A 144,179-nucleotide genomic window follows, 5' to 3' on the forward strand; every position below is an offset into this window, starting at 1 on the left:
TTTTGTGGTTTAATAAGTTCAGAAAAATCTGTTGAACAGCACTAAATAGGTTTCTACAGGACTTCTGATTACCCTTTATATTAATATTTGTATTAAAAGTTCATGAGGAACATGGGGTGCATGTATAATATTTCCCAAATTTAATACATTCAAAAAGCTTTTTGTGAATCATTTCTTTGTTAATACTCCAATGAACACACTTTGGGAAATACTGTTTTGTGGCCTGTTATTTTATATATTGGTAAAATGACAATTCTCTTAAGATTTTTCTGTCTGTCCTTACTGGCACATCTAAAATTTGACTTGTTTTCTTGACTGGGTCCTGAGAGTTCCAGTTTCTAAACCTATTATTCATGTTCTTAAAAGTTATTCAGGTTTATTCTAGCTTTGGAAAATCAGGAGATATAATAATATGAGAGCATAAAGAGTTTAAGGTTTTGTCTAAGGCTGAAACTCAATAGAAGGAATCCATATTTTGTTTTGTTTTGTTTTGTTTTTTGACCAAATCCTCTAGGTTCTGCTCTTTTGAGTATCTATTTATTCCATCCCTAATTTCATGTCTTCTCCTGGCTTCCACAAGGGCAGATGTGAAAGAAAAGTGATGATGTACACAGCAGCTCTTTCCTGTCAACATAGGGGTTCTGTTAACTATTTGTGATCTCAGTAGTAGGATGAGTTTGACCTCTGAGCATGAAGAGAATTATTGTATGGATTTTTAAAATTTGTTTCCCAGACCACAGAAAATTTAATAATCAGGATAATGTCAGAATGAATAGTAAGTGTCAGTTAGATGCCATTACCTACCAACTAGGGATGGAAGGCAGGAGAATAAACATGGGGTTAAGGATATTGAGTAAAGAGGGGGACCAGGTGATTCTGGACTTAAGTGAACTGAGTTCATTCATGGCTTGTCCCATCTACATTGGATTGTATAGCCAGCCCAGAGTCTGGATATCCTGGTTGTGATTTGGATTGCTCATAAGGCTCTGAGGTTCACTGCTGATCTAGCATTGCCAACTTACATCTAGTATGTTCTCATTAGGAGTTGAGGGTTCCCCTTCATTTTTGAGTTCCTTATGCCTTGCCATTTTCTCAAAATGAGAGGTTCTTGCTAATTTTTTTGACTGAAAATTACTTCTACAGCACACTGCCATTCACACTTCCTCAGATTATCCTTGACACGCACATACACTCACTCACTCATTCACTCACTCTTGTCCTCTTTGAGCCAGTCCTTTCAAGGTTATGCTATCCTTTAGTGCCAAGTACATTTCTTGACCTCTCTCTCCACTCAGAAAGAGGAACCAGATTTTCCCTATGTTACTTACCATCAATATAAACAGCAGTTTTGTTTCTGTTATTTCCCCTTTCCAACCTAGTGATAAAGATTGCCACTGCTGCTCCCCCACCCTGCACAGGAAGAAGTACTTCCTTCCTCAATTTCTTGACTTTGCCCAGGCGTATGAATACCTTCCCTTTCTCTCAGACTCTGGATGCTCACCTTTTCTAACTTTTTTTTTTAACTCCAAAGACTTATTCTTCCTTTATCCTTCCTCTCCTAACTTTCTGGTTTTCTCCATCTGATAAACTTCCCTTCTACCTAGTTAATAGCAGATGCCCATGAAGTTGTTGCTTCATGAGTGCTTCAGTGTTGTGACTAGGTGTTGGTCTTCTCTTACACTCTTTTTCTCTTTGGCCCTCTTGACTGACACCTCTCCTCCTTCTTTGTCACTTTCAGTTGTCCTCCCTCTTCAGTACCCCTCTTTCTTTTTACATTCCAGACTACTTCTGTGACCATCTCAAAAATCCATCTCCAATTGTAAGTTGAGAGCTTGATCTTTTAATATTTTTTAATATTCTTTTTAATTAGGTGGACAGTGTTTCTCTAAGCACTGTCAAAACCCTCCACTGTGGGCATAGACATATTCTAGCATCAACACTGAGAGATGGGGGAGATGCTGTTCTCAAAGCTTTTAATGGCCCTTGCTTTGTACCAAGTATTACCACCAAGACACTTGATTTCCTTAGGACTAGTTGAAGAACTGGTCTGACATCTACTCAGTGGTGACCACTTCTGGAAACAAATACTTTATGTGTAGACTAGAACCTTATGCTGCTGTCTTTATTTTACCCTCTAGAAGCTTAAACATATCCAGTCCCCCTTTTTTCCTTCAGTTAACACATCAGAGCAATCTTTCTTTATAAATCTCAATTGACTTTCCCATTTTCTCTTTGTTAAATAAATATAATCCCCATTTTTATCTACTTCTTCTTTGCTGAATAAATGTCTTGTGGTTGTTGTAGTAGCCTCTAGGTCATCAGGTAGCATCAAAAAAGATGATATATACATGTGGGCCCCCCCATCATTTCAAATCGTTTTTGTTAGCCCCTCCAAATCTCCACATCTATGTTTTCTTCTTTATTTTTTCTTGCATTTATTGGGGTTACATTGATTAATAAAATTATATAGGTTTCAGGAGTACAATTCTATGATGCATCATCTGTAAATTATATTGTGTGTTTACTGCCCCAAGTCACACCTATCTTTTAGCATTCTTACCTTCTCTTCCTTTGTGGTGTGAAACGTATACGCAAACTACAAAATTAAAAAACCAGTGTACTGCCATAGATCTCATAATAATTGAATCCCAATGCTAGCTTCTGGCAGACATCTATGATTTTCAGAAGAGGCTTCACTTGATTACAATATAGTTCATTTTATAACCATCACAAGCAAAAAAAAATTACAGCATATGGATGTTCCTTTTGTTCTTATATCTATTTTCTTATCCGCCCCATGCAATCACCTGTTCAATTTCTCAATTTCTTTGTCATTTCACCACAGTAGATCTTCTTTACTTGTTGTATATAATTGAAGGCAGTTAAGATAGCCTTTCTGAGTCTCAAGGACTCTTCTGTGCAACAAGGCTATACTTTTGCTGAGGGGATTATATAGAAACATTTACTCTTAAGACAGTGCTTTCACTAGCTCATGCTTTGTTAGGAAAATATGCTCCTTTATAAATAGCTTGATTTTATAAACACCCACAAATCTTACAGAAAGGTGCCATAAAACTAAGATAGGAATCAAGTAATGTTTAAAGGATAAAGAAATATATAAATTTTCCTGAAGTGGAGATACTCTTGCTGGTTTTTGTTGTTGTTGTTGTTGTTGTTTTCTGAAGTTTTTTTTTTTTTTTTAATCAGTCCAGGTGCCAGACACTTCACTCAGATTTCTTTATTTGACAAATATTTACTAAGACATTAGTATGATCCAGTGTATTGTGCTAGTACCCGGGGAATCTCAAAAGACTAAGACTCAATCCTTACCCTCAGTGAGCTCACATTCAGGGAGACACATTTCTAAACAGGTAATTAAGAGGTAGTTTGGCTTGTTTTCCAGCTGAGATACACAGACTGAGTGATCAAGGAGTTGGCCCTGAGTAGCATGCAGCTAACTTTCTGAAGTACTCCAGGAAGTTCCCTTATAATTCTAGAAGATTCTCTGAGCTAGGCTTAACAGAGGGAGAGGGCTGTGCAAACAGTGTGCATAAGCCAAGTGTTTATTTGCTCCTCTTTCAGTCCATCTGAGCTGAGTGAAACTTGATGGAAAGAGTCAAGGAAGAACAAATAAAGAATTTGTACCATGAGAACGTTGAATGATGATGGTTCTGTACAGTGGCAGAAGTGGAGTCTTGGTGGAGATTTGATTATAAATGAAACCTGCAATATTATGTGACATTGATGCCTTTAGAAAATAGCACAAAGCTTAGAAATTAGACCAATCTTAGAAAGACTCCAATAATAATAAAGAATAGTAATGAGTTAATTGAAATTTAAGTCAAGAATTATTGGGGAAACTGACTGGTTCTTCTATTACTTACAGGTTCAGAAAACAGTCACCTTATTTTGATATTTTATTTATTTATTTATTTATTTATTATTTTTGCTTATCATTGCACACTGCAGACATTATTTGAAGAGCCTGCCTAAGGGTTTCTTTCAGAAAGAGGGAAAGTGACAGAGAAATATTTGCAAGTAAATTTAGTGCAATTAATTTCTGGAATTTGTCCATCCATAAAAAGGCTGTTACTTAGGTGAAAACTATCCCTTTACTCTGAGTGTGTTTAATGAGTAAAATGATTCATGTTTTCATCCAGAGCCTATTTTTTTAAAAAGTTGGTTTTCATTGAGAAGGATTAAAGGCATGCATGTAATTTGCTAAATATTAATTTTCAAAAACTAGTCGGAGTCTGTCTTTATGGGCTGTAAGTGGTTTCACCTTTAGAAGCTTGTTTTAGGATCTTGTGCCAACTCCTTCCCTTCCCAGGCCTGTTCAGACTAGAATTATTTGGCAAAGAACGTCTTTTTTAAAATGTCTTTAGCAGGAATATCTCAGAAATGTTCACCTCGGTCTTCAGGTTGGCTTGCAGAGGAATTTACTAAATAGTGATGTGAGAATCAAGTGACCATCAGGTGGTGTAAATGTTTTTGGTCAGTGTAGTCACAGGATCTCAGGTATGCAAGAGTTGGATGGGTTGCAACCATGTGTTGATTATGTAGAGACCCTGGCTCAAATACTCTGACATACACAAAAGGAATTAAAGCTCACAAAAACATACTTTAATTAGACACCTGTATCTAAAAGAATGGTTTTTCTTCTGGCATAATTTCACCCCATGGCACCTTGTGTGCATATGTGGGCACTAATTCCTGGGCTATAGAGTTAATTAAATAATTTTACTGAGGTGAAATTGATATACAAAAAACTGTACATATTGAATGTGTACAATATGATGAATTTGGAAATATGCAATAGACATATCTAACATGTCTCAGAGTGGCCTTGTGTTTGTGTGTGTGTGTTCAAGAACACATAACATGAGACTAACCCTTCAGAGTCCGTTTTTATTCATTTCTTTTTAAAAAAATAATTTTATTTATTTATTAATAATTTATTTGTTTTTTTATTTTTAGAGAGAAGGGAAAGGAGAAAAAGGGAGAGAAACATCACTGTGTGGTTGCCTCTCACTCGCGCCCCCAGCTGGGGACCTGACGTGCAACCTAGTTATGTGCCCTGACTGGGAATCGAACCAGTGACACTTGGCTCACAGGCCGACGCTCAATCCACTGAGCCACAGCAGCCAGGGCTAGTTTTTATTCATTTCTAAAGTAAACATTGACTTTGTTGGATTAGCAAAGTGGTATGTATTCTGTCAAATCCATAAATATGTTTTAGAAGCTGACTATATTTGTATTTAGTTATGTAAGGATCTGGGTACATACAATAAAATGAAATATCATGGGTAAGGGTTGGAGATGACATCTGGAGTCAAACTTTACAATTTTGACTTGGTAAAGTTAATATTCTGGCAGAGCTATCAAATTGTTCATTTCTTTTCATTTACTTCCACACACAGTGCTTGTATGTGGAACTTCTTTTCAAAAACTATAATTTCTAGCTCTGGCTGCTGTGGCTCAGTACATTGAGTGCCAGCCTAGGAGCCAAAAGCTCACCGGTTCAATTCCCAGTCAGGGCACATGCCTATGCTGTGGGCCAGGTCCCCAGTTGGGGATGTTCAAGAGGCAACCAATCTTTGTACTTCGCACACATTGCTATTTCTTTCCCTCTCTTTCTCCCTCCCTTCCCCTCTCTCTAAAAAAAAAATCAAAAATAACCTTATAATTTCTAAAGTTCAGTATACTTTTAGGGGGCAAAATAGAATTGTCCAGATAATCTGTTAAAAGACAACTTCCTTTAGTTGAATGCCCCACAAAGCAGCATTTCTTTTATTTTTAGCAAAAGTTTGAGAACAACGTTTATATCTGTCACCTTGGTTTTAAACATCAATGAGTTTCTTTTCTTCTTGTTCGGTTTGTAGGTCATCTCTGTTCTAATTCTGGATGGTAATCTATTCAAATTCTTGGTTAACATTTCAATAAATGGTCTTTATCCAAGTTCGAAGTAGGTTTTTCAACAACAGGTAGCAGGTTTAACTTTTATTCAGTGTTTTGCTCCCCTTAAACTCTTTCCCATTATGCGTACCTCAAATAAATGGTTTTAAGTCAGAATAGACAATTCTTTGTTTATAATTTTTCTTTTGTTTGTTGCACTGTGAGTAGGATTTGAGTAGTGAGTACCTGGTTATAGTTTTATCACCTATCCCTGTGGCTTAGTTGTCTTCTTAATTGTTAGGTAATAGAATTATATAATGTGACATTTTTACATAGGCCCTATTTCTTTGTCTTTTATTCATAATTTTGAAAATGTATCTGGTTAATATTCTATGCTATAGTATATGCCTTATTCTGTTGTCTGTATTTTAATAAACATTAATATATGTATTATTGGCTAGTGATTGACACTATTCTGTAAAGTAACCTTTAATAAAATCTTACTATCCTTTTTCCTTTCTCTGTATTACTTAGATAAATTTAAAAGTGAAGGGAAAAGCCATCTTAACTTTATAGTTCTTCAGATTTAGGAAGATTTACAGATAGATATGGCAAGTTTTGAGCATTAACATACCATCCTCCTAATCTAAATATAGACCAAATTTTATAAAAAATAATCCTTTGGATGTTGGCATTAAAACTAACCAAACCTACACCCTTGCTTCATTTTAGTTGTTAGTCTAATTTGTAACATGCTTTAGTGGGTTTTGAAATGTAAATTTGTGTTCTGTAAATGCTTAATTTCTGAAGGTAAGATTCAGGCAAACTTGTATAGATTTTTTTTTTAACCAATTTGGTGTATATGCCCTGGGTTTTAGGCAATGACACTTTATACTTCATAGATGGAGTTGGTCTCAATTTATTTAAAAAGAAAAAAAAATAGCAATCCAAGAAAAGCCTACTTCAACTTGTAAATTTCACCATGCCTAAGTGAAACAGTATTATTACAACTTGGCAAGTGGGTTCCTTCTTAAAATTAGACATCTGTGATTAAAAAATTTAAAGCATTCCCTCGACATGTATATATTTAGAGCTTTCAGAAAGCTGGACATCTTTTCACATTGCTAACACATTTTCTTTTCAAAAAGCCACTTTTGGGGGCAATAAATATCACTCATTCTGTGGTCCAGCTACATACATGTCCAATCAAATTGTACTAATTTAAAGTCCTCTTCCAATTGAGGATAATTTTCCTAAATCTTTTCTAAGTGATAGCCAAAGCATTTTAAATTCATAAGAAAGTAGAATTTTAAAACGTGTACTTGGAGCAAAATTGCACAGTCATTTACTATGTAAAATAATCCAAAAAGTCAAACAATAATGGGCCACAGTGATCATATGCTTATATAAGAATGCCTTCTTCATGACACCAGGCTTTTTCCTGCTTCAAGGCTTTTTTCTGACTCTTGCCTTGTCTTAACCATGCTCTTTCTCGCCCCAGGTTTATGCATAGTTCTTTAAAAAAAAATTTAAGTGTGCAATTCATTGGGTTTCAGTATGTTTACTGAGTTCCACATTCAAGTTTAGGACATTTTCATCACTCCCAAAAGAAACCCATACCCATTAGCAGTCAGTCCCTATTCTCTCACTCCCACCCTCCCAGCCCCAGGCAACCACTAATCTACTTTTTTGTCTCTAAGAATTTGTCTGTTCTGAACAATTTATATAAATAGCATCATATGCATAGTTCTTCACCTTCAAGGGATCTGCTCAAATGTCAAACCCGCAATGAGGCTTTCCCTCTATGACTACCTTATGGAAAAATAGCATTCCTCTTCACTGATGCACTACTTGGTGAAATGGCCATACATATCTATTGACTTTTTTTCTGTCTTTCTCTACCCACACCTTAAATCTTAGACTCTTAATTCCGTGAGTGGAGGGACTTCATTTAGTGTCACATACTGACTGGCATAAAGTGTGGAGAAGGCACTTAGGAGGCACTTGGGGGGGGGTATGGCTGAGTGAATGAATAAATCGAGAAGTGGACAACTATCTTTAAACTTTTTATACCAACACTGTATTATTAGAGGAAAACTTAGAGCTGACATACTTACTGGTGATTTGCTGATTTGAATACTCTGTAAACATCTTTTTCAGGGTCTTTTTTGTTGTTATTTTAGACATGTGGTAGAAAGAACTGTATACTCCTCAATTTATAACAGAAAACTTTTTTACTGAATTTATTTTACATATGTGCATCATTGCTACATTACCCAAGTTAAACTGGCATAAAGGAAAAGATTCTCTGAGGCAACAATAGAATGGTGAACTGGGTTTTTTTGTTTACTCTTTTTGTTTTTCACATATAAGATACTTTACTGCAAAGCATGCCAAGGAATTAGTTGCATATTTTCTCACTAATAATAATGAATGCTATAAGAGCAAGAATAGTAATCTTTTTTATTTGCTGCTGGAGGTCTAACACCTCAGAGATCAATATTCATTTAATCAATGTATGTTGAGTAAGTAAATAAATCTAGAGGTTGTTTTTAAAGAGTATACATGAGATTATTAGAATGTTCGTAAGTAAAATATGTGATTGACTCTCTTGATAACATTTTCACATAAGTTTCTAGGATTGATGTCTTCTCTTTTCCTTCCACAGAGCTCCTGTCCAAAAGGATGCTCATCATTCAGCTGCTGGAATGTTTAGGTACCCTCAATGGCTCAGTAGCCAGTGTAGATCCTGTATTTTGTAATCAGTAGCTACATCTGGCTACTGGGTCTCTGATGGCATCTTCTAGCTTCTGTTACATTGTTCTGAGCCAACGTTATTGGGAAAATTTTCTTTGATTTACACATGAGTTAAGTTATGGGGTACTAAGTCTTCCATTATTAGCCAGAAGGTGAGGACCATCAAGGTTTTATGAATGATTTCAACATCACAAGGGGGGAAGATCTGGGTACTTTTTTAAAATAATTTACTTATTTATTTGCTTATTTATTTTTAGAGAGGGGGGAAAAGAGAAAGAGAGGAAGAGAAACATCACTGTGTGGTTACCTCTCACTTGCACCCCCAACTGGGGACCTGACATGCAACCTAGTCATGTGCCCTGACTGGGAATCAAACCAGCAACACTTGCCTCACAGGCCGATGTTCAATCCAAGGATCTGGATATTTTATCCATGGATTGATTTTCCCTTTTTTCCCCCTCTCTTCTCCCTGTGGAAGGTATTATTTGGTCACAAAACCATTTCATTCTTTCTCTTTACATCAGTCATTTGGTCACAAAAGTATCTGCCTACCTACTTACCTGTCTATCTCATCCATCCATCCATCCATCCAACCATCTCTCCCTCCATTTTATCATCTCTGGACCTTTAAATGGCATTCTCATAAAATGTGGTGATTAAATAATGACAGTTGGATGGTATGACAGTATAAGGAAATTTCACTTCCAGTAGATAAGTCCTAGCAGTGCATTCTGACTTGTGGTTGTCTTTTCCTTGTGGTAGAGAGGATAAATACCAGAAACAACAGGCAAACTGTGTTGAAATCTTATATGGGGAAGCCTTGCAGGCCCAAAATCCAGGTCTGGGGCATGAACCTGGCATACAATGTAGATTTCTGTGTTTGTTGAGCAACAGCTACATTGTCTGCTGGGTTTCAGGCTACCTGGAAACATGTTCTCCACACCTGTCTTATCAGTGCTTCTTTACCTGTACTCTTTTGGAATAACTTTTCTGGAAGGCATAAACCATTGGGCTTCATCACTTGGACAGTATGCACAGGAAGGACACCAGGAAAGCTGATCACCTTAGTAAAGAATGACATTGTTGGTTTACCCAAGAGGGTCTCCCACACCGGCCTAGGAAGTGGAATGAGCCAGAAAGAAAGTGTAATGCCATCCTTTCTTCCCTCTGCCTCAATTCTGAAAGATTGATCACATACATATTATTATTAATCATTATTTGGTTTCTATTCATAATAGTTATCAGAAGGCATAACACATAATCACACTGCCCTGCTACCTCACCATTCCTCTTCATTTTGACTTGTCCACCTGTAGGAACCTAACCTGGTTTATTTTTGTTATCCCTTTACCACACCCCATGACATTTGTGAATGACTGTTTCACCAGAATCTGTATCTCTCACTCTGCCCCAACCTCCCACCCCATTGTTTATTCCCTGAAGTGAACTCTAGAATTTAGATAAACTGATTTTTTTAAAGTACTGTACAACATCTCTTATGAAACTGGAAGAAGTGCAGCCTTCTTATGGAAGGACAGATAACTTGTAAAAATAAAACACCACTTTGCAGGAGAAAGGAAGAAGAATGGAAATGGCTTCAGGAAAACCATTTTTACATTATATTTTATTTTTCTGTTCCTGGTAAATATATTAAGTTTCTTAAATGTTAAAAAACTAAGAATTTGAACTATTAAATTCCCAATAATAAAAGAATATAACTTTTTAGGAAGAAGTCATAAACCCTTGGTTATATGAACTAGAGATTTTTAGTAAGAAATCATGTATTTTAATTACTATGAAATAACAGATTTAAAGCAGAAAATGAATATAAGAAATACAAAGATAAATGTCTGTATGTACAAGAAAGACAAACAAACAAACAAAAACTCATAGACACAGACGACAGTTCAGTGATTACCAGAGGGAAAAGAGGGTGGGGATAGTGAAGGGTAAAGAGGGTTGAGTATATGGTGACAGAAGATTTGACTTTGGGTGGTGAGCACACAATGCAGTGTACAGATCGTGTGTCATAGAATTGTATACTTGAAACCTGTATGATCTTATTAACCAATGCCACCTGAATACATCAGAGAAGGAAAACTCTGACTCCAAAAAACCTCCGCTGCCTTACGGCATACCTCTTCAGGGGAAAGGCTAAGGGAGTAAACCCCGACAGAAAATCCGGAGCCGGAGTCCCTAAGGCGGTTTGACGTTGTAGTCAACACCGGCAACTCCTGCGGCGCACCTGAAGCCAAGCTGTATTGACTCCGTCTTTCCCTTGGACCCTTCAGCTGCGAAGAGAGGGGGGGTCTGCTGCATGGGCAACAGCAGACCCTCCATATCACCCTGCCCAGGCTCTGTAGCTTCAGCTTCACTGGAGAGGACACTCCAGCGTCATCGCAAAATGTCGATTCAACACGGGAGGAGACAGATACCGTGTCACTCCGAGTCGGACTGCACAGCCATTCTCGGCGGTGCAGATAGACTCTTAAGAAGCTACACCATCGTCTCTCGAGACGGACGGCTGCCGACGACATTTAATAAAAATTAAAATGTCTGGATGTAGTAGTCAATTATAGTGATACAATGCATTTTTGTCACCCCATGCTGAGTTCAGTAAAAATAAAGCTAATTAATGTCTTGGAGCTTTTAGAAGATTGTGTTTCTTTGTGTGTGTGTGTGTGTGTGTGTGTGTGTGTGTGTGTGTGTGTGTTGGTTTTCTATTCATCAATCAGTTCCATCATCTATTCTGTACCTAAACCACTGGCCTTTGTGCCCTAGGAAGAGAAAGCCATTTCACTTGGAGACTGATAAAGGTCTTTGTACAACATAGTTATGTTTAATAAATCATAGTTATTAAAGAGAGACTTTCTCCCATCTTGACTCCCATATTTGTGATGTTCTTTGAGTCCCTTTGTCATTAAAAAAGATGGTGTTGAGAATAGGAAATGATGTGAAGAACTCCCTAGTTACACACACATTTAGGTTTTTGTTCGTAGTCACATGGTAAGGTTTTAATTTCCCTTTAAAGTCTGATGCACCAGTAAAGTTTCCATTCTGAAACAATTTCAGGCTTTGAAACAGTTACCATAATAATATTAAGACACTGCTGCTGGAAGTTTAAAATGTTACAGCTGTTTTGGAAACATTTGGCAGTTCCTCAAAAAATTAAAGTACTCCTATGACCAAGCACTTAAACATATATGGGCTCTTGTTCACAGCAGCAGTGTTCCTATTCATAGTAGCCCACAGTGGAAACAACCCAAATGCCCATCAACTGATGAATGAACGCACAAAAGGAGTATATCCACACAATGAAATATTATTCTTCTATGAAAAGTAATGAAGTACTGATACAAGCTACAACTTGGCTGAACCTTGAAAATATTACACTAAGTGAAAGGCCAGACACTAACAGGCCACATATTGTATAATTCCATTTGTATGAAATCTCAAGAACAGGTAAGTCTAAGAGACACGGTAGATGAATGGTTTCTAGGTGCCACAAGAAGGGGGAGTGGAGAGTGACTGCTGATGGGTATAAGTTCTCTTTGGGGTGATGAAAATGTTCTGGATTCAATATTCTGCTAATGAGTTCACATATCTGGATATACTAAAGACCACTGAGTTGTATACTTTAAAAGTGAATTTTATAGTATGTGAATTACATCTCAAAAATAATATGGAGTACTGACACGTCAATTCCCCAGGTGTTATGAAACACAGTTATGAAAATTGGGAAGTTAGCATTGATATGATGCTATAATCAAGACACCTTACTCAGATCCCACTACTTGTTGCACCATTGTCCTATTTCTGGTTCAAGTTCCAACCTAAAATCCAATGTCTAGTTTTCTTTAACCCAGCACAGTTCTTAAGCCTCCCTTGGTCTTTCTTGAATTTGACACTTTAATATAAGCCAGTTATTTTGTAGAATGTACCTTGATTTGGATTTCTCTAATGGTTCTGCTTAAATATGGGTTACACATGGGTTGGTAAAGAACAGCACACAACTGATGCAAACTTCTTAATTCATATCAGGAGGCACTTTATATTTGTTCCCACTACTGGTGATGCTGACTTTGACCATTTTGGTTAAGTTGGTGTCTCGACTTGGCTATATATTTTTATCTATTAAAACGTTTTTCTTTTATCATCACCCTTAACTCTCCTTTTCCCTCATTACCCACCCAAAATTACATGTTTATATATATTATTTAACTTTTATATGTTCTTGAAAATATATTGTTTTGATATTCAAGTATTTTTAATTTATATAATTGGTATTGTGTTGTAACTCAATTCTATTTCATTTTTTAAATTATGCAATATGCTCTGCGAGCCAGGGGCTGGGTGGATCAGAGGAGAGCAATGGGGAGAAAATTGGGATAACTCTAAAGAACAATTTAAAAAAGGAAAAGGGAAAAATAAGCAATATGTTTTTAGGTCAATCCACATTGAGGTCTAATTTTCTGCTTCTAATTATGATAGTACTCCATGGAGTTCAACCACATTTCATCTATGCCACTTCCAGTGATGAACCCCAAAAGGGACTGAGTTCCTTACCAGAATAAATACTATTCTAAAACATTCTAATACACGTCTCCTAGATCTGTGTAGTAAATTACTTGGAATGAGTGGGGTTGTTGGGTTGTAGGACACACACACACAACATACCTGTTAGAATGACCTGATCAGACTATGCTCTCAACATCAGTGAATGAGAACTGCACATCCTTGCCAATCGATACAATGAAACTTTTTGCCAGCCTAAAAAGGATAAAGTGATGTCTCACTGTTTTAATGCATTTCTCTGGTTACTAGTGATTATGAACATCTTTTTACATGCACTTGAGCTTTTATGGTTTTCTGTAATTTTCATATTTTCTTCCATTTTTAACTTAAAATTTTTTGAGTATATCATGCATATAGGAAATTAATTAATGAGCAACTCAGACATTAGATTCATGTAACCACCCAAGTCAAGAAAGGGATGTTGGATATCAATCCCTTATTGGATCTATCATTTGCGAATATATTCTCCCATTCACTAGGCAGCATTTTTGTTAAAGGTTTCCTTTGCTATGCAAAAACTTTTAGTTTGACTTAGTGCCATTTGTTTCTTTTTTCTTTAAGGGACTGGTCCAAAAAGATATTACTCAGACTGATTTGTACTGTTCATTTCCTAAATTTTCTTCTAGGAGCTTTATGGTTTCAAGCATTATATTTAAGTCTTTAACCCATTTTCGGTTTATTTTTGTATACAGTGTAAGAGAGTAATTCAATTTACTTTTTCCATTTATCAGACCAGTTTCCCCAACATCACTTATTGAAGATACTCTCATTACTATGGTGTATATTTTTACCTCCTTTGTCATACATTACTTGACCATATACATGAGCGCTTATTTCTGGACTATTCTGTTCCCTTAATCTCTGTGGTTTGTTTTTGTTTTTGGTGACAGTACCATGCTGTTATGATTATTATAGCTTTGTAATATAGTTTGAGATCAGGGAGCACGATACCTTCAATTTTGTTCTTTCTCAAGATTGCTTTGGCTGTTCAGGGTCTTTTGTGGCTCCATGATAATTTTAAGATTATTTGTTCTAGTTCTGAGAATGACATTGGTATTTGATAAGAATTGCATTGAATCTATAAATTACTTTGAGTAGTATTGTTGTTTTAACAATATTAATCCTTCCTATCCATGACATGGTACGCCCTTTCATTTATTTGTGTCCTCTTCAGTGTTTACAATGCCTTATAGTTTTCAGAGTAGAGGTCTTTCGCTTCCTTGGTTGTTTATTCCTAGGTGTTTTATTGTTTTTGATGCAATTGTGAATAGTTATTTTCTTCATTTCTCTTTCAGAGTAAAAGATTATGTTGTTAAAATTCTCTAGTGATGTTATCTGAGCCCAGAGTTTTCTCATGGGAAGATTTTAAATTAAGAATTCAACATTTTATAGATACTAGTCTGGAGATTTTCTATTTCTTTGCATCGGTTTTCGTTTGTTTTTCCGGGCATTTGTGTCTTTTCACTTTATTCTTAATCAGTGATTTTAACACTTAGTAATTAATCAAACAAGAATACAGAAAGTCAATGAGGTTATAGAAAACTTAGATAACACTAACAAACAACTCAACCTAATTAACATTTCTAGAACATTCTACTCAGCAACAATATAATATACATTCTTCCCAAGTGCACATAGACCTTCCATCAAGATTAACCCCATTTTGGGCCATGAAACATTTCTATATATTTTAGAGGATTGAAAGCATATAGGATATATTTTCTGATATAATAAAACTAAATTGGAAATAAACTGGCAAAGCCCTCAAATATTCGGAAATTAAACAACACCCAAGTAATCTAGGAATAAAAAGGAGAAATAGAAAATATTTTAAATTGAATGAAAATGAAAATCAGCATATCAAAAGTTTGGAATACAGTTAAAACCAATGCTTAGAAAGAAATGTATAGCTTTAAATATAGTAGTAAAGATAGTCTAAAGGTAATTATCTAGGAGAGCGGATCTCTGCCCGCTGGCAGAGACAGGACTCGACCAAGTGGCATTGGCGCTGAAGGACAGGAGACAGCGTGCTGCCGGGCAAGTGAGAACATAATTCTCCTTTATATTTTTCTCTAGTGGATGGTGGAGAGGGGAGGAAAGTTTGGGGGTGGTAGGCCGTTCTGGAGGAGCCCAGGCGCAGAGGCGCGCTCATCCACTCCCCAACCCTACCCTTGGGTCGTGGGAGCGCACATAGGGAAGTGCTCTCACTCACTGGCCCAGGTACGCGGGGCCGTGAGTCCAGGCATCCCTCGGACACTCCCCAACGGACATAAGATCAGTGCCCCTACGGGCACAGGGAGGGCCCACTGAACAGGCAGAGAACCATGCAGAGACACCCCTAGACAGCTCCAGTGGGCGCAGGGCCCCAGGCCGGAAAGCAGACCACTAGCGCAGGCTCTGTTTGTGCCCGCCCAGACGGGTGAGGGAAGGCGGGCGGCTGGAGCACGGGAACAGCGGGAGGCAGCGACTCACGGACGCTCGCTTCCACTGAGCACAAGTGTCCCTGGCCCTGCCCTAAGAGGCGAGAGACCAGCTCCCGGAGCTCGGCTCAGCGGGACTAAGGGCACGGAGCGGCGCGCGAGCGCGAAAACGCCTCAGCCCGGGGACAATAGGCGCCAATCCCAGGGAAAGCTCTCAGGCCACCCACAAGTGCAGGGACGGGCGCAGGGACACCTCGACGCGAACGCAGAACCACCGCGGCCCAGCGACAGCAGGCGCCAATCCCGGGGAAAGCTCTCGGGCCTCCCAAGAGTGCAGGGACGGGCGCAGGGACACCTCGATGCGAAAGCGAAACCACCGCGGCCCGGCAACAATAGGTTCCAACCGCGGGGCAAACTCTCGGGCCACCCGAGCGCGCAGGGGCTTGCACGCAAGGGCACCTCAACTGGCTCCAGCGGGCAGCAAGGGAGAGCGCCATGACTGCAACCGCGGGCGCGCACCACAGCGGCAATCGGGGGCGCACACCAGTCCTGCAAAAAACAAGAACCTCTGACCTGCCACACTAGACCAGCTGCGGACCCAGAAAAAGAAGGCAACACACCAAGGCTAAAACGGAGTAAAAACATCTCTTTTTTTTTTTCCAATTTTTTTTCCAATTTTTTTCTCCCTTGTTCTTTCTTTCTTCTTAATTATTTCTTTTCTTTCCTTCTTTCTTTATTCTTTTCTTGGGGTTTTTTGGGGGGGTTTTGGGGGTATTTTTTTTTCAATTTTTTTTCTCTTTTTTCGTTCTTTCTTCTTTATTCTTTCTTTTCTATCTTTCTTTGTTCCTTTCTTTCTTCCCTTTTGGGGTTTTTTTGGGGGGGTTTTGTGGTAACTTTTTTATTTTCTTCTCTTTCTCTCTTTCTTCTTTTCTTTCTTCTATTCTCTTGGGGTTTTTTTGGGGGGGTGTTTTTCCTTCTCCTCTTCCAAAAATAACAAACTTTATCTCTAACGTGTTGCATATAACCTCTCCTTCTCATCCTTTCTCTTTAATCATTGTTTATTCATTTGTGTGTCTAGTTTAGCCCCCCTATCACTCTAAATAATATAATATAATTACTATATAAACCCAAATACAATACAATCCCACTTTCTTACTATATTATGTATTTTTCCATCCTTTTCATCTATTTTTATTAACATACAAAGTAAATATTACTTACTGGCTTGCACAGTCTCAACTATTATTAATCTATCACCCCCTCTATCAAAAATTATATTTTTCCTCCCCCAAAACAACTCTTATCTATTCTTCTTATACTATAAAAGCTCTAATCTCTTTACATTTATATTAATACGGGCTAGTTGGCTAACGATAGCAGGATAGAGTGGGGGATACTTTTTGAGGGTGTGGGTCTCCTGCCTGGGTTGTGTGTTTATGTCTTTAACAGCATATCCACAAAAGAACTCAAGACAAAGCGGATAGAGTGACTCTCAACCAACTAGCTAGAAGAAAGATCCTATCAAAGAACATCTGAAATATAACCGAACAGCATAAACAAACGACATAAAGGGTAACTCAAGAACATCAGGCTCAGGATATCAAAGAGACTGCACCACTGAAATTCCCAGACCTTCGATAAAGAATATTACACCACAAAGGAGGGAAGTCAAAGCAGACTACCCCCCCCCCAAAAAAAAAACAAACAAATAAATAAATAAATGAAAACAAAAAGAATCCAACATGGTAAGACGCAAAAATAACCCCTCAATGAAAAGAAAAGAGGAATCCTCAGAAAGAGGAATCATCTATCCTCAGAGAGATAGATGAAATAGACATAGCCCAAATGTCAGATATGGACTTCAAAACAATGGTGGTAAAGAAGCTCAATATACTCGACATTCTTAAAATCAACTATGACAACCTTCAAGGAACCTACCAGCAGCTCCAAGAAAATTACAGGGAGCTTGCAGAGAACTACACCAGCATAAAAAAAGACATAGAAACTGTTAACAAGAACCAGGAAGAACTTAAGAATGCAATCTCTGAACTGAAAAACACAGTAGAATCAGTCAAAAGCAGACTAAATGAAGCAGAGGATCAGATTAGTGAGTTAGAAGATAATGTAGAGAAAAACTCCCAGACAATACAGCAAAATGAAAAACGATTGAAAAAATATGAACAAGATGTAAGGGAATTACAGGATAGCATTAGGAAAAATAATTTAAGGATCATCGGAATACGAGAGGGAGAAGAAAAGGAGCATGGAATTGAAAATCTGATAGGAGAAATAGTGACAGAAAATTTTCCGAACCTGATGAGAGAAAAAGCTATGCAAGTCCAAGAAGCACTGAGAGTTCCAATCAAGAGGAACCCCCAAAAACCCACTTCAAGGCACATCATAGTTAAAATGGCAACATTCCAAGACAAAGAGAGAATCCTAAAAGCAGCAAGAGAAAAACAGCAAATAACATACAAGGGAGCTCCGATAAGGTTATCAACTGATTTCTCAACAGAAACATTACAAGCCAGAAGGGAATGGTCAAAAATATTTCAAGCAATGATAAACAAAGGCCTACAACCAAGAATACTCTACCCAGCAAGGCTCTCATTCAAAATAGAAGGTGAAATAAGGAGTTTCTCAGACAAAGGAAGACTGAAAGAATACATCGCCACCAAACCAGCATTGCAAGAGATGCTAAAGGGAGTGTTCTAAGAAAAAAGAAGAAAAAAACAAGAAAGGAGAGGAACAGAGGTACAAAGAGAAATGAATAAATACACGTCAATAATAACCTTAAATGTAAATGGATTAAATGCTCCAATTAAAAGACATAGGATAACGGAATGGATAAGAAAACAGGACCCACATATTTTCTGCCTACAAGAAACACACCTGAAAACAAAAGATTTACACAGACTGAAAGTAAAGGGATATAAAGAAATATTCCAAGCAAACGGACCGGAAATAAAAGCCGGGGTAGCAGTTCTCATATCAGACAAAACGGATTTCAAAGCAAGGACAATAAAAAGAGACAAAGAAGGACATTTCATAATACTTAAAGGAACAATCCATCAAGAAGATATGACTTTGATAAACATATATGCACCCAACATAGGAGCACCCAAATACATAAAGCAAATACTAGAAGACCACAAAAAGGATATCAACAACAACACACTCATAGTAGGGGACTTCAACACTCCATTATTAACAATAGACAGATCATTAAAGCAAAGAAACACCAAGGATATACAGGCATTGAACAACACACTAAACCACATGGATCTAACTGATATATATAGAACTTTTCACCCCAAAGAAGCAAAATATACATTCTTTTCAAGTGCACATGGGACATTTTCAAAGATAGACCACATGATAGGTCACAAAACAAGCCTCAACAAATTCAAGAAAATTGAAATCATATCAAGCATCTTTTCAGATCACAATGCCTTGAAACTAGAAATCAACCTCAGAGAAAAAAATCAAAGACACCCAAACTCATGGAGATTGAATAACATGCTATTAAATAATGAATGGGTTAACAATGACATCAAAGAAGAAATCAAGAAATTTCTAGAAACTAATGATAATGAGCACACAACAACCCAAAACCTGTGGGACACAGTAAAAGCAGTCCTGAGAGGGAAGTTTATAGCAATACAGGCATATCTGTAAAGGCTAGAAGAATCTCAAATAAAAAACCTAACCATAATGCTACAAGCACTAGAACAATAACAACAACAAACAAAGCCTAGGGCAAGAAGAAGGAATGAAATCATCAAGATCAGAGCAGAACTAAATGACATAGAGACTAAACAAACAATCCAAAAGATCAACAAAACTAGGAGCTGGTTCTTCGAAAAAATAAACAAAATCGACAAGCCTCTAGCCAGTCTAATCAAGAAAAAAAGAGAGAAGACACAAATAAACAAAATCAGAAATGAAAGAGTAGAAATCACGACTGATACCTCAGAAATACAAATGATAGTTAGAAATTACTTCAGACAACTGTATGACAAGAAATTTGACAATCTAGAACAAATGGACAAATTTCTAGAAACATACAAAGTTCCAAAACTGAATCAAGAAGAAGTGGAAAGTCTCTACAAACCAATAACAAAAAAGGAAAATGAAACAGTAATGCAAAATCTCCCGGCACACAAAAGCCCTGGACCGGATGGCTTCACAGGCGAATTCTACAAAACATTCAGGGAAGAACTAACTCCTATCCTCCTCTAACTGTTCCAAAAAATCCAAGAAGAGGGGAAAATCCCAAACTCTTTCTATGAAGCCAGTATTATCCTAATCCCCAAACCAGGTCAAGACACAACAAAGAAAGAAAACTACAGGCCAATATCACTGATGAACATGGATGCTAAAATCCTCAATAAAATATTGGCAAACAGGATCCAGCAATACATCAAAAAGATCATACATCATGATCAAGTGGGCTTCATTCCAGGGATGCAAGGATGGTTTAATATTCGCAAATCAATAAATATAATACATCACCTAAACAGAATGAAAGACAAAAATCACATGATCATATCAATAGATGCAGAAAAAGCATTTGATAAAGTACAACACCCATTTATGATGAAAACACTCAGCAAAATGGGAATAAAGGGAGCATATCTTAACATAATTAAGGCTATATATGAGAAGCCTGAGGCCAACATCATACTCAATGGACAAAAACTGAAAGCATTCCCCCTGAACTCAGGAACTAGACAAGGTTGTCCACTCTCTCCACTCCTTTTCAACATAGTGTTGGAAGTCCTAGCCACAGCAATCAGACAAGAAAAAGAAATAAAAGGCATCCAAATTGGGAAAGAGGAAGTAAAACTTTCATTATATGCAGATGACATGATAGTATACCTAGAAAATCCTATAAACTCCACTAAAAGACTACTCGATATAATAAGTGAATTTGGCAAAATCGCAGGGTACAAAATAAATATACAGAAATCTAAGGCATTTCTGTACACCAACAATAAAATAGCAGAGACAGAGACAAAAAAGAGAATACCATTTACTATAGCAACAAGAAAAATAAAGTACCTAAGAGTAAACTTAACAAAAGAGATAAAAGACCTGTACTCTGAAAATTACATAACATTGAAGAAAGAAATTAAGGAAGAAACAAATAAATGGAAGCAAATACCATGTTCTTGGATGGGAAGAATCAACATCATCAAAATGGCCATACTACCCAAAGCAATTTACAGATTCAATGCAATCCCTATTAAAATACCAATGACATATTTCACAGACTTAGAACAAATACTCCATAAATTCATATGGAACCAAAAAAGACCCCGAATAGCAAAAGCAATCTTGAGACAGAAGAACACAGCAGGAGGAATCACAACACCAGATTTCAAACAATACTACAAAGCCACTGTAATCAAAACAGTATGGTACTGGCATAAGAACAGACATATAGATCAATGGAACAGAATAGAGAGTCCAGAAATAAACCCAGGCCTCTATGGTCAACTAATATTTGATAAAGGAGGAAGGAACATAAAATGGAGTGAGAAGAGCCTCTTTAACAAATGGTGCTGGGAGAACTGGATAGGGACCTGCAAAAAAATGAAACTAGACCACCAACTTACACCACACACAAGAATAAACTCAAGATGGATCAAAGACTTAAATGTAAGCCTTGACACCATAAAAGTCCTAGAGGAAAACATGGGAAAGAAAATATCAGATATCTCACGTAAAAGCAAGAGAAATAAAGGAAAAAATAAATAAATGGGATTACATTAAACTGAAGAGTTTCTGCTCAGCAAAAGAAAACATCAGCAACATGAAAAGGAAACCAACCATATGGGAAAACATATTTGCCAATGACATCACAGACAGGGGACTTATTTCCAAAATATATAAAGAGCTGATACGACTCAACATCAAGAAAACAACCCAATAAAAAAATGGGCAAAGGACCTGAACAAACACTTCTCCGAAGAGGACATACAGAAGGTCCATAGACACATGAAAAAATGCTCAACATCATTAGCCATCAGGGAGATGCAAATAAAAACCACAATGAGATACCATTTTACACCAGTCAGAATGGCCATCATCAACAAATCAACAAGCAACAAGTGCTGGCGAGGATGTGGAGAAACGGGAACCCTACTGCACTGTTGGTGGGAATGCAGACTGGTGCAGCCACTATGGAGAACAGCATGGAATTACCTCAAAAGATTAAAAATGGAACTGCCTTTTGAACCAGCGACTCCACTACTAGGATTATACCCGAAGAATCTTGAAACACCAATTCAAAAGAACTTATGCACTCCTATGTTCATTGCAGCACTGTTTACAATAGCTAAGTGCTGGAAACAACCTAAGTGCCCATCTGTAGATGAGTGGATCAAAAAACTGTGGTACATTTACACAATGGAATACTATGTAGCAGAAAGAAAGAAGGAACTCCTGCCATTTGCAACAACATGGATGGAACTAGAGAGAATTATGCTTAGTGAAATAAGCCAGGCAAAGAAAGAAAAATACCATATGATATCACCTAATACAGGAAACTAAAGAACAACACAATCAAAGGAACTAAATAGAACAAAGAGCAGAATAGCAGTCAATAGGGGGGAGGGGAGAGGGAGAGAAGGGGGATAAGTAAGGGAAGGGTTTAATTAAAGAGCCTGTATAAAATACTCATGGACATGGACAATGGGGAGGGATATGATTGCGGGAGAGGGGGTGGGTTGGGTGGGGGAGAGAAATTAGGGGAAAAGGGGACAACTGTAATTGAAAAACCAAAATTAAAAAATAAATAAATAAATAAATAAATAAATAAATAAAGGTAATTATCTAAACTTCTACTTAAGCTAGAAAAAGAACAAAGTAAACCCATAGTAAGTAGGAAGAAAAAACTTCTAATTTAATCTTTATTGCATTTTTTCATTACCATTTAATCCCTTTACACCCCCTCCCCCCAGCAATCACCACACTGTTGTCCATGAGTCCTTTTTCCTTTTTGTTCGATCCCTCCACCCCCTAACCTCCCTACCCTACCAGCTGTCATTTGCTCTCCAGAATTTTCGAAAGACTAGATATCAATACAATAGAAAATGGACCAACAATAGAAAGTATCAATTGAGCCTATACCTAGCTTTTGAAAAGATGATAACATTGAAAAACCGCCACCTAGATTGATGAAGCAAAAAAGAGAAGCCACAAATTATATGAGAAATTAAAGGAGACATCACTGTAGATACTTACAGATTTTAAGATAAGCCTAAACTTTTTTTGAGGTTGACTTAGCTTCTTATGACCTTTATTTTCTGTATAAATGTTAGAATAAATATACAGTTGTCCCTTAGTCTTGGTTCCAGAACCCCTGTGAATACCAAAAACTGCGAATGTTCAAGTCACTTGTATAAAATAGCATAATACAATATTTGCATATAGCTTATGCACAGCTTTTTGTATACTTGAAATGATCTCTAGATTACTTATACTCAATACAATGTAAATCCTATGTAAATAGTTGTTACATTATATGTTATGGAAATAAGGACAAGAAAAAAGTCTATACATGTTCTGTATAGATAAAACTATCATAGGCCTAACTACATAGTCCATGTCAGTATCAATGTAACATTTTGGAGGGATCATTTTCAATCTGCAGTTCATTGAATCCATGGATGCAGTACCTGTGGATATGGAGTACCATCTCAATTGTTTCTTTAAAAATATCCATCTTAGATTTTGACTGAGGTTGCACTGAATTTATGAATGAAATTTCTCTCCTTTTATACAGATAATTTTTAATAACTCATTGTATTTTTCCATTACCATTTATCCCCCATACCCTCTTCCTCTTCCACCCACACACATCTCCCCACAATCACTGCACTGTTGCCCATGTCCATGAGTTCTTTTATCTTTTTTTGCTCGACCCTCAACACCTTAACCCCCAAGAGCTGTCACCCTGATCTCTATGAGTCTATTAGTTCAATTTGTTCATTAAACCCACATAACCAAATATCTGTGGGACACAGGGAAAGGATTCATAAGAGTGAAATTAATAACATTAGAGGCCTATATCAAAAAAATAAGAAAAAGCTCAAATAAACGATCTAACTTTACACTTAAAGTAACTTGAAAAACAACAAAACCAACGTGAGTAAAGGGGAAAAAATCAGAAATAGACAAAATAGAGTATAAAAAATAGAATACGAAGGGTCAGTGAATCTAAAAGCTGGTCCTTTGAAAAGACTGACAAGATTTCAAACACTTATCGACACTCATCAAGAAAAAAAGAGAACCCAAATAAATAAAATCAGAAATGAAAGAAGAACTAATAACTGACACCAAAGAAATACAAAGGATTGTAAGAAAATATTACAAACAACTATATGCCTAGAAACGTACAATCTCCCAAAACTAAATCAGGAAGAATCAGAAAATCTGAATAGAGAGATTTCACTAATGAAGTTGGGCTGCAGCAATCAAGACTCCCAAAGAGCAAAAGCCCTGGACCAGATGGCTTCACAGGTGAATTTTCCCAAACATTACAAGAAGAATTAACACTTCTCATTCTCAAACTATTCCAAAAACTTAAAGAGGAAGAAAGACTCCTAAGCTCATTTAATGAAAACAACATTATCCTAATACCAAAACCAGATAAAGACAATACAAAGAAAAAATTATAGGCCAATATCCCTGATGAATATAGATGCTAAGGGTGGATATTGACTGTGGGAGCAGGGGTTGTGGGGCAGGGGTGGGCAAGGTAAGGAAGAGCAAAGGGAAAAATTAGGACAACTGTAATTGAACAACAATAAAAAAAATAAAATAAAAAATACTAGCAAATAAATCCAGCAATACGTTAAAAAGATGATACACCATGATCCAGTGGGGTTAATCTAGGGATGCAAGGTTGGTTACTACCATGAAATCCATAAATATGATACACCACCTAAAAAAATGAAGGATAAAAACCACATGATCCTATCAATAGATGCAGAAAAAACATTTGAAAAAAATCCAGCACCCATTTATGATAAAAACTATCAGCAAAGTGGGAATAGAGGGAACATACCTAAATATAATAAAGGCCATATAAGACAAACCCACTGCCAACATCATATTCAATGGCCAAAAACTACAAGGATGTCTGCTTTCACCACTCTTATTCAACATTCTACTGGAAGTTCCAGGCACAGCAATTAGACAAGAAGAAGAAATAAAAGGCAACCAAATTGGAAAGAAAATAGCAAAACTGACAGTATTTACAGATGACACGATACTTTATATAAAGAACCCTAAAGATTTCACCAAGAAACTACTAGAACTATAAGTGAATTAGTACAATAGCAGGATACAATTTTTTTTATTGTTCTATTTCAGTTGCACCAATTTTTCCCCCATTGCTCTCCCCTACCCTGTCTACTCCCCCCTCCACTTCCAAAGTCAATCCTCACCCTGTGGTCCATGTCCGTGGGTCATTTAAACATGTTCCTTCTAGACTCTTCCCTTTCTTTCCCCCATTGTCCCCTTGTCCCTTCCCCTCTGGTCACTGTCAGTCTGTTTCTTGGTTCCATGCCCCTGGTTCTATTTTGCTTGTTTGTTTGTTTTATTCTTTAGGTTCCTGTTATAGGTGAGAACATATGACATTTGCCTTTCACTGCTTGGCTTATTTCACTAAAGATAATACTCTCCAGTTTCATCTATGTTATCATGAAACATAGGAGTTTTCTTTCTTTCTGCTGCGTAGTATTCCATTCTGTAAATGTACCAGTTCTTTGATCCATTCACTTACTCGTGGGGACTTAGGCTGTTTCTAGCACTTAGCTACTGTGAATAATGCTGCTTTGACAGGGATGAATAGGTTTTCTTGAGTAGGTGTTTCAGGATTCTTCGGGTATAATCCTAGCAGTGGAATCGCTGGATGAAAAGGCACTTCCATTTTTAGTTTTTTGAGGAAATTCCATGCTCTTTTCTACAGTGGCTGCACCAGTCTGAATTCCCACCAACAGTGCAAAAGAGTTCCCTTTTCTCCACATCCTCTCCAGCACTTGTTTGTTGATTTGTTAATGATGACCATTCTGACCAGTGTGAGTGGTATCTCATTGTGGTTTTAATTTGCATCTCTCTGATGGCTGGTGATGTTGATCATTCTTTCATATGCCTATGGGCCCTCTGTATGTCCTCCTTGGAGATATGTCTATTCAGATCCCTTAGCCATTTTTTAAAGTACATTTTATTGATTATGTTGTTACAGTAGTCCCAATTTTTTTTCCCTTTGGTCCTCTCCGCCCAGTACCCCTCTTCCCTCAAACAATCCCACCCCCCTTAGTTCATTTCCATAGGTTGTGCATATAAGTTTTTTGGCTTCACCTTTTCCTATATTATTTTTAACTTCCCCCTGTCTATTTTGTACCAACCGATGATGCATCTTAATCTCTGCACTATTTCCCCATTTCTCCCTCTTCCCACTCCCAGCTGATAAACGTCCAGATGATCCCCATACCAATGATTCTGTTCCTATTCTGGTTTGCTTGGTTGGATTTTGTTTTTATTTTTTAGATTCAGTTGTTGATAGTTCTGAGTTAATTTTAATTTTAATTTTCATAGTTTTAATCTTCTTTTTCTTAAATAAGTCTTTTTAACATTTCATATAATAATGGCTAGGTGATGATGAACTCCTTTAGCATTACTTTGTCTGGGAAGCACTTTATCTGTCCTTCCATTCTAAATGATAGCTTTGCAGGATAGAGTAATCTTGGTTGTAGGTCCTTGCTTTTCATCACCTTGAATACTGCTTGCCAGTCTCTTCTTGCCTGCAAAGTTTCTTTTGAGAAATCAGCTGATAGTCTTATAGGCACTCCTTTGTAGGTAACTCTTCGGTCTTCTCTTGCTGTTTTTAGGATTATCTCTTTATCTTTGACCTTTGGCATTTTAATTATGATGTGTGTTGGTGTGGTCCTCTTTGGGTCTAGCTTGTTTGGGACTCTCTGTGCTTCCTGGACTTGTATGTCTATTTCCTTTGCCAAATTTGGGAAGTTTTCCTCCATTACTTTTTCACATGTCTTCAATTTCTTGCTCTTCTTCTTCTCCTTCTGGCACCCCTATGGTTTGGATGTTGGCTTGTTTAAAGTTTTCCCAGAGGTTCCTAAGCCTCTCCTCATTTTTTTCAATTCTTCTTCCCTCATTCTGTACTGGTTAACTGTTTTTTTTCTTCCTTATGTTCCAAATCACTGATCTGAACCCCAGTTTTCTTCCTTCACCATTGGTTTTGTGTGGGTTTTCCTTCATTTCACTTATCATAGCCTTCACTTCTTCCCTTATGCATTTGCTGTACTCAAGCATATCTGTCAAGACTATGAGCATCTTTATCACCAGTGTTTTGAACTCTATATCTGTTAGGTTGGCTATCTTCTCATTTGTTAGGTTGGCTATCTCCTCATCACTTAGTTCTCCCATTGCAACCTCGAACCATTCCCCATTTTGGGCCATACTTCTCTGTCCCATTATCTTGACAAGCTCCTGTGTTTGTTTGCCTCTGTGTCTTAGCTAGAGCTGTTGCTCCTGTTATGTTTAAGGGGCGGAGCCTTAGGGATTCATCAGTACATGGCAACCTGTTTCACCACATTGTGGTGCTGTGTGTGGGGTAGGGGTCTGAGAGGGAACAATGTCGCTTGCCCAGCACCTGCCTGTTTTCCAGGCACCTCTCCCACTTCCATATGGGACTGGTGTCCCTCTAGCTGTTACTGTGGTCTTCGTTCCCTAAGTGGGTGGGTCTGTGGATGTTCTAGGATTGTGGGGGCCTTTTCAACAAGCGTAATCTGCTGAGAGACTCACAGTTTCTTTCTCAACCCCAACCCCAACAGGTTTGCACAGTCAGAAGCAATGAGGCTTGATTTTCCCTGGTGCTGGGACGATGAGCTGTGCAGTCTGGTCTGGGGCTGGAAGCGCTTCCCAGGTGTCCTTCCTCATCTTTTAAAACATGTGACTGCACTTTCTGCCAGCTTGCTACTGCCGCCACTGTTACCACCGCTACTGCCGCCACCACACTGCATCCTCTCTGCCCTGGCTCCGCCCCTCCTACCTGTCTAGATGAGTACTTCTTTATATCTTTGTTTATTGGACTTCTATGAAGCTCAATTTTCTGTAACTTCTGGTTGCCTCTAGTTTTGAGGTAATTGTATTCCTTCTTATTTGTGGATGGAGACACAGCATGTCTATCTAGGCCTCTATCTTGGCCAGAAGTCCCTGCTACTGACTTCTGAAAGTAAGGCCTGGATCTTCCTTCCTTGTATATCTCCAACAAGGCCAAGCACAGCTTTCCACACACCCGGCTTCAATACATTTTGATTCAAATTTTGATCAACCTATTTCATGTGATCTGCCCTGATAGAGAATTATTTCTGATTATCATTCAAGAAAAGAAAGCAAATGCTGAGGTCTCCTAGAGAATTCCTAAAAACTATTCTATTTTTTTCTAGCAACACTGTTTCTCACAGACAAATACCATCCTTCATCTAGTATCTATGCCTCTGGCTGGTCTTCTAAATGCAGCCCAAAGGAGGCCAAATACTTAGTGGGGTCCTGGAGACAGCAACAAGAAGAATTGGAATCAAAACTTTCTGCAACTAGTTTTTCAAAAAACACAAAGGAATGGAGCCTTAATATTGTGAAGGGCTGTGAGCCCTGTGTAGAAAAACACCATACAAAAACAGTGAAAGAAAAAAATAGCTCACATATGATGCTCAACCACGGCACACTTAGCCACACACATGCCTCTGTCCCCTTATCCCAGCCTGAAGTGACTGTATATTATTGGTGAAACCATTAGGAAAATTGTAGTGATTTCAATAGTGTTCTACTTGATTATAGTGCTGCCTCATGACAGCATCAGCCAAAAAAAAAAAAAAAATGTGTCTCAATATACTCAGTGCTAATTGTAATTCAGTCATTGTCCTTTAGATGTGTTTGTAGATCCCCTTCTATTCTGGTGAGCACCTGCTCATTCCAAGACAAGGCCTTTTAAGATGAACTAAAGTACTTGACCCATCAAATTAAATTGGATATTCATGCAGTATCAATTTCTCCCTTTTCCAACATTTTGGGGAATTAGCAAGGCTTCTCAGTCTGCTTGTCTATAAAATAGGGATATCCATTTACATAAAAAAGAAAATCTGTTAAAAACACTGAGTTTTTTTCAAAGATGACCCAACTTGTATCAGATTTTAGGCCTTGCCCATTCCCATGAGCTGAGAGATGCTGATTGAGGGGTAGCTCTCTCCACCTAAGGCTCTCTCTGGGACAGAACCTTCCTTGTCTCACTGCTTATGCTTTACTTTACAATGCAATTTTTGGGGTTTTTCTTTTGATTTTTTTGGGGGTTAGCAGTTGGATGTTTATTTTAAATTTACTGCATTAGTTGTATTTGAGTTAAAACATTTTTTCCTTTTTATTGAATTTATTGGGAGTGATACTGGTTTACAGATTTATATAGATTTCAGATGCACAATTCTACAACACATAATCTGTACACTGTATTGTTTGATTACCACCCCAAGTCAAGTCTCTGTCCATCACCATTTATCCCCCTATACTCTCCTCCACCTCCCTCTAACCACTCTAATTGGTTAATGAATGGCCATCTGTTTGTTTATCACAAATCATTAACTCAAAGCAAAACAAAATAATTATCTATAGAAACTACAGACTTATACCATATATTTCTGTATTTTAATAGCTTTTTAAAAAAGATTTTATTTATTTTTATAAAGAGAGGAAGGGAAGGAGAAAGAGAGGGAGAGAAACATCAATCAGTTGCCTCTCATACACTTCCAACCAGGGACCTGGCCCACAACCCAGGCATGAGCCCTGAACAGGAATCGAAGTGGTGATCCTTTGGTTCACAGGTCAGAACTCAGTCTACTGAGCTACACGAGCCAGGGCTTAATAGCTTTATTGAAGTATAATTCACATAAAATATGCTATACATACTTAAAGTATACAATTTGATGTTTTCACATATATGTATACCTATGAAACCATCTTCACAATTAAGGTAATGAACATATAGATTACTTCCAGAAGTTTCCTCATCACCTTTTATATAATCTCTCCCTCTTACTCCTTATAACCCTGCACCTGACCCCACTCCCAGACTGGTAGGAACAGACGCTATATATTATTACTGTCACTAAACCTTTTGGATGGTCCTTTCCCCACCTTCACATAGTTTCCTCAAATGCTCATTGCTATCAGTACTTTCCTGAATACAGTAGTCCTCCCTTATCCATGAGGAATATGTTCAATTCCTACAGTAGATGCTTGAAACTATGGATCGTACCGAACCCTATATATACTATAGCTTTCCTATAAATTGATATTTATAATGAAGTTTAACTTATAAATTAGGCACAATGAAAGATTAACAACAATAAAATAGAACAATTATAACAATATACTGTATAAATTATGTGAATGTGGTCTCTCTCTCAAAATATCTTATTGTACTGAGAGTACTTATTGCACATGCTCTCTCTTTTTCTGTCTCTCTCTAAATATCTTACTGTACTATATTCACGTTTTCACTTGAAAGAAGTAATTTATGGCTTCTCTTTGGCATATCTAAATTGGCGGCATTACTATTCTTGCACTTTGGTGCCATTATGAAGTAAAATAAAGGTTACTTGAACACAAGTACTTCAATACTGCGACAGTCAATCTGAAAACTCAGACAACTACTAAGTGACTAATGGGTGGGAAGCATGAGTGTGCTGGACGAAGGTATAATTCATGTCCCAGGAGGGACAGAGCAAGACAGCTCCAGATTTCATCATGCTACGCAGAACAGCATGCAATTTTAAATTTATGGATTGGTTATTTCTGGAATTTTTCAATTTAATATTTTTGGGCCATAGTTGACTGCAGGTAACTGAAACTGCAGAATATAAAACCATGTATAACAGGGGCTACTGTACTCAAGGAGGACCCTCTGCAGTTCTCCTGAATTTTTTCTCTGTACATCTCACTTCTCTCTACACTGTGGACTCTAATTGCCTTGATCATCCTTGACTCTCAGCTCCATTTCTGCAACTCAAGGAGTTTTTTTGCCCTGTCACTGAATTTCTCCTCCCTGCAGTGTGACCTGGACTTCACCTTCAATCAGTAAGCAAGAGTAATCATGGGACTCACCTCCTTTGTTTCCTGTCTTTCAAGGAACACTGTCTTTATTTGACTGCTGTCCAATGTTTTGAAAAACCATTGCTTTATATGTTTTGTCAAATTCTTTAATTGTTTAAGATAAGAGGATAAATCCCTGTTGTTCCATCTCGGTTATAAGAGAAGGTTGCTCATAGCACTTTCGTTTGCTATAAAATTTTTGAGGGGAAATAAAATTTTCCCTAATAAGCTGTAAGAAAATGTTTTTCATAAGTTTAGTAAGTAAATATGGAAGATTGATTTAATTCTCCAACTTCTTAAATACAAGGACATGGGACTATTAAGATCAATGTCCATTGTAATTGCATTTGAAGCAAATTGGATGAATTGAATAACAAATTAGAATTGAATAAATGAGATATAATTTCAGAATTTTTTCACCATTTTCTTACTGTAGTTTCTCTCCAATTTCTGGCTACTCTCCTAAATTTAAACTTTACCAATTAATCCATTCATCTATCCACTAATCAATTACCAAATGCTACTAAGTTCCAGGGATAAAATGAATTATAAGACAGGAAACCTGTAAAGTGTTCACATACAATGGGTGAGAGTTCTATTTTTATAGAGGTATGAATAAAATGCTGAGGAAATGTGGAGGGTGGAGTCACTACCTTGAGGTGGGGCTAGGGAACAGGTCATTGAAGGCCTCTCCTGGGAGAATACATTTGAAATGGCTATTGAAAAATGAGCAACATTTGGCTCAGCACAGATGGGAGAGAGGAAGCATTTGAAAGAGATGGAAAGAACTAGGCTAAAGTGAGTGTGGAAAAAAAGTCAGTCCTATTTCTAGAATGGTGAAAAGCTAACCATGGCTGAAGTTAAGGGGAATAGGAGGAGGGGGGCTGTGACTTGTCAGGAAATTAGGCTTCAGAGGTGATTGGGGCAGGCTAAAAAGTACTGTGAGCGCCAAGCCAAGAAATTTAGATTTTAATCTTCCAACAGCCTCAATTTCACAGCAGAGAAGTGACATGTCAGGTGTGGGTCCTTGACTCTCTAGGAGAATAAGGTAGCAAGACGGCTCTGCAGGAGGCTGTTGAAACCATCCAAAAAAAGGATATGAGTTCCTGAACACAGACAGGAAGGATGTGTACCAATTGCACACTTAAGAATGAATCAGAGGGAGACTTGAGGATAAATACCTCTTGGTTTTCCAATTTGAGAAAACTAAGAAGGAGATGGCAGGCAGAATAAGTTTGAATTATTTCTTAGTCCCACTAGGTTTGGGGTTTTCATGAACCATTCAGGTGGAGAGTTATAACAGCTAACTGGACCTCAAGGAGAGAAGTTTGAGAGTCAAGGGTGTATTGTTGTAGTTAGAATGATAAAATTGGCTTGATCATAGTACATGAAATGAGAAGAAAATAATATGGCATTCTTCTTATCTAAAGAAATTTTATGAACAATTTTGTACTTCGGATATCTCTCAAGCAAACACATCCATGCAGGACAATTTCTAAGCATCCCAGAGATAAAATTCTGACATATATTCTTTAAGTGAGATTGAGGATTTAAGATATTCTCATCAGTCCTCATGTATTCTAGAATTTTATGTGGTGTAATAATGTTCGTCAGTGAAAATGAAAATATCAGACTTGAGGCATATATTGCTGTAGACTTTCTATACAATGACCATAGGAACAGAAAAGTAAGAGGGTTAGCTACAGAAGATTCTCGGCAGTCAGTCAGGGCTGAGCCAGTTTTCAGAGTTGCTATTTTAAGGTCAGCTCTGATTTAAATATTCCTGGTACTAAATAAACAGGGAAACTTGGGTAAGCCTGAGTCAGCCTCACACCCTCCACTGATTTCATCAATATAGGCATATTCAAACTTTGCCATTGAAAGTTAGATCTATTTGAGGAAGAAGTGATTTGGTTTGACCTTCAAGCAGTGGAAAAGAAAACACTTGCAATTTCAGGAGGACTTCCTTAGAGGAAGCTCTACCTCAGACAGTAGAAACCCACAGGCATTTCCCAGGCTCCTGAAATGTCAGACTTATGGGCTACAACATTTGTATTCATGAGGACTACACATTTGAGCATTATTGGTGGACAACTTCATTAGCACCAGTTACCCCAAAGCTCTTACTAAGTTCTTTCCTCCCTGAACTCTAATGGTCCAAGGTGAGTAGTCAGTATCATATATTATAAGGAGGCTCTTAGAAACTCCCTTCTGCAAGGCTACAAGATGTGGGTAGAGAGAATGAAGAACACATGTTTCCTGAATCCTAATCCAGTCCCCGGACATGGGATGCTCCTATTCCTGTTCCAGAATCAGACAGTTTTCAAACTGAGACAAGATTTGGTGGTTTTTGTGTATTTCAGAGAAGTAGACAACATCAACAAACTTCTTGCTCTAGTGCCACCTAATATGAATGATTCTTAAACACACCATAGATTACAAAATGGCCAGGGTTTACAATCACGCACTTTAAATTTCTTCTTCTTTATATTAGTGGAAGTTATGTCAGCAGAAATAAAATATGTAATAGTAAACTCTCTTCAGGAACCTCTAGACTGGAAAACACAGTTCTCAGAGGGGATAGTGTTGTCACCCATTTCATAATAACTAGAGTTTATTTGGTACAGTAAAAGTTGATATTCAAATTGCTTAGAAATTCTTGGTAAGAGGATTTATCCTGGAGTCCAGCGATTTCTGGCTTCTGGGAAAAGACTGCTTAAAAATGAAGGCGGATAGTCTGCTGTAGGCCACACCTATATGTGTTCAGTGCAAGTCTTCCAAAATGAAGTCTTGGACTGAATTGCACAGATACTCAGTGGAATAAAAGCCATGAGTCATTTGTATTCAAAATAACCTTTGGGTAATGATGTGTTGCCTTAAGAATGTGATTATAAAAGTTAGGGACAAGTATTTCACTCTCAAAAGACCACAACCCTTGTCCCAAACTGCTACTGATCCCTGAAGTTCTACCACTGGTTACTCCCCACATTCTCTCCTTTTGGTATTTAAGGAAGAAAAATGGATGCTACCACCAGGGTGTGAATTAACTGGTTCCCTCATTAATACCTGAGCCACTGGTTGGGAAAGGAGACATGAGGAGCCCCAAATAAAATTCTGTCTCTCCATAGTATTTCTTATTTAGATGGCTATCTTTGATAATAACTGATGAGGTATTACCTTAGATGTGTGAATACCTTATAACACACTACTTATTGTGACCATTTTATTGGGTTTTTACTATATATCAGGTTTTATGCTAAGGATTTTATGATGATGATTTTTAAGATTCTTTATCTTTAATTTTTGACATTTTGATTATAATGTGTCTGTGTCGTTCTCCCTCGGTCCAGTTTATTTGGATCTCTGTGCTTCCTGGACCTGTAAGTCTTTTTCCTTCCCCAAGTTAAGGAATTTCTGCTTCATTGTATTTTTCACATAATTTTTCAATTTCTAGTTCTTCTTCACCTTCTGGCAACCCTATAATTCAGATGTTTGCTCTCTTATAGTTGTCCCAGAGGTTTCTGAACTTCTCATTTTCCTTACTTTTTGTTTCCTCTTTCTGCACTGGTTGACTGTTTGTTCCTTCCCTATGTTCCGATTTGTTGATTTGATCCCTGGTTTTCCTTCCCTCACCACATTTTTCGTATGTGTTTTCATTGATTTCAGCAGGACTAATCTTCATTCCTTTCCCATCTTGATTAAGTCCCGCTGTTATTTCTGTAAGCTGTCTTATAACTATAGCTCAGAACTGAGCCTCAGAAAGGTTATCTATCTGTTTGTCCATTAATTCATGTATTTGCTTTCTGGTCAGCTGCATGATTGGAATCTCTATCATTATCCCTGCCATCCTAGCAGCTTTTGCTTCCTGGGCGGGGCTGTCACACCTCCTACACTATACGGGGTGGAGCCCCATGCACTCGTCACTACCGGGCAGCCCTTTTTACCATACTGTGGTGTTTTGTGTGGGGGCAGGGGTCCAAGATGGATTCTTTCTATTCACTCTCTGCTGAGAGACTGGGAGCCTCCTCTTCTGTCCCCACACTCTCTGGGCCTCACAGTCCAAGGCAATGTGGGTCTGCCTTCCCTGGCATTGGAATTGCGAGTTGACAGGTTTTGTCTGCAGCTAGGGGTGCTCCCCAGGTACTTCTCTCCTCCCCTTAAATATGGGTGTCTGTGCTTACCACAGTCCCACCGCTCGTCGCTGCTGTTGCCAACCGCCAGCACAACTTGACCTCTCCACCCCGCCTACGCCACTCCTACTCATCCAGACAAGCACCACTTGTTTATAGCTTCATACAGTGGACTTCCATGTAGCTTTATTTTTTGGAACTTCTGGTTATTTCTGGTTTTGCAGTAGTTGTAGTCCTTCTTAGTAGTGGAGGGAGATGGAGCGTGTCAGTCTAGGCCTCCATCTTGGCCGGAAGTCTGAAGATTATTATTTTTTTCAAATGTATTTTATTGATTATATTGTTACAATAGTTCCAATTTTCTCCCCTTAACTCCCCTCCACCCAGCATGTCCCTCCCCCAGCAACCCCCCCCCCAAGTCTGTACCCATGGTTCGTACATACAAGCTTTCCCGCTTCACACTTTCATATGTTCTTCTTCTTCTCTTTTATTTTTAGTAAATATGTGATTAATTAATTATTTTAACAATAAAAAAATAAGAATCCCTCCCTCTCAGATATTAAGACCCTTTGTAATCTTATAAAGGACAATGGGCGAAGGTCTCAAGCTCCTCTAGATGCTTCAAGCTGGGCATGGTGATCGTCTTACCTACCCTTGGGTCCAGAAATCCCTAATAGGAGTGGGGATGTGGAGGAGATGGTGGCCTTCCCACATGCGGAAGGATTATGCAGACTCCAGGTCAGCTGGCTGTCTCCGGACAACAGCGTGCTTGGTTTAAGTGGCTGGCATCCTTGTTGTGTTGTGGGGGCAACAGGTTTGGCAAAAAAGGGTTAAAAGGCATCATTCAATCCATAACTACTAGATGACAAAAGACAGGGATTAATTTTTCAATGTTCCACATTAGGGAAAAGAAAAAAGAAAAAGAAAAAAAGGGCTTCTTTGGAAGAAGGTATGCTAGGCACATCTCACCTGTCCAAAACCCTTTTGCCCATTATACTTAGTTTGGGCTGAGGGAAATAGTTTAGGTTTCCCCCCTCTCAGACCTCTGGGTCCTTTCTGCCCAAGCCATTTGGATAGAAAAGACAAACCAGTTTTAAAGTGAAGCCCACAGACCACCCCATTCTTCACCAACCCAGCCATTTAGTTTAGCCAAACTGTTGATTCTGAGGAGGCAGCGCTGCAGAGAGGATTAAGTGCGGCTTATATATACAGACCATCTCACAGGTAATGCGGTCATAGGCTTATGCCCTCTGGTTCAATTTTGCTCATTTCTTTGTGTTGTTCATTAGTTTCCTGTAATAGGTGACAGCACAAGGTATTTTTCTTTCGTTGCCTGGCTTATTTCGCTAAGCATAATTCTCTCTAGTTCCAGCCATGTTGTTGCAAATGGTAAAAGTTGCTTCTTTCTTTCTGCTACATAGTACTCCATTGTGTAAATGTACCACTGTTTTTTGATCCACTCATCTACAGATGGGCACTTAGGTTGTTTCTAACACTTGGCTATTGTAAATAGTGCTGCTATGAACATTGGAGTGCATAGGTTCTTTTGAATTGGTGTTCGAGGATTTTTCGGGTATAATCTTAGCAATGGAATTGCTGGTTCAAAAGGCAGTTCCATTTTTAGATTTTTTGAGGAAATTCCATACTCTTTTCCATAGTGGCTGCACCAGTCTGCATTCCCACCAGCAATATACCATGGTTCCCATTTCTCTGCATCCTCTCCAGCACAAGATGTTTGTTGATTTGTTGATGATGGCCATTCTGACTGGTGTGAGGAGGTGTCTCATTGTGGTTTTTATTTGCATCTCTCTGATGGCTAGTGATGTTGAGCATTCTTTCATATGCCTATGGACCCTCTGTATGTCCTCTTTGGAGAAGTGTTTGTTCAGGTCCTTTGCCCATTTTTTAATTGGGTTGTCTGTCTTCTTGGTGTTGAATCGTATGACTTCTTTATATACTTTGGAAATCAGTCCTCTGTCTGTGATGTCATTGGCAAATATGTTTTCCCATATGGTTGGTTTCCTTTTCATCTTGCTGATGTTTTCTTTAGCTGAACAGAAACTTTTTAGTTTGATGTAGTCCCATTTGTTTATTCTCTCCTCTATTTCCCTTGCCTTAGGAGATATATCCATGAAAATGTTGCTACGTGAGATATCTGAAATTTTCCTGCCTATTTTTTCCTCTAGGACTTTTATGGTATCACGGCTTACATTTAAGTCTTTGATCCATCTTGAGTTTATTCTGGTGTATGGTGTAAGTTGGTGCTCCAGTTTCATTTTTTTGCATGTCCCTGTCCAGTTCTCCCAACACCATTTGTTGAAGAGGCTCTTTTCACTCCATTTGAAGTTCCTTCCCCCTTTGTCAAATATTAGTTGACCATAAGAACCTGGGTTTATTCCTGAGCTCTCTATTCTGTTCCATTGATCTGTAGGTCTGTTCTTATGCCAGTAGATTGTTTTGATTACTGTGGCCTTGTAGTATAGTTTGATATCAGGTATTGTGATTCCTCCTACTGTGTTCTTCTTCCTCAAAATTGCTGTGGCTATTCGGGCTCTTTTTTGGTTCCGTATATATTTTTTAAGTATTTGTTCTAGGTCTGTGAAAAATGTCATTGGTATTTTAATAAGGATTGCATTGAATCTATAAATTGCTTTGAGTAGTATAAACATTTTAATGATGTTGATTCTTCCCATCCATGAGCATGGTATATGATTCCATTTATTTGTATCTTCTTTAATTTCTTTCTTCAGTGTTATGTAGTTTTCTGAGGACAGGTATTTTACCTCCTTGGTCAAGTTTATTCCTAAGTACTTTATTTTTCTTGTTGCTATGGTAAATGGAATTTTTCTTTCAGTTTCTATCTCTGAGCTTTTATTGTTGGTGTACAAAAATGCCTTCGATTTCTTAATATTGACTTTGTATCCTGTTATTTTGCCAAATTCACTTATTAGGTTGAGTAGTTTTTTTGTAGAGTCTATAGGGTTTTCTATGTACACTATCATGTCATCTGCAAATAATGACAGTTTTACTTCCTCTTTTCCAATCTGGACGTCTTTTATTTCTCTTTCGTGTCTGATTGCTATGGCGAGAACTTCCAACACTCTGTTGGATAGGAGTGGAGAGAGTGGACATCTTTGACTTGTTCCTGAACTCAGGGAGAATGCTCTCAGTTTTTGCCCATTGAATATGATGTTGGCCTCAGGTTTCTCGTGCATGGCCTTTATTATGTCGAGGTATGCTCCCTCTATTCCCATTTTGCTGAGAGTTTTCATCATAAATCGGTGTTGTCCTTTATCAAATGCTTTTTCTGCATCTATTGATATGATCATGTGGTTTTTGTCTTTCATTTTGTTTATGTGGTATATTACATTTATTGATTTGCGAATATTAAACCATCCTTGCATGTCTGGGATGAATCCCACTTGATCGTGGTGTATAATCTTTCTAATGTGTTGCTGGATCCAGTTTGCCAATATTTTGTTGAGGATTTTAGCATCTATGTTCATCAGTGATATTGGCCTGTAGTTTTCTTTCTTTGTTGTGTCTTGACCTGGTTTGGGGATTAGGGTTATACTGGCTTCATAGAACGAGTTTGGGAGTCTTCCCTCTTCTTGTATCTTTTGGAATAGTCTGAGGAGGATAGGAGTTAGTTCTTTCCTAAATGTTTTGTAGAATCACTTGTGAAGCCATCCGGTCCAGGGCTTTTGTGTGCTGGGAGTTTTCTGATTACTGCTTCAATTTCACTAGCTGTTATTGGTCTATTCAGACTTTCTGCTTCTTCTTGATTCACTTTGGGAAGACTATAGGTTTCCAGGAATTTGTCCATTTCCTCTAGGTTGTCAAATTTCTTGCCATACAGTTTTTCGTAATAATTTCTTACAATCCTTTGTATTTCTGTGGTATCGGTTGTGATTTCTCCTCTTTTGTTCCTATCTTTATTTATTTGGGTCCTCTGTCTTTTTTTCTTGATGAGCCTGGTTAAAGGCTTGTCAATTTTGTTTATCTTTTCAAAGAACCAGCTCCTACTTTTGTTGATCCTTTGAATTGTAAGTTTAGTCTCTAGGTCATTGAATTGTGCTCTGATCTTGATGATTTTCTTCCTTCTACTTGATCTGGGCTTTGCTTGTTGTTCTTCCTCTAGTTCTTGTAGCCGTAAGGTTAAATTTTTTATGAGAGATTCCTCTAGCTTTTTTAGGTAAGCCTGTATTACTATGAACTTTCCTCTCAGGACTGCTTTCGCTGTATCCCATAGGCTTTGGGTTGTTGTGTGTTCATTATCATTAGTTTCCAGAAACTTTTTGATTTTTTTCTTGATGTCTTTGTTAACTGATTCATTATTTAATAGCATGTTATTCATTCTCCATGAGTTTGAATGTCTTTGAATTTTTTCCTTGAGGTTGATTTCCAATTTTAAGCCATTGTGATCTGAGAAGATGCTTGATATGATTTCAATTTTCTTGAATTTGTTGAGGCTTGTTTTGTGTCCTACCATGTGGTCTATCTTTGAAAATGTTCCATGTGCACTTGAGAAGAATGTATATTTTGCTTCTTTGGGGTGAAAACTTCTATATATATCGACTAAGTCCATTTGATCTAAAGTGTTGTTCAGTGCCTCAATATCTTTGGTGTTTCTTTGCTTCGAAGATCTGTCCATTGTTGACAATGGGGTGTTAAAGTACCCTACTATGAATGTGTTGCTGTCTATATCTTTCTTGGAGTCTTTCAAAATTTTCCTTATATATTTGGGTGCTCCTAAGTTGGGTGCATATATATTTATAAGGGTTATATCTTCTTGATGAATATTTCCCTTAAGTATTATGAAATGCCCTTCGTTGTCTCTTTTTATGGACTTTGCTGTGAAATCTGTTTCGTCTGATATAACTATTGCTACCCCAGCTTTTTCTTCATGTCCATTTGCTTGAAATCCTTTTTTCCATCCCTTCACTTTCAGTCTGTGTAGATCTTTTGTTCTAAGGTGGGTCTCTTGTAGACAGCATATATGTGGGTCATGCTTTCCAATCCATTCAGCTACCGTATGTCTTTTAATTGGAGCATTTAATCCATTTATATTTAAGGTTATTACTGATAAGTACTTATTCATTGTCATTTTTCCCCTTTGTACTTGTGTTCTTCTCTGTCTCTCTCTGTTTCTTTATCTTCTTAAAGCAGACCCTTTAGCATCTCTTGCATTGCTGGTTTGGTGGAGATGTATTCCTTTAGCCTTCTTTTGTTTTGGAAGCTCCATATTTCACCCTCCATTTTGAATGAGAGCTTTGCTGGGTAGAGTATTCTTGGTTGTAGGCCTTTGTTTTTCATTGCTTGGAATATCTTTTGCCATTCCCTTCTGGCTTGTAGTGTTTCTGCTGAGAAATCTGAGGATAGCCTTATTGGAGCTCCCTTGTATGTTATTAGTTGTTTCTCTCTTGCTGCTTTTAGGATTCTCTCTTTGTCTTTGAATGTTGTCATTTTAATTATGAGGTGTCTTGAAGTGGGCCTGTTGGGGTTCACCTTCATTGGGATCCTCTGTTCTTCCTGGACTTGCGTGACTCTTTCTCTCCTCATGTTAGGGAAGTTTTCTGTCAGTTTTTCAAAGAATTTTTCTATCCCTTGCTCTTCTTCTCCTTCTGGAATTCCTATGATTTGGATATTATTACGTTTTATGTTGTCCTGTAGCTGTCTTAGAACCTCTTCAGTCTTGTTCAGTCTTTTTTCATTTTGTTGCATTGTCTGAGAGTTTTTGTCTACGTTGTCCTCCAGCTCGCTGATCCAATCTTCTGCTTCATCTAGCCTGCTTGTAATTCCTTCTACTGTGTTCTTCCATTCAGTGATCATATTCTTCATTTCCTCCTGGCTCTTATTGATAGCTTCTATTTCCGTTTTCATGCTGGTGTAATTCTCTGTAAGTTCCTTGTAGTTTTCCTGGAGTTCCTTGTAGTTTCCCTGGAGTTCTTTGTAGTTTCCACTGAGCTCATTCAGCTTCTCCATAACCCATGTTTTGAATTCCATATCTGATAGTTTCCTCCCCTCTATTTCATTTAACAGTCTTTCTGGGGATTCTACCTTTCCTTTTGATGGGGAGTTGTTTCTCTTTCTCCCCATTTTTGTCACTCCTATTGTTTGTTGGTGCTTCTTAGAATGATCTGCTCTTCCTGGGTCTGCCTCTGGTAGCGTCAGATCATGTACCAGTCTGGCCCTAGATGGCCTGTTGGAGACTTCCAGGGATCTACTGCCTTTGTCTGTCTTCTTTAATTGTTAATCTACTCAATCTATGATTAGTCATCAAGCTTAAGGACCGTGGGTGTGACCCTATTTACCCATATATGCTCCACTTAAAATACCCTCCCCTGCGACTCTGTCTCCCAATGTCTTCCAGAATCATCTCTTTTCTGAACTCTTTTCTCCAACCTTGTATCCTCCCCTGACAACCCCCCCAAGGCATTCTCTTTCCTCAGACTTCCTTTAGCATGTTCTGTATGTCATGGTAACCTGAAAATTAAACAGGGCTTGTGTGGATCCTTTCTTGTTTAATGTTTTCTATTACTATTATTTTAGCCCTGTGTTCTTATTTCACATTTCACCAGCCTGAATCTTATCTCCTTGCATGGTTTTCAGTTGTAAGTGTAGGAACTGTGTCCTTTCCATCTCTGTGTCCCGTATAGGCCTTGCACATAACTGAAATTCAATAGGATAAAAGAAGAAATTGCTATTTAAAATGAAACCTTTTAAAGAGTGAAAGATGTCCATTGAAATGGAGTATCTCTGACAAATTTATACAGTCAATACATTTTTCAAATTCTTTTAGTTTTTGATTCGCAAATACTTAATGGTAATGACAACCAGGAAAAGCAAAATGTTGGAAATGTAACAAATCCAAGACTAATTCTAGCCAACTAATTTTTTCACCAAACTTTCTGCAAGAGCAACTATCAAGAGGCTCAGATACAATTGACGCCTCTCAATCTTGCAATTCTCCATTGAGGGAGTCAAACTCACTCTTTCTGAGGTTTAAACATTAGTGGAATGTACAAAATATGGTGACCTGAGGGTACAGAAAGAAGGGAGGAAGATGGAGAAGAAAAGAGAAAAAAACATGTAGTTAATTATTAATATAGGGCTTGGATTTAGAAACTTAGAAGAGATCAGCTAAGGTCATTTTCAATTAAATACTTAAGTAATTTTTTTTCACCTTGAACTTTGTTTTAATGGGTCTCAAAATTCTGTGACAGATTTTTGGTCAAGTTGTTTTTCCATTAAAAAGTACTGGTTTGAAAAACTAACAACTTAAAAATAGTGACACAAAAATAACCCCAAATGATCCACAAAATCGTTCTCCTTTCCTTCTGAAGGTTTTATGATGCCTATTAAGACAAATAGTTCTGAGACAATTCTTCCACCACTGATTAATACTGGGGTGGTGGTATTGGGGATAATATTTGTTTATCCTTCTGAGCTTTCTGGGCAGGATTGGTGGCTTCCAACTCCAGCTGCCTTCTTGTCCACTGCTTTGTTGACACCTACAGCAAGTGTTTGTCTCATGTCACGAACACGAAGTGGCCCAGAGGAGGATAAGCAAGTAAGCTCTCAACATGAATGGGCTTGCCAGGAACCATATTGACGATGGCAGTATCACCAGATTTAAAACTTTGGGCCTTCTTCTGTATTTTTCCAAGAATGACAATCAGTCTTCTCCTTTAGCTCAGCAAATTTGCAAGCAATATGAACTGTGTGACAATCCAGAACAGGTGCATATTCAGCACTGGTTTGGCCTGCATGGTTCAGGATAATTACCTGAGCTGTGAAGCCAGCTGCTTCCATTGGTAGGTCATTTTCGCTGTCATCAGCTCTAATGCCATGATAAATATCTTTGACAGACATGTTCTTGACATTGAATCCCACATTGTTCCCAAGAAGAGCTTCACTCAAAGCTTTATGGTGCACTTCAACAGGCTTTACTTCTGTTGTAACATTGACTGGAGCAAAGATGACCACCATGCTACGTTTGAGAACACCAGGTCTCCACTTAGTCCACAAGGACAGTATCAATACCACCAATTTTGTAGACATCCAGGATGGAGAGATGCAGGGCTTCTCAGTCAAATGAGTTGGTGGCAGAATGCAATCCAGAGCTTCAAGCAGTGTGGTTCCACTGGCATTGCATCCTTACGGGTGAGTTTCTATTCCTTGAACTAAGACATGTTAGCACATGGCTCCAGCATGTCATCACCATTCCAATCAGAAATTGGCACAAATGCTACTGTGTCGGGGTCTTAGCCAATTTTCTTAATGTAAGTGATGACTTCTTTAACAATTTCCTTATATCTCTTCTGTCTGTAGGGTGGCTCAATGGAATCCATTTTGTTAACACCAACAATTAGCTGTTTCACACACAATATATAAGCCAGAAGGGTGTACTTATGGGTCTTCCCATACTTAGAGATACCTGCTTCAAATTCACCAACACCAGCTGCAACAATCAGGATAGCACAGTCAGCCTGAGAAGTGCCAGTAATTATGTTTTTTATAAAATCTCTGTGTCCTGGGGCATCAATGATGATCATATAATACTTACTGGTCTTGAATTTCCACAGGGAGATATCAATGGTGATACTACATTCAAATTCAAATTCAGCTTTCAGTTTGTTGAAGACCCAGGCATACTTGAAAGAACCCTTCCCCATCTCAGCAGCCTCCTCACATTTTCCAATGGTTCTTTTGTCAATCCCACCACATTTGGAGATCAGATGGCCAGTACCGGTAGACTTGCTGAAAACTGTGTATCCAATGACAACAATATTCATATAAGTCTTTTCCTTTTCAATTTTAGCTTAGATTTAGTGGTGATTTTCATGACATCTGTGTTCTGGTGGCAAACCACTGTGAAAAATCAATACTTAAGTGATTTTATTTTTATAAAGAATAGTTGAATTTTCCATGGAAGGAAAGAATGAGAGAAAGAGAGAGGGCGAGAGAAGAAAGAAAAGGAGAAAAGGAAGGAAGAAAGGAAGGAAGGAAGAGAAAGAAGTAGGGAATAAGGGGAAGAGAGAAAGAACATGAGAGCAAGCAAAAATAGAAGGGTCAAGGGGGGATCTCTAAAGAGACCACTCTGCCCTTTTGCTATTTTATTGATGTTCACTGTGCTTTAATTGACATGAGTCTGGAATACTCTGAACCTCTGAGTAAGGGGATGGCCTGGCTGAGCAATTTAAACTTCCTTTCTGATTCATAACCTCAACCACAAGTTTAAACTGACACCTTGTTTTTTTTAATGTCATAAATAAAAATGCACTGAAAATCATTACTCCAGCCAGAATGACTGATATTTCCTCCAGATCTACTTTCTGCCAAATAGTACATCCTAAACCAGGTAGCTTACTAAGTCCTTAGTCACAGCAACAGAAGTTTTTTTTTCATCTGAAGTCAGTCTGTTCCCCTCCAAGTTGGCCAGGCTGCCCCATCAACTCTGGGACACTGGAGCTCCATGTGTAAATTAGAAACCTAAATTCAGGGGAGTGAGGTACTCAGAGAAAAACCCCAGCATCCTGTATACTCTGATTGTGGCACCACACTAAGTCATTTAGAAAAGAAAATGCAAATGGTTTGAAAAAAATCTAAGAATTAGTAGCCTATGTGGTCTGATAGTAGGGAGTCTGGTAAGACCCTAATGTCATCTCCCACCACAGGTCTTTTGAAGTAAGGCTCCAATCCTTCCTCAAAGGTCAAGTGATTAAGGCTCCTACAATGTTGTTAGTCACATCTTCATGTAAATGCATAACCTGAAAGAAGGTTTGGAAAGAAGGAGAAAGAGAGAGGAAGAGGAACAATGTAGGCTGGGGTGTACATGTCAAACCCAAATCAGATCCTTGGAGTACTGGGTGCCTTTAGGAAATTTACTTTACTTCAGTGAGCACCATTTGCACATGACAGTTGATCTAACTCAGTGATCTTACCTCCCTCTTCACTTCCTTCCTCTTCTTTTTTTATTCTCTTTCTTTACCTTCTTTTCTACAAATATTTATTCAGCCCCTACTATGGCTTTGTTCTAGGCATTGAAAATATAACTGTAGGTGGGAGAAGATGGCAGAGAACTGAGGGGAAGCTGTGCTTTCTGGCTCCCAAGACCTGTCTGTAGTTTGGACTAATTGCAGACAGAACATCTCAGTGAGCAGCTGGACACTGGCAGGAGTTGAGCCTTGGCACTGCGGGATTAGAGAAAACCATCTGGGAATGGCCTGTTTAGTGAGGATAGCAGAGGAAAAAGGGACGAGACGGGATTTCTGACTGGGTTGACTCCCCGAGCTGCAGCTGGAAGTACACAAAGACTTTTTAGCGACCACAGGCTTCCCCAGAGAGAAATCAAGAGGAGAGTGTATCTCTGCCCGCTGGCAGAGCCAGGAGTGGGCCAGGTGGCATCTGCCACTGAAAGACCAGAAACAGTGTACTGCTCTGCATGTGAGAACATGATTTTCCTTTATATTTTTCTCTTGTGTACTCCGGAGAGGGGAGGAAAGGTTGGGGGTGATAGGACATTCTTGAGGAGTGCAGGCAACAGAAGTGCGCTCGCCCACTCCACAACCTTCCCCTTGGGTTGCGCAGGAACACACAGGGAAGTGCCCTCATCACTGACCCAGGCGCGCAGCCAGGTTGCTGGCCACGCGTCCGGGTGCCCTTTGGACACACCCCAACAAACATAAGATCAGTGCCCCAATGAACACGGGGTTGGCCCACTGGGCACGCAGAAGACTGTGCACAGATGCCCCTGGCCTGACCCAGTGGGTGCCAGTCAGGAGTGCAGACCACTTGCGTGGGCTCTGCTCATGCCCACCCAGATGGGTGCGGGAACAGGGGGCAGCTGCGGTGCGGGTATAGCGAGTGGCAGCGACTCACAGACACTCACTTCCACTGTGCAGAAGTGTCCGGAGACCCGCGCCAAGGGGTGAGAGACCGACTCAGAGCACAGCTCAGCAAGCCTGAGGCTAGCGCACAGGCCCCCATGTGAGCGCACATGCACACGCGCACAAATACCCCGGCTGGCTCCAACTGGCGCAAAATGAACACACAGGTCACAGCGGGCATGCGGAGTAACCTGGGCGTGTGACCGACACCGCACTCAGGCGAACACTGCTGGTGCAAGGATCAGGAACCTCTGGCCCACCTCATTAGACCAGCTGTGGATCCAGAAAAAGAAGACAACACACAAAGGCTAAGCTGAGTAAAAACTTTCATTTTGTATTTTCTAAAATTTTTATTTCTATTTTAGTCTTTTTATTTGTATTTTATTTTAATGTTTTAAAATTTCTTAATTTTAATTTTAATTTTTAGTTTTATTTAAAAAATTTTTTAAATCTATCTTTTTAATTTGTTTTATACCATCTCTCCATCTCATCCTTCCTCTTTAATTTTTGTTTATTTGTTTGTCTGTTTTGTTTAGCCTGCCTTTCACACTAAATAAATAGAATATAACTACTATATAAATCTAATAGTATACAATTCCACTTTCTTACTATATTCTGCATTCTTTCCTCTTTTTACTTTATTATTATTAACATACAATGTAAATGTTACCTACTGTCTTGCATAGTCTCGACACTGCTTGCTACTATTATTAATCTATCATCCCCTCTCTCAAAAATCATATTTTTCCTCTTTGAAAACAACTCTTACCTATTCTTCTATAGTATTAAAGCCCTAACCTCTCTACTTTTATACTAATACTGGCTCATTTACTGACAATAGCGGGATAGAGGGTGGGGGATATTTTAGAGGATGTAGGTTTCCTGCCTGGGCTGTGTCTTTATGTTTTTAACAGCATCTCCACAAAAGAACTCAAGACAAGTGGACAGAGTGCCTCTGAATCAACTAGCCAGAGGGAAGGTCCCACCAAAGAGCATGTGAAATATAACCAGACAGCATAAACAAACGACAAACAGGGCATCCCAAGAATATCAGGCTCAGGAAATTAAAGAGACTGCACCACTGAAACCCCCAGATCTCCTATAAAGAATCTCATACCACAAAGTTGAGAAGCTAAAGCAGAAAAATCCAAAAAAAAAAAAAAAAAACAAGAAGAATCCAACATGGTAAGATGCAGAAACAACCTCTCAATGAAAAGAAAAGAGGAATCCCCAGAAAGAGAGGTAAATGGAATAGGCATAGCCCAAATATCAGACACGGAATTCGAAACAATGGTGGTAAAGAAGCTCAATATACTAGAAACCTCAAAAACAACTATGACAACCTCCAGGGAAGTTACCAAGAGCTCCAAGAAAATTACAGGGAACTTATGGAGAACGACACCAGCATAAAAAAGGACATAGAAACTATTAACAAGAACCGGGAAGAAATAAAGAATACAATCTCTGAACTGAAAAACACAGTAGAATCAATCAAAAGCAGGCTAAACGAAGCAGAGGATCAAATCAGTGAGTTAGAGGACAATGTAGAAAAAAATTTCCAGACAATAAAACAAAATGAAAAAAGATTGTAAAAATATGAAGAAGATGTAAGGGAATTACAGGATAGCATGAGGAAAAATAATGTCAGGATCATTGGAATAAACGAGGGAGCAGAAGAGGAACAAGGAATAGAAAAGCTGATAGAGGAAGTAATGACAGAAAATTTTCCTAACCCGATGAGAGAAAAAGTGATGCAAGTTCAAGAAGCACAGAGAGTCCCAATAAAGAGGAACCAAAAAAATCTCACTCCAAGGCACATTATAATTTAATTGGCAACACTCAGAGACAAAGAGAGAATCCTAAAAGCAGCAAGAGAAAAACAGCAAATAACATACAATAGAGCTCCGATAATTCTATCGACTGATTTCTCAACAAAAACATTACAAGCCAGAAGGGAATGGTCAAAAGTATTTCAAGCAATGAAAAACAAAGGCTACAACCAAGAATACTCTACCCAGAAAGGCTCTTATTTAAAATGGAAGGTGAAATAAGAAGTTTCCCAGACAAAGGAAGACTAAAAGATACATCTAGATCAAACCAGCATTGCAAGAGGTGCTAACTGGAATGTTTCAAGAAAAAGAAGATAAAAAGAAGAGAGGAACACAGGTACAAAGGTAAATGAATAAATACATGTCATTAATAACCTTAAATATAAATGGTTTAAATGCTCCAATTAAAAGACATAGGGTAATGGAATGGACAGAAAACAGGACCAACATATTCGCTTTCTACAAGAAACACACCTCAAAACAAAAGATTTACAAAGACTGAAAGTAAAGGGATATAAAAATGTATTCCAAGCAAACGAACATGAAAAAAAAAGCTGGGGTAGCAGTACTCATATCAGACAAAATGGATTTCAAAGCAAGGACAATAAAAAGAGACAAAGAAGGACAATTCATTATACTTAAATGGAACAATTGATCAAGAAGATATAACACTTATAAACATATATGTACCAAACATAGGAGCACCCAAATACATAAAGAAAATACTAGAAGACCACAAGAAGGATATTAACAGCAACACACTCATAGTAGGGGACTTTAACACTCCATTATCAACAACAGACAGATCTTTGAAGCAAAGAAACAGCAGGGATATACGGGCACTGAACAACACACTAAACCACACGGACTTAACTGATATATATAGAACTTTTCACCCCAAAGAAGCAAAATATACATTCTTTTCAAATGCACATGGGACATTTTCAAAGATAGACCACATAATAGGACACAAAACAAGCCTCAACAAATTCAAGAAAATTGAAATCATATCAAGCATCTTTTCAGACCACAATGCCTTGAAACTAAAAATCATCCTCAGAGAAAAAAATCAAAGACATCTAAACTCATGGAGAATAAAAAACATGCTATTCAATAATGAATGGGTTAACAATGACAGCAAAGAAGAAACGAAGAAATTTCTGGAAACCAATGATAATGAACACACAACATCCCAAAAGCTATGGGGCACAGCAAAAGCAGTCCTAATAAGGAAGTTCATAGAAATACAGGCATATCTGAAAAGGATAGAAGAATCTCCAATAAAAAATCTAACCCTAATGCTACAATAACTATAACAACAATAAACAAAGCCTAGGGAGAGAAGAAGGATGGAAATCATCATGATCAGAGCAGAATTATATGACATAGAGACCAAGCAAACAATTCAAAAGATCAACAAAGCTAGGAGCGAGTTCTTTGAAAAAATAAACAAAATCGACAAGCCTTTAGCCAAGCTCATCAAGAAAAAAAGAGAGAAGACATAAATAAATAAAATCAGAAACGAAAAAGGAGAAATCACGACTAATACCACAAATACAAAGGACTGTAAGAAATTACTACAAACAACTGTATGGCAAGAAATTTGACAGCCTAGAAGAAATGGGCAAATTTTTAGTAACATATAACCTTTCAAAACTGAATCAAGAAGTGGGAAGTCTCAACAGACCAATAACAAACAAGGAAATTGAAACAGTAATCAAAAATCTCCCGGCACACAAAAGCCCTGGACTGGATGGCTTCACAGGCATATTTTACAAAACATTTAGGGAAGAACTAACCCCTACCCTCCTCAAACTATTCCAAGAAATCCAAGAAGAGGGAAAAATCCCAAACTCTTTTTATGAAGCAGTATTACACTAATACCAGAACTAGGTCAAGGCACAACAAAGAAAGAAAACTATAGGGCAATATCACTGATGAACATAGATGCTAAAATCCTCAACAAAATATTGGCAAACAGGATCCAACAACACATCAGAAAGATCATACACCATGATTAAGTGGGATTCATCCCAGAGATGCAAGGATGGTTTAATATTCGCAAATCAATAAATATAATACATCACCTAAACAGAATGAAAGACAAAAATCACATGATCATATCAATAGATGCAGAAAAAGCATTTGATACAGTACAATACCCATTTGTGATGAAAACACTCAGCAAAATAGGAACATAGGGAGCATACCTTAACATAATTAAGGCTATATATGAGAAACCTGAAGCCAACATCATATCAATTTACAAAAAGTGAAAACATTCCCCCTGAAATCAGGAAAAAGACAAGTATGTCCACTCTCTCCACTTCTATTCAACATAGTGTTGGAAGTCCTAGACACAGCAATCAGACAAGACAAAGAAATAAAAGGCATCCAAATTGGGAAAGAAGAAGTAAAACTATCACTATTTGCAGACGACATGATAGTATACCTAGAAAACCCTATAAATTCCACTAAAAGACTACTTGATAGAATAAGTGAATTTGGCAAAATAGCAGAGTACAAAATAAATATACAGAAATCTAAGGCATTTCTGTACACCAACAATAAATATCAGAGACAGAGACAAAAAAGAAAATACCATTTACTATAGCAACAAGAAAAATAAAGTACCTAGGAATAAACTTAACCAAAGAGATAAAAGACCTGTACTCTGAAAATTATGTAACATTGAAGAAAAAATTAAGGAAGATACAAATAAATAGAAGCAAATACCATGTTCTTGGATAGGAAGAATCAACATCTTCAAAATGTCCATACTATCCAAAGCAATTTGCAGATTCAATGCAATCCGTATTAAAATACCAATGATATATTTGACAGGCCTAGAACACATACTCCAAAAATTCATATGGAACCAAAAAAACCCCGAATAGCAAAAGCAATCTTGAGACAGAAGAACACAGCAGGAGGAATCACAAAACCAGATATCAAACAATACTACAAAGCCACTGTAATCAAAACAGTCTGGTACTGGCATAAGAACAAATATATAGATCAGTGGAACAGAATAGAGAGTCCAGATTTAAAGCCAGGCCTCTATGGTCAACTAGTATTTGATAAAGGAGGAAGGAACATAAAATGGAGTAAGAAGAGTCTCTTTAACAAATGGTTCTGGGAGAACTGTACAGGGATGTGCAAAAAAATGAAACTAGACCACCAACTTACACCACACACGAGAATAAACTCAAGATGGATTAAAATCTTAAATGTAAGCTGTGACACCATAAAAGTCCTAGAGGAAAACATAGGCAGGAAAATTTCAGATATCCCATGAAAAAACATTTTCACGATACATCTTCTAAGGCAAGACAAATAAAGAAAAAAATAAACAAATGCATGTACATCAAACTAAAGAGTTTCTGCTCAGCGAAAGAAAACATCAGCAAGATGAAAAGGAAATCAACCATATGGGAAAATGTATTTGCCAATGATATCTCAGACAGGGGGCTGATCTCTAAAATATATAAAAAGCTTATATGACTCAACATCAAGAAAACAGACAACCCAATTAAAAAATGGGCCAAGGAACTGAACAAACACTTCTCCGAAGAGGACATACAGAAGGTCCATAGACACATGAAAAAATGCTCAACATCACTAGCCATCAGGGAGATGCGAATAAAAACCACAATGAGATACCACTTTACACCAGTCAGAATGTCCATCATCAACAAATCAACAAACAAGTTCTGGCAAGGATGTGCTGAAATGGGAACCCTACTGCACTGTTGGTGGGAATGCAGACTGGTGCAGCCACTATGGAAAACAGTATGGAATTACTTCAAAAAACTAAAAATGGAACTGCCTTTTGAACCAGTAATTCCACTGCTAGGATTATACCTGAAAAATCCTAAAACACTACTCAAAAGAACTTATGCACTCGTATGTTCATAGCAGCACCGTTTACAATAGCTAAGTGCTGGAAACAGCCTAAGTGTCCTCTGTAGATGAGTGGATCAAAAAACTGGTACATTTACACAATGGAATACTATGCAGCAGAGAGAAAGAAGGAACTCCTGCAATTTGCGACAACATGGATGGGACTAGAGAGAATTATTATTAGTCATATAAGCCAGGCAAAGAAAGAAAAATACCATATGATATCACCTAATACAGGAAACTAAAGAACAACATAAACAAATGAACTAGATAGGACAAGGAGCAGAATAACAGTCAATGGGTGTGGAGTGAAGGGGGAGAAGTAAGGAAAGGGTTTAGTCAAGTAACATGTATAAATGACTCATGGACATGGACAACGGGGAGGGATATAATTGTGGGAGAAGGGGTGGGCTGGGTGGGGGTGAGCAGAGAGGAAAAAATGAGAAAACTGTAATTGAAAAACCAAAAAATAAAATTTAAAAAAAAGAATGATACAAAAATAAATATTTTAAAAAAACAAAACAGAAAATATAACTGTAAACAAAATAGCCTAAGTCACCATCCTATGTATCTTACACTTCAGTAGGGAAAACATAACAAACAAATAAATAGATATGTAATACAGATAGTCTCCCATTTGCATTGTTATGATATGCATGAATTTTAGTTACTATCATTTAGTTAACAACAGTTCCCCAATAGCACAGTTCAAATTTCAGTCACCACCATATATAAATTCTGAATAACTGCATCAAGTACAAATTTCACTACTAGCTTTCCAGTTCACAAATTACTATGGAAATGACAAATGCATGTTATGGCCAGTGAGTGATCACATTCCTTCTTTTCAAAGTCAGTCAGGGACTGGTTAGTCCTCATCTGTTGTTCAGTTCATACAAGGACAGCAAAGTATGTAGCGTGTTACCCCCTTGTTTCCCAGTGATAGATACTGCAGGCAAAATAATTTAACTTAAAGCACTACTACTGTTGGATAATGCTCCAGGTCACCCTAATTCTCTTGAGTGGAAATGTAAAAATTTACTTTTTACTACCAAACACAATTTCATTAGTTCATCCAATGGACTATGAAGTTATTTCAACTTTTAAAGCCTATTAGATGAAATTTCAAGCACCTATTGATGGTACAACTGGAGAGGATGGGGATTTCATGCAATTTTTTAGCTGACTTTTGAAAAAATAAGATAAAAGGCATGTAATTGAAAATATCCAAGCATCCAGCAAGTAGTATGCATGCAGCATGTCAAGAACTTTTATTGCACTGTGTAACTAACTTTACAGGTTTTTATTCAAAGGTAAATGGAGATATAGAGGAAATAGATGACTGTGGGAATGTGGAAACACTGCTGTTTGAGGGGCTCTAGGTTTGCAGCCAGGTGAACTCAGTGAAAGCAAATTTATAGGCATAAATGAAGAAAGTGATTGTGACGTGTGATGAAAAGGGTGATGATGTCAAAGAGGAAGCCACACTAGTGAAAAACTTCACGTTAAAACAACTCTCAGAGGTTTCTCATGACATTAAAAACATGAAGTACAAAATCTTGGAAGCTGATCCAAATTTAGAAAAGAGTATGACCTTTCACCAAGGGATATAAATAATGTTTTCTCCATGTTGTAAATTTTACAATGAGAAGAAAGCGGCAAGCACCACTCAATCTTCTCTTAAGTTTTCCTTAATTGTGACAAAATATACATAACATAAAATTTATTGTTTTAAGCATTTTAAATGTAAAGTGTAATTACGTACATTCACACTGTTGTGCAACCACCACCACCAGCCATCTGCAGAAATTTTTCATTTTCCCACATTGAAACTCTACCTATTAAACACAAACTTCACATCCCTACCTCCCCAGCTCCTGGAAACCACTGTTCTACTTTTGGTCTCTATGAATTTGACTATTCTAGGTAACTGGTGGAATTACAATATTTGTCCTTTTGTAGCTGGTTTATTTTACTTAGCCTGTCTTTAAGATTCATCAATGTTGAAGCATGCATCACAATTTACTTCCTTTTGAGAGTGAATAATATCCCATTGTACATACAAGGTGGAGAAAAAAGTAGGTTGACAGTTGTTTTTATGGAAAATAAGCCAATAATTAATAAATAACAATACAAGAATAAACTCTATGTTTTCCATACTCACAACTGTAAACCAATTTTTCCCACTCTATATGTCATATTTTGTATCCCTTTGGGGTTGTTTCCACCTTTTTGCTACTATAAATAATGCTGCTATAAGTATTAGTGTGTAAATGTCTATTCAAGTCCCTGATTTTAATTCTTTTGGGTATATATCTAGACGTGCAAGTGAGATTATTGGATTATAGAATAATTCTGTTTAATTTTTTGAGGAGCTTCCATAGTGTCTTCAGTAGTGGCTTCACCATTTTATATTTCATTAGCAATGCACAATGGGTCCCATTTCCCCACATCCTCAACAACACTTGCTGCTATCTGTTTTTTTTTTTCATAATAGTTATCCTAATGGATTTGAAGTGGTATACCATTGTGTTTTGATTTGCATTTCTGTAATGATTACTGGGTGTTGAGCATCTTTTCATGTACCCTTTAACCACCAATGTACTTCTTTTAAGAAATGTCCATTCAATTGATATTTTTATAAAGAAATAAATATTTTAATTATCAGTATTAATGTTTTAAACTACAGTGTAGTAAATAAATACTCATTTTACAAGGTTTATTTTTTTTATTTTCCTATACATTTATTACCATCAATAACAGAGTTTTTAATGTTTTGACAAGAGTTTTAATGGTCATTAATGAAGCAATAGTAATTTTTTCCATTTATTATTAAGAATGTCTTGTGTGGTTGCAGCTTGCATGACCATTTTTACGGTCCTCCACTACCATGAAAAGTGAAGATTTCCCTGAGAGTGTTAGATTAGTGATAAAGGATATGGAAATAGTGCAGGATGAGGGAATAGAGAGTGATGGAACTTCCAGGTAAGATGGAGGCGTAGGTAAACCCGGTTCACCTCCTTGCACAACCACATCAAAATTACATACCAAAAATAACTCAGAAACTTCAGAAACTGAGTTTAATGGAAGTCCAACAACTATGGAACTAAAGAAATCACTTCACTCCAGAAGGGTAGGAGATGCAGAGATACAGAGACATGAAAATATGGAGATGTGGAGATGTGGAACAGGTGTGCCCCACACCCATGTGTAGCAGATAAAAATTTGGGAGGGATACTTCAGGATCAAGGAGTCCTAGTCTCACACCAGGCTCCCAAGCCCAGGGTTCCAGTACCAGGAAGATAAGCCCCCATAACTTCTAGCTGTGAAAAGCAGCAGGATTTGAGTCAGTGAAAAAAACTACTGAACTCCCTAGTAGTTCCTCTTAAAGGGCCTGTGCCAAACTTACTCAGATGCACTCCCTCTGAGCTCCAGCACCACCAGGGTAGCAGCTTGAAAGGCACCAGTGGCTTACAGGGAGGAACTGAAGTGTTTTGCATCAGGATGAGAGTGAGGGGACAGCTCTCTCCTAGAAAAGGTGGTAAGATGCCATTGTGTCTTTTATGAGCCCTTCATCAACAGAGACACTGAACAGACAGGCAGGAGCCATATCTGAGACTCCATAAGCCTGGCTTACACTGTTTGCCCCTCCTGACATTTACCTGAGGCTCTGCTCCACCAAATTATGGGCTCACCCCCAGTCCTCCTACATCTGGCTAAGCAGACCCTGGCCCAGCACAAGCAGTAACCAGCTCTGGATCACAGTTTGACTCTGCCTGGGAACCTCCAAGTCCAGCATAAGTAGCAGCCATCTGCAAATTGCTTTGAGCTCATGCTGGGTGGCCCTGGGTGGAACACAGGTGGTGGCTGAACCTGACCTGCACCACCTGGGAAACCCTAGAGCTGTACCCAGTGGACAGTTACAGACCACACTGGAGGACCACCACCCTGCCCCTGCACAGCTGATCCTCCATGCAGGGCAGAGATTGGTGGTCAGTGGCCACAGCCAGTCCTTGCAGCTGAATAATCTGGGTAAATCCTTCCCATAGACTGACAACAGAAATCAAGGCTCAACTAAAAGAGGAGGGTGTACTCATCCCACAGGGAGGGCACACCTCGAGTACCCAGTTTGGGTGATAGGAGAGGGTGTGTCACTGGACCCTACAGGCCATGCTACCAAGACAGGGAGTCATATCAGCTCTACCTAATACACAGAAAGAAACACAGGGAAGCTACTAAATAAGAAGACAAAGAAACATGAGCCAACTGAAAGAAAGAGCAAAAATCCAGACAAAGAACTAAACAAAATGGAGATAAGCAATCTATCAGATGCAGATTTCAAAATACTGGTTACAAAGGTGCTCAGGGAACTCAGTGAGTACTTCTATGCATAAAAAAGAACCAGAGAGAAATGAAGGATATACCAATGGAAATTAACCATTTACAGAGAATCAACAGTAGAGTGGATGAAGCTGAGAATCAGATCAATGATATGGAACATAAGGAAACAAAAAAACCAAGCAGAGCAACAAGAAGAAAAATGAATTTTAAAAAATGAAGATAGTGTAAGAAGTCTCTGGGACAACTTCAAGCATTCCAACATGTGCATCATAGGGGTGCCAGGAGGAGAAGAGAAAGAGCAAAAATTTGAATATCTATTTGAAAAACTAATGAAAGAAAACTTCCCTAATTTGGTGAAGGAAGTAAATATATAAGTTCAGGAAGAACAGAAAGCCCCAAACAAGATGGATGCAAACAGGCCCACACCAAGACACATCATAATTAAAATGCCAAAGGTTAAAGATAGAGAGAGAATCTTACAGCAAGTGAAAAGCAGTTAGTTACCTACAGGGGAGTTCACATAAGGCTGTCAGATGATTTCTCAAAAGAAACTTTGCAGACTAGAAGGGACTGGCAAGAAATATTCAGTCATGAAAAGCAAGGGCCTACACCCAAGATTGCTCTACCCAACAAAGCCATCATTTAGAATTGAAGGGAGAAAAAGAGCTTCCCAGACAAGAAAAAAGACTAAAGAAGTTCATCATCACCAAACCATTATATGAAATATTAAAGAGATTTTTTTAAGAAAAAGGTTAAAACTCTAAATAACAAAAATGGCAATAAACATATACCTAGTAACAATTGAATCTAAAAGACAAACCAAGCAAACAAGGAAAACAGAGACAGAATCACAAATACAGAGTGTTTGGATGGTTACCAGATGGAAGCAGGTGTGGGGAAATGGGTGAAGAGGTGAGAGGATTAAGTAGGACAAACATGTAGTTACAGAATAGCCATGGGGATGTAAAGTACAATATAGGAAATGGAGTAGCCAAATAACTTATATTCATAACCCATGGACAGGAACAAAGGTGGGGGGATTACCTGAGGAGAGTGGGGGTACTGGGTGGGGGGTGCAAAAGGGGAAAATTTGAACAACTATCACAGCACAATCAAAATGTTTTTTAAAATATTAAGTGATGGACTGTGATGGAAGAATGGGCTATTTATGTCAGTTGTCAGGAAATGTCACTCTGGGAAAGTGAAATTTGAATAGAGGCCTAAACGGAATGAGGAAGCCAGACGTATCCCTGCCTATGGGGGGAGCTTTCCAGGCATGGGGAGTAACAAGAGCAAAGGCTTCAGATGGGAACCTGAGTGGCCTGATCAGAAATAAAAAATATGTCAGTGTGTATGGAGCACACTGTGGGAGGGGGAGAGTGGTAGCAAATAAAGTTGTAAAGGTAGATGGCGGTCAGATTATTCAGGGCCTTGTTTGCCATGGTGTATACTTTGGATTTTATTCTAAAGTGATGGGAAGCCATTGGAAGGTTGAGAGTAATGTCATGTTAGGGCACAGGGCATCTGATTGGTTAGGAATGAGTTCCTTTAGAGAGAGAAAAGAGAAAGTGAAGATTCTAAAGATTAATTTCACCTACTTTGTAATTTGTGTAATGACCAGTCTTCACTTGAAAATGAAGAGAGGATAAAAGGTTTCTGGAGACCAAGACTTACTCAGTTTTATTGATAATTTTCTATATGTCAAGGAGGCCTCTCAACTCCCTCAGTCCCACTAAAAGACTCCTTGAACTTTATCTAGAAGCTTTTAAGACAAGATATTTCTTACCCAGATGTGGAAGACTGAGGATTACTAATCAGGAGAGCCAACACTACACATGAATGCTTCCAAATTTCCAGGGAAGTAGCAGCTAGATTTCTCCACACACCAAGTCAGGTTCACAAACCAACAATCCCAGTCAGGGAGTACAAACCAGGGAAGCTGGCCCAGGGAGACCTATGAAATAGCAAGCTTGTACCCTTCATGAAGAGGATAGCCATTAGCAACTGTTAACTATCACCATAAATAAATGTGGCACTCAGACCAGATCTTCAAGAGAAGCAGGAAATCCAGATTACAATCCTGGTTATTGAGTAAGGCAAATAATTTTAAATATCTAACACATCATATAGGTTATATATAAATGTGTCTGTGAGCCTTGTGTTGTTATTTCTGATCTTAAAGGGCCTTGTCCCTCAAATATCCTTGCATCATTTCCTAAGAATATTCATGCAGAGAATCAGAACTGTTATCCATGTGTCTTTCAGAAGGGAATGTCACTTAATTGAAAATCTCAATGTCTTCGAACCTTTTAGTGACCATTTAATTCCAAGTTTAATGTACCACTTTAAAAAGAGTTTTAAAATTCCTGTATTTGGCAAAAACTGTGGATTGGGCAGGCATTCTTTTTAGCATTTAAGTATATATTGTTTTCTCAACATGCTACAAAACCTTAAAAGACACGATATCTTTATTAGGCACCTTGATACAAAAAATAAGAAACATCACTAATATTAATTTACAAGGCAGAAATTCACAAAAAAATCTTATGCCTGCTACATTATAACTGTACAGAACAAAGAAGAGCAAAACAAATACAGAGAGCATTTTTGATAAAGATTAATTAAATTTTCTTTGTGTTGAACTTCCCAAAAAAGTCTATTGAAATACTTGTAATACTTAAAAATTCTATACATGCATAAATTTTTGCACTACTAGAAAAGGTCCATAATTACCTGTGTTTTAGTTTCACTTTCCAGCTTCCCATTTATTTCTAAGAAATGAGAAATTTAAATGGAATTTTGTAATTTGAGGTTATGTTATGAGAGAAGGGAAAATTATATCAATTTTTCAGGGTTGGCCTTTTCAGAGACTATTTTTTTTTTATTTCTGAAGGCAATTCAGTCAATTTTTTGCCTTGCAAAACAGTTTCATATCTTTAAAAAATCCCCATGATTATTACACTTCTAAACTCAAGGGGAAGAAAGATAAAGAAGAATTTTTTACAGTACCTTAAACCACAGTGTCTGTTACTCAATGTAGGTTAGAAGGAAATCTGCAGTGTGTATTTCTCCCAAAATCTTTATTTGATATAGATAATTTATCTCAAATTATTTAATTATATTTTCTAAGAATATAAACATCACATCTGCTTGGTTGGCTTCTGTAGCAACAATAGCATCAGAGCTTCAGTGAATTTTGGCATCATTCAAGCTCATGGGAAATAGAACATGTCCCCAGCCTCAGAAGCTGGGCAGCCCAGCTCCTCTTACAGGAATAGACCAAAAGGCCTATTTGTCACTTCTTCAGTAGGGTCAAGAAAAGACAACATTTTAATGTTTATTTTAGGGACTTAGAATTTAAAAGGACCCAGAGAGGACCTAATTTAATTTAGTGAAAGATTGATCCTTATCATATCCCATTTTTAAGATGTTTGCTCTGATGACAAATGAGTTAAATAATCTTTAAGATCTTTCCCAAAATTAGGAGACTACAACACTACCTTTAAAGTCCTCACAGATCCCATTGTATTTAGTCAATAAGCCAGCATTGTAAGACCTGTTAATATATATTGCACATGGTTCTGGAACCCAAAAAATATTCCATACTATCAGAAAATTTCATTCATCAGTAAAGAGAAAAATAGCCATCTTGTGCCATACCCCTTACAGAACAGGTATGGTGCTGATATATGGCATATCTCACTAAAACAGAACTCAAATACTTCTCCATGCAAGTGGATTTGACTTTTGATTAATTTTTTTTAATTTACAGAACAGTGTTCTGTGAGATAGGCCACTTCCTCCATCTTCAAAGCCAGCAACATTGAGTGGAGTCCTCACATAAAATCACTGATATCAAATCTCCTCCTTTCCTCTTATAAGGACCATTGTGATTACACTTGACTGACCTAAATATCCCAAGATAATCTTCCCATCTCAAAAATCTTAAATCACAGCAGCAAAACCCCTTTTGCCATGTAAGGTAACATATTTTTGGTTTTCTAAGATTGACATATGGACATCTTTCTTTTTTTTAATGTGTTTTATTGATTATAATGTTACATTTGTCCCAATTTCCCTTCCCTCTGCTCCCCTCCACCCGGTGGCCCCCCTCCCTCCAGTTGTCCCCCCCTTTTAGACCATGTCCATTAGTTGTGCATATAGTTCTTCTCAACCTCTCTCTGTCTATTCCATTCCCTCCTACCATGATTCTTAATTCCTATATCATCTCCCTTCCTCTCCCTGTTCCCCCTCCCTGTTGACCTCCCCCCAATATGTTCCCCATACCTATAGTTCTTTTTCCACTCTTGTTACCTGTTTAGTTTGCCTTTGTTTCAATTCCCTAGCTTCTGTTGTTGTTTCTTGTGATGCAGTTTTCATTTTAGATTTCATAGTTTTGATCCTCCTTTTTCTAAACCAGTCCCTTTAACATCTCATATAACAGTGGCTGGTTTGGCTCAGTGGATTGAGCGTCGGCCTGCGAGCTAAGTGTCGCTGCTTCGATCTTCCAGTCAGGGCACATCAGAGAAGGAAAACTCTGACTCCAAAAAACCTCCGCTGCCTTGCGGCATACCTCTTCAGGGGAAAGGCTAAGGGAGTAAACCCCGACAGAAAATCCGGAGCCGGAGTCCCTAAGGTGGTTTGACGTTGTAGTCAACACCGGCAACTCCTGCGGCGCACCTGAAGCCAAGCTGTATTGACTCCGTCTTTCCCTTGGACCCTTCAGCTGTGAAGAGAGGGGGGGTCTGCTGCATGGGCAACAGCAGACCCTCCATATCACCCTGCCCAGGCTCTGTAGCTTCAGCTTCACTGGAGAGGACACTCCAGCGTCATCGCAAGATGTCGATTCAACACGGGAGGAGACAGATACCATGTCACTCCCGAGTCGGACTGCACAACCATTCTCGGCGGTGCAGATAGACTCTTAAGAAGCTACACCATTGTCTCTCGAGACGGACGACTGCCGCCGCCGACGATAACAGTGGTTTGGATCTAATGAACTCTTTCAGTTTTGTTTTGTCCTGGAAACACTTTCTCTGCCCTTCTATTCTGAATGACAATTTCACTGGATAGCGTATTCACGGTTGTAGGTTTTTGCTTTTCATTACTTTGAATATTTCTTGCCAGTCCCTTCTTGCCTGCAGGGTCTCCCTTGAGAAGTCAGCTGATAGTCTAATTGGGACCCCTTTGTACATGATTCTTTTCTTCTCTCTTGCTGCTTTTAAGATTCTCTCTTTATCTTTAACTTTTGACATTTTGATTATAATGTGTCTTGGAGTGGTTCTCCCTGGGTCCAGTTTTTTTGGAACTCTCTGTGCTTCCTGGACCTGTAAGTCTATTTCCTTCCCCAAGTTTGGGAAGTTCTGCTTTATTATATTTTCACTTAATTTTTCAATTTCTAGTTCATCTTCTTCGCCTTCTGGCAAACCAATGATTCTTATGTTGGGCCTTTTATAGCTGTCCCAGAGGTTTCTGATCCTCTCATCCTTGCTTCCCGTTTCCTCTCTCTGCACTGGTTGACTGTTTGTTCCTTCTCTATGTTCTGGTTTGTTGATATGAACTCTGGATTTTTTTTCCTCACCATCTGTCTCGTATGTGGTTTTGTTCCTTTCATTATGAGTGTTTTTCGATTCTTTCTCATCTTTTTCCAGATCTTTTGTTAATTCTGTAAGCCACCTGATAACAATGGCCCAGAACTGAGCCTCTGACAGGTTTCTTATTTGTTCATCTGTCAGATTATTCATCTGTTGCCTGGTGAGCTGTGCCACCGGGATTTCTATAGTTGTCTGCCTCATTTTGACAGATGCGTTTTGTTTTCTTGGGCCGGCTATCGGGGGCAGTGCCTGTGTACTCATCATGACCCAGCGACCAGCGGCAATCCTCAACCTTTTTCGCTGCGCTGTGGCACTTTGTCGTCACAACCCAGCGACCGGCGCCATTCTGCAACCTTTCTCGCTGCGCTGTGGTGCTTTGTCGTCACAACCCAGCGACTGGCGCCATTCTGCAACCTTTCTCGCTGCGCTGTGGTGCTTTGTGGTCACAACCCAGGGACCGGCGCCATTCCGCAACCTATTTCGCAGCCCTGTGGCGCTTTGTGTGGGGGCGGGGGTCCAAGATGGATTCACACAGTTATTACGCTAGGAGACTGGGATCCGTCCTCCCGCCCTCTGGGTCTCACTGTTCAAGGTGATGTGGTGGCTGCTTTCCCCAGCATTGGGGTTGCAAGCTGCCGGGGTTCGACTGCAGCCAGGATTGTCCTCCCTGCCGCTGGGATTGTTCTCCCTGCCACTGTCCCTGGTGTGACCGCAAACAGCACCACCCACTTTCGCTCTTCCTACCTGCCCAAAGGGCGCCGCTGGTTTATAACTTCATACGTTGGGCTTCCGTGTAGTTTTATTTTCTGGAATTTCTAGTTATCTTTTGTTTTGAAGTAGTTGTATTCCTCTCTAGTTGTAGAGGGAGACCGAGCATGTCCGTCTAAGCCTCCATCTTGGCCGGAAGTCTGGACATCTTTAGGAGAAATTACTCTGCCTATCACACTTAGCTACACTGCAAATTTCAATAGGTTTTAGGGATAACAGTTCAGCAAGTAAACATTTTGGCACCTCCTGGGGTCTCCTGAGTTACCTTTGCTTACTGCTACTTTTCCCTGTGTCGAGCCAATCTTGTTTTACAGATGAGAAAACAGAAGCCCAAAGAGTTAAATAATAATATCCAACAACCCTCCAGTGTGATCAAGGTATGCGTGAGCCTGGAACATGGGCTCCTGATGTTCTGCCAGCATGTTTCTCACCATTCTTCAGTACATCCACTCCTGGAAGTATGTCCTAAAGAGATATAGGAGAGATCAGACCATATTGGGTTGCACTGGGCAAAGTGGTGGTTGAGGGTAGATAAATGAAGGAAAATTATATTCATAAACAAAGTAGCCACCCAGTCATTTTATTCCCAGGTATTGCTTGCCATTCTTACACAGACTTATAATGAGGGCCCCTTTCATAGTGCCTGTTAGATTTTAAGTTGGATGATGATACTGGGCATGCTTCATTTTATCTGTGCACAACAAGGTATTTGAGGCCACATATTTCCTTGGTATAGAAATTGAGTAAAATATTTGAGAACTAGAACCAGTTTTGGGATCCAGACCTGGGGGACTCATACTCCAGCTCTAACACATACCATTGGCTGGTGACCACTGGAAATAGTACCCACCTCTTGAACTATTGTAGATATGATAAGTAAAGAAGCTAATCCACAGAAAGTGGTTAGCACTGTGCAAGGATTTAATAAATGCTAGCTGCTATTATTATTATTATTATTATTATTACATCAGATGCCCTGCATGAGCTGGCCCCTACTTACCTCTCTGGCCTAAGCTCCTACAATTTTCTCACCTTGTCCATTGTGCTCCAATCATATCAGCTTTCCTTCTGATCCTCAAGCAGGCTATGTACATTTGTTGTTCTTTCAACTAGAAACTATTTCCCCAAATATTTTCAAAGCTACCCGTATCTCATTATTCAGCCTTAGCTCAAATTTGCCTCTTAGAAAATTCTTCCCTGACCACCCCAAGTAAAGTAGCTACCCTCACACTCCCCAGTCACATCAGTACTATCTTTTTCTTTAAGCTGAAATTACTTTCTTCCCTTTCTTTTTTCCTGCTTTTCTCCTTCTCTATAGACTGTTTTTTTTTTTTTTTTTTTATTCAGCAGTGCTATCATGTTCATTGATATATCCAGGCACCTAGAACAGTGCCTGGAACATGACAGGAGCTCAATGTTTGCCAACCTGCTGACCAACTGATAATAGGCTGCCAACAGAGCATAGATCTCAGTTTAATATATTAATTTGAAATTTTTGTTTTTGTAAAAACTTATCTCTTGAGACCCATTCCCCCATCCTCATTAATTACATCTCTCTCTCTCTCTCTCTCTCTCTCTCTCTCTCTCTCTCTCTCTCTCTCTCTCTCTCTGTCTGTCTCTGATGTCACTTCACCCTTCCCTAGCTCTTCCTCCTCTTCCTCCTATTCTCTCAGGACCATGAGGTGGGCTCCTTCCTCCTTCCAAGTACTTTCAAAAAATTATAATAGAGTACTCATAAAGTCTAAGGAACTTAAAGACTCAAGGAATGAATCATTACTGGTGAAACTTGAGAGGCTCTTGCTGGTTGACAGCGAACTATTTTTGGTCCAGCTGCCTCCCTGATCTAAAACACAATTGCATAATTTCTTGTAGGGCTTGCCCAGCTCTATCTTATCCCCAGTGTTTGGCACAGTGATTTAAGCATTCAACAAGCACTCATAAATGTGTGTGTCATGAATGGAGGCTTCTACATACTCATAAAATCTTTTGAAAGGAATGCAAGTCAATAGCGATCAGGGAAGATCATAAGAATCCTGCTTTAGGTCCCGGAGATCTCCTTACCCAAATCAGGCCAGGGCCAGTTGATCTGCCAGTGGAGAGGAGTTACAGCAGGAGTGTGATGGGTAACTGTCCTGTTCTTAGGCCCTGTCTCCTAAAATTTCAGGCTTGGCAGAGCCATTGGAGTCCCCATATTACAGTCAAGAGCTGTTAACAACAAGCAGTAAATCTTGGTATCTCCTTTGAAAAGAGGAAAAGAAATTCTATGGCTATAGACACAAATCTTGGGACCATAAAATTTCAAAATTAGAAGGGTCTTTGAGAATCATCTGATTCATCCTTCCATTTTTTATTAAATTACTAACCCATAATAACTTAGTAGTGGAGCTGGGAAGAGAAATCAGGACTGACACTCCATTGCCTTGTTGTGAGGAAATAAAAAGGGATGGAAAGTGTAACACAATTTTCTCCTACTCAATCACCATGTATAAAGATTCTGAGAACAAATGTTAGGCCATGTAAATAAATACACATGCCATTCTTTATTTCATACACATTATATATACATAATGTATATATATATATATAACATTCATCAAAATTTCAACTAAATATAGTTGAAAAATAAAAAATATATTTGTTTCTTATCTCAAGTTCTTCCCCCACCCCATAAATAAATCCTTATTTACCATATGGTAAATGTTTATAGTGAGTTAATATTCTGGGTACTTTTCCACTCCAGTAAATTGTATTTTTTAATGAGTGCTCAGTTATACATTATAATATACAGATTGGCACACATTTATATTTTGGGCTGTTATAGGACAATCTAGAGCAGATTTCAAGAAGATAGAATATTGTTGGCAAAGATACCCTTTCCTCTTCTCATTCTTACCTCTCTTCTCCTCTCTTCTATGTTGCAAGTTTCTCCCAAACGTTTCTTTAGAGACATAGTGAATGCAGTCTCCTGGGAAATGTGTCAGTCCTGCTCTACACTGATTTTTAGTTATCTTAAAAATATAAGCTTTTTAAAACTACCTTGAATAAGAAAAACATTAGCTTTTGAAAAGTTACTATATATATTTTTTCATTAGAAAACTAAACAGTTTTTTAAAAAACTATGGGACATAAATGGTCAATTCCCCCTTGCTTTTACAATTCTTAAATCGTTTATTTATTTTTCAGGGTTCTGTAGGTGGGGTGATGGTATTGATTCTATGACTGATAATTTTTATAATTTTCAGTGTGTTATTCTGTGTGTGTGTGTTTCTCTCTTTGAAAAAACAAAAGATGGGTTTCCTTGCCCATCATGGAAAAATGTAACATATGACTAAATCCTTTCTTGAGAGCACAGAGAACCAAAAGCAGGAGGCTTAGATTGGATACTTAGGAAGTTTTGTCATTTCCAGAAGGAAGCATGAGTCATAATGTGCAACATTTTGGGAGGCTTGAATCAGAACTGTCAAGGAAGTCAGCTCTCAGACAGTTTAACTTAGAGCCACAATGTAAATTAATTAAACTCCTTCAATATCATGTCTCCCTCCAAGATGGCTTCAGACATAGATGTTCTAATTATTTTCCTTCAAGAACAGAGTAATTTAACAGTTGAAAAAGTCCCCTAACTACTTCTGAGGCAACTAGGCCTGGAGATTAAAATTAATGTATATCTTTTGGAAAGGAGAAAAGAGAGTGGGTAAGAGAAGGAGGCAGGATACTGCTCTAAAGTCTATTAATACATGAAACATGGTCAAATTAAGTTACATTGTTAGAGGGATGCAAGATGGTGGAGGAGTAAGTGGAAGCTACATTAACCTCCTCCCAGGACCAGTCTGGATTCACAACTTTATTTTAGAGAAATCATCTGGAATAACCAACCAAACACTAGCTGGAGAAAAGTCTTATAACCACGGAGAGACAGAAAAGGCCGCTACATCACAACCTGACCGGTAGGGAGTGCGGAGACACGGAAGGGCTGGCTGGGCTCCATTGGGCGGCAGCTGAAGGGACTGAGAAACAGCTCAGCAGCTGGGGGTTACCTCTGAGAAGGGCAGGGTCAAACCCCGAGCTGGGCTTCCCAGCCTACAGCAACAGAATGGAAAGTAAAATAGTATCCAGCTGTGAAAAGCGAAAAGCCACAGGGTTTCTTGCTAGCCAGAGAGAAAAAGCTGGAGAAAAAGAGCTCTTAAGCAGATCACATATGAAAATATTTTGGCCCCCACTTACCCTGGGCTCAAGCAGAGGGAAGGCAGAGAGAACTAGAGTTGCTTGGGGAGAGTTTGGCACAGTGGCTTTGAGGGGAGAACTGGGGGAGCAGCCAACTGGGTCCCAGTGCTGCAGACAGACCATTCCTCTCCGAGTGGCATCAGCCTGAGGGGAAGCAAAAGCCCTGCCTACAGGAATTAAACTGCCCCACCCTCGGTCCTTAAGCCTAACAGCTAATCATATTTGAATAAATTAACAACTAAAGGAGACAGACAAAGGAAGTAGATCCTTGGAAGTCTCCAACAGGCTGACTAGGGCCAGACTGGTACACGATCTGATGCCACCAGCAGCAGACCCAGGAACTGCAGATCTATCTAAGAATCAGCAACGAAACATAAGAGTCACAAAAATGGGGAGAGAGAGAAACAAACCCCCATCGAAAGGAAAAGTAGAATCCCCGGACAGAGTACTAAATGAAATAGAGGAGGGTAAACTATCAGATATGGAATTCGAAACATCGATTATGTAAAAGCTCAATGAGCTCAGTGGAAACTACAAAGAACTCCAGGGAAACTACAAGGAACTCCAGAAAACCTATAAGGAACTTACTGAGAATTACACCAGCATGAAAAAGGACATAGAAGCTATCAATAAGAGCCAGGAGGAAATGAAGAATACAATCTCTGAATTGAAGAACACAGTAAAAGGAATTAAAAGAAGACTAGATGAAGCAGAAGATCAGATCAGCGAGCTTGAGGACAACATAGACAAAAACTCCCAGACAGTACAACAAAATGAAAAAAGACTGAACAAGACTGAAGAGGTTCTAAGACAGCTGCAGGACAATATGAAACGTAATAATATCCATATCATAGGAATTCCAAAAGGAGAAGAAGAGCAAGGGATAGAAAACCTCTTTGAAAAACTAATGACAGAGCCCTGGCTGCTGTGGCTCAGTGAATCGAGTGTCGGCCGGCGAGCCAAGTGTCTCTGGTTTGATTCCCAGCCAGGGCACGTGACTAGGTTGCACATCAGGTCTCCAGTTGGGGGCTCGAGTGAGAGGCAACCACACAGTAATGTTTCTCTCCCTCTCCTTCTCCTTTCCCCTCTCACTAAAAATAAATAAATAAACAAACAAATAAATAAATTATAAAAACAAAAACAAACAAAAAAAATTATAACAGAAAACTTCCCTAACATGAGGAGAGAAAGAGTCACGCAAGTCCAGGAAACACAGAGGGTCCCAATGAAGATGAACCCCAACAGGCCCACCTCAAAACACATCATAATTAAAATGACAACGTTCAAAGACAAAGAGAGAGTCCTAAAAGCAGCAACAAAGAAACAACTAATAACGTACGAGGGAGCTCCAATAAGGCTATCATCAGATTTCTCAGCAGAAACACTAAAAGCCAGAAGGGAATGGCAAAAAATATTCCAAGCAATGAAAAACAAAGGCCTACAACCTAGAATATCCTACCCAATAAAGTTCTCACTCAAAATGGAGGGTGAAATAAGGAGTTTCAAAGACAAAAGAAGGCTAAAAGAATACATCTCCACCAAACCAACATTGCAAGAAATGCTAAAGGGTCTGCTTTAAGAAGATAAAGAAATAGAGAGAGACAGAGAGGAACATGAGTACAAAGGGCAAAAATGACAATGAATAACTACTTATCGGTAATAACCTTAAATGTAAATAGATTAAATGCTCCAATCAAAAGACATAAGGTAACTGAATGGATTAGAAAGCATGACCCACATATATGCTATCTACAAGAGACCCACCTTAGAAAAAAAGATCTACACAGACTGAAAGTGAAGGAATGGAAAAAAGGATTTCAAGCAAATGGACATGAAAAAAAAGCGCGGGTAGCAATACTTATGTCAGACATAACAGATTTCACAGCAAAGTCCATAAAAAGAGACAAAGAAGGGCATTTAATAATATTTAAGGGAAAAATCCATGAAGAAGATATAACCCTTGTAAACATATAGGCACACAACTTAGGAGCACCCAAATATGTAAGGAAAATTTTGAAAGACTCCAGGAAAGATATAGACAGCAACACACTCATAGTAGGGGTCTCTAACACCCAATTGTCAACAATGGACCTATCTCCGAAGTAAAGAAACACCAAAGATACTGAGGAATTGAACAACACTCTAGATTAAATGGACTTAGTCGATATACATAGAATTTTTCACCCCAAAGAAGCAAAATACTCAAGTGCACATGGAACATTTTCAAAGATAGACCACATGGTAGGACACAAAACAAGTCTCAGCAAATTTAAGGACATTGAAATGATATCAGGCATCTTCTCAAATCACAATGGTTTAAAATTGGAAATCAACCTCAAGGAAAAAACTAAAAAACATTAAAACTCATTGAGAATGAATAACATGCTATTAAATAATGAATGGGTTAACAATGACATCAAGGAAGAAATCAAAAAGTTTCTGGAAACTAATAATAATGAACATACAATAACCCCAAACCTATGGGATACAGCGAAAGCAGTACTGAAAGGAAAGTTCATAGCAATAGAGACCTACCTAAAAAAGCTACAAGACTCTCTAATAAATAACTTATCCCTACAGCTAAAAGAACAAGAGGAAGAACAACAAGCAAAGCCCTGATCAAGCAGAAGGAAGAAAATCATCAAGATCAGAGCATAATTAAATGACATAGAAACTAAACAAACAATTCAAAAGATCAACAAAAGTAGGAACTGGTTCTTTGAAAAGATAAACAAAATTGACAAGCCTTTATCAGGCTAATCAAGAAAAAAAAAAGAAAAGACCGAAATAAATAAATCAGAAATGAAAGAGGAGAAATCACCACTGATACCACAGAAATACAAATGATTGTAGGAAATTATTACAACGAACTGTATGGCAAAAAAATTGACAACCTAGAGGAAATGGACGAATTCCTGGAAACATATAATCTTCCAAAACTGAATCAAGAAGAAGCAGAAATCCTGAATAGACCAATAACGACTAGTGAAATAGAAGCAGTAATAAAAAAAACTCCCGACATACAAAAGCCCTGGACCTGATAGTTTCACAGGTGAATTCTACAAAACATTTAGGAAAGAACTACCTTCTACCTTCCTCGGACTATTCCAAAAAATCCAAGAAGAGGGAAGACTCCCAAATTCATTCTATGAAGCTGGTATTACCCTAATTCCAAAACCAAGTCAAGATACAACAAAGAAAGAAAACTACAGGGCAATATCGCTGTGAACATAGATGCTAAAATCCTCAACAATATATTGGCAAACCAGATCCTGCAACACATTAGAAAGATCATACACCACGATCAAGTGGGATTCATCCCAGAGATGCAAGGATGGTTTAATATTCACAAATCAATAAGCGTAATACACCACATAAACAAAATGAAAGACAAAAACCACATGATCATATCAATAGATGCAGAAAAAGCATTTGATAAAGGACAACACCCATTTATGATGAAAACTCTCAGCAAAATGGGAATAGAGGGAGTCGTCGTCGTCGGCAGCCGTCCGTCTCGAGAGACGATGGTGTAGCTTCTCAAGAGTCTATCTGCACCGCCGAGAATGGTTGTGCAGTCCGACTCGGGAGTGACACGGTATCTGTCTCCTCCCGTGTTGAATCGACATCTTGCAATGACGCTGAAGCTACAGAGCCTGGGCAGGGTGATATGGAGGGTCTGCTGTTGCCCATGCAGCAGACCCCCCCTCTCTTCGCAGCTGAAGGGTCCAAGGGAAAGACGGAGTCGATACAGCTTGGGTTCAGGTGCGCCGCAGGAGTTGCCGGTGTTGGCTACAACGTCAAACCGCCTTAGGGACTCCGGCTCCGGATTTTCTGTCAGGGTTTACTCCCTTAGCCTTTCCCCTGAAGAGGTATGCCGCAAGGCAGCGGAGGTTTTTTGGAGTCAGAGTTTTCCTTCTCTGATGTACCCTGACTGGAAGATCGAACCAGCGACACTTAGCTCGCAGGCCGACGCTCAATCCACTGAGCTAAACCAGCCAGGGCCGATAGAGGGAGTATACCTTAACATAATAAAGGCCATATATGAGAAACCTGAAGACAACATCACACTCAATGGGCAAAAATGGAGAGCATTCCCCCTGAGGTCAGGAACAAGACAAGGATGTCCACTCTCTCCACTCCTATTCAACAGAGTGTTGGAAGTCCTGGCCACAGCAATCAGACAAGAAAGAGAAATAAAAGGCATCCAAATTGGCAAAAAGGAAGTAAAACTGTCCTTATTTGCAGATGACATGATAGTGTACATAGAAAACTTTATAGACTCTACAAAAAACTGCTCAATCTAAAACCGAATTAGGCAAAATAACAGGGTACAAAGTCAATATTCCGAAATTGAAGGCAATTCTGTACAGCAACAATAAAATCTCAGAGACAGAAACTAAAAGAAAAATCCCATTTACCATAGCAACAATAAAAATAAAATACCTGGTAATAAACTTAAACAAGGAGGTAAAAGACCTGTTCTCAGAAAACTACATAACCCTTAAGAAAGAAATTAAGGAAGACACAAATAAAGGGAAGCATATACCATGTTCATGGGTGGGAAGAATCAACACCATTAAAACGTCCATATTACCCAAAGCAATTTGTAGATTCAATGCCATCTCTATTAAAATATCAATGACATTTTTCACAGACCTAAAACAAATACTTCAAAAATTTATATGAAACCAAAAAAGTGCCTGAATAGCCACAGCAATTTTGAGGAAGAAGAACACAGTAGGAGGAATCACAATACCTGATATCAAACAATACTACAAGGCCACGGCAATTAAAAGAGTCTGGTACTGGCATAAGAACAGACATATAGATAAATGGAACAGAATACAGAGCCCAGAAATAAACCCAGGTCTATATGGTCAACTAATATTTGACAAAGGGGGAAGAAGCATAAAATGGAGTGAAAATAGCCTCTTCAACAAATGGTGTTGGGAGACCTGGACAGGGACATGCAAAAAAATGAAACTAGACCACCAACTTACACCATACACCAGGATAAACTCAAGATTGATCAAAGACTTAAATGTAAGCCGTGGCACCATAAAAGTCCTAGAGAAAAACATAGGCAGGAAAATTTCAGATATTGCACATAGAAATATTTTCACTGATATATCTTCTAAAGCAAGGGAAATAAAGGAAAGAATAAGCAAATGGGACTACATCAAACTAAAGGGTTTCTGCCCAGCAAAAGAAAACATCAGCAAGATGAAAAGGAAACCAACCATATGAGAAAACATATTTGCCAATGACATCACAGACAGGGGACTGATTTCCAAAATATATGAAGAGCTTATACGACCCAACATCAAGAAAACAAACAACCCAATTAAAAAATGGGCAAAGGACCTGAACAAACACTTCTTCGAAGATGACATACAGAGGGTCCATAGACATATGAAAGAATGCTCAACATCACTAGCCATCAGAGAGATTCAAATAAAAACCACAATGAGATACCACCTCACAACAGTCAGAATGGCCATCATCAACAAATCAAAAAACTACTTTTGCTGGCCAAGATGCAGAGAAATGGGAACCCTGGTGCATTGCTGGTGGGAATGCAGACTGGTGCAGCCACTATGGAAAACAATTTGGAATTACCTTAAAAAACTAAAAATGGAACTGCCCTTTGAACCAGTAATTCCATTGCTGGGATTATATCCGAAAAATCCTGAAACACCAATTCAAAAGAACCTATGCATCCCTATGTCCATAGCAGCACTATTTATAATAGCCAAGTGCTGGAAACAGCCTAAGTGCTTATCTGTAGAAGAATGGATCAAAAAACTGTGGTATATTTACACAATGAAGTACTATGTAGCAGAAAGAAAAAAGGAACTTCTACCATTTGGAACAAGATGGATGGAACTAGAGAGAATTTTGCTTAGTGAAATAAGCCAGGCAACAAAAGAAAAATACCTTATGCTATCACCTATTACAGGAAACTAATGAATAACACAAACAAATGAGCAAGATTGAACCCAGAGGTATGTAAACAAGGAATAAACTAACAGTAAGAAGTGGGGAGGCGGGAGGGAGAGAAGTGGGTAAGAAGGGGAAGGGTCTAGTCAAAGAACATGTATTAATGTCCCACGGACAAGGACAACTGTGTTGGTTCTGACTGTGGGAGAAAGGGGGGGGCTGGGTGTGGGGAAGCAAGAGGGGGAAAAATTTGGGACAACTGTAATGGAAAAACCAAAATAATTTTAGTGGAGGAAAAAATAAAAATATAAAAAATGGAAATGCAAGTTCAGTGGATATTAGAAGGACAAGGATTTTCCTTCACACTGTATATTTTTCTCCCTATCTGATCCCTCCAGAGTTTGGCATTCTAAACAAGTAAGTAATGACATAAGTTTACTTGCATAAAACTAATAAGACCAGTTGTTAATAGAGGTTTTTTTGACCAAGACTTTGACTGGAATGTCATGCCTAAAGGAGACATGCTTGTGTTCTGGCTGTTACCAAAAATCCCTGAGGAACTGGGATTGACTTTAGAAGGCCATAAAAGCCCACGAGATAAAAGGTCTGGTACCTTGGTTGGTTCTGTGGTCCACAGCAATCTTTCCAGGGAAGGAATGAAAGTTATTTTCCTGAATTATGGCTAGAAGGGACCTTAAGGCACAATGGAAAACCAGAAGGACTTGGAAAAGACAGGTGTTTACAGGCAAGGCTGAATTGTATGTATGTGGCTCAGCTTCTGTGCCCTGAAGGGCATACTGAAGGTCACCCTAAATGTTCCTTGGGTAAGTTCCAGCAAAGCAGAACTAAAGATCATAAGTGATCATTTGCTACTCTTCTTTTGTTTATGCAAATGAACAGGATAAATTATAAATGGACTTAATGCAGTCCCTTTAATGACAAGGAGGGTAATCTTAGGGAGAAAAATCGTGATCCAAGGAAAATCACAATGCTCAGTGGTAGACTATAAAGTAGTGCATCTAACTGCCTTTAAAGTTTCTTTTCATTTAAAATTTGTTTTCATTTGAAAGTTAAACTATGTCTGTGGTATCATCCAAGATGTTTAATTTACAGGCAAGAAGAATGTCAAATGCCTTGCATCTAAATGTCTTTCCAATAAGACAGTCTTACAGATTTAGAGGCTTGTTTGTGGGCTATGTTACATAAATTAACATGTGTTTCCTTTTTTCAAAGGGCATAAGCCTATGATCTCATTACCTGAATGATCATCTGTACGATAGGCCTCACTTAATCCTGTCTGCAGTGCTGCCTCCTGAGACTCAATGGTTTGGCTGAACTAAGTGGCTGGGTTGGTTAAGAAAAGCTAGTTTCTCTTTTCTATCCTAATGGCTTGGACAGAAAGATCCCACAGGTCTGAGAGAGGGGGAAACCTAAACTATTTCCCTCAGCTCAAACTAAGTATAATGGGCAAAAGGGTTTTAAACAGGTGAGATGTGCCTGGCACACCTTCCTCCAAAGAAGCCCTTTGTTCCCCTAATGTGGGACATTGAAAAATTAATACCTGCCTTTTGTCATCTAGTGGTTATGGATTGAATGATGTCTTTTAACCCTGTTGCCAAATCTGTGGCCCCCAGAATACAACAAAAATGCCAGCCTGTTGAACCAAGCACGCCGTTGTCCGGGTACAGCCAACTGACCTGGAGTCTGCACGATCCTTCCCGATGTGGGAAGACCACCCTCCCCTCCACACCCTCACTCTTATTAGGGATTTCTGGACCCAAGGGTAGGTAAGACGATGACCATGTCCAGCTTGAAGCAGCTAGAGGAGCTCGAGACCTTTGCTCATTGTTTTTTATAAGATTATAAAGGGTCTTAAGTGTGAGAGGGGGTGATTGTTTTTTTTTATTGTTAAATTGATTAATTAATTAATTATTATATTTTTTTAAAAAAAGAAGAAAAAGAATGTATGAAAGGGTGAAGTGGGAGAACTTGTATGTACGACCCATGGGCATGGACTTGTGGGGCGGGGGTTGCTGGGGGAGGGGAAGTGTTGGGTGGAAGGAAGCAAAGGGGAAAAATTAGAAGTATTGTAACAATATAATCAATAAAATATACTTAAATAAATAAATATATATATATTATATTGTTAGAAAAGTTAAATTATTATGGACAGCTAAGTATGTTACAAACATTCTTTTCCACTTAGAGGCCAAAATGTACTTGAGAAGAAAATCTTTCCACACACTCAAATTTCTCATTGCTATGAGATTCTATCTTATTTTGCAAAGGCCCAAGACCCAGAAAGGTACCAGAATGGTAAGGAACATTCCATATAACCATTCTCAAGAAGATGGTAATAGTTGGAGTTTAGGGGATGAGAAGAAATACTGCTCTTTGGTGCTGTAAGAGGGGTGGCACTGGGTTATGGTGGGAGCAAGTTGGAGAACAAACACATGGGTAGCAAGATGGAATACCTTTCCAAGAATTGTTTGGAGCCATTACTAAGAGGTTTGGGGTAAAACGAATTAGAAATGTTTTTAGTTTAAGCATTGAGTGCATAGAAAAATTTTGATATGTTACAGTTTCAGGGGCCTGATGAGTCAAAGGCCTAATAATAGTAATTATAACATCGTCTAATGATCAAATTGATTAGGAGTAAATTCAGATTACTTTGGGTGCTCCTAATCTCTGTATCTCCTTGATGCTTAAGAGCTGAGACGGGTATTACTTTGGCATGGTCATTTCCTGTGGTTGGTTTCAGTCTCTGATAACCACTTAGGGAGAGCCAGCTACTGTTGTTAGGCCTGGGAAAATTTGCTACGGGCTGTTATAGTCTTTGTCAACCCTAGACATATGTATAGATCAGAAAAGAAGAAAAAGAAACGTGTTGCATAACCTAGAAATTTAGGAAATACACACACACACACACACACAATGTGAGGCATGATGCTCCATGTTCCATTTGGGATTATCAAAGAATGGCAAGACCTCTATACTTGATAGCAGCAGAAAACCTGTTCTCAAAAAAAAAAAAAAAAAAAAAAAAAAGAAAGAAAACCTGTTCTCCTTACATATGTAGGTGGTAAAGAGACATTATTAATATCATTACTTTATAAAAGTTTCCCTCTGAGTCAGGTTTAAACTAGGCTAAGACCTGTCCCATGGGGTTTTTGGGGTGGCCTTTTGCCCCATCAAACTTTCTAGAATTTAGCAGAGCACATGATCCTTGCCTTCAAGATACCTTGGTACTATCATGAAAGATATGGTGAGACGCAGGCAAAAAGGAAAACCACAGGATATATGGTTAATAATATGTAGTTTCACCTTTCTGGTTTGTCCTTGAAAGCTGTGAGCTAGAAATTCTCAGTTTGGCCTTCAGTGACCTCATTCTTAGAAGCGAGGGTCAGATGGCAGGGTTGCACTGAGGACCAAATGTCGTAAATACTGAGCAGTGGTGAGGCCAATACACCCTGAGTATTGCCACATGATGGAGTGGTAACTGTGCATAGTGAGGGGTCCCTTCTTCTAGATAACTTGTCTTATCTTCCCCTTGGTCCACAAAATAAGTATTTCCCAGGTTTGTGCCCTCTTGCCTTCCTTCCCACCACTGCCATGGTTCAGACCTTCTTTCTGTTGCATCTGATTATTTTCAAGGGGCTCTTATCTACAGCTCCCATCTTGATCTTTTGCTGTTGCTGTTTCCACTTCCTGGCATACTCTCTCTTTGGTTGCTGACATGGCTTGCTGTTCCCCCATACCTGTTTAAATGTCAGCTCCTCAGGCAGTCCTTCCTCAACCACCTGGTAAAATAGCACTCAGTCCATCCGCCCCCCAATAGCCAATCTCCCTTACCCTGTTTTATATTTTCCACAGCATTTATAATAAACCTCTATATTCACTTAGTCATTTTTATGTAAACATTTTAATTTTAGAATACTTTTAGATTTACAGAGAAGTTGTAAAAATAATACAGAGAGTTCTTATATGCCCCTTATCCAATTCCCCCTGTTGTTAGCATTTTACATTGCTATGGTGCATTTGTTACAACTAAAGAACCACTTTGATACACTACGGTTAACTAGATGTCACTCTTTACTCATAAACAGACTTAGTATTTCCCTAATGTCTCTTTCTTGTTTAAGGATATGATCCAGGATAGCACACTGCATCCACCCTAACCTTCCTTTGATTCGTGAGAGTTTCTCAAAGTTACTTTGTTTTTAATGACTTCAACAGTTTTGAGGAATACTGGTCAGGTGTGTTGTAGAATGTTCCTTGATTTGGATTTTTTGCTTGTAGTTTTTCTTGTGGTTAGACTGGGGTTATAAGTTTTTGGGAGGAAAGACATAGGTGTAAAACACCTTTCTAATCACATCGTATCCAGGGCACATACTATCAACAAGTTTTATCATTGTTGATATAGACTTTAATCATCTAAGAAAGTGCAGATCTCTCAGGTTTTTCCATTGTAAAGTCATTTTACTCCTTCATCCCCACCCCTTTCCATACCCTGTTGTTTGGAAATAAGTCACTAGGCACAGCCTACACTCAAGGTGTGGTGAGTTAGCTTCTACCTCTTTGACAAAGGAATAGCTACATAAATTACTGGGAATTCTTCTGTGTAGGAGATTTGCGTTTTTTCCATTTATTTATTCAATCATTTACTGATATCAGTGAAGTTATGTATTACATTTGTAATACAGTTAGTTTCTTTTATCATAGTCTGTATTCCATCTTGGGATCTCCCAACCTTATGGTCGTTTTTTTTTTTTTAATTTGCATATATTAAGCTTCACTCTTTGTGTTTTAAAGTTCTGTGGGTTTTGACAATTGCATAGTATCATGCATCTACTACTACAATACCGATTAATTCCACAGTCTAAAAACTCCCTTTCTTTCCTTTAACTAAACATTGTTACCTGTTTTCCCCTCAGTAGAATATAAGCTTACATAAGGACAGGGATTTTTGTCTGTTTGGTTTACTGCTGTTTACCAGTCCCTAAAAAGGTGCCTCATAGATGGTAAGTGCTTAATAAAAACTTTTTTGAATGAGAGAGGATTTCTACTCTTGCCCTCTGAAATCCAACTGTCCTTCCCTCCTCTGTAAAACTTTCAAACCTTCACAGAGAAAGAACCTATCAGTCCCTGGCCCAGAAATTTATCATGAAAGAAACCAGCAATTTTCAACCAGTGTGCACAAGAATGTTTAAAAACATGCAATGCCTGACTATTTAGTCAGGGGCACTGACCTCTTGCCCCTTAGATTGTCAGATTTTAAAAAATGGCAACAACCAACACAATAGCTGTCTGGTGTGAGTGAATCAAAATTATACCTATTTTTGTCAGATTGGTGAAAATATATTTTTAGCATGCTGCAAAATTTTGGTAATTATTCTATGTGTGCCATGAGATGAAAATGGTTCAAAATCACTGGAATAGGCAGACATTTGTGCATGTAGGCCCTTTGTAACTTCTCTCCCCCAGGAACTCTTCTTACTTATTCCACCTTTGTAAGTAAACATATCATACATATAATGTTACTAAAGTATTTTCTACCATATACTACAATTATTCTTTCCCACAGCTTTATTGATGTACAATTGACAAGCAAAATTGTATATATTTAATGACTACAATGTGATGATTTGATATACATATGCTTTGTGAAATGATTATCACAATTAGGTCAACATACCCATCAACCCACATAGTTACCTTTTGGTTGTTGTTGTGTATACTTAAGATCTATTCTCTTAGCAAATTTCAAATATACAATACAGTATTATTAACTATAGTTATCATTATATACATTTTGATCTCCAGAACTTACTCACCTTATAACTGAAGTCTTGTACCCTTGACTAGCACCTCCTGATTTCCTCCACACTCCAGCCCTGGTAAACATGATTCTATTGTCTGTTTCTATGAGCTTAACTTGGTTTGTTTGATTTTTAGATTCCACACATAAATAAGATCATACAGTATTTGTCTATCTCTGTCTGGTTATGTTGCTTAGCATAACGTCTTCTAGGTTCATCCATGTTGTTGCAAATGGCAGAGTTGTCTTCTTTCTTATGGCTGAATAATATTCTATTGCGTGGGTGTAATACTTATATGTATATATAATATATATGTGTGTATATGTATACACACACACACACACACACATAATCTTTGTTATCCATTCACCCATCAATGGACACTTAGTTGTTTCTGTATCTTAGCTGTTGTAAATAAAGCTGTAATGAACATTGGAGTGCAGACATTGCTTTGAGATAATGATTTGTTTTCTTTGGTATATGCCAGTAGTGGGATTGTGGGATCATATGGTATTTTTAGTTTAAATTTTTTGAGAAACCTCCATACTATTTTCCATATGGCTGTGCCAATTTGCATTCCCACCAACAACGTACAAGTGTTCCCTTTTTTCCACATCATTGCCAACATTTATTTCCTGTCCTTTTGATAAAAGCTTAACAGGTGTGAGGTCACGTCTCATTGATTTTGATTTTCATTTCCCTGATGATTAGTGACTGTTAAGCAACTTTTCATGATCTGTTTACCATTTGTATAACTTCTTTAGAAAAATGTATATTCAGGTCCTATGCTCATTTAAAAATCAGATTATTTAAGTATTTTTGCTATTTGAGTTGTGTGAGTTCCTTACATATTTTAAATTTTTATCCCTTATCAGATATATGGTTTGCAAATATTTTCTGACATTCCATAGGTTGCCTTTTCTTGTTGATTGTTTCGTTTGCTGTGTGGAAGCCTTTTAGTTTGATGTAGTCCCACTTGTTTATTTTTGCTTTTCTTGTCTGTACTTTTGGTGTCATATCTTAAAAAAGCATTGCAAAGACCAATGTCAAGGAGCTTTTCCCCTATGTTTTCTCCAGCAGGTCTATGGTTTCAGATCTTACAATTAAGTCTTTAATCCATTTTGAATTTTTTTTTTTTTTTTTTTTTTTTGTGAGTGGAGCAAGATAGAGGTCTAGTTTAATTCTTTTTCATGTGGTTATCCAGTTTTCCCAACACCATTTATCTAAAAGACTATCTTCTCGCCATTGTATGCTTTTTGGTGCCCTTGCTGAAGTTGACAATATATGTGTGGTTTTCTGGACTCTCTACTGTGTTTCATTAGTCTGTGTCTGTTCTAATGTCAGTGCCAAATTGTTTTGTATTTTAGTTTTAACTCAGGAAATGTGATGCCCCCTGCTTTGTTCTTCCTTCACAAGGTGTTTTTTTTTTTTTTCAGCTCTACTAAAATTTATTTATACAATGTTAAATACAAATGCAGGTCCGTTTCTGTTATTTATGACCTCGGGAAAATTTAACCAACAATAGATGAACATTAAATTATGATAATTCATAAGCTTATACCAGCAAAGCCCCATTGTTACCATGGTGGTGGTGGGCATGGAGGCTATTTATAGGTACATTCTTTGAAACATCTTATTAGGCACAAGATATTAAAACTAATGAAATCATGGGGATACTTATTATTTTTGAAATTTTAGTGAAGAAGGTTATTAGACTAATAATATTTTAGCTACTATTTTTATTAAATATTTTATTTATTTATTTTTAGGAAAAGGAAAAGGGAGGCAGAAAGAGAGGGAGAGAAACAACAATGTGGGGTTGCTTCTCATACGCCCCCAACTGGGGATCCAGCCCACAACCCAGATATATGCCCTAACTAGGAATCAAACCAGCGACCCTTTGATTCATAGGCTAGCACTCAATCCACTGAGCCACACCAGCCAGGGCTTAGCTACTAATTTTAAAACAACTATTACAAGCCAAACACTTTTCTAGGGTGTTTTTCCTTAATGCGCCACATTTAATCCTCAAAAGCTGCTATAAGCCAGATATTATATTTTCCCATCAGGACAGTTGAGGAAACTGGGGATCAGAGAGGTTATATAATTTGCTCAAGTTCACACAACTTGTGTGTAGAAAACTGAAATTTTCCCATTTCCCTCACTGTATCTCTAATAAATGGTAACACATTTTGGGGATAGCAACATTGACCCTTTACCAGATGTTACCCTAAGGTCACCCATACTGCTTTATTTTCTCCATAATAACTGATCACAATCCAAAATTTTCTTACTTATTGCCTCTCTTCCCTCTAGATTATAAAACTGAAGGAGCCCTGGCTGGTGTGGCCCAGTGGATTGAATGCTGGCCTGCAAACCAAAGGGTCTCCAGTTTGATTCCCAATCAGGGTACATGCCTGGATTGCATTTGGGGGTGTGCAAGAGGCAACCACCCATTGATGTTTCTCTCCTTCTCTCTCTTTCTCTCTCTCTCCATCTCTAAAAATAAATGAATACAGTTAAAAAAAACTCAAGGACATCAGAGTCTTCGTCTGTTTTATTCCCCATTTATTATCAGTGCCTAAAACATTATCCAGCATAGAGTAGATAATCAATAAATATTTATTGAATTAACAAAAGAAGAAAAAACACTAAATAAAGTTATTATATAAATATGCATTTTAAAAGAAAGTATTTGGTAAGTTCAAGACAGAATTTAAATTATGATTTATTAAAAAAAAGACCCACATGCTTCTTTGGGGTATACTGTGCCATATGCTTCCATGTACTACTTCAGTAAAGCAGCAAGGTCATAATGTTACAGAGCAAATGGGGATTCTTTTATGTGTGCCTTGGTGTAAAACCCAACAACTAGTGTTCAGGAAAACAGGTCTTTATTTACAGTATTCCAACTTGGGGAGGGCAGTGAGCACTTCATCTCAGAGCCCTGTTCTCCCAGCACTTCCCGTACTCCTCAAAGGGCTAGAAGACCAAAACATGTCCAGAAGTTCCCCATCCCTTATCTGTCAGCTGTCTCCTTCAGTATCTGGGGTACGATGTCATCAGCTTCTGTATAACAGTCCAGGAAAATATGTTACATGTTGCACTGGATCACACATGGTTTTCTCTCTGCCCTTTCAAAACCATATGGATCTTTTTTCCTTCTAAAACTGCATGGTGCTCTCTTCCTACCTCCTTGAAAACTGACTGGAACTCCCACAAGATTGTTTTTTCCATTCAGAGTATTTTGTAGTTGTATACAAATTTTAGGGTTATTTTTGAAAATTTTGTGAAAAACAGCATTGAAATTGATAAGGATTGCATTGAATCTCCCTTGGGTGGGAGGGGCATTTTAACAACATTAATTTTTACAGTCCCTTACATTTATTTGTGTCTTCTTCAGTTTCTTTTATTGGAGTCTTATAGTTTTCAGTGTACATGTTTTCACTTCCTTGGTTAAGTTCATTCCTAAGTATTTTGTCTTTGTGATGCTATTGTGAATAGGATTGTTTTCTTAGTTTCACTTTCTGAAAGTTCATTGTTAGTGTGAGAAAAAGAACTGACTGTTAGATGTTGATATTGTATCCTGCAACTTAACTGAATTTGTTGATTAGTTCTTTTTAGAGAAGTTACTTTTTTATTTTATTAATTTTGTTGATTATGCTATTAAAATTGTCCTAATTTTTCGCCTTTTGCCCCACTCCATGCAGCACCCTCCACTCCCTTTAGTGATTCCCCCTCTGTTGTTCATGTCCATGGGTCATGCATATAAGTTCTTTGGTTAGTTTATTTCCTATACTTGCTCTAAGCATCACCCTGCCTATTCTGTAACTACCAATTTGTAATTTTTAATTCTCCATATTTGTTATTGGTCTATTTCTTCATGATTCATTCTCGGTAAGTTGTATGTTTCTAGGAATTTATTTCTTGTAGTTTAGTTAATCAGATGGCATACAATTGTTCATAGTAACCTTTTATGATCCTTTGTATTTCTGTGGTATCAGTTGTAATGTCACCTCTTTCATTTCTGATTTTATATATTTGAGTCTGTTTTTCTAAAGTCCAAATGTAAATCAGAGCTAATATTTTAGTTGATATCTTCAATGACAACTTTTACCAGGCAAAATGACCAGATTCAGGACCAAAAACTAACCCCCAAAGCTCTGGAAGTGTGTGCTTCCTCAGTGAAACAGGAAGTTATGAGCACACTTCACCACCTTCCTTCAGTAGCACTGCTAGACATAGGAAACTTGTGCTCTGCTCCTTAGAAGGAACTGCTTTGGCTTTTCTCTATTCCAACCTCCCTTCATGTGATAAGAATTCCATTAATTCAAGATGTGCCCATCCAGAGGCTGTGATCCATCTTCCAGAACATGCTCTGGTTAGCTGGGACCCTGAGATTCCCTGCCTAGGTTATCCTTAGATGGTTTATAGGACCTGTGTAGTCCTCTTTCCCGAGTCTGCCTTACCAAACACAGATATACTATAGGGAGCCTTCTCCTATCAATAATGCTATAGATGGAGTAGCACATGAAATCTGGACTGTATTGTGTTCACACAAGTGTGTGTATGGTTCCTCACAGCCCATAGCTTTGTTGGAGATGATAAGAGAGGGACTGGCAACAGGTCTATGGCCTCATCAGATTTTTTATCCAAAATCCCACAAATGTTAGAGATGGATTCACTTTTCTCCACCTCAGATTGAAAGTTGTGTTCATTGGAATTTAGGTCCATTCATAAGAATCTGATCTAAACCTCAAGTCTTGCTTCTCTCTCATCAAAAATTAACAAATTAGGTCATAATATTCACATTTCAAGAGTGCATGAAATATGAAGATGGAGGCCTAGACAGACACATTGTGTCTCCTTCCACAACTAAGAAGAAATACAACTACCTCAAAACTAGATAGAACCACAAGTTTCAGAAAATCAAGCTGCATGGAAGTCCAACAAACAAAGATATAAAAAAGATATACTCATCCAGACAAGTAGGAGGGGTGGAGCTAAGGCAGAGAGGACACAGTGTGATAGTGGTAGCAGCAGAAGCAGTGGCAGGCCAGCAGAAAACACTCACATGTTTTAAAAAGTGGGGAGGGACACCTGGGGAGCACTCCTAGCACCAGACCAAACAGCACAGCTCATGGTCCTAGCGCCAAGGAAAATAAAGCCTCATTGCTTCTGACAGTGCAAACCAGTGGGAGTGGGGCAGAAGAAGAAACTGCTCGTCTCTGAGCACAGACCAATTGTTTAAAGGCCTCTACGGTCCTAGAATGTCCGCAGATCCACCCACTCTGTGAACAACAGTCAGGGTAACAGCTAGAGAGGCGCCAGTCCCATACACAAGTGGGAGAAGTGCCTGGAAAAGGGGTGAGTGCTGAGCAAGTGGCATTGTCCCCTCTCAGACCCCTCTCCCACATACAGCATAACAACCTGGTGAACCAGGTCACCCTGTACTGATGAATACCTAAGGCTCCGCCCCTTACAACATAACAGAAGTGACAGCTCTACCTAAGACAAAGAGGCAAACAAACACAAGAGCCTGTCAAGATGAGGAGACAGAGAAGTATGGCCTAAAAGAGGGAACAGATCAAGGTTCCAGTGGGAAAACTAAGTGATGAGGGGATAGCCAACCTAAAAGATGAAGAGATAGCCAACCTAACAGAGGTAGAGTTCAAAACACTGGTGATAAAGATGCTCACAGGCTTGACAGATATGTTTAAGTATAGCAAACACATAAGGGAAGAAGTGAAGGCTATGCTAAATGAAATGAAGAAAAATCCACACAAAACCAATGGTGAAGGGAAGGAAACTGGGGTTCCAATCAATGATGTGGAACATAAAAAATAAATAAACAGTCAGCAGTACAGAATGAGGAAACAATAATTGAAAAAAAATGAGGAAAGTCTTAGGAACCTCTGGGAAAACTTTAAATATGCCAACATCCAAACCATAGATGTGCCAGAAGGAGAAAAAAAAGAGCAAGAAATTGAGAACTTATGTGAAAAAATAATGAAGGAGAACTCACCAAATCTTGTGAAGGAAATAGACATATAAGCCCAAGAAGCACAGAGAGTCCCAAACAAGCTAAACTCAAAAAGGATCACACCAAAACACATAATAATTAAAATGCCAAAGGTTACAGGTAAAGAGAGAATCTTAAAAGCATCAAGAGAAGAGCGAAGAATTACCTACAAAGAGGTGCCTATAAAACTATCAGCTGGTTTCTCAAAAGAAACTTTGCAGGCAAGAAGGGACTGGCAAGATGTATTCAAAATGATGAAAAACAAAGACCTACAACCAGATTACTCTATCCAGCAAAGCTATCATTTAGAATGGAAGTGCAGATGAAGTGCTTCCCAGACAAGATAAAACTAAAAGAGTTCATCATCACCAAGCTATTATTATATGAAATGTCAAAGGGACTTACTTAAGAAAAAGAAAATCAGAACTATGAACATTAAAAGGACTACAAACTCAGAACTGCGAACAACTGAATCTAAAAAATAAAAACAAAATCCAACTAAGCAAATCAGAATAAGAACAGAATCATAGGTATGGGGACTATTTGGAGGGTTATCAGCTGGGAGGGGGAAAGGGGTGAAATGGGGAAATGATGCAGGGATTAAGAAGCATCATTGGTTGGTACAAAATAGACATAGGGGAGTTAAGAATAATATAGAAAAGGGTGAATCCAAAGAACTTATATTCATGACCCATGGACATGAACTAAGAGGGGTGGGATTGCTGGAGGGAAGCAGGTACTGGGCAGAGGGGAGCAAAGGGAAAAAAATTGGGACTACTGTAACAACATAATCAATAAAATATACTAAAAATATATTACTTCAGTTAAAAAAATTAAACACTTAAACCATGAAAAAAAAAAAAAGAATGCATGAAATCTTAGTGAAGATGGATAGGGCCTTAGTAAGAGACCCCAGAAAGGCCAAATACAATCTTGACCCACATCGACTGAAATAATCCATAGCCAGCTTACCTCGGTGGAAGTTGCTTTCTTGAGCATCCTTACACCAGGTTCGCAAACACCTTTTCTCTAAATTTTCAAAGGCAGGGGCTGTGTCTTAGTCTGTACTGGCTCTCAGCAGACACAATAAATGCTAACTGTACCCTACTGACCTCTTAGAAACTACAAAACAGTACATTATTGTGTTTATCTTAGCAGAAAAAGCAAGTCTCCCAGCTCTCAGGTCAAATAAAACAGAAGCTATGACCCCATTAAAAGTACCAGAGATGTTATTCCTAGGGCAATTGTCAACTGCAGCAAGCATTTGACAAAGTTTATGGAAGGAAAACCAATCTTTATTCCAACATTAACAGATCTTTGTGATGGGTAGAGTTGTAGCAATACATCCAAGGAGGACTCTATAAAGTTTGTTAATTAAACCGTGACTCTCAAATTTTAGGTTTCATCAGAATAACCTGGAATGATTTTTTAAAAAAAGATATTTCTGGGCTTCTTCCCCAGAGTATTTAATTCAGTAACCTTGAATGGGATCGAAATCTGCATTTCTAACAAGTTCCCCAGTGATTCTGATGGTGTTCATCTAGACACCACACTTTGAGAACCATCACTTTAAGCAAAAGAAGTAAGATGCTTAAATTAACAATGAAGACCTTAACACAAGCTAATGTGAGATACAAAAGAGTTTAGTAGATAACCCTAAACCAAGATCATGAGAATAAAATAGAATCCAGGTTGAAAAAAATCAGGGACATTTATAAAGGCTCACACTGGTGAATTGGGCACCATCAGGTGATAATAAAGAAAAAACAAACAAAAAAACAAAAAAACACTTATTCTGCCTTGTCTACATGAACTCTTTTAGTAACAATGATAAAGGAGAGGTAATGTCTCTTTATAAAAGTATATTAACTAATAAAATAATATATAATAGAATTAGAAAAAACACCTGTTTACAGCCTCCAGTGAATTAGTGTATCCGGATATTGAAAGAGAAACCATCAGATGTTATGTAACCTTACTAATGAAAGAATAGAGCACCACCTATGTATATAATCTTGCTAAAGGGATTGAATATGATTCTGATCAAGCCTCTGGATCTAGCTACCTATTTGCAGGAATAGTGAGGACAGAGGAATATGCTGAACTGCTCTACAATTGTACCTGCAATCAACAAAATCCAAACTGTGGAAAATTCTATAGGTTAAACAATCCCAGTTCTTCAATAAATAAGTAATAATAATAAAGAGATGGAGAATGGAACTGTCAATTAAGAGTCTTAAACTTTTTAATAGGCAAAGTTAAAGTACATAGAAATGCTCCATTGGGTGACAAAACTATAAAGAAAAGCAAGACAAGATAGTTGTTATTTTGTGGGGAGAAAGGAGTTGGGATTGGGGGCAGGAAATTCAGAAACTTCTAGGATGGCTGGCAAAGTTTCCTTCTTTGACCTGTGAGGTGAACAACCCCATATGTGTTGGGATTTTTTTTTGTATCTATATTTTGTTTTACAATTAAAAAAATTGAGATCAATCAACAATTATTGTAGAAAAAACAAGAGTGAACAGTTTTGTGGGTATGTGAAAATGTTTACTTTATAGAAACCAAGAAGCCTAAATATATTATTTCTTACTGACCTAGGTCTGCCTTGTCTTATGAGGTAGATGGGAGAAGACACCTTTGTAGGTAGTGGAGAGGAGTGAGTTGAAACCATTCAAGCCAGAGGCTTTCTTTCAGTTTAGAGCACTGAGAATGCTGACAGAGAGTAAAGAATCTTAACTTAGTCTTATATATATTCTTAAGTAAATGATAAATAAATGAGACTTCAAAGCATTATAGAGTTATAAAGGCAAAAATTTGTTCTTCCAACTGGAGAAGAAAAATGTTGAATCTTGGTTCTAGTTGCTGTATTGTTTCATAGGGGTAAAATCCTTTGTTGAGTCTCACAGAACAGCCACTTTGGGACTGCTGATTTGCCTCTGTGGCATTGAAACTCTGGGAGTTTATCTAATTTTTTGTGTTCCCTAGCCAGTTCACAAGAAGCGGATCAGTCCCTTGGTCTGATGAACTTTAAATGTGTGATGTTCAAAGGCAGGGAGAAACTCCTCACCTAATTACACCACAGTGCTTACAATAGTCCAGACACATCACAGAAACTAAGATAAGAGTCTCTCAGTCGGAAATGATTGCCCCTCACACTGGCCTCATTTCTACTTTTCATAGAAGTTGACTCTCTTGGAATTAGTGACTCAATTTAATCATTATTGAAAGTAATTGTTGAGAGAAGACAGCGGAGGAGTGAGGGGAGGCTGTGCTTTCTGGCTCCCGAGACCCGTCTGTAGTTTGGACTAATTGCAGACAGAACATCTGGCAAGAGTTGAACCATGGCACTGCTGAATTAGAGAAAACCACCTGGGAATGACCTGTTTGGTGAGGATAGCGGAGGAAAAAAGAATGAGACAGAATTTCTGACTGGGTTGGCTCCCCGAGCTGTGGCTGGAAGTACACAAAGGCTTTTTGGTGATCACAGGCTTCCCCAGAGAGGAATCAGGAGGACGGCAGATCTCTCCTGCTGGCAGAGCCAGGCATGGGCCAGGTGGCACCTGCCGCTGAAAGACAAGAAACAGCGTATTGCTGTGCATGTGAGAACGTGATTTTACTTTATATTTTTCTCTTGTGTACTGCAGAGAGGAGAGGAGAAATCAGGGGTGATAAGATATTTTTGAGGAGTGCAGGCGCAGAAGTGTGCTCGCCCACACCACAACCCTTCCCATTGGGTCGCGCGGGTGCGCACAGGGACGTGTCTTCATTCACAGACCCAGGTGTGGGGCCGGGTCTCTGGCCACGTGTCCAGGTGCCCTTCAGACACACCCCAAAAGACATAAGATCAGTGCCCCAACAGGCACAAGGAGGGCCTGCTGGGCACGCAGAATACCGTGCGCAGACACTACTGGCCAGCCCCAGTGGGCGCCAAGCCAGAGTAAGACCACTTGCGCGGGCTCTTCTCGTGCCAGCCCAGGCGGATGTGGCAACAGCCAGCGGTTGTAGAGCTGGAACAGCAGGTGGTGACGACTCACAGACGCACACTTCCACTGTGCACAAATGTCCGGGGCCCCGCACCAAGGGGTGAGAGACCAAGTCCCGGGCGTGGCACGGCAGGACTAAGGGTAGCGCGAAGGCCACCTTGAGTGCACACGTGCACGCACGCACAAGCACCCTGGCTGGCTCCAACAGGAACAAAAGGAATACACCGGCCACCGCGGGCACGCAGGAGTAACCCAGGCACGTGACCAAAATCGCTGCTGCAAGGATCAGGAACCTCTGGACCCCCTCACTAGGCCAGCTGTGGATCCAGAAAAAGAAGACTATACACAAAGGCTGAACTGAGTAAAAACATTCCTTTTATATTTTTTTAAATTTTCATTTCTATTTTAGATTTTTTATTTGCATTTTATTTTATTTCAATTTTTTAAATTTCTTAGTTTTAATTTTAATTATTACTTTTATTTTAAAAATTTTTTAAACTATCCCTTTAATTTGTTTCATACCATCTCTCTTCATTCTTCCTCTTTAATTTTTGTTTATTTGTCTGTTTTGTTTGGTCTCCCTTTCACACTAAATAAATAGAATATAACTACTATATAAATCTAATACTATACAATTCCACTTTCTTACTATATTCTGCATTCTTCCTTCCGTTTCTTTTATTATTAACATACAATGTAAATATTACCTACTGTCTTGCATAGTCTCAACACTACTTGCTACGATTATTAACCTATCATCCCTTCTCTCAAAAATCATATTTTTCCTCTTAAAAAAAAACCCTTATCAATTCTTCCTATAGTATAAAAGCCCTAATCTCTCTACGTTTATATTAATACTGGCCCATTTGCTGACGATAGCGGGATAGAGGTTGGGGGATATTTTTGAGGGTGTGGGTTTCCTGCCTGGGCTGTGTGTTTATGTTTTTAACAGCATCTCCACAAAAGAATTCAAGACAAAGTGGACAGAGTGACTCTCAATCAACTAGGCAGAGGGAAGATCCTACCAAAGAACATCTGAAATATAACCAGACAGCATAAACAAATGACATAAAAGATATCCCAAGAACATCAGGCTCAGGAGATCAAAGAGACTACACCACTGAAACACCCAGGTCTCCTATAAAGAATCAAATAACACAAAGGTGAGAAGTCAAAGCAGACAAATCTGAAAACAAAACAAACAAGAAGAATTCAACATGGTAAGACGCAGAAACAACCTCTCAATGAAAAGGAAAGAGAGGTAGATGGAATAAACATAGTCCAAATGTGAGACATGGATTTCAAAACAATGGTGGTGAAGAAGCTCAATATACTCGACAACCTCAAAAACAACTACGACAACCTCCAAGGAAGTTACCAACAGTTCCAAGAAAATTACAGGGAACTTATGGAGAACTACATCAGCATAAAAAGGGACATAGAAACTATTAACAAAAGCCAGGAAGAAATGAACTGAACAGAAAAACACAGTAGAATCAATAAAAAGCAGGCTAAACGTAGCTGAGGTTCGGATCAGTGAGTTACAGGACAATGTAGAAAAAAATTCCCAGACAATATAATGATATGAAAAAAGTTTGAAAAAATATGAAGAAGATGTAAGGGAATTACAGGATAGCATGAGGAAAAAATAATGTCAGGATCATTGGAATAAAAGAGGGAGAAGAAGAAGAACGAAGGAAAAAAAGCTTATAGGAGAAGTTATGACAGAAAATTTTCCCACCCTGATGATAGAAAACTTATGCAAGTTCAAGAAGCACAGAGAATCCCAATGAAGAGGAACACAAAAAAAAAAAAACCACTCCAAGGCAAATCATAATTAAATTGGAAACATTCAAAGACAAAGAGAGAATGTTAAAAGCAGCAAGAAAAAAACACCAAATGACATACAATAGAGCTCCAATAAGGCTGTTGAACGATTTCTCAACAGAAACACTACAACACAAAAGGGAATGGTCAAAAATATTCCAAGAAATGAAAAACAAAGGCCTACAACCAAGAATACTCTACCCAGCAAGGTTCTCATTCAAAATGGAAGGTGAAATTAGGGGTTTCACAGACAAAGGAAGACAAAAAGAATGCATCTCCACCAAACCAGTATTGCAAGAGGAGCTAAAGGGAATGTTTTAAGAAAAAGAAGAAAAAAAGAGGAGATGAACACAGGTACAAAGGGAAATGAATAAATATCTGTCAATAATAACCTTAAATGTAAATGGATTAAATGCTCCAATTAAAAGACATAGGGTAATGGAATGGGTAAGAAAACAGGAACCACATATTTGCTGTCTACAAGAAACACACCTGAAAAAAAAAGATTTACACAGACTGAAAGTAAAGGGATATAAAAAAAGTATTCCAAGCAAACGGACTTGAAAAAAAAGCTGGGGTAGCAGTTCTCATATCACACAAAACGGATTTCAAAGCAAGGGCAATAAAAAGAGACAAAGAAGGACATTTCATAATACTTAAAGGAACAATCCATCAAGAAGATATAACACTGATAAACATATATGCACCCAACATAGGAGCACCCAAATACATAAAGAAAATACTAGAAAACCACAAGAAGGATATTAACAGCAACACACTCATAGTAGGGGACTTTAACACTCCATTATCAACAATAGACAGATCATCAAAGCAAAGAAACACCAAGGATATACAGGTATTGAACAACACACTAAACCGCATGGACTTAACTGATATATATAGAAATTTTCACCCCAAAGAAGCAAAATATATATTTTTTTCAACTGCACATGAGACATTTTCAAATATAGACCACATGATAGGACACAAAAGAAGCCTCAACAAATTCAAGAAATTTGAAATCATATCAAGCATCTTTTCAGACCACAATGCCTTGAAACTAAAAATCAGCCTCAGAGAAAAAAATGAAAGACATCCAAGCTCATGAAAAATGAATGAATAACATGGTATTAAATAATGAATGGGTTAACAATGACATCAAAGAAGAAATCAGAAATTTCTGTAAACTAATGATAATGAACACACAACAGCCCAAAACCTATGGGACACAGAAAAACAGTCGAGAGGGAAGTTCATAGCAATACAGGCATATCTGAAAAGGATAGAAGAATCTCCAATAAAAAATCTAACCCTGAGAAGGGGGAAGATGGCGGCGGAGTAGGGGCAGGGTTCTCAGCTCACTCCTGTTAAGGAGAGACTCCAGGAACGAATGCGGAGAGGAGTGACTGAGTGAGTGTGGATCTCCGATAGTGTGAACAGGGAGGAGAGCATTGGAGCAGTGTGGAGGGGGGTGGAGGGGTTTACCACACACTGCAGGCTGAGTCATTCTGGGACCCGGTGCATCTGCAGTACCAAGCCGGAGAGCTCACTAGCCGAGACCTGTTTGGATGCTCCCCCTGCTAGGAGCACACTGATAAGTGAATTCTTGTAGGGAGTTAAGGAGAGGATTTGGGTGAAAAAGCCAGAGGAGTGAGAGAACAGTGAACAACCAGGACTGGGAGAAACTGTGTGAACTGAATCTAGAGGGAAACCTCCTCAGATACAACCTCCGACCAAAAGCTCGGCATCCCAGGAGCGCCCAACCCTTGTGCTAGGGCCCTACAGAACAAAGGGACAGTTTTGGGGCAAAGAGACGGGCCGCACAGAAAAGCTGCTGCAAAACTCCGGACGGGGGAGAGCTCCTGAGCAAGAGAGGAGTACATGCCCCTGGCGCTTTGAGCAATTGAGCTAGAATCCCACAGAACAAAAGGTGGGTTTGGGGCTAGGAGAGAAATAGGGAACGCAGGACGTGTAAGTAGGGAAGAGAGCGGAGGCGGTGGTTCTGGAGTGGAGACGGTTTTAGGGTGGGGAGAAGGGCCCGCAGGGAAAGGCTGCTGCAGAGCTCCAGACTGGTGGAGAGCTCCTGGGTAGAGAGCGCTGTACTGACCGACCACACTAGAATCCTACAGAACAAAGGAATGGTGCTGGGCTGGGAAGAGAGATAGAGCGTGCAGGTCTATAGACAGGGAAGACAGCGGAAGCTGTAGTTCGGAATAGAGAGAGTTTTGGGGCAAGGAGAAGAGCCCACGCGGGAAAGCCGCTGCAGAGCTCCTGACCAGGGGAGAGGTCCTGGGCAGGAGAGTGCCACTGGTCCCTGCGCTTTGATCATCTGTGCCAGAGTCCTGTAGAACAAAGGGACAGTCTGGAGACATGGAGAGAGGTAGGGTGCACAGGCATATAGACAGGGAAGAGAGCAGAAGCTGTAGCCTGGGAATAGAGACACGACTGGAGGCAGAGCAGGGATTGCTGGCAGGCACAGGCTGGACCAATAGTGGGAAGGAGTAGCTGGACAAGACTGAGGAGGGCTGAGGGTGCCACAGGAGGGGACAACTAAAGGCAGCTCACAGCAGAGCGGCGGTAGGCCCACGAAAAAAAGACTAGCAATCCCAGAATCAAGTAGGGCCTTCCCACAGCCAGCCAACCAACCAGAAAAGATTTGAAACCCAAGGAATTTTGAATACGGGCGGACTCAGGAAGGAAGGAAGGAAAAACAAAAAACAAACAAACCAAAAATACCCAGAGACTGTGCCTAAAAGTAGAATTGAGTTAAAATCCTCTCATTCTCTTATTTTTCACTCTCTCTCTAACTGCCCCTCCCATCCTTTCTTATTCTCTCTCCTTTTCTCCCCTCCTCTTCCCTCCCTTCTCTCCCCTTAGCATGTCTCCCCTTCATCCTATTCTTTGTTAATTTTTTAATTTTACGTTCTCTCCCTTTCCTTCCTATTCCTTTCTTCAAATTCCATTCCCTCCCCCTTATCCTTGTTCTCCCCCATTTCCCTTCTCTCTCTCTCTTTTCTCTGTGATAAGCACTTTCAATTTTATTAAATTTCTTTCTTTATTTTTTTCCCCTTCAATCTACATTTGTTTTTCTTTCCTCCCTTGCCCTTATTTTCCTTCTCTCCCTATAAATATTTTCTCTCTCTTTCTTTCTCTCTCCCTATTGCACTTTATATTCTAATCTTTTAATATTTAAATTTTAATTCTAATCTATTCTCCTCCTCCTTCACCCTCCCCTTCTTAACCCTTCTCTCTTTCCACCCCATCCCCTCACTGCTTTCTCTCCCTCTTGTATTTGTCTTCTTCATCCTATCTTTTGTCAACTCTTCAATTTCAATCTTTCCCTCCCTAATATCTCATCTTCCTCTTGATTTCCTTTCCTCCTCTGTGTTCTTTCCCTCTCCCATCCTCTTGCTTTCCCATCTCTTATTCTTCCCTCTATATATTCTCTTTCTCTCTATCTTGCTATTTTAAATCATGTTTTAATCTACATTTTTTAAATAATATATATATTTTTTAAATTTTTTATCTGGTCCCCCTTCTTCTTTCGTTCTCTCTCCTACCCTTCTCTTCTCTACTTTCTCTCTCTCTTTCCTCTCTCCCTTCCTGTCTTGCTATTTCCTACTCTGTATTTTTATTCTTGAAAAATTCTTTCTCAATCTGTTTCCTACCTTCTAACCTCCTCAGCCCTCTACTTCAATTTCTCGCTGTCTGTCTGCCTGGATGTCTGTTAAGTCTATCCTCACTTCCAGGCTAAACATATAGCATATACCGATTATATAATCTTAATACTATACACTTCCACTTTCTCACTACACACTGTAACCCTCTCCTCCTTTTCAAACATACAGTGTAAATGTTAATTGCTGTCTTACATAGCCTTGATCCCAATTGTTAATATTATTACTCTATAAACTTCCAGCTCAAAAATTGCTCTTCCTTCATTTAAAACAACTCCTATCTGTTTCTCCTATGAAATAAGAGTCCCAATATCTCCACAAGTATATTAATACAGGCTCATTTGCAACCTATACTGAGATTGTAGTTCGGGGAGATATTAGAGGGTGTGGGTTTCTTGCCTGGTTGTGTGATTATGTTTTAGCAGCACCTCCACAAAAGATCTCAAGACAAGGTGGGCAGAGTGACTCTCAATCAACTAACCAGAGAAAAAGATCCACCAAAGAGTAGCTGAAATATAAACAGACAGATTAATGAAATAACATCAAGGACAACACAGATGGAGATCCTAGATGGCAGAGAAGTAAGTGGAAGCTACACTAACCTCCTTCCAGGACCAGCCAGTACTGACTCAGCCCCAGTACAGCAGACAAACCTTTCCCCTCCAACTGACATTAGACTAAAGGGAAATAAAAGTCCTGTCTACAGGGATTAAGCTCCACACCCACATTCCTTAAGCCTGACAGATAATCACAGACTGAGTAGATTAACAACTAAAGAAGACAGACAAAGCAGTAAATCCATGGAAGTCTCCAATAGACTGCCTAGGGCCAGTCTGGTACATGATCTTATGCTACCAGAGTCAGATCCAGGAAGTGCAGATCATTCTAAGAACCACCAATAAACAATAGGAATCACAAAAATGGAGAAACAGAGAAAAAACCACCCATCAAAAGGAAATGTAGAATCCCCAGAGAGAGTGCTAAATGAAATAGAGGGGAGCAAAATATCAGATTCAAAACATGGATTATGAAGAAGCTGAATGAGCTCAAGGAAAACAACAAAGAACTCCAGAAAAACTACAAGGAACTTACGGAGAATTACACCAGCATGAAAACGGAAATAGAAGCTATCAATAAGAGCCAGGAAGAAATGGAGAATACGATCTCTGAATTGAAGAACACAGCAGAAGGAATTAAAAGCAGGCTAGAAGAAGCAGAAGATCAGATCAGCGAGCTGGAGGACAATGTAGACAAAAATTCTCAGACAATACAAGAAAATGAAAAAAGACTGGACCAGACTGAAGAGGTTCTAAGACAGCTGCAGGACAACATGAAATGTAATAATATCCGTATCATAGGAATTCCAGAAGGAGAAGAAGAAGAACAAAGGATAGAAAACCTCTTTGAAAAACTAATGACAGAAAACTTCCCTCACATGAGGAGAGAAAGAGTCACGCAAGACCAGGAAGCACAGAGGGTCCCAATGAAGATGAACCCCAACAGGCCCACCTCAAGACACATCATAATTAAAATGACAACATTCAAAGACAGAGTCCTAAAAGTAGCAACAAAGAAACACCTAATAACATACAAGGGAGCTCCAATAAGGCTATCATCAGATTTCTCAGCAGAAACACTAAAAGACAGAAGGGAATGGCAAGAAATATTCCAAGCAATGAAAAACAAAGGCCTACAACCTAGAATACTCTACCCAGCAAAGCTCTCATTCAAAATGGAGGGTGAAATAAGGAGCTTCCAAGACAAAAGAAAGCTAAAAGAATACATCTCCACCAAACCAGCAAGGCAAGAGATGCTAAAGGGTCTGCTTTAAGAAGATAAAGAAACAGAGAGAGACAGAGAAGAACATGAGTACAAAGGGGAAAAATGACAATGAATAAGTACTTATCAGTAATAACCTTAAATGTAAATGGAGTAAACCCTCCAATTAAAAGACATAGGAGAGCTGAATGGATTAGAAATAATAACCCACATATACGCTGTCTACAAGAGACCCACCTTAGAACAAAAGATCTACACAGACTGAAAGTAAAGGGCTGGTAAAAAGTATTTCAAGCAAATGAACATGAAAAAAAAGCCGGGGTAGCAATACTTATATAAGAAAAAAGAAATTTCACAGCAAAGTTCATAAAAAGAGCCAAAGAAGGGCATTTCATAATACTTAAGAGAAAAATCCATCAAGAAGATATAACCCTTATCAGTACATATGCACCCAACTTAAGAGCACCCAAATATGTAAGGAAAATTTTGAAAGACTCCAAGAAAGATATAGACAGCAACACACTAAAATGAGGGGACGTTAACATCCCATTGTCAACAATGGACAGATCTTCGAAGCAAAGAAACACCAAAGATATTGAGGCACTGAACAACACTCTAGATCAAACGGATTTTGTCAATACATATATAGAAGTTTTCACCCCAAAGAAGCAAAATATACATACTTCTCAAGTGCACATGGAACATTTTCAAAGATAGACCACATGGTAGGACACAAAACAAGCCTTAAAAAATTCAAGAAAATTGAAATTATATCAAGCATCTTCTCAGATTACAATGGCTTAAAATTGGAAATCAACCTCAAGGAAAAAACTCAAAAACATTCAAACTCATGGAGAATGAATAACATGCTATTAAATAATGAATGGGCTAACAATGACATCAAAGAAGAAATCAAAAAGTTTCTGGAAACTAATGATAATGAACACACTACAACCCAAATCCTATGGGATACAGCGAAAACAGTCCTAAGAGGAAAGTTCATAGCAATACAGGCCTACCTAAAAAAGCTAGAAGAACCTCTAATAAAAAATTTAACCCTACAGCTACAAGAACTAGAGGAAGAACAACAAGTAAAGCCCAGATCAAGTAGAAGGAAGAAAATCATCAAGATCAGAGCACAATTAAAAACATAGAGTCTAAACTAACAATTCAAAAGATCAATAAAAGTAGGTGCTGGTTCTTTGAAAAGATAAACAAAATTGACAAGCCTTTAACCAGGCTCATCAAAAAAAAAAAAGAGGACTCAAATAAATAAAATCAGAAACGAAAGAGGAGAAACCACAACTGAAACAACAAAACTACAAAGCATTATAAGAAATTATTAGGAACAACTGTATGGCAAGAAATTTGAAAACCTAGAGGAAATGGACAAATTCCTGGAAACCTATAGTCTTCCCAAACTGAATCAAGAAGAAGCAGAGTGTCTGAATAGACCAATAACAGCTAGTGAAATTGAAGCAGTAATCAAAAAACTCCCAGCACACAAAAGCCCTGGACCGGATGGCTTCACAAGTGAATTCTACAAAACATTTAGGAAAGAACTAACTCCTATCTTCCTCAGACTATTCCAAAAGATACAAGAAGAGGGAAGATTCCCAAACTCGTTCTATGAAGCCACTATAACCCTAATTCCAAAACCAGATCAAGGCACAACAAAGAAAGAAAACTACAAGCCAATATCACTGATGAACATAGATGCTAAAATCCTCAACAAAATATTGGCAAACCGGATCCAGCAACACATTAGAAAGATCATACACCGTGATCAAGTAGGATTCATCCCAGGGATGCAAGGATGGTTTAATAGTCGCAAATCAATAAACGTAATATACCACGTAAACAAAATGAAAAATCAAAAACCACATGATCATAATAATAGATGCGGAAAAAGCATTTGATAAAGTACAACACCCATTTATGATAAAAACTATCAGCAAAATGGGAATAGAGGGAAGATACCTCAACATAATAAAGGCCATATATGAGAAACCTGAAGCCAACATCAAACTCAATGGGCAAAAACTGAGAGCATTCCACCTGTGATCAGGAACAAGACAAGGATGTCCGCGCTCTCCACTCCTATTCAACATAGTCATGGAAGTTCTAGCCACAGCAATCAGATAAGAAAGAGAAATAAAAGGTATCCAAATTGGAGAAGAGGAAGTAAAACTGTCATTATTTGAAGATGACAGATAGTGTATATAGAAAACCCTATAGACTCCACAACAAAACTACTCAAACTAATAAATGAATTCGGCAAAATAACAGGATACAAAGTCAATATTAAGAAATCGAAGACATTTTTATATGCCAACAATAAAAACTCAGAGATAGAAACTGAAAGAAAAATCCCATTTACCATAGCAACAAGAAAAATAAAATACCTAGGAATAAACTTAACCAAGGAGATAAAAAATCTGTACTCAGAAAACTACAAAACACTGAAGAAAGAAATTAAAGACGATACAAATAAATGGAAGCAGAGACCATGCTCGTAGATGGGAAGAATCAACATCATTAAAATGTCCATACTACCCAAAGCAATTTATAGATTTAATGCAATTCCTATTAAAATACCAGCAACATATCTCACAGACCTAGAACAAAGATTTCAAAAATTTATATGGAACCCAAAAGGAGCCCGAATAGCCACAGCAATTTTGAGGAAGAACACAGTAGGAGTAATCACAATACCTGATATCAAACTATACTACAAGGCCACGGTAATCCAAACAGTCTGGTACTGACATAAAAACAGACATATAGATCAGTGGAACAGAAGAGAGAGCCCAGAAATAAACCCAGGTTAATATGGTCAACTAATATTTGACAAATGGGGAAAGAACATCAAAAGGAGTGAAAAGAGCCTTTTAAAGAAATGGTGTTGGGAGAACTGGACAGGGACATGCAAAAAAATGAAACTAGACCACCAACTTAAAACATACACGAGAATAAACTTAAAATGGATCAAAGACTTAAATGTAAGCCGTGACACCATAAAAGTCCTAGAGGAAAAAATAGGCAGGAAAATTTCAGATATCCCACGTAGCAACATTTTCACTGATATATCTCCTAAGGCAAGGGAAATAAAGGAAAGAAAAAACAAATGTGACTACATCAAACTAAAAAGTTTCTGCTCATCAAAAGAAAACATTAACAAGATGAAAAGGAAACCAACCATATGGGAAAATTTATTCGCCAATGACATCTCAGACTAGTGATTGATCTCCAAAATATATAAAGAATTCATATGACTCAACACCAAGAAAACAGACAACCGAATTAAAAAATGGGCAAAGGACCTGAAAAAACATTTCTCCAAAGAGGACATACAGAGGGCCCATAGACATATGAAAGAATGCTCAACATCACTAGCCATCAGAGAGATAAAAATAAAAACCACAATGAGATACCACCCCACACCTGTCAGAATGACCATCATCAACAAATCAACAAACAAGTGCTGGCGAGGATGTGGAGAAAAGGGAACCCTACTGCACTGTTGGTGGGAATGCAGACTGGTGCAGCCACTATGGAAAAGAGTTTGAAATTTCCTCAAAAAACTAAAAATGGAACAGCCTTTTGAACCAGCAAATCCATTGCTAGGATTATATCTGAAAAATCCTGGAACACCAATTCAAAAGAACCTATGCACTCCAATGTTCATAGCAGCACTATTTACAATAGCCAAGTGCTGGAAACAACCTAAATGCCCATCTGTAGATGAGTGGATCAAAAAACTGTGGTACATTTACACAATGGAATACTATGTAGCATAAAGAAAGAAAGGAACTTCTACCATTGGCAACAACATGGCTGGAACTACAGAGAATTATGCTTAGCGAAATACGCCAAGCAACGAAAGAAAAATAACTTACGCTGTCACCTATTACAGGAAACCAATGAACAACACAAACAAATGAGCAAAATTGAACCAGAGCTATGTAAACAAGAAGTAAACTAACAGTAACAAGGGGGGAGGCGGGTGGGACAGAAGTGGGTAAGAAGGGGATGGGTCAAGTCAAAGAACTTGTATAAATGACCCACGGACATGGGCAACTGAGTGGAGATTGAATGTGAGGGAAGGTTGGGACAGGGTGCAGGGAAGCAAGAGGGGGAAAACAGTGAGACAACTGTAATGTAAAAACAAACAAAAAATTTTTTTTAGTGTGGGAAAAATGAAAATATGAAGAATGGAAATGCCAGTTCAGTGAATATTAGGACAAAGATTTTCCTTCACGTTGTATATTTTTCTCCCTATCTGATCCCTCCAGAGTTTGGCATTCTAAACAAGTAAGTAATGACATAAGTTTATTTGCATTAATACTAATAAAAGCAGTTGTTAATAGAGGTTCCTTTTTTTTTTTTTACCAAGTCTTTGACTGTAATGTCAAGCCTAAGGTTGATATGCTTGGGCTCAGGTTGTTACCAAAAAGCCCTGAGGAACTGGGAAGGACTTTCAAAGGTGATAAAAACCCGCGAGATAACAGACCTGGTACCATGGTTGGTTGTGCGGTCCACAGCAATCTTTCCAGGGAAGGAACGAAGGTTGTTTTCCTGAAAGATGGCTAGAAGGGACCTTAAGGCACAATGAAAAACCAGAACGACTTGTAAAGGACAGGTGTGTACAGGCAAGGAAGAATGCCAGGTATGTGGCCCAGCTTCTGTGCCCTGAAGAGCAGACTGAAGGCCACCCTAAATGTTCCTTGGGTAAGTTCCAGCAAAGCAGAACTAAAGATCATAAGTGATCATTTGCTGCTCTTGTTGTGTTTATGCCAATGAATAGGATAAATTAAAAATGGACTTAATGTAGTCTCTTTAATGACAAGTAGGGTAATCTTAAGGAGAAAAATCATTATTCAAGGAAAATCACAATGATCAGTGGTAGACTATAAAGTAGTGCAGCTAACCGTCTTAAAAGTTTCTTTTCACTTAAAATATGGTTTCACTTAAAATTTAAACCATGTCTGTGATATGATCAAAGATATTCAAGTTGCACGCAAGTAGAATGTCAAGTGCCTTGCAACTGGATGTCTTCCCAATAAGACAGTGCTACAGATTTTGAGATTTGTTTGTGGGTTATGTTACATAAAATAACATGTGTTTTCTGTTTTCAAAGGGCATAATCCTATGACCGCATTACCTGAGTGATTGTCTGTGCGCATAAGCCTCACTTAATCCTCTCTGCAGCACTGCCTCCTGAGACTCAACGGTTTGGCTGAACTAAATGGCTGGGTTCGTGAAGAATGGGGTTGTCTGTGGACTTCACTTTAAAACTGGTTTCACTTTTCTATCTTAATGGCTTGGAAAGAAAGGACCCAGAGGTCTGAAAGGGGGAAAACCTAAACTATTTCCTTCAGCCCAAACTAAGTATAATGGGCAAAATAGTTTTGGACAGGTGAGATGTGCCTAGCACATCTTCCTCCAAAGAAGCCCTTTTATTCTCTTTTTTTCCTCTAATGTGGAACATTGAAAAATTAATCCCTGCCTTTTGTCATCTAGTAGTTATGGATTGAATGACGTCTTTTAACCCTTTTTGCCAAAGCTGTTGCCCCCAGAACACAACAAGAATGCCAGTCTGTTAAACCAATCATGCCGTTGTTTGGAGACCACCAACTGACCTGGAGTCTGCACGATACTTCCCCATGTGGGAAAGCCACCCTCCCCTCCACACCCCCACTCTTATTAGGGATTTCTGGACCCATGTGTAAGTAGGACGATGATCATGTCCAGCTTGAAGCAGCTAGAGGAGATTGAGACCTTCGCCCATTGTCCTTTACAAGATTACAAAGGGTCTTAATAATTGAGGGGAGGGATAGTTATTATTTATTGTTAAAATAATTAATTAATCACATATTTAATAAAAAAAGAGAGAAAAGAAGAAGAAGAATATATGAAAGATTGAAGCGTGAAAGCTTGTATGTACGAACCATGGGTATGGACTTGGGGGGGGATTGCTGGGGGCGGGAGATGCTGGGTGGAGGGAAGTAAAGGGTAGAAAGTTGGAACGATTGTAAAATATAATCAATAAAATACATTAAAAAATATTTTAAAAATCTAACCCTAAATGTACAAGAACTAGAACAACAACAACCAAAAAAGACTAGGGCAAGAAGGAGAAAGGAAATCATGAAGATCAGAGCAGAATTAAATGACATAGAGACTAAACAAACAATTCAAAAAATCAACAAAACTAGGATGTTGTTCTTGAGAAAAATAAAGAAAATCGACAAGCCTCTAACAGGTTCATCAAAAAAAAAAAAGAGAGAAGACCCAAATAGATAAAATCAGAAACGAAAGAGGAGAAATCACGACTCATACCACAGAAATACAAAGGATTGTAAGAAGTTACTACAAACAGCGGTATGGCAGGAAATTTGACAACCTAGAAGAAATGGACAAATTTCAAGAAACATATAACCTTTCAAAACTGAATCAAGAAGAAGTAGACAGTTTCAACAGACCAATAACAAAGAAGGAAATAGAAAAAGTAATAAAAAATCTCCTGGCACACAAATGCCCCTGACCGTATGAATTCACAGGCGAATTTTACAAAACATTTAGGGAAGATCTAATTCCTACCCTCCTAAAAATATTCCAAAAAATCCCAGAAGAATGAAAAATTTCAAACTCTTTCTATGAAGTCAGTATTACCCTAATTCCAAAACCAGGTCAAGACACAACAAAGAAAGAAAACTACATGCCAATATCACTGATGAACATAATGCTAAATACCTCAACAAAATATTGGCAAACAGGATCGAACAACACATCAGAAAGATCATACACCACGATTAATTGGGCTACAACCCAGGGATGCAAGTTTGGTTTAATATTCACAAATCAATAAATATAATACATCACTTAAACAAAATGAAAGACAAAAATCACATGATCATATAAATAAATGCCGAAAGAATGTTTGATAAAGTATAACACCCACTTATGATGAAAACACTCAGAAAAATAGGAAAATAGGCAGCATACCTTAACATACTTAAGGCTATATATGAGAAACCTGAAGCGAACATCATACACAATGGACAAAATCTGAAAATATTTCCCCTGAAATCAGGAACAAGATAAGGATGTCCACTCCCTCCACTCCTATTCAACATAGTTTTGGAAGTCCTAGCCATAGTTATCAGACCATAAAAAGAAATAAAAGGCATCCAAACTGGGAAAGAAGAAGTAAAATTATCATTATATTCAATGACTTAATAGTATACCTATAAAATCCTATAAACTCCACTAAAAGAATACTTAGGGTGGGGGGAAGATGGCGGAGGAGTGAGGAGAGGCTGCGGTTTCAGGCTCCCGAGACCCGTCTGCAGTTTGGGCCAATTGCAGACAGAAAGTCTCAGTGAGCAGCTGGACACTGGCAGGAGTCGAGCCATGGCACTGCTGGATTAGAGAAAATCCATCTGGGAACAACCTGTTTAGTGAGGATAGCGGAGGAAAAGGGGACGAAACGGGAATCCTGACTGGGGCAGCTGTCTGAACTGCGGCTCGAGGAACACAAAGGCTTTTTGGCGACCACAGGCTACCCCGGAGAGGAGTCGGGAGGAGAGCGGATCTCTGCCAGCTGGCAGAGATGGGACTCGACCAAGTGGCATTGGCGCCGAAGGACAGGAGACAGCGTGCTGCTGGGCAAGTGAGAACATAATTCTCTTTTATATTTTTCTCTAGTGGACGGTGGAGAGGGGAGGAAAGTTTGGGGGTGGTAGGCCATTCTTGAGGAGCGCAGGTGCAGTGGCACGCTCATCCACTCCCCAACCCTCCCCTTGGGTCCTGGGGGCGGGCATAGGGAAGTACTCTCACTCACTGGCCCAGGTGCACGGGGCAGTGAGTCCAGGCATCCCTCGGACACTCCCCAATGGACATAAGATCAGTGCCCCAATGGGCACAGGGAGGGCCCACTGAACACGGAGAGGACCGTGCACAGATATCCCTAGACAGCTCCCGTGGGTGCCGGGCCCCAGTCCGGAAAGCAGACCACTAGCTCAGGTCTGTTCGTGCCCGCCCACATGGGTGAGGGAATGCGGGCAGCTGTAACGCCAGAACAGCGGGCGGCAGTGACTCACAGACGCTCACTTCCACTGAGCACAAGTGTTTGCGGCCCCGCTCTAAGAGGTGACAGAACAACTCCTGGAGCTCGGCTCAGCAAGACTAAGGGCATGGGCATGCGAGCGCAAAAACACCTCAGCCAGGGGACAGTAGGCGCCAATCCTGGGGCAAGTTCTTGGGTTGCTGGCGCGCGTGCAGGGACGCGCGCCGGGACACCTCAGCGCGATTGAAGAAACACTTCGGCCCAGAAACAATAGGCGCCAACCACGGGGCAAACTCTCGGCCTCCCGCGCGAGCAGGACGCGCCCGCAGTGACACCTCGGTGTGAACGCAGAAACACCTCGGCTCGGCAACAATAGGTGCCAACCATGGGGTAAACTCTCGGGCCGCCCCGCCTGTGCAGGGGCTCGTGCACTAGAACACTTCAACTGGCTCCAGCGGGCAGCAAGGGAGCGTGCCGTTCTGGCAACCACGAGCATGCACCATTGCGGCAACCACGGGCGCACAGCATTGCTGCAAGAAACAAGAACCTCTGAACCGCCACACTAGACCACCTGCAGACGCAGAAAGAGAAGGCGACACACCAAGGCTAAAACGGAGTAAAAAGATCCGCATTTTTTTCCCCAATTTTTTCCTCTCTCTTTCTTCTTTCTTTCTTTCTTCTTTATTCTTTTTTTTCTTTCTCTCTATATTCTTTTCTTTCTTCTCTTTTCTTGGTTATTTTTTTGGTTTTTTAGGGATTTTTTTTCAATTTTTTTCTCTCTTCTTTCTTCTTTCTTTTCTTTCTTTCTTTCTTTACTCTTTTCTTTCTTCTCTTTTCTTGAGTTTTTTTTTGGAGGGATTTCTTTTTTTTTTTCCTCCCCTTCCAAAAAGAAAAACAAACTTTATCTCCAACGTGTTGCATATAACCTCTCCTTCTCATCCTTTCTCTTTAATCATTGTTTATTTCTTTGTGTGTCTACTTTAGCCCCCCATCACTCTAAACAATGGAATATCGTCGGCAGCCGTCCGTCTCGAGAGACGATGGTGTAGCTTCTTAAGAGTCTATCTGCACCGCCGAGAATGGCTGTGCAGTCCAACTCGGGAGTGACACGGTATCTGTCTCCTCCCGTGTTGAATCGACATCTTATGATGACGCTGGAGTGTCCTCTCCAGTGAGGCTGAAGCTACAGAGCCTGGGCACGGTGATATGGAGGGTCTGCTGTTGCCCATGCAGCAGACCCCCCCTCTCTTCGCAGCTGAAGGGTCCAAGGGAAAGACGGAGTCAATACAGCTTGGCTTCAGGTGCGCCGCAGGAGTTGCCGGTGTTGACTACAACGTCAAACCGCCTTAGGGACTCCGGCTCCGGATTTTCTGTCGGGGTTTACTCCCTTAGCCTTTCCCCTGAAGAGGTATGCCGCAAGGCAGCGGAGGTTTTTTGGAGTCAGAGTTTTCCTTCTCTGATGTGCCCTGACTGGAAGATCGAACCAGCGACACTTAGCTCGCAGGCCGATGCTCAATCCACTGAGCCAAACCAGCCAGGGTATTTTAACAGTTAAATAGATTTAGTTATAAATAGAATATAATTACTATATAAACCCAATACAATACAATCCCACTTTCTTACTATATTATGCATTTTTCCATCCTTTTCTTCTATTTTTATTAACATACAATGTAAATATTACCTACTGGCTTGCACAGTCTCAACTATTATTTATCTATCAGTACCTCTATCAAAAATTATATTTTTCCTCCCCAAAAACAACACTTATCTATTCTACTTATAGTATAAAAGCTCTAATCTCTTTACATTTATATTAATACAGGCTCTTTGGTTGACGATAGTGGGATAGAGAGTGGGGGATAATTTTTGAGGGTGTGGGTCTCCTGCCTGGGCTGTGTGTTTATGTTTTTAACAGCATATCCACAAAAGAACTCAAGACAAAGTGGATAGAGTGACTCTCAACGAACTAGCCAGAAGGAATTTCCTACCAAAGAACATCTGAAATATAACCAAACAGCATAAAAAAATGACATAAAGGGTAACTCAAGAATATCATACTCAGGATATCAAAGAGACTGCACCACTGAAACCCCCAGATCTCCGATAGAGAATCTCACACCACAAAGGAGCGAAGTCAAAGCATACCACAGCACGAAAAAAAACAAATAAAAAAATAAAAACAAACAAAAAGAATCCAACATGGTAAGACGCAAAAATAACGCCTCAATGAAGAGAAAAGAGGAATCCTCAGAAAGAGAGATAGATGAAATAGACATAGCCCAAATGTCAGACATGGAATTCAAAACAATGGTGGTAAAGAAGCTCAATATACTCGACATACTTAAAATCAACTATGACAACCTCCAAAGAAGTTACCAGCAGCTCCAAGAAAATTACAGGGAACTTGCAGAGAACTACACCAGCATAAAAAAAGACATAGAAACTGTTAACAAGAACCAGGAAGAACTTAAGAATGCAATCCCTGAACTGAAAAACACAGTAGAATCAGTCAAAAGCAGACTAAACAAAGCAGAGAATTGTATTAGTGAGTTAGAGGATAATGTAGGAAATAATTCTCAAAAGATACAGCAAAATGAAAAAAGATTGAAAAAATATGAAGAAAATGTAAGGGAATTACAGGATAGCATGAGAAGAAATAATATCAGGATCATAGGAATTTGAGAGGGAGAAGAAAAGGACCATGGAATTGAAAAACTGATAGGAGAAATAGTGACAGAAAATTTTCCGAACCTGATGAGAGAAAAATTATACAAGTTCAGGAAGCACAGAGAGTTCCAATGAAGAGGAATCCTCCCAAAACCACTCCAAGGCACATCATAATTAAAATGGCAACATTCAATGACAAAGAGAGAATCCTAAAAGCAGCAAGAGAGAAACAACCAATAACACACAAGGGAGCTCCAATAAGGCTATCGACCGACTTCTCAACAGAAACATTACAAGCCAGAAGGGAATGGTCAAAAAGATTTCAAGCAATGAAAAACAAAGGCCTACAACCAACAATACTCTACCCAGCAAGGCTCTCATTCAAAATAGAAGGTGAAATAAGGAGTTTCTCAGACAAAGGAAGAGTGAAAGAATACATCTCCACCAAACCAGCATTGCAAGAGATGCTAAAGAGAGTGTTCTAACAAAAAAGAAGAAAAGAACAAGAGAGGAGAGGAACAGGGGTACAAAGAGCAATGAATAAATACACATCAATAATAACCTTAAATGTAAATGGATTAAATGCTCCAATTAAAAGACATGGGGTAACGGAATGGATAAGAAAACAGGACCCATATATTTGCTGTCTACAAGAAAGACACCTCAAAACAAAAGATTTACACAGACGGAAAGTAAAGGGATATAAAAAAATAATCCAAGCAAACGGACCGGAAAAAAAAGCCGGGGTAGCAGTCCTCATATCAGACAAAACGGATTTCAAAGCAAGGGCAATAAAAAGAGACAAAGAAGGACATTTCATAATACTTAAAGAAACAATCCATCAAGAAGATATAACACAGATAAACATATATGCACCTAACATAGCAGCACCCAAATACATAAAGCAAATACTAGAAGACCACAAAAAAGATATCAACAACAACACACTCACAGTAGGGGACTTCAACACTCCATTATCAACAATAGACAGATCATCAAAGTAAAGAAACACCAATGATATACAGGCATTGAACAACACACTAAACCACATGGCTCTAAATGATATACATAGAACTTTCCATCCCAAAGAAGCAAAATATACATTCTTTTCAAATGCACATGGGATATTTTCAAAGATAGACCACATGATATGACACAAAGCAAGCCTCAACAAATTCAAGAAAATTGAAATCATATCAAGCATCTTTTCAGATCAAAATGCCTTGAAACTAGAAATCAACCTCAGAGAAAAAAATCAAAGACACCCAACTCATGGAGAATGAATAATATGCTATTAAATAATAAATGGGTTAACAATGACATCAAAGAAGTAATCAAGAAATTTCTGGAAACTAATGATAATGAACACACAACAGCCCAAAACCTATGGGACACAGAAAAGTAGTCCTGAGAGGGAAGTTCATAGCAATACAGGCATATCTGAAAAGGATAGAAGACTCTCAAATAAAAAAATCTAACCCTGAACCTACAAGAACTAGAAAAACAAACAAAGCCTAGGACAAGAAAAAGGAAGGAAATCATCAAGATCAGAGCTGAATTAAATGACATAGAGACGAAACAAACAATTCAAAAGGTCAACGAAACTAGTTGCTGGTTCTTTTAAAATAAACAAAATCAACAAGCCTTTAGCCAGGCTCATCAAGAAAAAAAAAAGAGAGAAGACCCAAGTAAACAATATCAGAAATGAAAAAAAAAGAAATCACGACTGATACCTTAGAAATACAAACAATTATAAGAAATTACTACAAACAACTGTATTGCAAAAATTTTGACAACCGAGAAGAAATGGACAAATTTCTAGAAACATATAACCTTCTAAAACTGAATCAAGAAGAAGTAGAAAGTCCCAACAGACCAATAACAAAGAAGTAAATTGAAAAAGTAATAAAAAATCTCCCAGCACACAAAAGCCCTGGACCGAATGGCTTCACAGGCAAATATTACAAGACATTTAGGGAAGAACTACCTCCTACCCTCCTCAAACTATTCCAAAATATCCAAAAAGAGGGAAAAATCCCAAGCTCTTCTTAGGAAGTCAGTATTATCCTAATTCCAAAACCAGGTCAAGACACAATAAAGAAAGAAAACTACAGGCCAATATCACTGATGAACGTAGATGATAAAATCCTCAACAAAATTTGGAAAACAAGATCCAGCAATACATTAAAAAGATCACACACCACGATCAAGTGGGATTCATCCCAGGGATGCAAGGATGGTTTAATATTCAAAAATCAATAAATACAATACCTCACCTAAACAAAATGAAAGACAAAAATCACATGATTATATCAATAGATTCAAAAAGCATTTGATAAAGTACAACACGCTTTTATGATGAAAACACTCAGCAATATAGGAATAGAGGGAGCATACCTTAACATCATTAAGACCATATATGAAAAACCTGAAGCCAACATCATACTTGATGGATAAAAACTGAAAACATTCCCCATGAAAGGAGGAACAAGACAACGATGTCCACTCTCTCCACTCCTATTCAATATAGTGTTGGAAGTCCTATCCACAGCAATCAGACAAGAAAAAGAAATAGAAGGCAACCAAATTGGGAAAGAATACGTAAAATTATCATTATATGCAGATGACATGATAGTATACCTAGAAAACCCTATAAACTCCACTAAAAAACTACTCGATATAATAAGCGAATTTGGCAAAATAGCAGGGTAAAAAATAAATATACAGAAACCTAGGGCATTTCTGTACACCAACAATAAAGTATCAGGGACAGATACAAAAAGAAAATACCATTTACTATAGTAACAAGAAAAATAAAGTACCTAGGAACAAACTTAACCAAAGAGATAAAAGACCTGTACTCTGAAAATTATGTAACATTGAAGAAAAAATTAAGGAAAATACAAATAAATGGAAGCAAATACCATGTTCTTGGATGGGAAGAATCAACATTATCAAAATGCCCATACTACCCACAGCAATTTACAGATTCAATGCAATCCCTATTAAAATACCAATGACATATTTCACAGACTTAGAACAAACACTTCAAAAATTCATATGGAATCAAAAAAGACCCCGAATAGCAAAAGCAATCTTGAGACAGAAGAACACAGCAAGGGGAATCACAATACCAGACACTAAACAATACTACAAAGCCACTGTAATCAAAACATTTTGATACTGGCATCAGAACAGACATATACATCAATGAAACAGAATAGACAGTCCAGAAATAAATCCAGGACTATAAGGTCAACTAATATTTGATAAAGGAGGAAGGAACATAAAATGGAGTGAGAACAGCCTCTTTAACAAATGGTTCTGGGAGAACTGGACAGGGACGTGCAAAAAAATGAAACTAGACCACCAACTTACACCACACACCAGAATAAACTCAAGATGGATTAAAGACTTAAATGTAAGCCGTGACACCAGAAAAGTCCTAGAGGAAAATATAGGCAGGAAAATTTCAGATATCGCACATAACAATATCTTCACGGATACATCTCCTAAGGCAAGAGAAATAAAGGGAAAAATAAACAAATGGGACTACATCAAACTAAAGAGTTTCTGCTCAGCAAAAGAAAACATCAGCAAGGTGAAAAGGAAACCAACCATATGAGAAAACATATTTGCCAATGATATCTCAGACAGGGGACTGATCTCCAAAATATATAAAGAGCTTGTATGACTCAACATCAAGAAAACAGACAACCCAATTAAAAAATGGGCAAGGGAACCGAACAAACACTTCTCCAAAGAGGACATACAGAAGGTCCATAGACACATGAAAAAATGCTGAACATCACTAGCCATCAAAGAGATGCGAATAAAAACCACAATGAGATACCACTTTACACCTGTCAGAATGGTCATCATCAACAAGTCAACAAACAACAAGTGCTGGTGAGGATGTGGAGAAACGGGACCAATAACAAAAAAGGAAATTGGTAGGAATACAGACTAGTACAGTCACTGTGGAAAACAGTATGGAATTACCTCAGAAAACTAAAGATGGATCTGCCTTTTGAACCAGCGATTCCACTGCTAGGATTATACCTGAAAAATTCTAAAACCGTAATTCAAAGGAACTTATGCACCCCTATGTTCATAGCAGCACTGTTTATAATAGTTAAGTGCTGGAAACAGCCTAAGTGCCCACCTGTATATGAGTGGATCAAAAAACTGTGGTACATTTACACAATGAAATGCTATGCAGCAGAAAGAAAGAAGGAACTCCTGCCATTTGCAACAACATGGATGGAACTAGAGAGAATTATGCTTAGTGAAATAAGCCAGGCAAAGAAAAAAAATACCATATGATATCACCTAGTACAGGAGACTAAAGAACAACATAACCAAATGAACTAAATAGAAGAAGGAGAAGAATAGCAGTTATTAGCGGGGAGGGGGAAGTAAGAGAAGGGGGATAAGTAAGGGAAGGGTTTAGTCAAAGAACATGTATAAATGACTCATAGACATGGACAACGGGGAGGGATATGATTATGGGAGATGGGGTGGGCAGGGTGGGCAAGATCAATGGGGGAAAAATGGGACAACTGTAATTGAAAAACCAAAAAATAAAATTAAAAAAAAGAAAAAGAAAAATCAAAAAATAAAATAAAAAAAAGAAATATCTTACAACCTTGAAATACAGTGAAATTACAGATCTGTTAGTTTTATGATCAATTTTGTGTTATCCTAATTTTACATTTTACATTACCAAAAAGACAGATGAACTAATGTTAGCCATGTTGTCATTCTTAATTTACAAAATAATATGAAATTCATAAAACTTTTGGCTTTAAAGCTATATATAAAATAAAAAAAGCAGTATAGGAAATGGAGTAGCCAAAGAACTTATATGCATGACCCATGGACATGAACTAAGGGAGGGGATTGCTGGAGGGAATGGGGGGTACTTTTTGGAGGGGGGTAAAGGGAGAAAATTTGGACAACTGTAATAGCATAATCAATAAAATATATTTTAAACATACTCAGTTCTTACCTGAAGGCTCAACTGGAGATAAATCTGCTTCTAAGCTCACTCAAATTGATGGTAGAATTCCCTTCCTTAAGGTTGTAGAACTGAATGCTTCAGTTCTTGCTGTCAGTTGGAGGCTGTCGTTTGCTCCTCCTAGAGGTCTCTTACAGTTCCTTGCTATTTGGCTCTCCCTAGTCCCATAAGAACATGACAGCTTTCTTATCCCAAATCATCAATGCAGAAAGAGGGTGAGTCTGTTAGCAAGATGCAATTTTATATAATCCAATGTAGTCACAGAAGTTACTTCCAAACACCTTTTACATATTCTATCAGTTAGGGCCAAGTCACAAGTCTCGCTTACATTCAAAGCAAAAGGATTATAGAAAGGTGTGAATTCTAGGAGGGGGAACCGTAAGGATCACCTTAACGTCTATTGGGCACTCATTCTAAGATATTCAATTCTACCATAAGAAAGTTACTCTCAGGAATTCCAAGGCCACCACTCTTTCTAAGGCAGGTTTCTTGCCTCTGCTTATACTGTAATAATCTGGTAAATTCTCTCTCTAAATAAGAGAAAAAATCTCACATATTTAATCTCTCATAGAGCACTCTCTCTGATAGAGCCTCTGATAAACTGAGATTTACTTCAATTGTTTTGGATATCATATTTCTCTTAGTTAATCCCAATACTGGATGAACCTTCTTGGCAATCATGTCACATTGCTGATTTACATTATATGAAACCAACTAATCCATCTAGGTGTTCTTCAATTATGAGCTGCTGTTAAGTCAGATTTGTTCTTTCTTGAACTTTCCAGATCTTGGTGAATTACTTTACATTTATCCCTATTAAATTTGTTGATTATTTTGGACCAGGTTTTTAAAAATATTTTATCATATTTGTTTATTGGTCTTGGCTATCCTTCATCTTTGGTTATCTGCAGTTTTGATAAATGGGTCTTATATGTAGTTGACCAGGTATTTAATTTTAAATGATTAAAAAAAAAAAAAAAGCCCTGGTCAGTGTGGCTCGGTTGGTTGGCGCATAGTCGTGTACATCAAAATGTTGTGGGTTTTATTCCCAGTCAAGGCAAATATCTAGGTTGCCAGTTCAATCCCTGGTTGTGGGGCTACATACTTTAATTTTTTTTAATGCTGAAAAAGACTAAGTTGAGTTAGAAAGGCTGTCATTATAATGGACACTAACAAATTCATGCATTTAACACTATTGTTGCTGAACCCACCACTTCCTTTTCTAAATTCTCCAAGGCCACCTATTTAATAATCATGCTAAAATTTGGTTGAGATATAATATTGACTTCACTGGTATACAGTTTCTGAAATCCACATTTCTCTTTCTTTTGTAAATTGGAATATCTGGGTGTGCACTGCCAGATACCACCTTCAAGACAAAAGAACTCATTTCTCCAGCTGCTGGGAGCTTCAGCTATTGACAATTTACAACTGAATGCCTCTCTGGGAATTGCCTTCTGCTAAGGTCACCTTCCACTCCTGAAGTAGGGGTGAGTAAAAGCCCACATTCATCAACTGATGGAAGTGAGTTTATAAAGGCCTGGCTCTCTTGCCTCAAGATGAGGCAACTCTGCAAGGCCCTCCCAACTCTGGAGCCCAATATAAGACCAACCCAGGTCTTTGCTGTAACTGAAATGCAGTTCAATTTCTCCCTCTATCTAGTTCTGCTTCCCTTATTCCTCCATAAGTGTTGGTTCTGAAGGTATGCCCTAACATAAGTCTCTGGCTCTGTTTCTCAGGGAACCCCAATCTGCAGTATCAGCCCATTCTTAAGGAGCTTCTCACACTTTCCAAGAGTTCTTTTTCAGTGCTCATGGTATAATTTAAGTTCATTTTATTGGATACAAGCTCTTAATATCTCTCTAATTCTCTTACACTCTTGTTCTTCATCATATCATTGGTTATATATTTTAGAGATTGAAAATCCTTCTCAATTATGAAGGGATAAAACTTAAGACATTTTGCTTTTAACCTATGACCGGCTCATATTTGGTGAGCAGCTCCCTTCCTTGTACTTCATGCTTTGTGCATGACTTAATGAGTCTTTCACATTCTTCATGCTTTCTACATGCCTTAATTTATTCTGAGCCCTCGCCCTCCCAGCACTGTTTATACACCTCCATGCCTTCCAGGTCTCAATAGTGACTAGTGGTGAATCTCCAGACTACTTCATCAGGGGATCTACTTTGTAATTCAGAGGTGAAGTCTGCTTTGATATAGAAAAGTGATGTCTTGTTTTATCACTCCCTTTTAACTGTCTCACATACAGAAAAAAAAATTGTTTTTCTCCATCCTCCAAACCTACCCAGCCCAGCCCTGATTTGTGTAGCAATTTTCCCACATCCAGTACCTTTGAATACACTTTTTGTGTTATGTTGTTTCAGACTATAGGAAGTCATCCTAAGCAGGTGTTAATGAATCTTGATATTATTCAGCCAAACATCTAATTGAATTGATTTGTAGACATTTTAGAGCTGCCCACTCAACTTTTAATTTTAAAAACTTATATTTGCACCTTCGTTTTTTGTTACCACTTCACTTAAACGAATCTTAGCACAAAATTTTCTTTTGGGAAAAAGTAATAATAACCTTCTGAGAACAATAGAGCAGAGCCACTCCTTCCAATAAAGTCCCAAGTAAAATAGAAGAATGATGGCTGTTAGAATAATAGCCATATTTATGTTCTATAAGACATAAAATTATCCAGACACATGCAAGAACCACGTTTCCATGTATATAAAGTTTAAGTCATCTAGACTTAAAGAAGAAATCATTGGTACTGTCTGAACTTGAACAGATATGCTCAAACTTTTCCACCCACTAGTAAATTTTCAGCACATATCAAACTCTGAAAAGGTTTCTCCCTAATGCATGTAAAGTGAAGTGTACTCGCAGTGGGGTAGGATCTTAGATCACTGACATTATGCACTGGGCCAAATAAAGAACATGTGGTAACAAGCAAAAGAATAGGGAAAAAAACGTTTGAGATCTTCATTCAAAAAGTGTGCAAAGAAATTTCAAAGATATGGCTAGTGTCCTAGCACCTCTATTACCAACCACGTGCAAGGAGAAATATAGAGCAGAGGAGAAACATTATGCACTAGCTAACAAAAGGAAGCAGAGAGAATTAGCATCATTTCATGTCTTATCTAGTTACTGTAGGTTTTTAATTAAATATTTCCAAAATTAATTGAGTGTACATGAAGATCTTCTTTGTCTATGGGAAGCATTTCATTCCTGATATCTGGTCCTAAATTTTGACACTAAGGTTTTCTAGCTGTGTGACGTCTAGCAAATTACTTAACTTCTTTGGTCTCTGTTTCTTTATCTGTAGAAAGAGAGTAATAATGATAATTAATTCTAAGATTGTTGTAAGTTTAAAAGAGCTATGGCATTGGAAGATCTTAGCACAGTGTCTAGTCATAAAGTAAAAGTTCAATGAATTTTAGCTAAGATTAGAATCAGAATGACTACAATAATTAATTTTGTGACTTTTTAAATAAAATCCACTTTTTTGTGTGCTCCTTCCCTGATTAGAGATTCATCATGATTAGTTAAGGATCAGCCGGAGTCAGTTTTACCATGAGCAGGCATTAGGAGGACCAGATTAAAGGAAGGGGAGGATGCTTATAAAAGTGGTAAGGTCCTGTGAGTTTTATGGGCCTATTGTCTTTTCTGTGGTCCTGGACAGTTTTACATTCCTTTTGGATAAATTGTTGTGAAAGTAGCTGGCTGCCAGCTCTCTTTGACCCTCACAGCCTTAATTATAATTGAGACAAAATTCTGAGTCTTAATGAGAACACTACTTCAATCAGATTGCAGAGCCCTGCCCACAAGCCTTGGTACTTTTTATTTCATGGGGACCTTATTTTTGTCAGAAGTTTCTCGGCCTTGGAATATGGGGACTGATATACTCATTGCCTCCTTTCTTGAACAAAAATGAATAAAAGAAAAAACAGAACCTCAACCTCCAGGTCTCTTTCAGCCTCAACCTTCACAGATGGTGCCTTTCCCATTGACAGAAGAAACTTTCATTTACTTCAGAGGCTTCAAACTCAGATGCCTGAAGCATCTCTGAAATAAGTAAAATATACCATGAGAGCTGTAGGGCTTATGAGAACTTGGGTCTCTCCAGAGGGAAGTTTCAATTGATTTTTGTCACCCGAGAAGCAACAAATCTAGATGTTCATACTGAATATTCTAGTTTTTAATGTTGCCAAATATTCAACTTTTTAATAACTCTATGTGGGCCAAACAATTTTTTGACAGACATGGCCCCAAAATTACCAGATTGGGACCCTCCCTTACATGGTGCAATTTCAGGTTCTGTGGGAGGTTCCTTCTGACGCCAAACATGTCCCCTACCATATGCCACTCCACTGAAGGTCTAGCAGAGTCTTTGTCAGCTCTAAGACCTCTCTCTCAAGATGAAAAATTACTCTTGTGGGGAGAAAACTGAGCACTTATCATTCACTAGCTGCTTAGATTTTGCTGCTCTCATTGCATCCATTTAGGAAATGGAGGGAAGTGGAAGTTGTTGATGTGGGTGCAGATAGGGCAGTCCAGTGGAATGAATAACCAGAATTACTTTCTCTGATACTCACTAGTTATTGTAACTTCAAGAAAATCAGTACTCTGGCATTAAGTTTTCCTTATTTGTGAAAAGGAGATAATAATTGCTACCTCATTGGATTGTGGTAACAATCAAATGAAATAAAACATACTAAAAACATACTAAATATCTAGCCCAGAGAAGACTGTCCTTAAATAAAATTTTAATCTTGAGGGAGGAAGGAAATATGTTCTAGTGACAAGGGGCAGTTCTTAAGTGGGGCAGGCCACACAGGACTTCTCAGAAGAGGGGTAAAAGGGGTAGTAAGGCAGGAGAGAGCTCTAAGCAATCAGAGTATATCATTCTCTGGCCAGCAGCTTAGCTAGCTAGTACAGGGGAATAATGTACTAAGAGATAAATAAGCACTATGATAATAATCCACAAATGCAGCCTGTTATACTGACCTCCATTCTAAGCTTATGCAAGTCTAATTCATCCTTCCAATATTTTTGGCCACTATGGACTTATTTTTTTTGTATACTGTTTCTTTGACTTGTTTGCTCAAATCAGTGTTTCATACTTGTGTTTCTTATTTCTATAACATACACATAAATTATGAGCCAAATTATTTTGCTTTATCATCGTCATCATCATCGGCAGCCGTCCGTCTCGAGAGACGATGGCGTAGCTTCCTGAGAGTCTATCTGCACCGCCGAGAATGGCTGTGCAGTCCGACTCGGGAGTGACAATCCCTGTCGCACTTGTTACAGGTGAAGGCAGATGGCTGTTGTTGCTGCTGTTGACGCTGCTTCCGCCTCGATCGTTTCTGGACCGCCTCCTCGTTGCCCGCAGCCTCTGCGCGTGACGTACCTTGTCTGACCGTGAGCCTCCAGGCTAGGCGGTCGTCTGCTTGAACTTCCCATGTGTTGAGATTGATGGAGCATTGTGTCATATCCTTTTTGCAGATGTCTTTGAACCGCAGTTTTGGGCGCCCTGTCATCCTCTGGCCTTCTGCTAGCTCGCCGTAGAGGAGGTCTTTGGGAATACGGCCTGCATCCATTCTTTTGACATGGCCGAGCCACCTGAGGCATCTCTCACTAAGAACTGCATGCAAACTGCTCATGTTGGCTCGCTTCAGCACCTCGGTGTTGGGAACCTTATCCTGCCAGGCGACATGCAGGACGCGTCGCAGGCACCTCATGTGGAAGCTGTTGAGTTTCCTTTCGTGCCTTGCGTAGGTGGTCCACGTCTCGCTGCCATAGAGGAGAGTGCTGAGTATGCAGGCTTGGTAGATGCGCAGTCTGGTTTTCTCAGTGAGGCTGGAATTGTTCCACACTCGCCGGTTCAGTTTGGCCATAACTGTGGCTGCCCTGGTGATTCTCCGGTTGACCTCCAAGTCAACTGACAGAGAGCTGGAGATGGTGGACCCAAGGTAAGTGAAGTCGTTGACAACCTCCAGGGTGTATCCGTCGAAGGTGATGCATGGGGGAATCCCCATGCCTTGAGCCATAACGTTCGTCTTCGTCAGGCTGATGGCTAGTCCGAACTCCTTGCATGCGTGGGAAAGGCAAGTGACTAGCTGCTGGAGTCCCTCTTCGGAGTGTGATGTCAAGGCTGCGTCGTCGGCGAAGAGCATCTCACGGATGAGCACCTCTTTGACTTTGGTCTTGGCTCGTAGATGGGCCAGGTTGTAGAGCTTGCCATCGGATCTGGTGTGAATGAAGACACCCTCACTGCAGTCCTTAAAGGCGTATTGGAAGAGCATGGAGAAGAAGATTCCGAACAGCGTAGGCGCGAGGACGCAGCCCTGCTTTACTCCGCTGCTGACTGGGAAGGCCTCAGAGGTTGCGCCGTTGTAGGACACCGTGCTGTGCATGTTGTCGTGAAAGGACATGACCACAGCAAGCAGATGTGGTGGACAGCCAATCTTCCGTAGCAAGCTGAAGAGTCCGCTTCGACTGACCAGATCAAACGCCTTCGTGAGGTCGATAAAGGCGAGGTAGAGTGGTTTATGCTGCTCGTGACACTTCTCCTGCAGCTGGCGTAGGGAGAAGATCATGTCCACTGTTGATCGGCCAGCTCTGAAGCCACACTGGGAATCTGGGTAGACACGGGAAGCAAGGGTCTGCAGGCGGGCAAGAGCGACCCGGGCGAATACTTTGCTGACGACGCTGAGAAGAGAGATGCCCCGGTAGTTGTTGCAGTCACTGCGGTCTCCTTTGTTCTTGTACATGGTGATAATGTTGGCACCTCTCATATCCTGAGGGATGTAACCCTCCTTCCAGCAGAGACAGAGTAGATGGTGGAGCGGCTGTAGCAGGACTGGTTTCCCGCTCTTTAGGATTTCTGGAGGGATTCCGTCGCTTCCTGGTGCTTTCCCGCAAGCGAGGCGGTCGATGGCTTTGCCGAGCTCTGCCGCAGTAGGTGGGGTGTCTAGCTCCTCCATGACTGGTAGGTCTGGGATGGCGTTAAGAGCAGTGTCTGTTACGGTGTTCCTCGTTGCGTACAGCTCGAGGTAGTGCTCGGTCCACCGCCGCATTTGCTGTTCCTGGTCAGTGATGACCTCACCTGTCTTGGACTTAAGGGGGGCGATCTTGGAGGGGATTGGGCATGTTGCCTTCTTGATACCCTCATACATTCCTCGTGCGTTGCCTATATCGGCGGCTTCCTGGATGCTTCTGCACAGGCTTAGCCAATAGGTGTTGGCACAGTGGCGGGCGGTCTTCTGGACTTTGTTCCTGGCAGCCCGTAGAGCTTGAAGTGTACTGGGAGTGGCCGTGGCCTTGTAAGCCAGTAGGGCCTTCCTCTTAGCCTCGATCACGGGTTCCATTTCTTCCCAGTGAGCCTCGTACCAGTCAGCGTTCTTCCGCTCTTTCTTCCCGTAAGCAATAATGGCGGAGTTGTATATGGCGTTGCGGAGACGTGACCAATTGGATTCGATAATGTCATCTGCCGCCATTCCCTCGCCGAGTGCATCTTCCATCCTGTTGATGAATTGCTGGGTCTTAACTGGGTTGCTGGCATTTAGGTTGTTTCCAGCACTTAGATATTGTAAACAGTGCTGCAATGAACATAGGGGTGCATAAGTTCTTTTGAATTGGTGTTTCAAGATTCTTCGGGTATAATCCTAGTAGTGGATTCGCTAATTCAAAAGGCAGTTCTATTTTTAATCTTTTGAGGTAATTCCATACTGTTCTCCATAGTGGCTGCACCAGTCTGCATTCCAACCAACAGTGAAGTAGGGTTCCCGTTTCTCCACATCCTTGCCAGCACTTGTTGCTTGTTCATTTGTTGATGATGGCCATTCTGACTGGTGTAAAATGGTATCTCATTGTGGTTTTTATTTGCATCTCCCTCATGGCTAATGATGTTGAGCATTTTTTCATGTGTATATGGACCTTCTGTATGTCATCTTCGGAGAAGAGTTTGTTCAGGTCCTTTGTCCATTTTTTAATTGGGTTGTTTGTTTTCTTGATGTTGAGTCGTATCAGCTCTTTATATATTTTGGAAATCAGTCCCTTGTCTGTGATGTCATTGGCAAATATGTTTTCCCATATGGTTGGTTTCCTTTTCATCTTGCTGATGTTGTCTTTTGCTAAGCAGAAACTCTTTAGTTTGAGGTAATCCCATTTGTTTATTTTTTCCTTTATTTCTCTTGCCTTAAGAGATGTATCCGTGAAGATATCCTTATGTGGGATATCTGAAATTTTCTTGCCTATGCTTTCCTCTAGGACTTTTATGGTGTTATGGCTTACATTTAAGTCTTTGATCCACCTTGAGTTTATTCTCGTGTATGGTGTAAGTTGGTGGTCTAGTTTCATTTTTTTGCAAGTCCCTACCCAGTTCTCCAAGCACCATTTGTTAAAGAGGCTCTTCTCACTCCATTTTATGTTCCCTCCTCCTTTATCAAAGATTAGTTGACCATAGAGGCCTGGATTTATTTCTGCACTCTCTATTCTGTTGCACTGCTCTATATGTCTGTTCTTATGTCAGTACCAGACTGTTTTGATTACAGTGGCTTTGTAGTATTGTTTGATGTCTGGTGTTGTGATTCCTCCTGCTGTGTTCTTCTGTCTCAAGATTGCTTTTGCTATTCGGGGTCTTTTTTGATTCCATATGAATTCATGGAGTATTTGTTCTAGGTCTGTGAAATATGTCATTGGTATTTTAATAAGGATTGCATTGAATCTGTAAATTGCTTTGGGTAGTATGGCCATTTTGATGATGTTGATTCTTCCCATCCAAGAACATGGTATTTGCTTCCATTTATTTGTTTCTTCCTTCATTTCTTTCTTCAATGTTATGTAATTTTCAGAGTACAGGTCTTTTATCTCTTTGGTTAAGTTTACTCCTAGGTACTTTATTTTTCTTGTTGCTATAGTAAATGGTATTTTCTTTTTTGTTTCTGTCTCTGTTATTTTATTGTTGGTGTACAGAAATGCTTTGGATTTCTGTATATTTATTTTGTACCCTGTGATTTTGCCATATTCACTTATTATATCGAGTAGTCTTTTAGTGGAGTTTATAGGATTTTCTAGGTATACTATCATGTCATCTGCATATAATGAAGGTTTTACTTCCTCTTTCCCAATTTGGATGCCTTTTATTTCTTTGTCTTGTCTGATTGCTGTGGCTAGGACTTCCAACACTATGTTGAAAAGGAGTGGAGAGAGTGGACAACCTTGTCTAGTTCCTGAGTTCAGGGGGAATGCTGTCAGTTTTTGTCCATGGAGTATGATGTTGGCCTCAGGTTTCTCATATATAGCCTTAATTATGTTAAGGTATGCTCCCTCTATTCCCATTTGCTGAGTGTTTTCATCATAAATGGGTGTTGTACTTTATCAAATGCTTTTTCTGCATCTATTGATATGATCATGTGATTTTTGTCTTTCATTCTGTTTAGGTGATGTATTATATTTATTGATTTGCGAATATTAAACCATCCTTGCATCCCTGGAATGAAGCCCACTTGATCATGATGTATGATCTTTTTGATGTATTGCTGGATCCTGTTTGCCAATATTTTATTGAGGATTTTAGCATCGATATTCATCAGTGATATTGGCCTGTAGTTTTCTTTCTTTGTTGTGTCGTGACCTGGTTTGGGGATTAGGATAATACTAGCTTCATAGAAAGAGTTTGGGATTTTCCCCTCATCTTGGATTTTTTGGAATAGTTTGAGGAAGATAGGAGTTAGTTCTTCCCTGAATGTTTTGTAGAATTCGCCTGTGAAGCCATCCGGTCCAGAGCTTTTGTGTGCAAGGAGATTTTTGATTACTGTTTCAATTTCCATTTTTGCTATTGGTCTGTTGAGACTTTCCACTTCTTCTTGATTCAGTTTTGGAAGGTTGTATCTTTCTAGAAATTTGTCCATTTCTTCTCGGTTGTCAAATTTTTTGCCATACAGTTGTTTGTAGTAATTTCTTACAGTTTTTTGTATTTCTGTGGTATCAGTTGTGATTTCGCCTTTTTCGTTTCTGATTTTATTTTTGGGGTCTTCTCTCTTTTTTTTTCTTGATGAGCCTGGCTAGAGTGTTGTCGATTTTGTTTATTTCTTCAAAGAACCAGCACCTAGTTTCATTGACCTTTTGAATTGTTTGTTTGGTCTCTATGTCATTTAATTCTGTTCTGATCTCAATGATTTTCTTCCTTCTTCTTGCCCTAGGCTTTGTTTGTTGTTGTTCTAGTTCTTGTAGCTGTAAGGTTAGATTTTTTATTTGAGATTCTTCTATCCTTTTCAGATATGCCTGTATCACTATGAACTTCCCTCTCAGGACTGCTTTTGCTGTGTCCCACAGGTTTTGGGCTGTTGTGTGCTCATTATCATTAGTTTCCAGAAATTTCTTGATTTCTTCTTTGATGTCATTGTTAACCCATTCATTATTTAATACCATGTTATTCAATCTCCATGAGTTTGGGTGTCTTTGATTTTTTTCTCTGAGGTTGATTTCTAGTTTCAAGGCATTGTGATCTGAAAAGATGCTTGATATGATTTCAATTTTCTTGAATTTGTTGAGGCTTGTTTTGTGACCTATCATGTGGTCTATCTTTGAAAATGTCCCATGTGCACTTGAAAAGAATGTATATTTTGCTTCTTTGGGGTGAAAAGTTCTATATATATCAGTTAGATCCATGTGGTTTAGTGTGTTGTTCAATGCCTGTATACTCTTGGTGTTTCTTTGCTTGGATGATTTGTCTATTGTTGTTAATGGAGTGTTGAAGTCCCCTACTATGAGTGTGTTGTTGTTGATATCCTTTTTGTGGCCTTCTACTATTTGCTTTATTTATTTGGGTGCTTCTATGTTGTGTGCATATATGTTTATCAAAGTCATATCTTCTTAATGGATTGTTCCTTTAAGTATTATGAAATGCCCTTCTTTGTCTCTTTTTATTGTCCTTGCTTTGAAATCCGTTTTGTCTGATATGAGGACTGCTACCCTGGTTTTTTTTCCGGTCCGTTTGCTTGGAATATTTTTTTATATCCCTTTACTTTCAGTCTGTGTAAATCTTTTGTTTTGAGGTGTGTTTCTTGTAGACAGCAAATATGTGGGTCCTGTTTTCTTATCCATTCCGTTACCCTATGTCTTTTAATGGGAGCATTTAATCCATTTATATTTAAGGTTATTATTGACATGTATTTACTCATTGCTCTTTGTACCTCTGTTCCTCTCCTCTCTAGTTCTTTTCTTCTTTTTTCTTAGAACACTCCCTTTAGCATCTCTTGCAATGCTGGTTTGGTGAAGATGTATTCTTTCAGTCTTCCTTTGTCTGAGAAACTCCTTATTTCACCTTCTATTTTGAATGAGAGCCTTGCTGGGTAGAGTATTGTTGGTTGTAGGCCTTTGTTTTTCATTGCTTGTAATATTTTTGACCATTCCCTTCTGGCTTGTAATGTTTCTGTTGAGAAATCAGTTGATAGCCTTATCGGAGCTCCCTTGTATGTTATTTGCTGTTTTTCTCTTGCTGCTTTTAGGATTCTCTCTTTGTCTTGGAATGTTGCCACTTTAATTATGATGTGCCTTGGAGTGGGTTTTTAGGGGTTCCTCTTCATAGGAATTCTGTGTGCTACCTGAACTTGTATAACTTTTTCTCTCATCAGGTTTGGAAAATTTTCTGTCACTATTTCTCCTATCAGTTTTTCAATTCCATGGTCCTTTTCTTCTCCTTCTCTAATTCCTATGATCCTTAAATTATTTTTCTAATGCTATCCTGTAATTCCCTTACATCTTGTTCATATTTTTCAATCTTTTTTCATTTTGCTATATTGTCTGGAAGTTTTTCTCTACATTATCTTCTAACTCACTAATCCGATCCTCTGCTTCGTTTAGTCTCCTTTTGACTGATTCTACTGTGTTTCTCAGTTCAGAGATTGCATTCTTAAGTTCTTCTTGGTTCTTGTTAACAGTTTCTCTGTCTTTTTTTATGCTGGTGTAGTTCTCTGCAAGTTCCCTGTAATTTTCTTGGAGCTGCTGGTAACTTCCTTGGAGGTTGTCATAGTTGATTTTAAGGATGTCGAGTATATTGAGCTTCTTTACCACCATTGTTTTGAATTCCATGTCTGACATTTGGGCTATGTCTATTCCATCTATCTCTCTTTCTGAGGATTCCTCTTTTCTCTTCATTGAGGGGTTATTTTTGCGTCTTACCATGTTGGATTCTTTTTGTTTGTTTGAGTATGATATTCTTGAGTTACCCTTTATGTCATTTGTTTATGCTGTTTCGTTATATTTCAGATGTTCTTTGGTAGGAAATTCCTTCTGGATAGTTGGTTGAGAGTCACTCTATCCACTTTGTCTTGAGTTCTTTTGTGGATATGCTGTTAAAAACATAAACACACAGCCCAGGCAGGAGACCCACACCCTCAAAAATTATCCCCCACTCTCTATCCCACTATCGTCAGCCAAAGAGCCCGTATTAATATAAATGTAAAGAGATTAGAGCTTTTATACTATAAGAATAGATAAGAGTTGTTTTGGGGGAGGAAAAATATAATTTTTGATAGAGGGGGTGATAGATTAATAATAGTTGAGACTGTGCAAGCCAGTAGGTAATATTTACATTGTATGTTAATAAAAAAAGAAGAAAAGGATAGAAAAATGCATAATATAGTAAGAAAGTGGGATTGTATTGTATTGGGTTTATATAGTAATTATATTCTATTATTTAGAGTGATAGGGGTGATAAACTAGACACACAAACGAATAAACAATGATTAAAGAGAAAAGATGAGGAGATGTTATATGCAACACGTTAGAGATAAAGTTTGTTATTCTTTTTGGAAGGGGAGAGAAAGAAACACCCCCCTCAAGAAAATAGAAGAAAGAAAGAAAGAAAGAAAAGAAAGAATATAGAAGAAAGAAGAAAGAGATAAAAAAATAACCAGAAAAAAACAAAGAAAAGAGAAGAAAGAAAAGAAGAAAGAAAGGTAGAAAAGAAAGAATAAAGGAGAAGAAAAAGAAAGAAGAAAGAGAGAAAAAAAATTGAAAAAAAAAATACCCCCAGAAAACCCCCCTCCAAAAAAACCAAGAAAAGAGAAGAAAGAAGAGAATAAAGAAAGTAAGAAAGAAAAGAAAGAATTAAGAAGAAAGAAAGAAAGAGGAAAGGGAGAAAAAAACTGAAAAAAAAAAAGCGATGTTTTTACTCCGTTTTAGCCTTGGTGTGTTGCCTTCTTTTTCTGGGTCCGCAGCTGGTCTAGTGTGGCAGTTTAGAGGTTCTTCTTTCTTGCAGCACTGGTGTGCGCCCGCGGTTGCTGCAATGGTGTGCGCCTGTGGTTGCTCGCACGGCGCGCTCCCTTGCTGCCCGCTGGAGCCAGTTGAGGTGCCCTTTTGTGCGAGCCCCTGCACGCTTGGGCGGCCCGAGAGCTTGCCCGAGATTGGCGGCTATTTTTGCCGGGCCGCGGTGGTTCCGCATTCACGCTGAGGTGTCCCTGCGCAGGTCCCTGTACGCGCAGGCGGCCCAAGAGCTTTCCCCGGGATTGGTGCCTATTGTCCCCGGGCTGAGGTGTTTTCGTGCTCGCACGCCGCCTTTAGTCCCCCTGAGCCGAACTCCGGGAGCTGGTCTCTCGCCTCTTAGGGCGGGGCTGCGGACACTTGTGCTCGGTGGAAGTGAGCGTCTGTGAGTCGCTGCCTCCCGCTGTTCCCGTGCTGCAGCCGCCCGCCTTCCCTCACCCGTCTGGGCGGGCACAAACAGAGCCTGCGCTAGTGGTCTGCTTTCCGGCCTGGGGCCCTGCGCCCACGGGAGCTGTCTAGGGGTGTCTGTGCACGGTTCTCTGCCTGTTCAGTGGGCCCTCCCTGTGCCCGTAGGGGCACTGATCTTATGTCCGTTGGGGAGTGTCCGAGGGACACCTGGACTCATGGCCCCACGCACCTGGGCCAGTGAGTGAGAGCACTTCCCTATGTGCGCCCCCGCGACCCAAGGGTAGGGTTGGGGAGTGGATGAGGGCGACTCTGCACCTGGGCTCCTCCAGAACGGCGTACCACCCCCAAACTTTCTTCCCCTCTCCACTGTCCACTAGAGAAAAATATAAAGGAGAATTATGTTCTCACTTGCCCGGCAGCACGCTGTCTCCTGTCCTTCAGTGCCAATGCCACTTGGTCGAGTCCTGTCTCTGCCAGCGGGCAGAGATCCGCTCTCCTCCCGACTCCTCTCCCGGGCAGCCTGTGGTCGCCAAAAAGCCTTTGTGTGCTTCCCGCATCAGCTTGGGCAGCTGCTCCAGTCAGGAATCCCGTTTTGTCCCCTTTTCCTCCGCTATCCTCACTAAACAGGTTGTTCCCAGATGGATTTTCTCTAATCCAGCAGTGCCATGGCTCGACTCCTGCCAGTGTCCAGCTGTTCACTGAGACGTTCTGTCTGCAATTAGCCCAAACTGCAGACGGGTCTCGGGAGCCTGAAACCACAGCCTCTCCTCACTCCTCCGCCATCTTACCTTGGAATAAAGAACTCTTAAAAGTCAACAACAACAAAAAAAAACAACGTAGTTAAAAGTGAGCAAAATATCCTGGCTGCTATGGCTCAGTGGATTGAGTGTCAGCCTGCAAGCCAAGTGTCACTGGTTCGATTCCCAGTCAGAGCACATGACTAGGTTGCATGTCAGGTCCCCAGTTACGGGAGCGAGTGAGTGGGAAGCACACAGTGATGTTTCTCTCCCTCTTTTCTCCTTTCCCTTCTCTCTAAAAATAAACAAACAAACAAATAATTTTTTAAAGTGAGCAAAAAATATGAATAGACATCTCATCAGAGAAGGTAAAATAAGAAATACACAATTTTTTATAAATAAATTATATTTTTTGGGTCCCCCCTCATATGTGTGGAGACAAGGCAGAAGGTATACAGGAAATCTCTGTACCTTCACCTCAATATTACTATGAGCCTAAAACTACTCTAAAACCTTAATTTTAGAAAGATTTAAAAAATTTTTGAAGTCACTATGCCTATCTTCTCAGTGATGGTACTATGTTAGGCTGCATCCACCTCACCTACTGGCTTTCCCAGAGCTGCCCACCAATTCTCTCCTAATCCCAAGCAAATAATTTTGCACCATTTCTCTCTCTCTCTGTCCTTCCCTCCCTCTCTCTCTCTCTCTCTCTCCTTGTATAGTGGAAATAGTGAATTGTTGGCCATCAGGGTTACCTTTCCTTTTCACCTGTTGTTTAAGCATCCAGCACAGCCATAAATGCCCACAAGACCCCCTATAGATTATTGCTAGCCAAACCAGTCAGGTGTACCTCAAAATGTCAAAATGTAATCCTCACTCATCTGTAGCAACAATCACTTGGGGCTCTGATTAAAAATGCAGAAGTACAGTTATGCAGTCCAGGAATCTGCCTTTTAACCAAGCTCCTTATGAGATTTTAAATGTACATGAACTTTTGAAAATTGCTCTCTCCCTGTGCCTCCCTCCCTGCACTGTAAGTACATACCAAGGAGGCAGCTATCTACAAGCTAGCTAGAAGGCCTTCATCAGAACCTGACCACACCAGCACTCTTATTATGACTTCCAACCCCCCATAACTGTGAGAAAATAAATTACTATTATTTAAGCCACCCAATCCATGATATTTTGCAACAGCATCCTCAGCAAACTAAAACACATTTTCAACAGCAGGCTTGACTTTCCTTGACTTCTGAATCTATCCCTGAATTTTCCACTCCCTGAAGCCCTTACTTAAGGAGATTGTACCACACTACATACCCTAGATCATCCCCTGGTTGGCTGTAACTATTTAACGTATTCTGAAGTTCTGTTCAACAAAACTAGATTTATTATATTTCATTTTATCCATTATTCCTGTTATTCATTCATTTTAAACCCTTTATTGGGGTCTTCCTTTGGACTAGGACCCATGTTTAGTGGTGATAAACAGAGGTGATTTAAATTTATATGCTCCTGGCCTTTTCTCAGCCTCATTGGGGACAGTAAATTAATAAACAAATACGTAATCATAAATCATGAAGTAGGAATAAGGAAATAGGAAACTCTCACTGTGGCATTGATATTTTAGCTGATTTCTGAAGTATGAGGATTAATCATCTTTTCAAATTATCAGAGGGAATCAGAACAGCTAGAAGGACAAATGCATAAAAATATCAAAAGGGAAAAATACCTGAAACTGAAAGTGTCATGGAACACTGTCATGTGCCCTCTAGATCCCCCTTTGTTGAAGGACTTTTTGTCCTTGAAGAACTTTTTGTCCTAGCTGCTGGAAGTGCTAAGGGCAGACAACTTTCAGTGTTAGCACCTTGAGGTGCCATACCACCAAGGTCACATCTTTCCCATGATGGGCCACATCAGATGATCAGTTCATGAGAGGAGTATAAGGCTTAGCCATCTCATTTTAAAAAGAAGAACCCTGAAAGGCCATGTGTGGTCTCAGGGCTCCATGTAGGACTAGTTAAGTCTGTCATTATGCCAGCATTGTAACTGAATTTCTCCATCTTCCCACTCCCTTCCCTTCATAGGGGTTAATCCCAAGGGCTCACCCTATTAAACATTCTGAAGATTATAATTCATCTCAGAGTCTGCTTCCTGGGGAATTCAAACTACAATACCTGCTGTGGCTAGTCCAGAGTAATTTTAGGTGAATGAAGAGCAAATATTAAGAGGCAGAAGGAGCCAGATTTGGTATTTGATATTTGATTTTATTCTTAGTTTACTGGAGACCTTGGGAAGGGTTTAAATAAAGATATACTACATCGTCTCATTTCAATCATTAGAAAGTATCAGAAAGACCTAAACTGGGGGACATTTGACAAAATGACTGATGAATGCTCTTCAAAAATGTCAAGGAAAGATACAAGATGGCGAAGGAGTAAGTGGAAGCTACACTAACCTCCTCCCAGGGCCAGTCTGGATTTACAACTTAATTGTGGAGAAATCATCTGGAATAACCAACTGAACAGTAGCTGGAGAGAAGTCTTATAACCACGGAGAGACAGAAAAGGCCGCTACATCACAACGTGACCAGTAGGAAGTGCAGAGATGCGAAAGGGCTGGCTGGGCTCCCACAGGTGGCAGCTGAAGCAACTGAGAAACAGCTCAGCAGCTGATAGTTTCCCCTAAGAAGGGCAGGGTCTAAACCCCCAGCTGGGCTTCCCAGATTTTGGCAACAGAGTGGAAAGTAAAATAGTATCCACCTGTGAAAAGCGAAAAGCCACAGGGTTTCTTGCTAGCCTGAGAGAAACAGCTGGAGAAAAAAAAACTGTTAAGCAGATCACGTAGGAAAATATTTTGGCCCCCACTTACCCTGGGCTCAAGCAGAGGAAAAGCAGAGAGGACTAGAGACGCTTGGGGAGAATTTGGGCGGTGGATTTAAGGGGAGAACTGGTGGAGCAGCTGACCGGGTCCCAGTGCTGACTCATCCCCATACTGCAAGCAGACCATTCCCCTCCGAGTGACATCAGCCTGAGGCGGGAAAAAAAGCCCCACCCACAGGAATTAAGCTGCCCCACCCGCGGTCTTTAAGCCTGATGGCTAATCACAGATTGAATAGATTAACAAATAAAAAAGACAGACAAAGGCAGTAGACCTCTGGTCTGGTCGTCTCCAAAAGGCCGCCTAGGCCCAGACTGGTATACAATCTGACACCACCAGGGGCAGATCCAGGAAGTGCAGAACAATCTAAGAATCAGGAACAAACAATAAGAGTCACAAAAATGGGGAGAAGGAGAAACAACCCCCCATCGAAAGGAAAGAAAGAATACCCAGAAAGTGCTAAATGAAATAAAGAAAACTATGAGCTATGGAATTCAAAACAAGAATTATGGGGAAGCTCAATGAGCTCAACGAGCTCAAAGAAAATTACAAAGAGCTCCAGGGAAACTACAAGTAATTTACTGAGAATTACACTCGCATGAAAAGGGACATAGAAGCTATCAATAAGAGCCAGGAGGAAATGAAGAATATAATCTCTGAATTGAAGAACACAGTAGAAGGAATTAAAAGCACGCTGGAGGAAGCAGAACATCAGATCAGCGAGCTGGAAGACAATGTAGAAAAAAACTTCCAAACAGTGCAACAAAATGGAAAAAGACTAAATAAGAATAAAGAGGTTTTAAGAGACCTGCAGGACAACATGAAACGTAATAATATCCATATCATAGGAATTCCAGAAGGAGAAGAAGAGGAGCAATTGATAGAAAACTTGTTTGAAAAACTAATGACAGCCAACTTCCGTAACATGATGAAAGAGTCACACAAGTCCAGGAAGCACAGAGGGTCCCAAAGAAGATGAAGCCTAACAGGCCCACTTAAAGACACATTATAATTAAAATGGCAACATTCAGAGACAAAGAGAAAATACAAAATGCAGCAAGAGGGAAACAACTAATAACATACAAGGGAGCTTTAATAAGGCTATCATCATGTTTCTCAGCAGAAACACTACAAGCCAGAAGGGAATAGCAAAAAATATTCCAAGCAATGAAAAACAAAGGCCTACAACCAAGAATACTGTACCTACCAAGGCTCTTTTTCAAAATGGAAGGTGAAATAAGGAGTTTCTCAGACAAAGGAAGACTAAAAGAATACATCTCCACCAAACCAGCAATGCAAGAGATGCTAAAAGGTCTGCTCTAAGAAGATAAAGAAACAGAGAGAGACAGAGGGGAACACAGGTACAAAGGGGGAAAATGACAATGAATAAGTACCTATCAATAATAACCTTAAATGTAAGTGGAATAAATGCCCCAATCAAAAAACATAGGGTAGTTGAATGGATTAGAGAGAATGACCCACTTTACAACAAACGATCTACACAGACTGAAAGTGAAGGGATGAGAAAAAGTATTTCCAGCAAATGGACATGAAAAAAAAGCTGGGGTATCAATACTTATATCAGACAAAACAGATTTCACAGCAGAGGCCATAAAAAGAGACAAAAAAGGACATTTCATAATACTTAAGGGAAAAATTCATAAATAAGATATAACCCTTGTAAACATATGTGCACCCAATTTATGAGCACCCAAATATTTAATAAAAGTTTTGAAAGACTTCAGAAACGATATAGACAGCAACACACTCAGTGTAGGGAACTTTAACACCATATTGTCACCAACGGACAGATCTTCAAAGCAAAGAAACACCAAGGATATTGAGGCATTAAACAACACTCTAGATCAATTGGACCTAATTGATATATATAGAACTTTTTACCCTAAAGAAGCAAAATATACATACTTTTCAAGTGCACATGGAACATTTTCAAATATAGATCACATAGTAGGACACAAAACAAGCCTCAACAAATTCAAGAAAATTGAAATTATATCAAGCATCTTCTCAGATCAGAATGGTTATAACTGGAAATCAGCCACGAAGTAAAAACTTAAAAACATTCAAACTCATGTAGAATGAATAACATGCTATTAAATAATGAATGGTTAGTTAACAATGACATCAAGGAAGAAAACAAAAATTTTCTGGAAACAAATAAAAATGAACACACACACCCAAAACCTATGGGATACAGCAAAAGCAGCCCTGAGAAGAAAGATTATAGCAATACAGGCCTACCTAAATAAAATAAAAGACTCTCTAATAAAAAATCTAACCCAACAGCTACAAGAACTGGAGGAAGAACAACAAGCAAAGCCCAGAGCGAGTAGAAGGAAAGAAGTCATCAAGATCAGAGCAGAATTAAATGACATAGAGACTAAACAAACAATTCAAAAGATCAACAAAAGTAGGAGCTGGTTCTTTGAAAAGAAAAACAAAATCAACAAAATTTAATCAAGCTCATCAAAAAAAGACAGGACCCAAATAAAATTAAGAATGAAAAAGGAAAAATCACTATCGATACCACAGAAATATAAAAGATTGTAAAGAGTTACTATGAACAACTGTATCGCAAAAAAATTTGACAAACTGGATAAAATGGATTAATTTCTGGAAACATATAATCTTCCAAAACTGAATCAAGAAGTAGGAGAAAGCCTGAACAGACCAATAACAGAGAGTGAAATTGAAGCAGTAATAAGAAAAATCCATGCACACAAAAGCCCTGGACCGGTTGGATTCACAGGTGAATTTTTTAAAACATTTTGGAAAGAAATAACTCCTATCCTCCTCAGAATATTCCAAAAAATCCAAGAAGAGGGAAGACTACCAAACTCGTTCTATGAAGCTAGTATTACCCTAATTCCTAAACCAGGTCAAGAAACAACAAAAAAAGAAAACTACCAGCCAATATCGCTGATCAACATAGATGCTGAAATCTTCAACAAAATATTGGCAAACCGGATCCAGCAAAACATTAGAAAGATTATACACCACAATCAAGTAGGATTCATCCCAGGGATGCAAGGATGGCTTAATATTAGCAAATGATTTAATATAATACACCACATAAACAAAATGAAAGACAAAAACCACATGATCATATCAATAGATGCATAAAAAAACATTTGATAAAGGACAACACACATTTATGAAGAAAACACTCAGAAAAATGAAAATAGAGGAAGCATACCTCAACATAATAAAGGCCATATACGAGAAACCTGAATCCAACATCATACTTGATGGGAAAAACTGAGAGCATGCCCCGTGAGGTCAGGAACAAGACAAGAATGTCCATTTGCTCCACTCCTGTTCAAAATAGTCTTGGAAGTTCTAGCCACAGCAATCAAACAAGAGAAAGTAATAAAAGGCATCCAAATTGGAAAAGAGGAAGTAAAACTGTCCTTATTTGCAGATGACATGATAATGTACATAGAAAACCCTATACACTCCGTGGAAAAACTGCTCAACCTAATAAGTGAATTCGATAAAATAACAGGTTACTAAGTCAATATTCAGAAATGAAAGGCATTTCTGTACACCAACAATAAAATATCAAAGATAGAAACTAAAAAAAAATATCCCATTTACTATAGCAAGAAGAAAACTAAAGTACCTAGGAATAAACTTAACTAAGGAGGTATAATACCCGTATTCAGAAAACTACATAACACTGAAGAAAAAATTAAGAAAGATACAAATAAATGGAAGCATATACCATGTTCATGGATGGGAAGAATCAACATCATTAAAATGTCCATACTACCCAAAGCAATTTATAGATTCAATTCAATCTCTATTAAAATATCAATGACATATTTCACAGACCTAGAACAAATACTTTAAAAATTTATATGGAACCAAAAAAGGACCCCAATCCCCACAGGAATCTTGAAATAGAACAATACTGTTGAAGGAATCACAATACCTGACATCAAACTATGCTAAAAAGCCACTCCGATCAAGACAGTCTGTTATTGGCATAAGAACAGACATATAGATCAATGGAACAGAACAGAGAGTCCAGAAATAAACTCAGGCCTCTATGGTCAACTAATATTTGACAAAGAGGGAAGGAACATAAAATGAAGTGAAAAGAGCCTCTTTAACAAATGGTGTTGGGAGAACTGGAGAGGGACATACAAAAAAAATGAAACTAGACCACCAACTTACACTATACACCAGAATTAACTAAAGATGGATCAAAGACTTAAATGTAAGCTGTGGCACTATAAAAGTCCTAGAGGAAAACATAGGCAGAAAAATTTCAGATATCCCGCGTAGCAACATTTTCACTGATATATCTCCTAAGGCAAGGAAAATAAATGAAAAAAATAAACTAATGGGACTACATCAACCTAAAGAGTTTCTGCTCAGTAAAAGAAAACATCAGCAATATGAAAAGGAAACCAACCCGATGGGAAAATATAATTGCCAATGTTACCTCAGAAAAGAGATTGATCTCCAAAATATATAAGGAACTTGTATGACTCAACACTAAGGAGACAGACAACCCAATTAAAAAATTGTCAAATAACGTGAACAAACACTTCTCCAAGGAGGACATACAGAAGGTCCATAGACATATAAAAGAATGCTCAACATCATTAGCCATCAGAAATATGCAAATAAAAACCACAATGAGATATCAATTTACACCAGTCAGAATGGCCAACATCAACGAATCAACAAAAAAGTGCTGGCGAGGATGTGGAGACACAGGAACCCTAGTGCACTGTTGTTGGGAATGTAGACTGGTGCACCGACTATGAAAAACAGTTTGGAACTTCCTCAAAAAACTAAAAATGGATCTGCCCTTTGAACGAGCAATTCCATTGCTAGGATTATATCTGAAGTACCCTGAAACACCAATTCAATAGAACCTATGCACCCCTATGTTAATAGCAGCACGATTTACAATAGCCAAGTGCTGGAAACAACCTAAGTGCCCATCTGTTGATAAGTGGATCAAAAAAAATGTGGTACATTTACACAGTGGAATACTATGTAGCAGAAAGAAAGAAGGAACTTCTACCATTTGCAACAACATGGATGGAACTAGAGAGAATTATCCTTAGCGAAATAAGCCAGGCAACGAAAGAAAAATATTTTATGCTATCACCTATTACAGGAGACTAAGGAACAACACAAACAAGTGAGCAAAATTGAACCAGAGGTATGTAAACAAGGAGTAGATTAACAGTGACAAGGGGGTGGGGGGAGGGAGAGAAGGAGGGAAGAAGGGGAAGGGTCCATGGACATGGACAACTGGGTGAGGATTGACTGTGGGAGAAGAGGTGATGGGCAGGGTGTGGGGAAACAATAGGGAAAAAGAAGTGGTACAAATGTAATAGAAAAACAAAAAAAAAATTAGTGGGGGTAAAAGAAAATATAAAGAATGGAAATACAATTCTAGTGAATATTGGGACAAGGATTTTCCTTCACACTGTATAATTTTCTTCCTACCTGATCTCTCCAGAATGTGGCATGCTGAAGAAGTAAGTAATGACATAAGGTCTTTTGCATGAAACTAATAATACCAGTTGTTAATAGAGATTCTGTTGACTAAGATTTTGACTGGAATATCATGACTAAAGGAGACATGCTTGGGCTCTGGTTGTTACCAAAAGTCCCGAGGAACTGAGATTAACTTTAGAAGGTAATAAAAGCCCGCGAGATAAAAGGACAGATGCCTAGGTTGGATGTGCAGTCCCTGGCAATCTTTCCAGGGAAGGAATGAAGGTTCTTTTCCTGAAAGATGGCTAGAAGGGACCTTAAGGCACAATGGAAAACCTGAACACGTTGGAAAAGACAGGTGTTTACAGGCAAGGCTGAATGCTAGGTATGTGGCTCAGCTTCTGCGCCCTTAGGGCAGACTGAAGGTCACCCTAAATATTCCTTGTGTAAGTTCCAGCAAAGCAGACTTAAAAATCATATGTGATCATTTTCTGCTCTTGTTGTGTTTATGGAAATGAACAGGATAAATTAAAAATGGACCTAATGCAGTCTCTTTAATGACAAGAAGGGTAATCTTAAGGAGAAAAGTCATGATTCAAGGAAAATCACACTGCTCAATGGTAGATTATAAAGTAGTGCAGCTAACCATCTTTAAAATTTCTTTTCACTTTTTTTAAATGTATTTTATTGATTATATTGTTACAATAGTTCCAATTTTCTCCCCTTTACTCCCCTCCACTCAGCATCTCCCTCCCCCAGCAATCACCCCCCAAGTCTGTACCCATGGTTTGTACATACAAGCTTTCCCGATTCACCCTTTCATATATTCTTCTTCTTCTTATCTTTTTTTTACTAAATTTGTGATTAATTAATTATTTAAACAATAAAAAATAACAATCCCTCCCTCTCAGATATTAAGACCCTTTGTAATCTTATAAAGGATAATGGGCGAAGGTCTCAAGCTCCTCTAGCTGCTTCAAGCTGAACATGGTCGTCGTCCTACTTATGCTTGGGTCCAGAAATCCCTAATAAGAGTGGGGGTGTAGAGGGGAGGGTGGCCTTCCCACATGGGGAAGGATTGTTCAGACTCCAGGTCAGTTGGCTGTCTCTGGAAAACGGCGTGCTTGGTTTAACAGGCTGGCATCCTTGTGTTCTGCGGGCAACAGATTTCACAAAAAGGGTTAAAAGACATCATTCAATCCATAACTACTAGATGACAAAAGGCAGGGATTAATTTTTCAATGTTCAACATTAGGGGAAAAAAAAAAAGAAAAAGAAAAAAAGGGCTTCTTTGGAGGAAGGTGTGTTAGGCACATCTCACCTGTCCAAAACCCTTTTGCCCATTATACTTAGTTTGGGCCGAGGGAAATAGTTTAGGTTTCCCCCTCTCAGACCTCTGGGTCCTTTCTGTACAAGCCATTACGATAGAAAAGAGAATCCAGTTTTAAAGTGAAGCCCACAGACCACCCCATTGTTCACTAACCCAGCCATTTAGTTCAGCCAAACCGTTGAGTCTCAGGAGGCAGCACCGCAGAGAGGATTAAGTGAGGCTTATACGGGCAATCCCTCAGGTAATGCGGTCATAGGCTTATGCCCTTTGAAAACAGAAAACACATGTTAATTTATGTAACATAACCCACAAACAGGTCTTTAAATCTGTAAGACTGTCTTATTGGGAAGACATCCAGTTGCAAGGCAATTGACATTCTACTTGCCTGCAACTTAAATATGTTTGATGATATCACAAACATGGTTTAACTTTCAGGTGAAAACATATTTTAAATGAAAAGAAACTTTTAAGACGGTTAGCTGCACTACTTTATAGTCTACCACTGATCATTGTGATTTTCCTTGAATAATGATTTCTCGCCTTAAGATTACCCTCCCTGTCATTAAAGGGACTACATTAAGTCCATTTTAAATTTATCCTGTTAATTTGCATAAACAAAACAAGAGCAGCAAATGATCGCTTATGATCTTTAGTTCTGCTTTGCTGGAGCTTACCCAAGGAACATTTAGGGTGACCTTCAGTCTGCTCTTCAGGACACAGAAGCTGGGCCACATACCTGGCATTCTTCCTTGCCTGTACGCACCTGTCCTTTCCAAGTCTTTCTGGTTTTTCATTGTGTCTTAAGGTCACTTCTAGCCTTCTTTCGGGAAAACAACCTTCGTTCCTTCCTTGGAAAGATTGCTGTGGACCGCACAACCAACCATGGTACCAGGCCTTTTATCTCGCGGGCTTTTTTTACCTTTGAAAGTCCTTCCCAGTTCCTCAGGGCTTTTTGGTAACAATCTGAGCCCAAGCATGTCTCTTTTAGGCTTTACATTCCAGTCAAAGGCTTGGTCAAAAAAAAGGGGGGGGGCTTCTATTAATAACAGGTCTTATTAGTTTTATGCAAAGAAACTTATGTCATTACTTACTTGTTTAGAATGCCAAATTCTGGAGGGATCAGATAGGGAGAAAAATATACAACGTGAAGGAATATCTTTGTCCTAATATTCACTGAACTGGCATTTCCATTCTTCATATTTTCATTTTTCCCCCACTAAAAAAAATTTTTTGTTTGTTTTTCCATTACAGTTGTCTCACTTTTTTCCCCCTCTTGCTTCCCTGCACCCTGTCCCTCCCTTCCCCCACATTCAGTTCCCACTCAGTTGCCCATGTCCGTGGATCATTTATACATGTTCTTTGACTAGATCCTTCCCGTTCTTACTCACCCCCTTCTCTCCCTCCCACCTCCCCCCTTGTTATTGTTAAGTCTACTTCTTGTTTACATAGCTCTGGTTCAATTTTGCTCATTTGTTTGTGTTGTTCATTAGTTTCCTGTAATAGGTGACAGCATAAGGTATTTTTCTTTCATTGCCTGGCTTATTTCACTAAGCATAATTCTCTCTAGTTCCATCCATGTTGTTGCAAATGGTAGAAGTTCCTTTTTTCTTTCTGCTACATAGTACTCCATTGTGTAAATGTACCACAGTTTTTTGATCCACTCATCTACAGATGGGCATTTAGGTTGTTTCCAGCACTTGGCTATTGTAAATAGTGCTGCTATGAACATAGGAGTGCATAGGTACTTTTGAATTGGTGTTTCAGGATTTTTCGGATATAATCCTAGCAATGGAATTGCTGGTTCAAAAGGCAGTTCCATTTTAAGTTTTTTGAGGAAATTCCAAACTCTTTTCCATAGTGGCTGCACCAGTCTTCATTCCCACCACCAATACACCAGTGTTCCCGTTTCTCCGCATCCTCTCCAGCACAAGTTTTTGTTAATTTGTTGATGATGGCCATTCTGACTGGTGGGAGGTGGTATCTCATTGTGGTTTTAATTTGCATCTCTCTGATGGCTAGTGATGTTGAGCATTCTTTCATATGTATATGGGCCCTCTGTGTGTCCTCTTTGGAGAAGTGTTTGTTCAGGTCCTTTGACCATTTTTTAATTGGGTTGTCTGTCTTCTTGGTGTTGAGTCGTATTAGTTCTTTATATATTTTTGAGATCAATCCCTTGTCCGAGATGTCATTGGCGAATATATTTTCCCATATGGTTGGTTTCCTTTTCATCTTGCTGATATTTTCTTTAGCTGAGCGGAAACTTTTTAGTTTGATGTAGTCCCATTTGTTTATTCTTTCCTTTATTCCCCTTGCCTTAAGAGATTTATCAGTGAAAATGTTGCTACATGGGATATCTGAAATTTTCCTGCCTATTTTTTCCTCTAGCACTTTTATGGTATCACGGCTTACATTTAAGTCTTTGATCCATTTCGAGTTCATTCTGGTATATGGTGTAAGTTGGTGGTCTAGTTTCATTTTTTTGCATGTCCCTGTCCAGTTCTCCCAACACCATTTGTTGAAGAGGCTCTTTTCACTCCATTTGATGTTCTTTCCCCCTTTGTCAAATATTAGTTGACCTATGAACCTGGGTTTATTTCTGGGCTCTCTATTCTGTTCCATTGATCTATATATCTGTTCTTATGCCAGTACGAGATTGTTTTTGATTACCATTGCCTTGTAGTATAGTTTGATATCAGGTATTGTGATTCCTCCTACTGTGTTCTTCTTCCTCAAAATTGCTGTGGCTATTCTGGATCTTTTTTGGTTCCATATAAATTTTTGAAGTGTTTGTTCTAGGTCTGTGAAAAAATGTCATTGGTATTTTAATAGGGATTGCATTGAATCTATAAATTGCTTTGGGTAATATGGACATTTTAGTGATGTTGATTCTTCCCATCCATGAGCATGGTATATGCTTCCATTAATTTGTATCTTCTTCAATTTTTTTCTTCGGTGTTATGTAGTTTTCTGAGTACAGGTCTTTTACCTCCTTGATTAAGTTTATTCCTAGGTATATTATTTTTCTTGTTGTTATGGTAAATGGGATTTTTCTCTCAGTTTCTATGTCTGAGTTTTTATTCTTGGTGTGTAAAAATGCCTTCGATTTCTTAATATTGACTTTGTATCCTGCTATTTTGCTGAATTCACTTATTAGGCTGAGTAGTGTTTTTTGTGGAGTCTATAGGGTTTTCTATATACACTATCATGTCACCTTCAAATAATGACAGTTTTACTTCCTCTTTTCCAATTTGGATGCCTTTTACTTCTTTTTCTTGTCTGATTGCTGTGGCTAGTACTTCCAACACAATGTTGAATAGGAGTGGAGATAGCGGACATCCTTGTCTTGTTTCTGATCTCAGGGGGAATGCTCTCCTTTTTTGCCCATTGAGTATGATGTTGGCTTCAGGTTTCTCGTATATGGTCTTTATTATGTTGAGGTATGCTCTCTCTATTCCCATTTTGCTGAGAGTTTTCATCATAAATGGGTGTTGTACTTTATCAAATGTTTTTTCTGCATCTATTGATATGATCATGTGGTTTTTGTCTTTCATTTTGTTTATGTGGTGTATTATGTTTATTGATTTGCTAATATTAAGCCATCCTTGCATCTCTGGGATGTATCCCACTTGATTGTGGTGAACATGGACAATGGTGTCAGGATTGACTCTGGGAGAAGGAGTAGGCTGGGTGACAGGTAGCAATGAGGGAAAAAATTGTACAATTGTAATAGAAAAACAATAAAAATAAAATTAAAAAATACTGCAATGAACATAGGGGTGCTTATGTTCACAAATTATTGTTTTGGATTTCTTCTCATATATGGGGGACTCAAAAATACTGAATTTATTTATTAAAAATTGTGTGTTTATTCTTACATGTTGAAACTTCAGTCACCTTCAAAGTACTCTCCATTTGATGCAATACACTATTCCCTCACTTTTCGCAGGTATTACTTTCTAGACACCGCCCCCCCACACCGTGCGATAGGTGAAAATCCATGAAGTAGGAACCTTACATTTATTTTAGTATTTATATATATATTAAGGCTTTATAAACCCTTCTCACACACTTATAATTTATTCCCAGTCCCATATTAACCTTTTCCATCCCTTATTAACCTTTCCACACTTTTATAAAAACTACTTATGTTCTTAAACATATTCTACACTCTTAATCCTACATAACTTTAACAACATATGTATACAGTACCGCAAAATCTTGTGATATAGCAAAAAATCCGAAATAATTAAATATAATATTTTTTAAAATCCCACTATACAGTGAGGCCACAAGTGAACTACGATATAGAGAGGGACTACTGTACACCTATCTAGATGTTTTTTTCCACTGCTCAATAGTGTTTTTGAACTCATTGATTTTGAAGCATTTTAGTGCTTCTGCTGTTTTTTCTTTTGTTCCACCCCTTCCACATTGGCAAAACGTTGCCCTTTGAGAAATTTTTTCATCCAGAGAGACAGAAAAATGTATCTCAGTGTGAAACTGGATGAATAGGGAGGTCAGGGTATGGGGGTCATGTTGTTTTTTTGTCAAAAACTGCTGAACACTGCGTGGTGTGAACAGGTGTGCTCATAAGTCACCCTTCCTGAAATAGGCAAATGTTTTGAAAGAGTCTTTAAAAAATTCACTGAAGCTGAGTGCAGCCTCTCACAACAATACCAGCTGGTACACTTATGCAGATGGGTTCCTAGAATACTCACCTAGTGGAGGAAGCCTATACTACAAAGAACTCACCCTCCAGAAGACAATTTCATTTTTCATTTTGGGGAGGTCTCCCCTTGTGTTCTCAGAATTGGGATCACTGCTTTCCACAGTGTTTTAACCAGTCTACATTCCCACCAACAGTGCAAAATCGTTCCCTTTTCTCCACATCCTCACCAGCATTTGTTGTTTGTTGATTTACTGATGATGGCTCTTCGGACAGGTGTGAGATTGTACCTCATTGTGGTTTTAACTTGCATTTCTCTGATGATTAGAGACATTGAGCATATTTTCATATGTCTATTGGCCATCTGTATGTCTTATTTGAAGAAATGTCTATTCAGATCCTTTGCCCATTTTTAAATTAGATTGTTTGTTTTGGTATTGAGTTTTATAAGTTCTTTATAAATTTTGGGTATTAACTCCTTATCAGATGTATCAGCAAATATGTTCTCTCATTCTGTGGGTTGTCTTTTTATTTTGTTGATGTTTCCCTTTGCTTTGCCAAAGCTTTTCAGTTTGATACAATCCCACTTGTTTATTTTTTCTTTTGTTTCCAGTTATTTAATAGTATTGTACCAATGTGAATTTTCCTGCTTTTGATAGGGGTACCATGGCTATGCAAGATGCCAACAGCTGGGAAATCTGAGTTAGCTAACTTTCTTGTACTATTTCTGCAACCTTACTATAAGTCTAAAATTAGTTCAAACTTTAAAATTAAAACAAATATTATTCAGACTGCTATGTGAAGAACATGTTGTAGGGAGAGCAAAAGTAAAAGAGGATAGATAAGTTATGAAAGTATCACAATAATAAATAATACTGCTGACAGATGATGGTGATGACTTGGACTATAGCAGCCAGTGGAGGAAGATTTAAGGGTGAAAAAAGTCAACTAAATCTACCATACCTCACCATTACAGACTTCTAGTCTGAAGCAGGCATAAAGTGAAAGAGAAATACAGTTTAATGCAAAATCAAGTTTGGAGTTTTGACTCAAATGAGAATGAATGATCTATCTATGAATGGAAACTGCTACATAAAGTATCTTAAGGTCTGTCCCAGTATGGTCAAGAGGCTTGGAATGCTGGAAGTGTTTGTGCCTAAGAAGTATGGATGAGGCCATTAGAGCAACTACATAGCCCTGGCTGGTGTGACTCAGTGGATTGAGTGCTGGCCTGTGAACCAAAGGGTCGCTGGTTTGATTCCCAGTCAGGGAATATGCCTGGGTTACAGGCCAGATCCCCAGTTAGGGGCGTGTGAGAGGCAACCACAACACATTGATGTTTCTCTCCCTCTCTCTTTCTCCCTTCTCCTCTCTCTAAAAATAAATAAATAAAATCTTTAAAAATTACATTTTAAAAAAGCAACTATATAAAAAAATTAAATGGAGTGTGTATATATATATATATACATGGTTAAATAAAAATTACAAAATAAACTTTTGTTTACACACTATTTATATTAAAAGCTAGAAGTTTGGTTCTCAAGCCTTGCTGTCTATCAGAATCAAATTAAGAACTAATAGAGAACACAGAAGCCCAAGCTCCTAGAAGTAGGACAGGACTCAGGCTTTTATTATTTTTGCCAAGTTTCCCACCTGATTCTGACACAGGTCAATGTTTGAGAACTGCTGAACTTGAATATTACTGGTACTTTTGAAAGCTTCTGTATACATCTTTCCAAATACACCCCTCTACTTCTTCCAGAATCAACTATTGTCTTCAATTTTGTTAATCATCCCTTCATTATTCTTTATGGTATTTTACTTACACCCATTCATGTATCCCTAAAAAAATACAGCATGGGGTAAACATAGGTTGAAAATTGTTCATATGGAAAACAACACCATTAATAATTAAGAATACAAGAATAAATTCTGTTTCACGTACTCGAACTGTAACTCACATGTCTGGCAGTGGTATTGGGTATTTGCTAGGCCACATATCTCCAACTGATCTTTCATTCGCCAGCAGGCTATCACAGGCTTCTTTATATGATGAAGCATTCCAAGAGGGAAAGCTCCAAAGCACACCACTTTTTAAACTTCTGCAACACGGGGTTTACCTAAAATCAATGGTATTTTGGAGATGGCGGCTGATTATATACATCTTTTCACAATTTCACATGGTGACTTCTGGCCTATAGGTAAAATTGGTTATGATAGAAATATTTCCACCACAGAAATCAGCAAATGCTTCAAATTAGGACTTCCCCCATCCCTACTCTTTTTCCGGAGTGTATGTTTAATAGCATACCACTGCCTAAAACACTCAAGACAGAGCATTAGGCATTTCTGTAAGAATCTGAAGAAATCCCTAACCAAGTCCTTCTCTTGAGAACACAAATTTGACTGGGCAGGAGGAAACACCTATCCTTCCCCTATAGGAGGGGAGAAATGCCACAGTTCTCTTCTTTTTTGTAAATCCCCTTCAAAGATCACACTAGTAACTATCCAGCCTTCTCATTTATATTTTGGAGATTTTTGATAAGGTGGATAATTAAGGGACCAGTTAGTCTATAGCTTAGCAAATCTTAAGGGGTTGTGCCTAGTGGCAGACTTGTCCTTGTCTCTGAACAAAAATATTTCATATCCTTTTATGCATCCTGTTACTCAACTTTTTACTTGAGCTGGATACATAGATATAATGACTCATATCATATAAAAAATCCATGGGGAGGTGTATACAGTCCTTCTATACTAGAGATCCCAAATCTTATCTTTGAAACAAGTCAGAACATCAGGGACCCATAAATATATGCTTTGGCACTGTGCCATTGGCCTATACATGCATACATCATTTAAAAAAATAAAATCTAAGAGTTTACCATTCTACTTACTTTCAGAACACGTTAAAGAATGTTGCTGACTGCTTCACCTGGGGTTTCCTGCATTGTTACCCACAGGAAATTATGCCTTTGGTGGTTAGTGCTACTTGCTTCTGCTAAACATTGCTAAGGTTTTATCTTGCAAGCACTGTAAAACTTGTAACAGATCGAGTTTTTTTTTATCATATTCTGATCATGAAATGCAGAGAAATGCTCTTCCTTTCCTAGCAATCATTCAGGGCATGATGATTTGTATTTCCTATGTCAACTGGTTCATCGAAACTTATGCTTTTTTCCTTTCCTACCCCCCCAACTCAATTTCTTATTTTATATTATTTTTATCTTGTTTTATTGTCACAATTTTATAAACAGCAACAATTTTTTTCTTTGAACAAAGAGGATGTAAATACATAAATTCTAAAATAGCCTTCATTAGCTATTGCATTTACTAAGACTCTTCTCAGACTGTGGTCCATGGATCATCAACATCAGCATCATCTGGGAATGTGTTAGAAATGCAGAATCTCAGGGCTCACTGCAGAAGCACTGTATTAGAATCTATATTTAACAAGATTTCCAGGTAAATCACATGCACATTAAAGCTTGAAAAGTGCTGTTCTACTGCACTCCCTGTATTTGCTACCTAGAAATACTCATGAGAGGAGGGGGAAGATGGCCGCGGAGTAGAAACAGTGTTCTCAGCTCACTCCTGTTAAGGGAAGACTCCAGGAACGAATGCAGAGAGGAGTGACTGAGTGAGTGTGGATCTCTGATAGCGTGAACAGGGAGGAGATCGTGGGAGCAGCGTGGAGGAGGGTGGAGGGGTTTACCACACACTGCAGGCTGAGTCATTCCGAGACTCTGTGAGTTTGCAGTATCAAGCCGGAAAGCTCACTAGCTGGGAGTGAATTCTTGTAGGGAGTTAGGGAGAGGATTTGAGCAAAAAAGCCAGAGGACGGAGAGAACAGTGAACAACCAGGACTGGAAGAAACTGTGATCTGAGTCTAGAGGGAAACCTCCTCAGCTGCAACCTCCCACCGAAAGCTCAGCACTCCTGGAGAGCCCAGCACTAGCGCTAGGGCCCTACAGAACAAAGGAGCAGTTTTGGGGCAAGGAGACCTACAGCACAGAAAAGCTGCTGCAGAACTCCAGACCGGGGAAGAACTCCTGAGCAAGAGAGCAGTGCATGCCCCTGGCGCTTTGA

At 38.8% G+C, this 144,179-nt stretch overlaps 1 pseudogene; it reads right to left on the reverse strand.

Annotated features, from left to right (window-relative positions):
* Positions 1-42,351: 42,351 nt before the first annotated feature.
* LOC149991516 (elongation factor 1-alpha 1-like) lies at positions 42,352-104,116 on the reverse strand (annotated as a pseudogene).
* Between the last annotated feature and the right edge of the window lie 40,063 nt (positions 104,117-144,179).

The sequence above is a fragment of the Furipterus horrens genome, unplaced genomic scaffold (genome assembly GCF_987537825.1).
Source record: "Furipterus horrens unplaced genomic scaffold, mFurHor1.1.pri manual_scaffold_17, whole genome shotgun sequence".
NCBI lineage: Eukaryota > Metazoa > Chordata > Mammalia > Chiroptera > Furipteridae > Furipterus > Furipterus horrens.